The sequence below is a fragment of the Phascolarctos cinereus genome, unplaced genomic scaffold (genome assembly GCF_003287225.1).
Source record: "Phascolarctos cinereus isolate Bilbo 61053 unplaced genomic scaffold, phaCin_HiC Scaffold_1;HRSCAF=81, whole genome shotgun sequence".
NCBI lineage: Eukaryota > Metazoa > Chordata > Mammalia > Diprotodontia > Phascolarctidae > Phascolarctos > Phascolarctos cinereus.
The window spans coordinates 294401508-294517153 of record NW_027555514.1 but is presented as its reverse complement, the minus strand read 5'-3'; the positions used below and the strand labels follow the sequence as shown (position 1 = coordinate 294517153).

The window sequence follows — 115646 nt, the reverse complement described above, 5'->3', positions numbered from 1 at the left end:
CTGGGAATGGAATGGCCTCCCCATTACTGGATGCCTTCAAGCAGAAGGCTGGGCCATCTCTTGTTATGATGGACTTTGCAAAGGGGACTTTGGGTCATGGAAAGACATGTCTCAGAGCCCATTCTCAGAGCCTGGCATCCTAAAGGAGCTTTGAGTGGCCTTCAGACTTAGGCCTGGCAGGAGCACAGTAGAGTGTGTGTGTGTGTGGGGGGCTTTGGAGAAACTCCAGCTGAGGGCCCCCTCCGCTCTCCACTTTTGGAAAAAAGGGAGAGAAGAGGAACAAGAGAGGAGAGAAAAGTCGGTTAGGAGGGAAAAGGAGAGACAGAGAGACTGAGACACCCAGAAAAAAGACAAGACAGAGACAGAACCAGAGAGCCGGAGAGAGACAGAAAGAGCAGAAGGAGAGATTAAAAAGTAGAGTTTTTTTTTTTTTAAAGAACGCCGAAACGGAGAGGCAGAAAGAAACAGAGACAGCCAGAAATCCAGCCCGGAGCGGCCTGCTGCAATTACTCCAATATTCGGCCCGCCCCCGCCCCGCCCCCCGCCTGCCCTGCCCTCCCCCTCCCCAACTCCGGCTCCCCCCAGCCCAGGCTGGGCTCTGGCCAGAGTGCTTCCAGGCGGGATAATTAAAAGGAGCGGGGCAAGTCGCTCTTCAGGACTGAGGCAGGCGGGCGGCCTGGGGACCGCTGGGCACCCCCACGTCCTCACACTCCCACACACAAGTGACCCACTCACGCACACACACGAGTGACCCGCACACTCCCACTCGGTCCCTCTCGCTGGCCCTCCGCTGCCCCCCACGTCCAGAAGGAAGGAGCGGGAGCCGGGCCGCCGGCCGTAGGAGGAGGAGAAGCCGCTGTCCCCGGGCAGCCAGCCCTTTGTGCGCGCAGGGGGCTCATCCCCTTCCCAGTGTCCCGGGCCCCATGGAGCCGGCCTGGATGCCGCGGCTGCCGGCGCTGCTGGCCCTCGTCACGCTGCTGGCCGCCAGAGGTAAGGAGCGGGTGCCGGCTGGGGGCTGGGGGCCAGATTGGGGGTGCGCAGTCGGGCGGAGGGGGACCCGGGCAGGAGGCGGTGTCGGGGAGCTCAGCCTCTTAGTCTCCCCCTCCTTCCACTCAGGGCCCCTCTGCGGGCTTCCATCGCTCCCCTTCTTTCTGCCACTCTGAAGTTCGGGAGCTTCTGATCGCTCTTCTCCAAGCTCCGATCCCTGGCTCCTACCAGTGTCCGTCCTGCTGTGTTCTGGCTTCCTGCTTTTCCCCTTAGGAATCCCGGGCCATTGGCACAAGCCACCGCCACCGCCACCCCCTGCACCCCAGGTGCTCAAGGGCTTCCGGCCTCCGCTGCCCCTCCCGGCTCCCACATTGCCCGCCATCCCCTCTCACCCCTCACTGGCTCACTTTCTCCACTTTTCTCAAAGCTTTCTTTGAGAGAGGCATGTTCTTCTCACCTGTATGACCTCGGGCATATTGCTTCCCTGCTCCCTCCTCTGTCAAAAAGGGAGTTGAACCAGGTGACTTCAGCCCCCACCCCCACCCCCACCCCATCTTCCAAATTTTCTTCCTTCACCTCCTTGCCAGCCTATCCGAATGTCCAGGCTACTGGGGAAGAGTGACAGAAGACTTGGGAGTTGAGTTGGGGGGGTTCCTTTCGCTGAAGGTGACTGTACCTTGGCCAGCAGAGACATCGTTGGGGCCCCTTCTCCCCTCCCTTTTCTCTGCTGTAAAACCGTATTAGGGAGGGAGCAGTCCCTCTCCAGGGGTCCTGCCTGCAGCGTCCCCAATTCTAATCTACAATCTAGCATTGTTTTTCAAACAATTAAAGCCAGAGACCAGAACCATTCCTGGAGAAGGGCTCAAGAGCCTGGGGCACAGAGCATGTTTTCTTTCCCTTCCCCATGGGCATCCTGGCAGAATCTCCTTCCTTATTGGAGGAGTCCAGGTCTCAGAGAGCAGGAAGGGGGCTACTCTGGACTCAGTCTGAGGCTCTGGCTTCCTCCCCTGATTCTGTGGCCATTGGGTATGGGTGAGATTTCATTGTCCAGACTCTCATGTTCCTTATCTGTAAAATGGGGCAGCAGTGCCTCCGGCACCTGGGGTTGGGAGAAGGCTTGTGAAAAAAGGGAGGATTTGGGAGAGATTCTGTCTGTCCAAGAGACACCCCCAGCCTAGTTTGAAGCCCAGGCAGTGCCCAGACTCTGGTACTCCTTGAGATGATTTGGCCATCTCCAGAGCCAGGACTGGGCACAGCCTCCATTCTTTGCCTCCCTAGAGGTATTTAGGCAGAGATGTATGGTCAGCCATCCATTAGAAGGTTATTGTTCAGATAGGGGTGAGATTAGATGATCATTAAAACACTTCCTATTTCAGAAATGCTGTGGTTCTCTTTGTACAGCCTTGTGCCTTCCCCTTTCTGGCCTCGGTTTCCTCATCTGTAAAACGAGGGGGTGGACTCCTTGGTCTCTAAGGTCCCTTTCAGCTCTATCACCTATTTTTAAAAACTGAGCTGTGTAGACTGGGCAGCTGAGGTGGCCTTGCTAGGTTCCTGGCAGTAGGCAGTGGCTTCCACCCTCTGGCATGGGCTGCTGGGCCTGGCCACTGGAGAAATGGGTCATGGGGAAGGTTCTGTACCCTTCCCCCAGCCCCAGCTTTCTTCTCACCAATCAGAAGCCTGCCCTCCAAGCTGACTAGTGGCTTACCCCAAGGACAGGTCTCTCCCCCCAGTCTCTTCCATTTATGGCCTTGGGGGGTGTTTCTCTTGGTGGGGCCCCCAAACTACCAGGAAAGCTATTAGGCAAGCCTGGAAGAGTGGGCAGCAGGGATCCCAAAGAGTCCCAAAGGCTTGAACTGTTAGGGATTGATTTTTGTCAGGTGTTTACATAACCCTGACAGGGACAGTCAAAGTCTCCCCCTCCCCCAGCCCCAGAGCCTCATGGTGGAGCTGAGGTGCTTCCAAGGTCTGGCAGGTCTAGCCAGGATAGGATGGCTTCAGGCCTGGCGGGAAGGGCAAAGAGCTGGGCACCAGGGGATGGGTACCTTTGGCCCTAATGCCTCATGGAGACCAAGAGAATCCCAGTCTCAGTGGAGGGAGGAATGATGGAGGACAGCATCCCAGAGCCTGAGAGCGCTGGGCCAGACACTGAGTCAGGATGACCAGGGTCCTCCACTGTTCTGCTCAGAGCACCAAGTGACCTGGTATTAACAGCCTCATTCAGAAGAGTTCAATAAGTCTCTGAGTGAGGAATCCTTTCCTGGAGGTATCTGGACCCACTGAGTCCACTGGCATCCTGAAGAGAGCCCATGGCTGGCAGGGATGAGGCAGGGGCAGGAGCCCCAATTCCCATGACAGTGGGATTCTGGGAAAGAGGCATAACACCAGCCTCCATACCATGTGCTGCCTCCCTGGTGGAGTCCCAGACCTGGGTTCAAAATCTGTCTCTCATGCTCACCACTGCCTGTGTGGCCTTGGGCAGGTCACTGCCCTCCCCTGGTCTCAGCACCAGTCCTTGGTAAATGAGTAGACAATATGTTCTCATTAAGTGCCTACTTTGGGCACTTTGTACTGTGGATACAAAGGGGAATCAACCCTTACCCTCTGAGTCTGAGGTCCAAGGACTGAATCCTGGCTCTGCCACTTACTTGTGTGGACTTGGCCAAGTCATTTCCTCACCCTGGGCCTCAGTTTTCTCCTCTGTAGCCTAAGGGGAGGTGGTCCAGGCATATCCTCAGCTTCTTTCTGGTTCTAGATCTTGGACTCTGGCTCCCGATTCCCAGGGTCACTCACATGAGGGCTGCCAAACCTGGGTGCAGTTGGCTGTGTTAGGCAGCATGGGGGAAGTGAAAGGTACCGCACAGCTCCTGCCCTCATGGAGCTTAGAATCTCCTGTGAGTCCCAGCAGTGAGTTACGATGCCTCAGAGGTGTGCCACAAGCAGCTTCTGAGGCAGAGGTGCGGCCTGGAGGGCAGAGTCAGAGGTCAAGATGGGGAGGGAGGCATTCCCATTCCGGGTGTCCAGGGAGCAGCTTGAGCTGAGGGTGGTGCGCTTCTCAAGAGCTGAGGGCTGTACACCAGCCTTTACCTGAACAAGGCTCCCCAAGTGGTGGTTAGCCAGCCTTCACCCAAAGACCCCTGGGAGGGGCCCACCATCTAGGGAGCAGCCCATTATGCCACACGAGAAGCCCTTCTTGGAAGGCAACCTGGCCCTGTGGGAAGAGCAGGGGTCACAAGCCCTGGGTTCGAATCATGTCTCTTCTGCGCCGTGACCTTGGCCATCACTTCATCTCCCTAGACCTTAGTCCCCTTACATCTAAAATGAAGGGCTTGGCCTAGACAGCTGCTGAGTTGTGCTCAGACCTTGCTCCATCCTTTCCTGGGCTGTGTTCAATGCAGAGAATCCTGAGTTCTCAGGTCTCAAGGGTCTTAAAACCATAAGGACCTCCTGACTGCTAAAGTCATGCGGGGGCCAAACAGTTTGCAGCAAGGTAACAGCACAGCACCCCACATTCTACCTTAGCACCCCATTCCTGTGAGTCAGGGGCCTGCTGAAATCACAGCATGCAGAATTCTAACAAAACAAATCTTTTAGTAAGACCATCCCCTGTTGGTACGGTTCTTAGTTCTCTCAGGAATGGAATCGTTTGAAACCCGTAGATGAGAGAATAGCTTGGCCCAATGCAGGCTTGGGGTGTTTGGAAAGTGGGTGGTCAAGGGCCGCCTGGGTCTCTGGGCTGCCACATTCCTTTTGGCTTTGGTGGAAGAATTTATGGCTCAGAAAAAGCTTCGTAACATGATCTGGGCAAGGCAGAGCGCATCACGGCTGAAAGAAAGCAGCTGGTGACTGAGCGATGGCATCACAGGCTGGGTGGAGGACTGGCTGAGACCTTGGAGGTCCAGTCTGAGCTCTCTGCTCCCCATTTTATGGGGGTGGAAACTGAGGCCCCCCAAACTGGAGTGACTTGCCCCACTTCACTTAGCTCTTAAGGGTCAGGCTGGGGGTGGAAGCTGATTCTTGCACCAATACCCCATTTGTTTGCAGAATCATGGGGGGTGAGTGGGAGTGGACTCAGATGCCCATTGGGCAGCCAGCCCGGCCTGGGAGGGGCCCCCCAGACATGCCCCAGGTGAGCACCAGCTCCCTGAGGCTCTGTGAAGGTCCCCAGGAGGCAGCATGGAGAAGTCAAGGGGTGCAGGGGGGTTGGGGGAGAGGATCTCCAGGTTTAGGGGCTTCCTGCTTCTGACATCCTCTCAGCTCAGTGATGTGAGTAGAGAGAGCAGGAAAGGGAAGTGGGAGAGAGAACAAAGGCTGAGGACTTTACTGGGAAACATGTGGCGGCTTTCAGCCCCCAAGGCAACAAGCCGGAGTGCTCCCCCCACCCCCATCAGTGCTTATGGAGCGCAGGCGGTCTGTTGGCTTGGGTCTGTGCGGTCTGAGTTGGGGCCAGCACCAGCTCGGGGACCTTGGGCATGTGACTTTGCCCCTGGAGCAGAAGGGGGTCTCCAAGTCTGATGATCCCTGCATGGGACACCCATCTGCTTCTCGAAAGCACCTTCAGGTTGGCAGAAAGGCCCTTTGCTCTGCAATGATCATCCAGGGTCACCAGTGAGGCACACGGATGGTCCTCAGGCAGGCAGAGCTTCCCATGCCCGGAATCCATTTGCCAATTCATTTGATCCAGTGACTGACGTCCTTCCACACAAGCCTACTTATCAAGCACCACTTATTAGCACTGGCTGTGAGCAGGACAGTGGAGGGGCTGGTCGGTGTGTGGTGCTCACTGCCCACCCTTCCCTCTAGGGTGAGTACTCGGTGCCCCCCCCCACACCTGGGGGCTGTGGCTGAGAAAAGACCTTTGGTGCTCACACAGCCCAAAGCACAGTAAGAGTTGTTGGGTTAAAGAAGATGCCAGGCCCTCTGTCCTGGAGTTTTTAAGGGACTGACAGATAAAAATGTGTGAGAAATCCCTAAGAAAGGGGCCCGCCAGTTTGGTTTATCCTTTTCAAAAAACATTGTGGAGCAGTGGGTCGAGTCTGCCTCAGAGCTTAATTCTTGTGTAGTGTTGGGGCCATGGTGCAGTGTGGTGGGCACAGTGTCAAATCTGAAGGCAGAAATGGTGTCAAATCCCAGCTCTCTTCCTTAGCACTGAGATTTCTCTCACTTTTCACCTTGGTTTCTCCATCTGTCCAAAGTGCGAGTTGGACTAGATAAACTCAGGCTCTTTCTGTGAATGCCAGTCAGCTGGTTATGTGGTGAAGGCAGGGAAACCTAGAGACTGGCTAAATAACCCAGAGACTCCCCTAGGATCCTTCCAGCTTTGAAAACCTGTTAACCAGGCCCAGACTCCAAAGAGCCTGGGGCTCCAGATGCCTAGCCATTGCAATCCTCATTGTCAGGCTGGCCTGGGCTATCAGGGCAGATTGGACACAAGGATGATGGTGGTTTAAGACTGATTAATTCACCAGCCAGTCATTGGTCACCTCCTATGTGCCAGACATGGCCACGACTTCCAAGCTTGCCATGAGGTATAGATGGGGCCAAAGTATTATCCATTAATCTTCACGCCACACCTCTGCTCCTGAAACTTCCTTGGGATGGCATTCAAGGCTTTCCACAAGCTGGCCTCGCCCTACCTTTCAGACTTATTTTTGTATTACTCCCCTCCACTACCTCTGTGTTCTGGCTAAACTAGATGACTGCCCCTCTGACCAAGATTTGTGCTTTTCCACCTGCAATCCTAGTGTCTGACAGGATGAAGGGACCCACAAAGTCCTCCAGCTCACCCAGTCCCCAAGAACAGGACAAGATTTGTTTTTTAATAAGGGCTTCCCAAGAAGAAAGGCAGCAGGGGGGAGTGGAAGGTCATTCATTCATTCATTCAACAAACCATCAAGCGTGACTGTGGCCGACCCTGCTGGGCTCTGGAACACAGACCAAAGTGAGTGAAGCCTTCCTTCCCTCCGGGAGTGTTCATTCTTTACTCTGTAGCTCCTCAGCACCAGGGGCATCATCGGTACTTCAGACTGATTCCATTCTGGGATTCAGTTGGCTCTAGCTTTCAGAGGTGATCTCATCTAGCAAAGAGCTTCAGAGAACATTTGAACCTGTGGGGTAGAGGCTCTCATTACCCCCATTTTAAAGAGGAAGTATCCCCAGAGTCACCCAGCCAGGCAGGCTTTGGGGCCATGTTCACACTCAGGTCTTCCAGACCCTGAGTCCAGTGCTCTCTTTGCTGTAGCCCTGTGTCTCCTGAGAGGCAGGACGACATAGCAGCTAGAGAGCCAGCCTCAGAGCTTGGAAGACCCTACTTGGCCTCCCTGCATCCAACAGCCGGGTGACATCCGCTCACCAAACATCATGGAAATAATGAATAGTGCTGAATGGGGTCTGCCTGCATACATCAGCCCTGATTTATAGGACCTCAGGCACTTGGCTCTGCTCCTGACACCAGATGCATCCCTGCCCCTCTTGGGGCCTCAGCTTTCTGCATCTAGGGTTGGACTGGAGTACCACAGATCAAGGGCTGAGGCCAGGGAAACTGAGGCCCAGAGGAGGGAAGGAGTTTGGCCAAGGTCATGGGGGGGAAGGGGTTGCAGAAACGAGCTTTGAACGCAGCTGCTCTGGTTCCAGAGCCCACACTCATCCCACTGAGCTGAAAGGAAGAGGTTGGTCCTGGGGGCCCCTTGGAGGAGTCGCTGCTGTCACTGGCTAGAACTGACTTGGGGCCCAGTCCAAGTGCTAGAGGTGGTCTCCTCCTTCTTGGCCACTCTAGAAAGGGGTGGGTTTTTGGTCCAGCTCCAGGGCCTGGGGCACTGCAGGGGGAGTGGAGAGGGCTTGGATCTCCCTCCAAGTGGTTTTGTTTGGAGCAGACCAAGCATGAATCCAGCAGAGGGTCTGCTGAGAAGGGCCAAAAGGGAAGGGCGTCTGGCTGTGCTTGTGTTCAGGGGGCTCTGGCCAGGTGTTTTTCTGAACTTTCAGGCTCAACTGCTCCTCCTTCCCCAGGCTGAGCTGAGGCAGCTGCTCCCAGTGCCGAGGGATGTGCAGTTCTGAGCTTTGACGCTCAAGGCCTGGAGGTCTGAAGCCTGAGGTCTGAGAGCCCTGGACAGTCTGGGGGTGAGGGCAGTCTGGCTTTCATTAGCCACCTGCTGAGACTGATGATTTCACCCAAAGCCTTCTTGAACTAACGTCCTAGCATGGTGGGTTTGGAGCTGGAAGGGATCTTCCAGGTCATTTTCTCCTTCCTCTCCTCCCGGCCATGTCGGCAGGCCCAGAGCCAGTGAGTGACCCTGTGCCCCCAAGATGGTGACAACAGGGGAAGGGGGGGGTGACAAGACCCATCTGCCAGTGCAAGCTAGAGGGCCATTCCCCCCTTTCTGTTTATTTGGGTCTAAAGTCGAGCCTTTCAGGTTTTCAGGGGCACCCCTCAGTCCAGCAAGTGGGGCTGAATGAGCAAGTCCAAATCTCCCAGGCTTGCCTCCTTTGTGAGTGCAGACAGCTTGGTGGTTTGCTGGTAGGGTGCTGGGCTTGGCTCAGGGAGGCCTGGGTTCAAAACCTGCCTCAGATTCTCCCTAGCTGCATGACCCCCGGCAAGCCTCAGTTTCCTTACCTGTAAATTAGAGACAATAATTGTCCCTGCCTCCCAGGGCTGTTGTGGGGTTCAGATGAGAGGATGTGTGTATATGCACACATATGTACATGTGTGTCTGCATGTGTATCCATTCCCATCTGTAAGGCACTCTGCAGAGGTGAGCTCCTGTCCGTGAGGAGTCAGCAGGCCTGGGCACCCTCAGTGGCAGCTGAAGCCAGGTGGCTGTGACTCAGCCTCTCTCTCCTGGCTTCCTTTCCTCCCTTGCTGCCTAGGACAGTAGGGCCAGACAATCTCTCAGGCCTCTTTTGCCTTCTAAGAACTGAGCTTATGGATAGGAGTTAGTTTTCTCCTGCTCCAGCCAAGCCCCTTTTGCTAATCTGCCACCAACAGCTGTCTGCCATCCGTGCGTGCTCTTTCGCGGCCCTTCGCTGGCTGTCACCAGCCATCACCGGCCGTCACCAACCACCTGGTTCTGGGGGAGAAAGGCCAGCTTCCTTCTCCTTGCTTGCTTCCTTCTCCTCAGATGTTGAGTGCCCCTTCTTGCTATGCCTGAAGCCACAGATGGTCAAAGAGCCTGAATCCTTTATGAAGGAGCCAGGAAGGAGCCGCTCACCTCTGCCACTGGGGTGGAGCCTCCTCCCTTCAGCTGAGCTGCAGGCCCTGTGACCCTGACCCACCCTGCAGCCAGAGCCCCCAGCTGTCCCCCCTCCCTTCCAGCTATGTCCTGAGCTGCGCTGGAGTCTGGGTCTCTGAAGAGTTCCGGGAATCAGCCTGGGAGCGGGGGAGGCGCCTCCCCTGCTCCTAATCTCCAACAGCTCCTCCTTGTCCAAGCTCCTAAGTCTGGCACTCAAGGCCCTGCTAGAGATTTCCCAGCTGCCTCTCCAGCCGCTTCTCTCTCTGACTACACATTGCCCCTTGAACACGTCCTGTACTTCTCTATCTCTAGACTTTCCTTCCTTCCTCCCTCCCTTCCTTCCTCCCTTCCTTTTCTCCCTCCTTCTCTCCTTCCTTCCTCCCTCCCTCCCTTCCTTCCTTCCTCCCTTCCTTCTCTCCCTCCTTCTCTCCTTCCTTCCTCCCTCCCTCCCTTCCTTCCTCCCTCCCTTCCTTCCTTTCCTCCTCTCTCTGTCCCTTCCTACCTCCCTCCCTTCTTCCCTCTGTTCCTCCTTCCCTCCCTCCCTCCCTCCCTCCCTTCCTTCCTCTCCCTACCTTTCTTTCTCCCTCTCTCCCTCCCTCCCTCCTTCCTTCCATTTCTTCCTCTCTCCCTTTCTTCCTCTCCCTCCCTCCTTCCTTCCTACCTTCCTTCCTTCCTTCCATCCTTCCTTCCTCCCTTCCTTCTCTCCCTCCTTCTCTCCCTCCTTCCTCCCTCCCTCCCTTCCTTCCTCTCTCCCTTTCTTCCTCTCCCTAACTTTCTTTCTCCCTCCCTCCCTCCTCCCTTCCATTCCTTCCTCTCTTCCTTTCTTCCTCTCCCTCCCTCCCTCCTTCCTTCCTTCCTTCCTTCCTTCCTTCCTTCCTCCTTCCTTCCCTCCTTCCTTCCCTCCTTCCTTCCTTCCTTCCTTCCTTCCTTCCTTCCTTCCTTCCTTCCTTCCTTCCTTCCTTCCTCCCTTCCTTCTCTCCCTCCTTCTCTCCCTCTCTCCCTTCCTTCCTCTCTCCCTACCTTTCTTTCTCCTCCCTCCCTCCCTCCTCCCTCCTTCCTTCCTTCCTTCCTTCCTTCCTTCCTTCCTTCCTTCCTTCCTTCCTTCCTTCCTTCCTTCCTTCTTCCCCCTCCCTTACTCCTTCCTTCCCTATTTCCCTCCCTCCCTTCCTCCTTCCCTTCCTTTCTTCCTTCTACCTCCCTCCCTTTCTTCCTTCCTTCCTTTCTTCCTCCCTTCCTCCTGGGATGCCTGGCTCCCTCTCCACCTGCTGACATTTTACCCAGCCCTTGGCCCAGATGTCTCAGGAAGGCAAGCCTTTCTCCATCTTTATCGCTCCCAATTATTTGAAATGATCCTCAGAGAGAAGGACCTTCAGCTTCCTCCAGGAGACCTCACATGAGAACTGAGTTCCTTTCCAGTAGGGCTGGTGTAATTCTTTGTTCTTGTGTTCCCAGCACCTGGCTAGTGCCTGGAGCTAGTAGGTGCTTCAGCAGTGCTTGGTGATTGATTATATTTTGCCATCCTTTCCAGCTCTCAGGCCGGTGGCATTTTGTTTGCATCTCTTGTGGGATTTATCATATGCAATCACATGATCATAGGCTCATGGGTTTAAAGTGGAAAGAGTCCTCAGAGGCCATCTGGTTGGATCCCCTCCTTTTACAAACGACGCCAGTGAGGCCCAGAAAGAAGTGACTTGCCCAAACCTGACAAGAACGTGCATTTATAGAACCCTTTGCAGAGTGTTTTGTAAATCTGATGAAACAAATACAAGCCATTTTTCTTCTAAGCTCAGTCAATGAACCACCAAGTGTTCACCAAGTGCCTACTGTGTGCAGGCACCTGGCTCCTAAGGAAAAGAACAAGTTTATGCTCTCATGGAGCTTCCATTCTAAGGAGGGAGGAACCCAGCTGTATATAAATAATCACCAAGGCAGCTAGGGGGCACCAAAACGCGCAGAGCATTGGGCCCCCAGGCAGGAAGACCCAAGTTCAAATCCTCCCTCAGGCACTTCCTAGCTGGGTGACTCCTAAAGAGTCATTTACCCCCTGCCTCAGTTTCCTCAAGTGTAAAATAGGGATAATGCCAACACCTGCCTCCTGGGGTTGTTGTGAGGATTCAATGAGATAAGATCTGTAAGGTGCTTCACACACAGTAGGCTTCTATGAATGCTTATTCACTTCCCCTTTCCCCAGTAGAATAGGGAGGAGGCAGATCTTTTCTCTGCCTCAGCTCTCCTCCTTCCCAGATGTTGTCAATATTATAATTTCTACCTGGAATTTTTAGAGCTTTGCAGTTCGAATTGCGTAAGATGGAGAAAATGGGACTTTTCACATTTCCTATTCATAAGACCATTTGGGGAGGTGTAAGGGGAGCAGAGCTATGCTGTCATGGGTGCAGGTCAAGCCCAGCGAGGCACAGCCCCTGAGCTGCTGGGGTGGGGTCCCCCAGCCAGGATATTTCATTGTCAGGGCTTGAGCCCTGGGCTTCTTGACCCAGCTTTCTTGGGCTGCCCTGCCATGCCCCCTCTCGTTGACATTGCTGGGCGCCTCTCTCCTGTGTTTGTCCCACTTTCTGTGCTGCTCTTTTGATGTCTGTCAGGTCACTCTCATTCAACTTCAAGCTTCAGGAGGGCAGGGACAGCCCTTTGGATGGGCTCAGTGAGCCCTGGGAGGCTGGTGGGAGGTGCAAGCATTCTCAGTCCCTTTCCCTAAAGCTCCAAGCAGTGATGTTGTTTGGCCTTCGGGGTCCAGAGCCAGCACCTTCAGGCCCCAGGGCCCAGCTCTTTCCTTGGCCCCACACTGGGGCCAGGGCCGGCTTTGTGCAAGCTTAATCACTTCTTCCTAAGCCCTTCCTAGATGCTGGCTGAGTGGAATCGTGGGCCTGCCCTGGTCTGGAAGCTGGGGAAGGCCCAGCCTCAGGCAGCTTTGGGATCTCTCCTAACAAGTCCATCAAAGTTGGCAGGAGACATTTTTCCTTTTCAGAACCTCTGCATTCGCTGCTCAGGATGGAGAGAGGGAGGGCTCTATTTCCAGATGTTTACCCTTTGACTAAGCTGTCTTTGTGTGGAACAGAGACAGGCCAAATCACCGACAAACAGATGGGCCACTCCGCGTCTGTCCTGACCAGGGACACCGCCCGGCCATTCATCATCATAGACAGAAGCGTCAAGCTTAGGCCTTTTGGACTGCATGATCTCAGCGCTCCTGTGGACGGCTGGACTTGGGCTCAGGGAGGCCCGGGTTCAAATCCCTCTCAGCGATTTCCTTTCTGGCTGGCTGAATACTGCCAATTTACTGCTTCTCAGTTTCTTCATCTGTAAAATTGTGGCATCAGGTCACAAGCAGCATCAAGGGCCCCTCCTGCTCTAAAAATCTCATGGTCCTTATAAAATATCCAGGGATGGCTTCATGTCTGCCTAAGATGGCTCAGCAAAGCATTTATTAAGTGCTTACTGGTTACCAGGCACCATGCTAAGCACTGGGGATAAACAGACAGAAAGACAGTCTCCACCCTCAGGGACCTTACACTGTAATGGGGGAAGACAGCATACGACAGGGAGCTGGAAAGAGTGTGTGTGTGTGTGTGTGTGTGTGTGTGTGTGTGTGGGTGGGTGCCTTGTATGGCACAGAACATGTGTGTGTGTGTGCATGCGTGTGAGATTGTGGTATGTGCATGTGCATGTGTGTGGTGTGTACGGATAGCATGTGTATGGCATGCAATGCATATGTGGTTGTGATGTGGGTATAGTGTGTGCATATGTGGCATGATGTGTGTGATGTGTGCCTTGCATGGTGTGGGACATGTGTGTAGTGTGTGCACATACATGTATGTGAGACATGTACACACATATGTATGTGGTGTGTATGTGTGGTGTGTGTGTGGCACGTGATGTACTGTGATGTGATGTAGGTATAGTGTGTACATGTGGTACAAATGTATGTGAAGTATGCATTGTATGGTGTGTGTGATAGGCGTGTGGTATGTGAGGTATTGTGGGATGTGAGTGTCATGTGTGCATGTGTGATGTGTGTGGTGTGTGTGACATGTATGTGTGAAGAGTGCCCACACAGGGGCCAGGCTGCTGGCAAGGCTACAGAGAAGTCAGGAGAGGAGGCCTTGGAGGCCAGAGTGCAGTGAGACTGGCTGGGTTGGGGTCTCACCAGGCCCAACAGAGGGGGAAGGGAGAGGGGGGAGACGTCTCCAGGATGGGAAGATGAGAGTGGGAGTCTAGCAGACGGCATGGGTCCCTGGCACAGAGTAGACACTAAATTTATCAGTTCTTTCTTCCACATCCCCAACAGTGTGGTGAGGAATGGAACTGGAATTCACACCCAGGGCCTGGGACTCAAACCAGCCTGCTCTTCGGATCCTCTGCCAAAGCTCTCCTTGGCTACAGTGCAAAGAGTGATGGATTGTGTTCAGAGGTCCGGGGTTCAAATCCCACCTTTTCCACCCACTCTGTATGTGACCCTAGGCAAGTCACTTTGCTGCGCCTTGGTTTCCTCATCTGTAAAATGAGAGGGTTGGGCTCGAGGGTCTTTGAAGCCCCTTCTGGCTCTGGGCTCATTGCCCTTCATGTACAACCTCTCCCTGGACTCTGCTGACAGCCCTGCGAGGTGAGTGCACTTCACAGATGAGGCAGCAGGCTCAGAGAGCTGCATTTTGTTTTCAGTGAAGGTGTTCCTTCTCTGCCTCCTCCTCCACATGACCCCCACTGAGAAGGCCAGAGAAACAAATGCCCTGTGGGAACATGTCTTCTCGTTGGTGCTCAGGCTTTCACTTGTGTCTGAGTCATTGAGGGTTTTCTTGGCAGAGATACTGGGGGGGTTGGCCATTTCCTCCTCCAGCTCATTTTGCAGATGAAGAAACCAAGACAAACAGAGGTTAAGTGACTTGCCCAGGGTCACACAGCTAGTGAGTATCTGAGGCTGGATTTGAACTCAGGTCTTCCGGGCCCAGCACTCTATCCACAGTGCCACCTAGCTGCCTAGTCAAGCGAAGGAAATTCCCTGATAGGCCATGTCCCCTCAATGTCTCAGACAGCACTGAGCTGTTCATCACTTCTCTATCAGGATGGTTGGCCTGTTTCATCATGGACCCTCCGGAGTCACACCAGTCCTCATGTTGATTAGAGCGCCTAAGACTTCCAAGTTTGGCATCTCTTAAGCGACTTTTCCAAGGTCCCGCATCGAGTCATCTTGTGGGTGAGGGGCACCACCCATCGTTGCTCTCCAGGGGGCTGAGGCTCAGGAGCTCTGATTAGGTACCCATCCCAAGTCCAGTACCAGCATGGCAACCTCCTGGAGCAGTGGGGGCAGAAGCAGAGCCTGTCAGAACTCCCCTGTCAATCAGCAGTGGAGTGGGAGCTGTGAGCAGCCCTGTAATGAAGTCTGAAAAGAAAAGGCTGAGATGTGAACCCAGGTCTCCTGACTGCAGGCCCAAGCCTTTATCTGGGCCATCCCAGTCCCAAGTGGTCTGAGAGTTCATGTGAATCAGTTACCTAGATAGAGCAGGGTGGGGGCTAGGGGGTAGGGCAGAGCAGTCAGGATGACCTTTCTTTCCCTTCTGCCTCAGACACTTTGCCCTAGCTTTGTTACCCTGGGTAACTCACTTACCTGTGCCATGCCTCAGTTTCGCCGTCTATAAAATAGGGATAACAGCATCTACTTCACGCAGCTGTTGTAAGGATCCAGTGAGATCACATACATGGACAATGCTTTGCAAAACTTAAAATGCTTGAGAAATGTCAGCTCTTATCATGATCACACCAGTCTTTAGATCTGTGCCAATGGTCTCTGTCCTTGGTCCTGCCCCAGTACACGTACACATACACATGTACATATACACATATGTGCCTCTGTGTATATGGATACGCATGCATAAATATACATGTGTGTATATTTTACAATGGAGGGTATACAGGGCTTACTTATGGAACTTGAGAATGACCTAGATTGGGGAGGGGGTGCAGAGGGTCAATAGTGGCCCTGTGGTATATGGTGGAGTGTGGGCCACCAGCCCCGAGGACATAGCTCTGGCTTTTGGGTGGTATTGTGACTGCACCTTCTATGTCCCCTGACTCCCAGCTTGATCCCGGGCCCTCTGCTGCTTCTCAGGATAGTCTCCTGATAGCACTGGCCCCCAGCCTTCCCCTCATCATCATCTGCAGCAGGAGGGCCAAGTAATGGGCTGTGTGATGGAGGCAAGATTCAGAGAGGTCTTGACAGGCCAACATTAACAAGCTGGAATTTAGGAGGGATTATTAGATTATTACAAAGTCCTCTGCTTGGGTTATACAAGTCAATCCACAGGAAAGCCCTTCAGGGGAGGAGAGAGGGTCCTGGGAGAGGTGAGACGAGGCCATGGGATTGGCTGTCAGAAGGGACCTTTAGAAAGTCCAGAGCACCCATACCATTGTACAGATGAGTACAGTGGGAGACTTCTGTGACTGAGGAAGAGCAGGATGGGGGCAGGGTGGGACATGTGGCCAGATATGGCTCATGGGAAACAGACCTGGGGGGAGGGGACGTGGTAGCTCCAGCCACCGAGTGAGCCAACACTGAGGTATGGCTGCCAATATACTAATGAAATGTTTGGCCACATGAACAGAAGCCTAGCACTCTGCAAAGGAGGCACAAGTCCCATCCTGCTTTGCCCTGGTCAGACGTCTGCGGTATTGGGTTCCATTCTGGGGGCCACATTTTAGTAAAGATGCCAACAAGCTGAACACATCTGGAAGAAAGAGACCAGGATTGGGGTGGGGGGGGATTGGAACCAGGTTCCTCAAGATAATGCCAACAAGAAAAGACTTGGGGCAAGGGCAGGCTGGGGAGAGGGAATCGCTATTCCTCGCTGTTATCTGAAAGAGGGTGTAGACACATCCTGGGGTGTCTGCAGAAGGAAGAAGTGGGCCAACATCCAAAGGACACCCTTTTCTTCTCCTCCGCCTCCTCCTTCTTCTGCTTCTTTTTAAAAAGTATATTTTTTTGCTATTTTAAATTCAACAAATACTAACAAATATGGACTTTCCATATACAAAGAACAGCAAAGAAGATTGCGTATGAAACTTCAAATTGCATCATTTATACTAAAATGAGTGTATGTGTACACACACAAACACGTATATACATGAATGTATGTATATATACACATATATAGATTCCACTTGGCATGTGATTTCCTAAACGGTCTAAACTGTTTGTGTTGGCCTCCAAACTCCCAATCTCTTCTGTGTTTTCCTTAAATGTTTCCCTGACATGTTCTTCCCTTTTTTTGGCATTGCTATAACCACCCCCCACCCCCTCTCCTACCAATTACCAATTCTTCCTGCCTTCCTAATACTCCTTTCCAGCAAGTTATCAAATGAAGTAAATTCTCCCCATTGGCCGTGTCTAAAAGTGCGTGGCTCTGAGTCAGTTTATACAACTAGCTGATTGTGTAACCATTCTCTCAATGCTGCCCACTTCAGTCTCCCTTCCATTTTATCATTTCTTACAGCGTGGTAGTGTATTACATTACATTACATTCCATAATTGGCTTAACCATTCCCCAGATGATTCTCCCCCACTACAAAAAAGAGCTTCGATAGAGATGTTGTCTGGACGGCTCCTTTCCCTCTTCCTGTTTCTTCTTTGGGCTCTTCTGTGACCTTCCGTGTGGCCATCTCTTCCCTGCCCTGCCCTCTTTTGGCTCCTTTCTCTAAATCTATGTTCTTCTGTGAAGGCCTCCTTTCACTGGCACAGAACTGCCACTCTGCGATGGCCCTCCTGTAGTCCTTTGTTCTGGAGTTTTTGACCCCCTATCATGAAACTGTGTGTTGGGGCCATCCAAATTGGGGTCTTTTAATAATATTCACAAATATAACAATAGCATGCGTCTATATCATGCTGTAAGCCTTAGAAGGCATAATAACCCAAGGAGGTAGGTTGGTGACTTGGCCAAAGTCACTTGGCCAGGAACTATCTGAGGATGGATTTGAACTCGAGTCTTCTTGACTCTGGGTCCAATACTCACTGATTCGGTCCCTTGGTTTTCATTTCCAAATGACTTCGTGTCCTGTACTGAAGTTTGAGTAGCAAAGAGGGCGGCAGCGAAGGAGTCGTGGGCTTTGGTCACTTTCTAGTTGACGTTAGATGAGGCAGAGAAATGGGATCCGTCCCATTGAGAGTCCGGCATTTGGGGTCCAAGGAGCATCTGCTAAAAGGTTAGTTGCTGTATTGACTTTGGCCTCAGAACTGGTAAACAGAGCTCAGGGCTGGAGCAACATCTGTTCTTAATCAGTGACTGGGATGGAATCAACCTGTCCCCCCCCCCCCCCCCCCGCCCCCACACACAGCATTTGTTGATATTTGGAAAAATGAAACCTTTTCTCTTCTCAGGACAACCCGTCCCCTCCCTGTTGGAATCAGGGTGACTAATTGGCCTCTTATGTGCCAGGCCCTGGGCTGGAAATGATGAAAAAAGGGAAGCAGGCAGTACATGCTGACTGATGGCACAAAGTCATTTTGTCAAGGGTGGTGTTGGGGGCCCACTGACCTAGGGCCGGCCCTCAAGCAGCCTCAAGGAGGGAAGGAGGGAGGGCTTCCAAAAGATGGCGGTGAAGGGTTGTAGAAGCCAAACAGAGGCACTGATGTCAGAATCCTGCAGCAATAGGGAGCCGCACAAGGTTGTTGAGTGGGGAGTGACCTGCATCAGGTCACTGGAAAGGAGCTGATCTTTGGACCGGCGATCTTACTGGCATGGGTCCTGCCTTCACTGGACCTGATAGTGGCCCTTCCAAGTCATTTGGCCATATGGGGATTTTCATTCATGTTTTCCTACAATCCCTCCCCACCCTGAGAATCCACCCCACATGGGCTCATAGGAGCCTAGGTCTGGTGCTGCAAGTGACCTTTGAGGTCTCATCTGACCACCCCCCATTTTGCAGATGAAGAACTGAGGCCCAGATGGGTGAGTTGAATGACTTGCCCAAGGTCACACAATGAAGTAGGAAGGTCTTCCTCTGGCTCTCTTGGTAGTTGGTGGATTGTCTACCGGGGTCTTTCATTCATGTTACGTGACCTGCTCACCTCTTCTTCAGTCTGACGTTGGCTTTCCTCCCGCGTCTGGCCTGCCAGTCATCACCATGGTAGGTGACCCAAGACAGCTGGTTTAAACTCTGCATGGGCGCCTCACTCATTCTCTGGGTAATTCTATTCTTTTGGCATTATGGAATTCCCTGACTCACAGCCATGTGGCACTGGAGAGTGCTGCAGTTAAGTATTGGACCTGTGTGGTCATGAGCAGCTTGGGCTCACTCCAAATGCTATGTTTCCACAGACATCATGCAGTCCAGTTTCTTCTCCCCCTCTTCAGTCCCAGGCCCGTTGTATTCATCATCTGCAGCCCTTGTTCCATAGAGATGTCCTTATGGACATGTAACGGCCTCCCTGTCCAGCTGCTACCATAGTCTGGGTACTGTAGGGTGTTTTTTATCCACTTTCTTTTTCCGATGTGGATGGTTAGATCGATGTGTTGGCATTACTTTGGTCTTCTAAATCCACCTGTAGGGCCTGATGAAATTAGCCTGAAACAATCCTCAACTAGGAGCATTTGGAAAGTTTTGCCACTTAATATCCTTTATGCTAAATGGACAGTATTCTAACATCAATCGATAAACATTTACTTAGTGCCTACTGTGTGCCAGGCAAAGAGCAAAAGATAGTCATGCCCTCAAGAAGCTCACAATTTAATGGTGTGGACAACATACAAACAAATATATACATAGTAAGCTACATAGAAGATAAATAGGAAATAATGAACAGAGGAAAAGCAGAGTTGTGGCAGGCTCCTGAAGAAGGGGGGACTTAAATGGTGCTGGAAGGATAGAGTGGAGGAGGGAGAGAATTCCAGGCATGGGGCAGAGCCAGGGAAATGTCTGGAGCTGAGAGATGGAGGCTCTCGCTCATGGAGGATTCCTGGAGGCCAGAGTTGCTGGATCGAAGAGAATGTGTTGAGGGAGTGAGGGATGAGAAGACTGGAAAGGGAGGAAGGGGCAGGTTACACAGGGCTTTGAATGCCAAGCAGAGAATCATGTATTGGATCCTGGAGGTGACAGAGAGCTGCTGGAGTTTATTGAGTATGGGATGACGTGGTTGGACCTGTGTTTTAGGGAAGTTGCTGTGGTAGGTGAATGGAGGATGCACTGGAAGGGAGAGGGATTTGAGGCAGCCTGAAGGGGCAGTGTCAAAAGACCTATATTCACATTCCAGTTCTCTTGTTGCCTACCTGTGTGCCTTTGAAGGAATCCCTCCATTTCTATCTGCCTCAGTTTCACTACTTGCGAAATGGGGGGCATTTGGAGGGGCTCTCTTGTGAAGGAGGGATTCACTTGGCCCTGGTGAGCAGAACCAGGCTTTGAGGGGCTGATTTGGGCTCAAGGTCAAGAGAGCCCAGCACAGAGGGAGGGCGTGCCTCAGGGGATCTCCCTGCAGACAGAGACTGGTCGCTCTCTTGCTGGGATGTGGCAGAAGGCAGGCCACTTCCCACCTGATGACTCCCATGATCCTGGAGATAGCTTAGGAGATCCCTTGACCTGGGGTCTGCTTTAGATTCTGTGACTATCTGAAGATGGCAGGGGGGTGAGCAGAACTCCCAGAGATGTGACTGTGCCCCATCCAGCCCCCAGCAAGTAGAAGAGCCTAACCCGGCCCCTCCCACTTCATAAAAGATGGCTTTTGTCTCCCTCCTTTTCTTTTTCCTCGGCTTTGAACATTTCTGCTGCCCCAGAGGATGGACCCCGCACAGAGTGGGAAGGAGATGTGCAGGCCAGGCCCAGCTCTGCCCCTAGCTTGCTCTGTGGCCCTGGGTAAATTCCTTCCCCTCCCTAGGCCATGGTTTCTTCCTCTGTAAGAGTCTGGACCCTAGATCATGGAAGTTAGAGTCACAAGGGGTATGGAGGTCAACAAGCCCTGACCTTTTTCTTTACAAAGAAGGAAGCTGAGGCCTGAGCAGGGAAGTGAGTCACCTCAGAGAGAGGAGGTAGCAGAGATGGGATTGGAGACCGGGTGCCACAGCCCCAAGATGGGGGCCAGATGGTACAGCACCAGCTTCTGTGCCTCACCTTTCCAGCCCCAACATCCCGTGGGCGTTGAAAAGTGGATGTAGCTGAGGCGGGGTCTTTGCTGGGTTGATGGGAGTGTGGAGCTGGGAGGCAGCCACCTGACTGCACCCTGCTCCCTGGGGAGCTGTCCTCTGTCCTAAGATGCTCGCCACAGGTACTGCCCAAGACCTGCCCTCCCCCCCAGGAAGGCTGCCAACCACGAACATGCAGGGATTGTCCCAACTTGGTCCTGAAGAGTAATTCATTAGTCAGAAAATGTCACACTATTCTTGTTCCAAGCTGGGGAATGCCCGCTGAGAGTGGAATGGTCGGTTCCCAGAAATCCCCAGCAGGCGGGTAACTTGTGGGAGCCCTCTCCAGGTTCCTCTATCAGCTGTCTGGAGAAGCTGTGCCAAAAGAGTAAATAAGTCAGATTGGCATGTGGGGGCTGGCAGCTGAGGACAGCTGGGAGCAGCAGGCTTGCAGATGGGCACCTGGGCTGGCCTGGGCCATCTTGGCACGTGCCCAAGCAGGACGAGAGGAGAACTAGTTTGAAAAGGACTCGGGCACCTGCCTGCAGAATGAGGGCAGGGATTCATCTGTCTCTATGGGCCTTGCCTGTCCAGGGAACTCTCTGGGACCCTCCTTTGTGCTTGTTCCCCCCAGCATGTCCAGGGGGGTCAGCAGAGGGAGTGGGGTATGTTTAGCCCAAAGAAGAGGTTCCTCAGGGGAAGCTGAGAGCTCTCTTGGCATATTAGAAGGACTGTAGAGTAGAGGAGAGATTAGCCTGGCTCCTTCTGGCCGCAGGAGGCAGAAGTGGGCAGAAGCCATGGGGAGGAGGGGGGATGGGCCTGAGATGCCTGAGACACTGAGGCTCCACATTAGGGAGGACATTCCTCACAATTAGAGTAATCGCAAAGGAGGATGGGCTTCTGCAGGAGATCTTGGAGGGGACTTTCATAACAACAAAAATAGCTAGCATTTCTATAGCACTTTGAGGTTTGTAAAACACTTCATAAATAGGATCTCATTAATCCTCACAACTATCCTGGGAAATAGGTGCTCTTATTATCTCCATTTCATAGATGAGGAAACTGATTAGGCAGCCAGATTAAATGAATTGCCCAGCATCACGCAGCTAGTAATTGTCTGAGGCAGGATTAGAACTCAGGTCTTCTCACTCTCAGGCCCAGAGCTCTGGAGGTCTGGCCACTTCACTTTACTGGAGGTCAAGTGCAAAGTGTGTCATAAAACCCCACCCTCTGAATGACCAGCAGTTTGACCTCAGCTTCTTCATTTGTCAAATGGGGCAGCTGGACGAGATCCTTCCTAATCAGCTCTATAGTTTTTCAGTCACTCAGTTAGTCAACAAGCATTTAGGTAGCATTTACTAAGTAGGAGGCACTGTGCTAAGCCCTGGGGACACAAAAAGAGGCACAAGACAGGCCCTGCCCTCAGGGAGCTCCCAGTCTAATGGGGGAGACAACCTGGAGTGGCTGTATGTAAATGGGATCTGGGCAGGAAGAATTGGAGTGAAGACAGGCAGGACTCCCCATCTTTGGCCCCTAGAAAAGGGGCTCTGACAACATTGAGGCTTCCTCTGCTTGCCCCTGTCCCTCCTTTTTTTTTTATTAATTAATTTAGTTTTAGTTTTCAACAATCACTTCCACATGCTTTTGAGTTTTAAATTTTCTCCCCCTCCCTCCCCACCTCTCTCCCCAAAATGGCATGCAATCTGATATAGGCTCTACATATACATTCCTATTAAACATATTTTCACATTAGTCATGTTGTAAAGAATTAGGACCGGGAGGAGGAACAACAAGAAAGAAGAAACAAAACAGAAGAAAAAAAAAAGAGCAAACAGTCTGCTTCGATCTGCATTCAGACTCCATAGTTCTTTCTCTGGATGTGGATAACATTTTCCATCATGAGACTTTTGGAGATGTCTTAGATCCTTGCATTGCTGAGAAGGGCTAAGTCTATCAAAGTTAGTCATTGCACAGCGTGGTTGTTACTGTGTACAACATTCTCCTGATTCTATTCACTTCACTCAGCATCAGACCATACGTGTGTTTCCACATTTTTCTAAAGTCTGCCTGCTCATCATTTCTTATAGCACAGTAGTATTCCATTACATTCATATACCACAACTTGTTCAGCATTCCCCAATGGATGAGCATCCCTCAATTTCCTATTCTTTGCTACCACAGAAAGAGCTGCTATAAATATTTTTGTACATGTGGGTCCTTTTCCCATTTGTATGATCTCTCTGGGATACAGGCCAGAAGTGCTATTGCTGGGTCAAAGGGTATGCACATTTTTATAGCCCTTTGGGCATAGTTCCAAATTGCTCTCCAGAATGGTTGGATCATTTCACAACTCCACCAACAATGCATTAGTGTTCCAATTTTTCCACATGTTCTTCAGCATTTATCATTTTCCTGTTTTGTCATGTTGGCCAATCTGATAGATGTGATGTGGTGCCTCAGAGTCATTTTGATTTGCATTTCTCTAATCAATAGTGATTTAGAGCATTTTTTTCATATGACTGTAGATAGCTTTAATTTCTTCTTCTGAAAACTGCCTGTTCATATCCTTTGACTGTTTATCAATTGGGGAATGACTTGTATTCTTATAAATTTGCCCAGTCCTTCCTTCTGAAAGAAGCCTTTCCCCATCTCCTCATGTTGGTGCTTCCCCGTTTATCTTGTCTATTGCTTGTTTGTATAAAGTTGTCTGCACGCTGTCTCCCCCATTAGATGGTAAGTTCCTGGAGGGCAGGGACTGTCTAATGCCTCCCTCTACATCCCCAGATCCTGGCACATAGTAGGTGCTCAGTGGTTGCTTGCCACCAAGAGGAGTGACTGGTGCAGGTGACCTTGAGCCTGACTAGCCCTGTGAGTGCTGAGGAAGAAGGGGGAACATAGTAAGACACAGAGGGGGACCCCTTGCTTGTTTGATCTGGCCTGGGGGGTCTAAGAGTCAAGGCAGTTGCTATGCTCATGATGGGCATGGGAGCCCATCCTTACTCACTCTTGTGGGGGTGTCATTGGAATTCTCAGGATGCACTTTCTGTAAATCTCTGAGCTCCGAGGATTGGCTTCACGTATTTGCCTGGCAGGAAATGGGGGTCCTGGGGTGGCCAGGAGCTCTAGTGTATGATCTCTTTGTTGGTGGGAGCAAGTGCACATCAGGATCCAGTCCTGGACTCAGGCCGCAGAGGGAACCAGCGTGTGATGAGAGCAGCTCCAGTCCCTAGCGTGGTTCCCAGGGGCAGTAGCGCAGGCATTCCCCTTGTTCCCCACCCTGGTCTGTGGAGGCCTCTCTGTTTCCAGGCAGAACACATATCTGACCTCACTCAAACGTCCATAGTGGCTCCCTAGAGCCCCTAGGATAAAATACAGAATCCAGCCAGGGGCTGGCTTTCAACGCCACCCCCTTCCCCAACCTTCCCATTTTATTTCCTCACTAACCCTCCATGTGTGCCCCATTCCAGGCTAACATGCCTCCTCACTGTCCCTCAGTATGGCATGGGGGCTCCTGCCCCCCATACCTTGTAGAATGTGCTTCCAAAAAGACTTGGCCTCTTCAGCTCTTTTGCTGTGACCTTCATAGACCTTTCCTGACCTGTCTCCATCACCCTCTGAGAACGTAAGCTCCTTGAAAGCAAGGACCTTTTAAAAATATTTTTAAACATTTGTATTTAAAGTTTTGAGTTCCAAAATGTATCCCTCCTTCCCTCCCTCCCCTGCCCTCCCCCCTCCTTGAGATGGTAAGTAATCAGATACAGGTTATACATGTGTGATCATGTGAAACATTTCCAAGTTAGTCATTTTGTACAAGAAGACTCAAATGAAAGGAAAAAAAAGAAAGAAAGGAAGGAAGTGAAAACAGCCTGCCTCAGTCTGTATTCAGTCAATATCAGTTCTTTCTCTGGAGGCAGGTAATCAGCCTTATCATGAGTCCTTTCGGATTGTCTTGGATTGTTATATTGTTGCAAAAAGCTAAGTCATTCACAGTTCTTCATTGCTACAGTGTTGCTGTTACTGTGTACAACATTCTCCTGGTTCTCTTCACTTCTCTATGCATTAGTTCATATAAATCTTTCAAGTTTTTCTGAAACCATCGTGCTTGTCATTTCTCATAGCACAATAATATTCCATCACAATCATAGACCACCACTTGTTCAGCCATTCCCCAATTGACGGGCACCCCTTTGATGTCCAATTTTTTGCCACCACAAAAAGAGCCGCTATAAATATTTTTGTACAAATAGGTCCTTTTTCCTTTTCTTGGATGTCTTTGGGGTATAGACCTAGCAATAATATTGCTAGATCAAAGGGTATGCACAGTTTTACAGCCCTTTGGGCATCATTGCAGGGACCTTTTAAAGTAACTCTAGAAAACAGTCTAAGTTGTAAAGGGAAAGCAGCCTGCAACAGTGGAGGGACTCCCAGAATTGAGGACATCATCTGTCCTCCAAAGGTCTATTCCCCCATTCCTGTACTTGTCCCCGTGGACATTCACAGGTACAAAATGCTACAAAACTCACCTGCTTCCCCCTTCCCTGCAGCGACTGCAGATGTTCTGATGGAAGATTGCTGTGCAGACGGGCATAGGCTGGCTGCCCAGAAACGAGACTGTTCGGTACCCTATGCTTCAGAATCCAAGGAATGCAGGTACACTGTCTCCCGCCCCGCCAGGTGTGATGGTCACTGCCCTGTGACTCTCTCTTCTCTCCTGTGACTCCCCAGGCCAAAGCTCCCCTCCCGGGCCACTGGTGCCCTAGATAGGTGTGTCCCTCTGGGACAGCGTAAGCTCCTGGAGGGCAGGGAATATCCCTCTTTGGCTGTGCATTGTCAGCACCTAGGACAGTGCTCAGCACACACACACAGGTGCTTCATAAAAGCTTCCTGACTGACCAAGGGACATAAGGCGACATAGTAATAGTTGTGCTCAATGATTATCTAATGTAATTACAGGTTTATGGGGGTAAAAAAACTTGGGGAAGGAGAGGGATTCCTTGTGTGGCCTTCTTTCTCCCCTGCTCACCTGCTCCAAAAAAGGTGGGACAAGCCCCAGATTCCCTGGTGGGCTGGAGAGGATTCCTGCTCAGGTCCCCTTGGCTGCCATGTATCAGCACTGAGGACTGTCTTCTGAGGCCCAGCCCTGACCAAGGGGACTGAAATTCCAAGTGAGCAAATTCTTGAAGAGTCAGAGGAGGGGCAGGTCAAACAAAGGAGAAACAGGAAAACTCGGATGATTGGGATTTTGGAAGATCAAATGTTTATGATTCAAAGACCAGCAGATAAGGAGGGCCAGCTGGGCCTGAAGGGCGGCCATTGTGCTTCAAGTGAGGAATCTGAGAGAGGCCCCTGGTAATTCTGGAGTCTGGTTAAGCAGCCGTGTTTGTGTGTATGTGTGTGTGTGACAGAGAGAGAGAGAGAGACAGACAGACAGAGACAGACAGACAGAGAAACAGACTAAGAGAGGATGAAAGAGATGACAGAGACAGAAATTAAGAGAGACAGAGAGAGAGAGAAACAGAGACAGAGACAGGAGACATGGACTGAGAGAGGATGAGAGAAACAGAGAGACAGAGAAAGTGACAGAGAGACAGAGACAGAGAGAGAAAAGAGAGAGAGAGAGAGAGAGAGAGAGAGAGAGAGAGAGAGAGAGAGACAGAGAGAGAGAGACAGAGACATGGGCTAAGAAAGGATGAGAGACAGAGACAGAGGGAGACAGAGAGAGACAGAGACAGACAGGGACAGAGAGAGGAGAGACAGAGACAGAGAGAGACAGGGAGTGACAGAGAGACAGAGAGAGACAAAGAGACACAGAGAGACAAAGAGAGAGAGACAGAGAGAGAAGGGAGTGACAGAGATAGAGAAAGAAGCAGAGAGAGACAGAGAGACAGACAGAGAGTGCATTGTGAGAGTGTATGTGCATGTGTGTAAGTGTGAGTGTGCACATGTGTTTAATCTCTAACAGATGATAAGAAGACAAACAGGCAAGACTAGAACCTTAACTCCATTTACTGGTCCTTTGCTGTTACTGGTGCCTGGCACATAGTAGGTCCTTAATGAATGATTGTTAATTGATGATAGATTTTAGAAGTGAGAAAATTAAGGTTTAGGGAGGGTGACCCCTCCAAGAGCTCATGGCGGGCTAGTGGACAAGCTGAGACTCAGACCTCAGTGTCACCATCCTGCTTTTCCAAATCATAGGGCAATAGAATGTTCAGATGGGAAGGGAGGTGAGAGGTCATTTGGTCCCACAGCCTCAGCCTGGGGAGGCTCATGGGTGGGGGAGAAGGGGGAAGCAGGGAAATGGGGTGAGCCTGGTCCTGGCTCTGATTTCCCCTGTTATAAGGCCTCTCCCAACTCTGACATTCCCTGTTCTAAGGCCCCTCCCAGCCCTGACATCCCCTGTTCTACTATACCTGGGGCTATAGTAGCTGTGCTCACATAACCAGTGCCCTCCTCCTTTTATCTCCTATCAAAGGAGATTCCTAAATCACTTAGCACTGTGCCTGGTACATAGTGGGTACTTAATAAATGCTTGCACCCTCCTTCCCTCCCCTCATTTCCCTTGGCAGGATGGTGCAGGAGCAGTGCTGCCAGAATCAGCTGGAGGAGCTCCACTGTGCCACAGGCATCAACGTGGCCCACGAGGGGGACAGTTGTGACACACACCATGACAATTCCAGCTTTGAAGCCAAGTTTATCAAGGTGAGCGGCCTTTATGCCTCTCTGCCATTCTCCATCTGCCCTGCTCCTGAGCCAGCCCGCAAGGCCTCCTCTCTACCTACCTACCTTCCTTCCTTCCTTCCCTCCTTCCCTCCCTCCCTCCTTCCTTCCTTCCTTCCTTCCTTCCTTCCTTCCTTCCTTCCTTCCTTCCTTCCTTCTTTCCTGAGCCCCTTTCTCTCTCCCCCTCTCTGCCCTGTCCTGGGGCAGTCTCAGGGACCATGGTCCTTGATCTGCCCTATGTCCAGTACTTGAGCTGACTGAGAGCAGGATGCCTGAGCTGCATTCCTGGGAGGAATTGGCTCAGACCCAAGGTCTTCTCAAACCCGCAGAAGTAGGAATGGTTGAGGCCAGACCACCGTGTCACCTCTTGTCCTGTTCTCTGTCCTGCCATTGCCGGACACATGCAGGGTCAGGAAAAGGAGGAGACACTAGCCGGCTGGGTCTGTGGTCATGAGGGTCAGAGGTTGTTTGGGGGGAGAGGGTCTGAGCCCCCTGTGCTTCCCCATGGGGACTCCGGCATCAGAAGAACTGGATTCAAATTGCGCCTCTGCTGCACACCCCTTGTGTGACTTCAGTGAAATCCCTTCCCCTCCCTGGGCCTGGGTTTCCTCCTCTGGAAGATGAGAAGGGAGGACCACATGCCCTGCAGGGATGCTGCCAGCTCTAGGGTGCCAACATCCCTTTTCTCATTTCTCCCAATATGGAACAGAAAGGAACCAAGGGTCTCCTCTGGGCTGTGCTGAGTGAGAAGAAACACAGGGGCATTTGTCTCATGGTCCAGAAGAGCATTGTTGGTGATCCCTGCCCACAGGGGGCCAGTGGTCACAGGGCTGTGCTTCCAAGGGCCCTCAAAGAGAGGCTGGATGGTCATGAATGGGGCTCTTGGCAGGGGACACCAGCTGACATCCAGGCTAGATGCCTTGGTTTCAAAGCTCCTTTCTCAGCTCCAGGATTCCCAGTTCTCCAGCATCCCCAGCCACATGCTGCACGCCCCCACACTCATCCAGCTCAGGGGCTGTCTTTCCCTTTGGGGTTGTGCCAATAGACTAGACTCTAGATCCTGCTGAGGGCATCTTAATGCCTGAGCCTTGACTTTGGAAAGAGCCACATCTTCTCCAGAAAAAGTCAGTGAGAAAGGACCTAGAGAGAAATGTGCCACCTTGAGGATAACTGATCAAATGCAGAGGTGGTGATTCTGTATTATAGAATGTCAGAGCTTGGAGGGGCCTTAGAACAAGGGATGTCAGAGGTGGGAGGGGCCCACCAGATCATCCAGCTCCTTCCCCTCATTTTGCAGGTTATGAAAGTGAGTGATGCCCAGAGAGAAAAGGGATTTGCTTCTTGGGTAGTGAGGGGCACAGGAACCTGAATGACACTGGGAATTGGACAAGTGGTTCTATATCTGCCCTATCCCTTCCCCTAATCTCTGGGGGCCCCCCTTTGCATTTGTCATTCCAACAAAGTCTTCCTGAATTTGTTCTGAAGGTTCCTCATTCGCTGTCTCTGCTGCCCATCGCCTGGGGGTGGGATTCCATGCTCTCTCTCAGGCTCCCTCTGGCTAGGATGGCTATAACTTTCACTTCCAACCCAGGACTGAGAATTCCTAGGGTCAGCAAGGCGGAAGTCAAGCCTGAGATCAAGGTCACTTTAAACCTGCTGCCTTGGAAGGGCTCGCTCAGCTCCGCTGCCACTGCCACTGCCCTAATTGAAGCCAACCTGCCCCTTTCCCAGAAGTTTAACATTTATTTGTCTTGGGAGGTAGTGAGTTCCTCATCATGCAGGTGATGAGGGTGAGGCTGGCTGGCCATCTGTGAAGAAGTCCGTAGCAGAGACTCCTTCAGGGGATGGGATGTTAGACAAGTCTGCGCTTGCAGGTCTCAGGGAGGTCAGCTAAGGTGTCTTGGGAGCTGTGTCCTCAGCCATGGGACCAGGCCTCACCCTGTTTTTGAGAACCAACATTTGAACGTTTCCAGCTACTCCTTACCTCCCGCTGTGGGTCAAGATGAATTGGGACCAAGAGGAAATAAGTTTTGGAAAATTAGATTGAGTCCAGTTGGCTGAGTCCCGGGAACGTTGGATGGAGAAATCAATTTCTCCTGAAGTCAGTTTTCCCATGTGAAGCGATTATGGTTTGAGTAAATGCTTTTCACCACGCAAACATCTCAGCCAGTGCAGCCCCGACTCCAGGGGCGGAGGCTTTGGGCAGATTCTGTGGCTCCTTTCTGGCCATGATTGCCCTCAGCAGCTAAAGAGGCTGGAGCCCACAGTGAAGAGAAGTCCAAGGAGATGTCTGTGGACGGGACATGGGGAGGAATCCTTCATGATTGCAGAGCACCCTCGACCCAAGCCCACCTGCTCTCTGCCCCCAACTCTTTCCCCCAAACCCCTCTTCTCTCCTCCATCTTCTGGTCATTTTATTGGGAGAGAAAGTTCTTAGGTCATAGGGTTCGAGCTGGAAGGCCCCTCGTGGCCATCCAGTCCAGTGGTCTTGTTCTATAGATAAGCAAACTGAGAGTCAACAGGAGTGACCTGCCCACAGTAGCACACCTGCAAACGGAAGGGCCAGGATTTGAACCCAGGCCCTCCTCGCAGTGCTACAACCTCTGAGGTAGCCTAGGCTGGTGGCCAGAGCCCTGGACTCAGACTCAAGTCCTAGATCTGGCCCAGGACCCTGCCGAGAAGCCTGGGAGCCTCCTTGCTCCAAGGCTGTGCTGCTGGGCGCCTCACTCAATTTTCTGGAGGCCACTGCTGACTCTTTCCCTTGTTTTCACCAGAAATGCTGTCACTGCTGCCTGCTGGGGAAGGCTGCCCAGGCCCAAGGCCAGAGCTGCGAGTACAACCTCATGATCGGCTACCAGTGCGGCCTGGTGTACCGGGCATGCTGTGTCAAGAGCCAGGAGACTGCGGAGCTCACGCCTGGAGACGTTGCCGTGCCCTTGGACACCAGTAATGCTGTCTCCTGTCCCCTGGCCACCTTTGGCCCTCACAATGGCTGACTTTGCTCCAGGGTTCCCTGCAGTGTCCTGAGCTCGGGGGGGGGCGGGCTCATTTGGTCCTTCAGACTCACTGTGTGACACACCTCACCTCTGCATGATGCCTAGTGAATCTGCTAGTTGTTTGTCCATCTGTTTGTCTATCTGTCTATCTGTTTGTCTGCCTGTCTATTTGTCTGTCTATCCATCTCTTTCTATCTGTCTATCTATCTTTCTGTCTGTCCATCTATCTGTCTGTCTGTTTATCTGTCTATCTGTCTATCTATCTATCTGTCTGTCTGTCTATCTGTCTGTCTATCTGTCCAACTGCCTGCCTGCCTGTCTGTCTGTCTATCTGTCTATCTATCTATCTGTCTGTCTATCTATCTGTCTGTCTGTCTGTCTGTCTGTCTATCTCTCTAACTGCCTGCCTGCCTGTCTGTCTGTCTGTCTGTCTATCTATCTATCTATCTATCTATCTATCTATCTATCTATCTATCTATCTATCTATCTACCTATCTATCTGTCTGTCCTTCCATCCGTCTGTCTTTTGGTCTGTCTGTCTGCCTGCCTAACTGTCTGTCTATCTGTTCATTCATTCATTAGTTTGTTCATTCATTTATTTAATTATATATTGGGGGTAGGGTGGGTGGAGGAGGTACCCTTGCCCCCATGAGTCCATTGGCGTGGAAGCCTCTGGTGTCTGGACTGATGGCCATTCCTTACCTTGGCATCTGAGAAAGTGGCCTGGGGGAACCGAATTCAGTGACTTGCCCAGGGTCACACAGCTGGTCTGTGGCAGAGGCAAGGTTTCCTGACCCTCCATGCCACGTTCCCTCCCCATGACCAGTAGCGGGTAATGTGCATAGGATGGGCCTCAACTGACATTTACCTTATGATCTGGAATCAGCACAACTATAAAGAGCGCCTTTCCAATGTTTGTGCCTCATAATCATCCTTTAAGGCGAGGGCTAGCAGCCTTTTCATCCAGTTTGGGAGGCCAAGGTCGCTTTCATTTGGAGATGGTGGAGAAGAGATCTTGGCATCTAAGGAAGGGCTTGAGGCATGGGGCGGGGGGCTGGCAAGTTTGAAAATGAGCCCATCAGTGATCCCTGCCCTCCCTATCTTTGAAGAGAAGCTCCTTCTCCATGCCATGGGAGGAGCCCAGAGTCAGAGGTCCTGGGTTCCAATGCTGGTGACCTGGGAAAAGTCATTTAAATGCTACCATACTTCAGCTGTCCGGCACATAGTAGGTGCTTCAAAATGTTTATGGAATTGTCTTGAATTAAAATGATGGGATTGGACCAGGTAAGATCAGATCCTAGGATCTTTAAAATCCAACCCTTTTTTTCTTTTTTAGAAAGAGGGGATTCTTGGGCTCTTCTTGGAAGATGAGGGTCTAGTCAGGGAGAGCTTTAACTTCTGGGGTTCTTTTTCCTTTTCTCCCTCTATAGCTAAAATTCCTGAGGAGGATATTGTGGACCAAGAAGACCCCTATCTGCATGACCGATGCCGAGGTGAGAGAAGGTGGCAGATTCCTGCTAGCTCTTCATTCAGCAAGCACTTATTTGGCGCCTACTATATGTGTGTGAGAAGGGCTGGTTCTCTGATTGCTTCTAGGGTGAGAGTGTAGGAGCCACAGGGAACACCCATAAACTCTAACTGACTCCTCATGGCTAGCTAGGAAAAGCCCAAACCCCCAGGCCATTCCTGGCACAGAGGAGGCACTTAATGAATACTGACAGATTTGTGGCACAGCCGCATCACTGGTCCTGCCCAGCTGCCATGGCTAGCTCAGGTCCTCTTCCTCCAGGCAGGCTTCCCTCACCTCCCTCTCTCTGGGAGCTCTCTTTTTAGGTATGGGGGCCATCCTTCCAGGTCCAGTGGGGGCAGGGACCCTATTTTAGGCCGCTTAGAATCTCAGCCCCCAGAAGAAGTTTCCAATATTTCCAGCACTCGGCACATGTCTGTTGACTAGGGATTTATCCTTTCATTCACTCATTCCCTCATTTACTCATTCAATCAACTGCTGTTATATTAACTGTCCTATGTTCCAAGCCCTGTGCTAGGGAGCTGGGGAGAGGTAAAGATGAATAAAGACAATGCCTTCCCCTGAGGAGCTTCCCATGGTGGTGGTGGGCATGTGACCTGGACCTCGTAGGAGACGGGCTCTTTGGTGCTCCCCAGAGGCGCTGATCCACCCTTTTCATCTTACAGATCTGCCTCAAGACCAGAGATCACACTTAGTCCTCTGACTTCCAAGAGGCTTTTCCCAGGAGTCTGGAAAGGGTTTTAGGGAAAAATATTTATTTCTTAATATTTTAAATATGTAAGGATGCTTCTATAAAAGACAAGATAAGAGGAGTGGTTTTCCAGTAAAAAGACCCAAATCTGAGCCCAAGGCATGACATGTACTAGCTGTGTGATTGCGGGAAGTCACTCAGCTTCTTTCTGCCTCAGTTTCCTCACCTGTAAAATAAGGATGATAATACTTGACCTCACAAGGCTGTTGGGTTGTCATGATTGTTATGAATAAAGAAAATTGAGATGGCAAAAGGTGTGATCTAGGGAAATGGGTTTGTTTGCCAACTCCTCTGTCTGGTTTCAGGAGGGGGTCCTTGCACTCAGCAGTGCAGAGACACGGGAAGCACGGTCGTTTGCTCCTGCTTTGTGGGCTATCAGCTCTTGCCTGATGGAGTCTCCTGTGAAGGTAATCCACCCTGGGGCTCAGAGTCCCCAGGATTTGGGGTTGTCGGTGCTGTCTTGCCCAGGACTGTCTGTTTTCCTTTGCCCCACGGAGCAGGCAGGGCTTCCTTCCTACTTAGGGGTCCCTGGTGTCATGGACGAGGTGCTTTCTCCAGCTGCACCAATCAGCATCTTCACAGGGCATTAGACCATCTTCTTGAGTTGATGAAGCCAAAGAAATCCATGATCTGGTGGCCCATTATGGCCACTGTGCCTGAAACCTGGTCACAGTTCATCCTCCACTTCTTACACTGTGGCCCCAGGCTCATGTCCATGGCCCATGGAGGTCCTTCAAGAAGACTTCCACTGAAGTCACATGATCAGCAATAGACAATTGAAATCTAGGAGAGCAAAACATGGACTTTGTGGCCACAATGTCACTTGTCCTGACTATTCTCTTGGAGGGCACCAGAAGCAGGTCCACTCTGACCTGCTGCCTTTTCTCCCAGTATCTCCCAAAGTTCTATTGGTTTTTGTAAGTTATCCTCCTACAGTCTTGTCACTTGTACGTCACTCTCCTCGGCCCTTCCCAGATACCAACGAGTGTGTTACTGGTACACACAACTGCCGAATTGGGGAAATATGCATCAACACAGTGGGAGCATTTCGTTGTCAAAGAGAGAGCAGCTGTGGAACAGGCTACGAGCTCATGGAAGACAACACTTGCAAAGGTATGTGCTGTCCCTGGGGCGACTGTAGTGGTGGGGTCACCACCAGCTGGGGAGAAGACCTGAGCGCTCTGCCAGTGAAGCCGCTCTGCCGTGTGACCATGGGCCAGCTCCTGGCCCATGCAGAAGCACACCCCTACCCTGTGCACCTGATAATGACAGCACGAGGTGACAGATGGGGGATGCCTGGGGCATTTAGTCCAATAGTCCGTGGACCACCTTTAAAAGGTGCTTGTTCTAGACTTAGCCCTCTCACCAATGACAGGACGGTCCTACAGTGGCAGTGACTGCTGACTCCTAGAAAGCAGAACTGGCTCCATCGGCATTTCTGGGTCTGTTGAAGAGGCCGCCATCTTGGAGACCCCATCTCAAAGTTTCAGGGTCATCTCAGGGCTGGGTCCCACTGACCCTCCACCACCAGGTCCCCTTGGCCCCCTTCTTTCCATTCCCACTCTGTCTGTCCAGGCCTTGTCTCCCCCTCGGACAGTGGTTAGAGCCACCTAGGTCCCCAGTCTGTCCCCTTCCAATCCTTTCTTCAGACGCTGTCAGAATGGCCACCCTCCTCCGGCGCAGATGTGATCAAAGCCTCCGATGGTGCCCGCTGTCTCCCCAGTAAATGCTCCGTAGTCCTTGAGCTCACCGTTCGATGCTCTCTGCAGCTTGGTGCTTCCCTCACCCTCTGGCCTGCACACCCTCTTTATTCCAGCCAGACTTGGCCTTCCCCGTGTTGCCCTGCCTTCTCGGGACCCTGTGCCTGTGTGGGCATCATGCCTGGAGGGGATGCCCCCAGAGCCTCCTCTTCTTCGCAGTCCTCTCCCACCATCATTCTTTCATCCTGTGTCTTTGCGGCCGGGAGGCTGCCAGGTCTAACATCTGGCACATTCAGTAGGAGGTGCATAATTAATGATTGTTGACGGACTGATTGATCTTTGTGAATGAGGGGGAGGGGTGGGGACTAGGGGAGGCTGAGTGGCCAGCCCTTCAGTGTCAAGCTCTTCCACATTCACAGCCAAGACCAGGCTCACATGGCAGGCTTCAGTCCTGCAGATGACTCCGGACCGGTAGGGACGGTGTGGCTAACACACGGAGGGGAGAGCTGAGAAATGGGCTGATCCCGGGAGGCAGGAGCAGGGAATCAGGGTGGACAGCGGCCCTCCCCTGGGGGAGGTGCGGCTCCAACAAGGTTTCTGTGAAAGAGCCGGGGCTTTCAGGGTCTGCAAGCTCAGTGAGAGTCCAGAGAGGTGGCCCTGGGCTCTGAGAGCGCCTTAGGAGAGTCACGGGCCAGAGCAGCACATCAGGGATGCTGAGTTCGGCTCTGCTTGGCCCGTTTTGGGCGGCACACGGCACCCAGAGGAGAGCCCACAGACTGGTCAGAGGCGGGCATGCCATGAGAAGCCTACTGAGTGGAACTGGGGCCGTTTAGACTCAAGGGAGGCTCGAGAAGGTGATGCTGGGAAGAGGGTCCTGTCTGACCCCACACAGCAAAGTCAGGGCCACTGGTGGGGAGTTGGAGAGGAATTGGAGGCTGGCTCGGGGTCTGTTTAAGGAAGACGAAAGGTTCCACAGGGGCTTGGACCAGGCAAATCTGCGGGGCGAGAGCTCCCTCTCCCTGGAGATCCCCTGTTGGGGAGGTCGGAGGGGGAGCCTTAACCCTTCCTTTTCTTTAGGGCCCCGCTCAGCCCTTCTTCTTGGCAGCCTCCTCCCCCTCCTAGGCCTCAGAGTGTCTTGTGACTCAGCAGAGTCGAAGGCAGCATCCCAGGGGTTCGGGGGCGTGGCTTACCTCCCCCGCCCCCCAGGCACACACTGAACAATTCACTTCTGCAGTTCTCCCCAACGCTCCTCTCAGGACCAAGCACGCCACTTGGCGTTCATAGCTGCATCATGGACGCCGCTCCCATGGTGCCTGGTCATCTCCAATGGTCCAGGGTCGATTTCAGGCACTGAACGTGCCAACCACGTAACTAAAGTACTGTTTGAGCGTAATCCCCTCTTGGCGGCTTCCAGAAAGGACAAAAGTGAGCTTCCTGGGGCAAGACAGACACTGGGTGGATATCTGGAGGGGGCGCTAGAAGCCATGGCGGGGGGACCCTCTCACTTTCCAGGTGAGGAAGCTGAGGTTGATGAGCTGGTCCATGGTCCCTCAGAAAGCGAGGGAGGCAGGATCTGAACTCGGATCTGCAGGCTTCCTCCAAGGTCCTCCAAGGCATTTGTTTTAGCTGTATGGAAATCCAGCCGTGCCTGGCTAGGGAGCCTTCTCCGGCCAGATGGTAGGATTCCGATGAGGGTCTGACCTTCTTTTGCTCTGTATGGTCTTCTGCAAACACTTTCCAAAGGGGTTTTCTTCTTGGCAAAAAGTATTGCCTGAAAAAAAAGAAGAAAATCTATGGTCCTTTCAAAGTGGGTAGATGAGCAGCTCAGCCTGTTTCTGTTCATGCTGCCCTCCCCCACCCCACCACCTGAAAGTTTCTTGCCTTATTTAGGGGCATCTGGGGCCATGGAGGTGGGGCTCAGTTTCCAATGAGGCTCCAAATTAGCCTCAGGGGGCACGGGTTCCCAGCCAGCTCTTCGACTGTGTGCAAATCTGGCCGCCTCTTAGGCCTTAGTTTCCTCATTGGTCAATTGACAAACAAGACCCTTTGAGACCTAAGATGCTGTGATTTTGGACATGGTGGGCTTGGTCTTTGGGTCTGCCCACACAGACGCCTTGCATGCTTGGTGACTGCTCGTGAATGAATAAGCAGAGACGGCCAGGTTGAGGCGTCTCAGGAAGAGTTAAAAGGAGGCAGCAGCTTTTTGCCAACCCTTGATTTGCTGTTTTTTTCTGCCATCCCAGACATTGATGAGTGTGAGACTGGGATTCACAACTGCCTCCCCACCTTCATCTGTCAGAACACTCCAGGATCTTTTCGCTGCAGACCCAAGCTCCAGTGCAGAAGTGGATTCATTCAGGATGCCCTGGGCAACTGTATTGGTAAGACATGCCATGCCCCAGCTTGTGCAAGCCTGTCCTTAGCTCAAATGGGCTCAAGGAGCTTAGGGGCCACCATGCCTCATGGCCTGGCTGATGAGAAGGATGGCCAGGGGAGCCAAGATGGTGAAAATGGAGGGTATAGACATTTCTAAGGAAGAGCCCTGGGGGGAGGGGGATTGGGGGGAGATCAGAGAGACTAAAGACCCTGGATGGTGCTGTCACAGCTCTGTTCTGAGGCCCTCCCAGCTCTGACATTCCCTGTTCTAAGGGCCCTCCCAGCCCTGACATCTCCTGTGCTGAGGCTCCTCCCAACTCTGACATGCCCTGTTCTGAGGCCCCTCCCAGCTCTTTCATCCCCTGTTCTAAGCTCCCTCCCAGCTCTGACATTCCCTGCTCTGAGGCCCTCTCAGCTCTGACATTCCCTGTTCTAAGCTTCCTCCTAGCTGGAGACCTTTTCTCATCAAGTCCTACATTGGAAATGCCCATTGCCAAACCCCTTCCTCACCCAGAGCTTTTCCCTCTGGGGTCACTGAAGGTGACAGGGATCACTTGAACAGAGGTGGGGATGGCTCCTTGCTGCCCTGGGCTGGATCCCTTTGCAAAGTTTCTTGCAGCATCAGAAAATCTTGGGCCTTAAAGCTGGCAGGTGCCTTAGCCACCATCAAGTCCAGTACCCACATTTCAGAGGAGGAAACAGGTCCACAAATGGCAGCCAGGTGTTCCCCAAGGCAAGGTGGGCCAGGGCTCTCCTCTGCCCCAGCCACCTCCTAGTTATTCAGCTCTCTATGGCCTGTGGCTTCTCTCTGCTTGATTCAGATTCTGATCTTTCTAGGGACAACAGTCCCTGCTTCGAGAATCTTTGATGCCTTGGAGTCAAAGACCTGGCTTCCAATCCAGGCTCTGCCATTGACTACTCGTGTAACTTAGGGTGTTCTTCACCCACTTGGGTGTCCTCTGAGGCTACTGAGGCTGAAATTTCTGAGGGATTTGGGATCTGGCTTGGGAGATTGTAGCATCTAGAGCCAGAAGGGACTTCATTTTTTTTCTTTTGGTGAGGCAATCAGGGTTAAGTGACTTGCCCAGGGTCACACAGCTAGTGAGTATCATGTGTCTGAGGCTGGATTTGAACTCAGGTCCTCCTGACTCCAGGGCCAGTACTCTATCCACTGTGCCATCTAGCTGCACCCCAGAAGAGACTTCAGAAGCCATCCAGCCCAGCCCTCTTGTTTTATAGAGGGGAAACTGAGGCCCGGGGAGGTAAAGTGACCTGCCTGAGGACACAGAGCAGTAATTAGCACAGGAGGGATTGGAACGTGGGCTTCTGCCCAGCGCGCTTCCCCCTGCACTGCTGGGCCTCCTCGGCTTGGGGCTGGGAAAGAAGGGCAGAGATGGGCCCTTCCCTGAGAGGTTCACTTCGTACCCCACTCAAGCTGCCCTTGCTTCTTCCCCACCTAGACATCAATGAATGTTTAAGTATCAATGCTCCGTGTCCGATTGGGCAGACATGCATCAACACCGAGGGCTCCTACACCTGCCAGAAAAACGTGCCCAACTGTGGTCGAGGCTACCACCTCAATGAGGAAGGGACGAGATGTGTAGGTGGGTAGAGGAGGGCCGCCATGAGTGGCCTGGTGTCCCTGGGTCTAACCTTCGCTTGGGAGGGGAGGGATTCCCACCAGGAGCGCAGCCTCGAGTGAAGCCGCCTGCACTTATGCCTTCCTTCCAGCCCTTTCCCTCTTCTCTTTTCCCTTTCCCCCTCCTGCTTCTTTCCCACCTTCTTGTCCTCTCCTCCCTTCTCTTTAGTCTTCCCTTCCCTAACCCTTCCCCCTCCTCTTCCCCTGCCTTATCCCCTCCCCTTTCCCTCTCCCCTTCCCCACACCCTCCTCTTGCCTTCCTCCTTCCTCTCTTTAAGAGCCCAACTGCCCAGCCAGGCTTTCCACTCCCCCTTCTTGTCTTGCCAGATGTGGACGAGTGCTCCCCGCCCTCGGAGCCCTGTGGAGCCGGGCATCTCTGCATAAACACTCCTGGCAGTTTCCGCTGTGACTGCAAGGCGGGTTACTATTTTGATGGAATCAGCAGAACATGTGCAGGTATGTGCTCAGCTGGCCGCTGGCTGGCCTTGGCCGTGTCCACACTGCCTTGGGTCCGGCAGTGAAGGACTCTGGTGTTTGTGACTGGCCTGGGGAAAGACTGAAGGCAGAGGACCCCAGCAACCTTGGCCGGGGCAGAGAAAGACAACTTAGTCTTGAAATGGGAAGGCCTTTGTCCATATTTTGAACTGAGCTGCGTGACCTTGTGCAAGTCCCCTGATTTCTCTGAGACTCAGTTTACCATCTATGCGATGGGGATAACAAACATTGCCCCATTGCCATTCTCACAGCGCTGCAAAGGAGTCAGTGAAGGGATGGATGTCAGGCACTTTGGGACCAGAGGATGCTGAAGAAATGATGGTGGTTGATTTCAGAGGCCGTACTCAGCTGCCCCTCCTTCCTGGGCTCCCTGTATTCGTTCTGGATGCATTCTGTGTTGACCCACAACTGCCACGGTACACGTTGTCTTGCTGATAGAAGGGGAAGCTCCCTGAGGTGCTGGTTTTGCCTACTCAGTTTACCCAGCGCTTAGCTTAGCATAGGGCAGGCACCCATCAGCTGATCCATTAACAAGTCTTTGTGAACACCTGCTATGTGCCAGCCACATTCTGTGTTCTAAGGCTCTCCCAGCTCTGACATGCTCTGGGAGAGAATTTCCACTGCGTCATTTACCTGGGTCTCAGTCTCCTTGCATGTAAAATGGAAGAATGCGTGCTGACAGGTGTACAAACACCGTTGCAGAGCACCCTTCACACAGATAAAGACAGATCTGAATCACTGGGAAAATGTGAGCCGCTCATGGCTGAGCCAATAGAAGGGCAATAGTACCTAAACTAATTTACTTATTCAGTGCCACAACCTATTGAGCTACTAAATTATCACTTTCTAGAACTAGAAGAGGATAGCAAACCAAATTCTGGAGAAACAGGAGGTCAAGGATATCGAGGGAATTCATTTTAAGAGTGGGCGGGAAGGGGACCTGGCAGTACCAGACCTCAGGCTCAAATATGAAGCCACAACCATCAGAACAGCTCGGCACTGGGGAAGACAAAGGGGGAACAGTACAGCAGATGCAACATACAGAAGCAAACAGGCACAGGAGCCTGATGTCGGGCAAACGCCAAGACCCAGCTCTGTGGGCACGAACTCACCATCTGGCAAAAACTGTCAGGAAAGCTGGGAAGCAGTTTGGCTGAAACTAGGTCTAGACGAGCATCTCCCACCACGTACCAGGACAGGCTCCAAAGGGGGTGTGACCTCGACGTCAACCATCAGAAACATACTAGAGGAACAAGGAAGAGACGGGGCAGCTTGGCGGCACAGCAGATAGAGCTCCGGCCTTGGAGTCAGGAGGACCTGAGTTCAAATGTGGCCTCAGACACTTGACACTTACCAGCTGTGTGACCCTGGGCAAGTCACTTAACCCTAATTGCCTCACCAAAAAAATAAAAAGTCTCTGGGTAGGGGAAGAGTTCATGGTCACAGAAGGTAAAATGAGTGATTGTGATTCCATAACATTGAAAAGTTTTTATACAAACGAAACCAAAGCAGCTAAAATGAGAAGAGAAGCAGGTAAAAGGAGGAAAAATCTTTGCAACAAGTTTCTCTGATAAAGGTCTAATTTCTAAGATATACAGGAAATGGATTCAAGTTTATAAGAATAAGAACCATTTACATCCCTGATAAATGGTCAAAGGATATGAACAGGCAGTTTTCAGTGGATGAAATCAAAGTTATCAACAGGCATATTTTTAAAAATGCTCTAAATCACTAGCAATTAGAAAAGTGCAAATTAAAACGACTGTGAGGTGCCACCTCACATCCATCAGACTGACTAGGGTAACAAAAAAGAAAATAATAAATGTTGGAGGGGATGTGGGAAAATTGAAGCACTAAACACTGTTGGTGGAGTTGTGAACTGATCCAACCATTCTGGAGAACAATTTGGAACTATGCCTAAAGGCCTATAAAACTACAAAACTGACCCTGCAGTACCACTACTAAGTCTGTACCCCAAAGAGATCCAAGCAAAAGGAAAAGAATGTATAAAAAATATTTTATAGATGCATACAAAATGTATGTATACAAAAATATTTCTATGTATACAAAAATATTTCTAGCTCTTTCTGTGGCGGCAAAAATTGAACATTGAGGGGATGCCCATCCATTGGAGAATGGCTGGACAAGCTGTGGTATATGATTGTGGTGGAATACTACTGGGCTATAAGAAATGGCAAGTAGGCAGACTTCGGAAAAACCTGGGAAGACTCATGTGAACTGATGCAGAGTGAAGTGAGCAGAACCAGGAGGACAATTTCTGCTGCAACACAGCATTGTAAAGACAAACGGCTTTGAAAGACTTGGTAACTCTGCTCGACACGATGGCCCACCACAATTCCAGAGGACTCGTGATGACGCATGAGGATTGCAGATTGAGGCAGATTTTTTTTTGTTCTTTGTTGGTTGTGGCCAATGTGGAAATTTGGCTTGCTTGACTCAACATATTTGTAGGTTTTGTTCTTGCTTTCTCAATGTTGGGGAGAGGAAAGACGAAGAGGACAAAGAAAGTGGATCTTCATTTGAAAATTTGATTTAATTTAAAAAAGAAAGATCACTGACACCCAAAGCAATTGGGTTTGAATTTGGAGTTAAAGACTTGAATCTGGCCCTTGCACTTTGTGACTCGGGCAGGTTTGTGTTTTCCTCATCTGTAACATGGCACGAGACTATATGATGGTATGTGTAGACCTGGAAGGGATGTCAGAGGTCCCCAGATGTCACTTACCTTACACAGACAGGGAAATGAAGCACAAGAAGGCTGGCTGACTTACTTGAGGACACAAAGGGACTAAAATGACCTCTAAGGGGCCTTCTGGCTCAGACATCTATGACCTCTGACCTTGACCAAGGGGGTGTGGCTACTTAGGATATAAGTGATTCATGGACGGAGCAGAAGGCAACCACTGGCCTTTGAGATCTGTCTCCACTGGACAATGACCCGCAGCACAGACTGCTTATGAATTTCATCTCAACTCACATTTGTAGCACTTCTTACCCATAAACGTTTTCCTCCCAACACCCTTGCTAGGCTGGCAGAGGCAGGATGCATCTGCCAGATGAGGTGCCCGAGGTCCGGAGCTCTGGCATCCCCACTCTGGAAGCTTCAAGAGGGTCCCAATGGCCCTTCCTTGTTGTGGAAGGGGTCGATGCTCAGATAGGGGGTGGACTGGATAGCTGTGGGAGGACCCAGGTGGTGCTGAGAGCCTGTGATTCACGGACTCCCAGCTGGAACGGGGTCTCCCAATTCCTAACCCAGGGTACCAGGCAGTGAGCGAGGGCAGGGAGGCATTCCACATTGCCTGGGATGGTGGCAGGGGCTGTCAGCCCCACTTCCTGTCCCTCCTTTCAGATATCAATGAGTGCCGACGCTATCCCGGGCGTCTCTGTGGCCACAAGTGCGAAAACACCCCTGGCTCCTACCACTGCAGCTGCACCATAGGCTTTAGGCTTTCTTCTGACGGGAGATCGTGTGAAGGTAAGAAGGCAAGGACTGGGCCACAGCCAATGGGGCCAGTTCCACCCACTGCCCCAACAGGCTCATAGCACCAACTACAAAACCAGAGCCCGGTGCTGGGAGGCCACAGAGAAAAGCCATGTTTGGGAGGCAGGAGGCGGGTTTGCTGATCTCGGCAAGACCCTCAGCTTCCCTCTGACGGCGCAAATGGCTTCTCTGTCCGGGCCTCGGTTTCCACCTCTGAAAACTGAGGAGGTTGGGCCAGATAATCTCTGAGGCACCTGCCCTGTTCTAAGCTCCCTAGCTCTGGATGTTTCATGTGCTAAGCTCCCTTCCATTTCTTGATATTTTGTATTCTAAGCTCTTGACATTCCATGTTCTAGGATCCTTCTCTGTTCTGACACTTTCATTCCGTGTTCTCAGGCTCTTCCAGCTCTGCCATCCCAGTGTTCTAAGCTCCTTCCCATCCCTTGACGTTCTGTCCTCTGGGCTCCCCCAGCTCTGACCCTCCATGTTCTAAGCCCTGTCCCGGGTCTCACTGTCTAGGATGCGGATACAGCTGTTAGTTCATATTTTGCCTTTTTAAGGGAAGAGCAAACATCTGTCTAGGTGCTTGGGCTCTCCCCTTGTTCCCTGCACCCTGAAGGGCTGCTTTCTCTTCCAGACCTGAATGAGTGCAGCAGCAGCCCCTGTAGCCAAGAGTGCGCCAACGTGTATGGCTCCTACCAGTGTTACTGCCGCCGGGGCTACCAGCTCAGTGATGTGGACGGGATCACATGTGAAGGTAGAAGCTGCCTGGGCCATGGGAGACCCCGGCCCTAGGGCCCCGGCTGCTGCTTCTCCCAAGGACAATGAGGAAGGGCCTGCTGGATGTCCACTGGGGAAGTTTCTCATTCCTTTATATCCTCATCCATTCCACCGACCCACGGATTAGCCAGGACGTGATGGGTCCATGCTGGCTTGAGGGAGCAGACCAGGGCCCACCCTCCCAGAGGCTTCGGGTGTGGGAGTGGGCTGGCCTGGACCCAGACCATGGGATACACAGCAGGCGTGGGACATGGGTCTGAGGGAGGGTCTAGGGTGGAGCTGGGATGGCATTTGGTGATTTAGGGAAGTGGCATCTTCCTAGCCTTCTTTTAAGCTAACAGACCCCAGAGAACCGATCCCCTAATCCCTGCCCTGAACATAGATCCTTCCTCCCTCAGAGCTCTGGACCCGGCCCCCACCCTCTGCTAGGAGACTAGGGGGGCAGGAGAGCACGGCAAAGGAGCTCCCCCATTTTTTTACTTTTAACAAATCTGGATTGATCGCCTTTCATTCTTCTGTCACTTGTGTTCCACTGTTCCCCTCCCTTCTTCCATCCTTTATAATGGAATAAAAAGGGCTTTTGGCAAGGTCCAGAGAGATTGGCATCACCTGCAGTGATGGCCGCTGGGAAGTTTTTGTTTATGTTGAAATGAAATCTACATCCCTGTAACCTTTATGGCAAAGCAGGGTAGGCTAGGGAAGCATCACTGGAACTGGAGTCGAAAACTCAGGTTCAAATCCTGCCCCTGGTACTTAGTAACTACACCATTCTAGCAAGCCTCAGTCTTCTCCTCTATAAAATGGGAATGATAATAACAATGATGACGGTGGTGGTAGCCTCTGCTTCTAACAAATGAGATAATCCAGGGCTTCTCCTTGGCAGATATTGACGAGTGTGCTCTGCCCACGGGAGGACACATATGCTCGTACCGCTGCCTCAACGTGCCCGGGAGCTTCCAATGCCACTGCCCAGCAACAGGCTACCGGCTGGCCGCCAATGGGCGGAGCTGTCAAGGTATGTCTGGGAGGCTGGGCAAGGGGGCTGGGAGAACAACCAAGGAACATGGACTCGCTGTTTCAAGTAGCTACTGACCCTCTAAGGCTGGCTCTCCTGCCTGTCCTTTGGCCCCTCATGCCCCTCCTTTCTCCCTTCTTCCTGCTCCTCTTCCTTCTCCTCTTTCTCCTCCTCCTCTTCCTCTTCCTCCTCTTCCTCTTTTTCCTCCTCTTCTTCCTCCTCCTTCTCCTCTTCCTTCTTCTCTTTCCCTCTCCCTCTTCCTCCCCCCTCCTTCTCCCCTTCACATTCAAACTTATTTAATTAAGGGTCTAGAGACTGGCAGATGAGTCCTGGCATTGCTACCTACTATCTACTACCTGTGTAAACTGGGGCAGGTCACTATATCTCTGGGCCTCAGTTTCCTCATTGACAAAACATGAGCTGAGGAGGGTTGTGGGGCTCCATGATCTCTAGTGACCCTCTGAGTTCAAATGTTCCATGACTCTGGCATGGTTCCTGTGCCTCTAGGGTTGGATTTGGAGTGAGGGGGTGTGGGTTCAAATCCTACCTCGCTTCGTGATGTTAGGCAGAGACCTTCCCTCTGGAACTCAGGCCCCTTATCTGTAAAACAAAGGGATTGGCTCAGAGGGTTTCCTAGACCCGCTCCAATTCCCAGTCCTGTAATGGTAGAAAGGCAGAGGAGGTGTGTCACGGGGAAGGGGCAGGAAAGACTGACATTCCCTAAGAGCTCCAAGACAGGGCTGAAGTCCTTCCTAAGGGGGAGGAGATGGAGCCTCTGAGGAAGAAGCAGCTGTGGTCACCATGGTCGTCAGTGACAAAAGCATGCCTCAGACACGGGCCATAGAAATGAACCAGACAGGGAAAGTGAGGCCCAGAGAGGGCTTACCATTTCAAAGGGGAGCCAGTAAGGGGCTCGGTTTCTATTTCTTCCTCAGTCGGGCTCAGTGGCCTAACGGGGCACACACCCCATTCTGTGACAGTGACATTTGGAGTAGAGACCTGGTTGTCTTGGAGCAGACGTTCTCCCTGCTGCATCTGCTTCAGGGCTGACTCAGATCTTTATTCCAGGTTTCACATTCTCTTCCTCTTCATTCACCATCTCAAACAGATCCAGCATAATCCAGAAGCAGACAGTCCCCATTAAAGTCGAGAAAATAATCCTTCAGAGCAGTCCCACTTATTAAGCATCCGCTCTGTGTCCTCGCTGTGCTAAGCCAGTGTCCTTGAGAATAGGCATCAAATGGGTGTTTTTATTAACCAACGTTATTCTAAGTAATTTTTTCTGCTTAGAGGGAAAAATATCCAAACTGACAGAGTCTGCTTATGCCCTTGAACATCTCTCTGGCACAGCGGGTCCTGTTTAGCGTGAACCCCTTAAGGGTTCTTGACGAAGCTCTAAGAGGTTTGAGCTAAAAATTCCTTAATGGCATCTTAAGTGGGTGTATGAAGGTACCCGGGGGTGCATGCTACATTTGTTTTTGCTGCCGGAGATCCGAGGAACAGAAGGGAGCAGTGCCCTAGCCCACCTACTTGGAAGTCACAGTCTGTAGAATTCTCGAGTGCCGAATATTTCAGAGTCAAGACTGAGTGAGGTTGCAGAGGTTAGATAACAGTACAGTTGAGTTTGCCTCACCAAAGAGAGAATGACAGTCACTTAGGTTTGTGTGGCACTGTGGGGTGCTTGCTTGGAGAACCATTTTCCTAAAGCCATCCGGCTGCCTTTGACCATGCCCTTCAAAGGTTCTCTCCCAGCTGGTCAAGGAACTTCAGTTACCCCAAGGAATCAGACTTCTTCCTTCAGCCCCCCTTAGGGCCTGAAGAAAGAGGAGACTGCTCTGAGGTAGATCCATCTGGGGGTTCCAGGCCCTGGCACCAGCACCAGCCTTTGGGCTGGGCTGGGGGGAGGGTGGCGGGCCAGGATTAAAGGAAGATTTCTTCAGCAGGCTTCAGAATAGGCTCGCTTGAAAGTGAAGGAGGGGCTGTGGGAGTCCGTCTGTTTCCACACCGGGGTCACCCTGTAGACAGAAGGTGTCAGAGGCTTTACTTGGACCCAGCTCTTCCCTTCTGCCAGTGACGGAGGCAGGCCTGGCTCATCTGATTCCCAGCCTGCTTCACTCTGTGCCAGGCTGGGTCCCAGCTCTAGGCCAGGGCACTGCAGCGGGTACCGCTGTGCAGGGATTTGGGCTTTGGGCATTGAGTACTTTAGTGTCCCCAGTGGCGGGATATTAGGGGAAGGCATCCTGAGCTCACCATCTTGTGTCCCCGACAGACATCGATGAGTGTGCCGCAGGCACCCACAATTGCTCCATCAACGCCACCTGCTTCAACATCCAGGGCAGCTTCCGATGTCTCTCCTTCGACTGCCCCGAAAACTATCGCAGATCTGGTGACACGTGAGTAGTGGGTGCTCCTGGGGAGCTGGGGGGGGGTCAGCTCTGGTCTGGGGTCACTCCCCGGAGATGGGCCACTATAAAAAAGCCCATGTGATCCCTTCCCGAGCTGCCTGAGCTTATTCTCCTCCCAGCGTCAAAGTCTGCTCAGATATTCAGTCTGGGGCTGTGGTGAATACATGGAGAAAGCAGCGTGATGTAACCGGAAGAAGGTTTAAATTCTGCTTCCTCTCTGTCAAGTCAGCCAGTCAGTCAACAAACATGTAGGAATCACCTACTGTGTGCTAAAGCACTTGAGACTATGAAGAAAGGCAATGACACGTCCCTTCCTTCAAGGAGGTCACAGTCTAATAGAGAAACAATTTAGGGCATCCAAGACATAAATGGGAGTGTCTGTGGATGGGTTAGAGCAGGAAAGGCCCCCTGCAGAAGGCGGAGTGCAGACTGGAGGGATTCCAGAAGGCCTTCGAGGACTGACAGGAACATACCTAGAAGGCCTGGAGTCGGGAGATGGGGTGTCCTTCGGGAGCAACAGCCAGGAGGCCAGTTGAGACAGCCCAGGGAGGGCAGCGGAGTATAAGAACTCAGGCTGTGAAGGGCTTTAAAAGCCGTTTGAACCTGGAGGTGATAGGGAGTCATTGATGCTTGTAGAGCAGGAGGATAGGAAAACCACTTTAGTGGCCGAATGGAGGATGGGCCAGAGTGGGGACAGACTGAGACAGCCAAAGACCCAGGCCCAGCAGCTGTTGCAGTGATCCAGGTGGGAGGGAAGGGGGCCTACTCCTGGCTGTCTGCCGTGAGCATGGAGAGAAGGGAACTGACAGGAGAGAGGATGGGAAGGTGGAAGAAGACATGCCGACAGGGGCGGAGGGAGACACCAAGGATTCGAGCTTGGCTGTCTGGAAGGGCAAGGCTGCCTACGACAGAAGTGGGGAAGTTCCCAAGAGGGGAAGGTCTGGGGGAAGGATGCTGAGTTCTGACTGCACGTGAGCAGGTTGGCTCCCATGGACCTAGAGGGGCCCTTGCCCCAGTCTTGATCTGTGAATCCTGAGCAAGGCCAGCAGTCCTTCCCAAGCTGGCGGAGGGGCTCTGGGGCTGGCCTGGGCCTCGTCTCCCCCAGGCCTTGCACACATTATCCACAGTGCTCCTGAGTTCCCCTTACCTCCACAGTAGCCCACAGCTCTATCCCCTGAGGGCGTCCAGAGTCCCTGGCACGTGGGAGGTACTTACCTAGTGTCTTCTGGTTGGCTGATGCCCAAAGAGCCCAGATTTCTTCAGGAAGAGACTCTCATCATGGTCCCAATGCTTCTTTTAAGCACCAGTTAGTGACTGGGTGGTATCCAGAGAAGGAAGGGGGTAGGGGAGCTTCCCAGCTCTGGGAGCCTTGGATAGCGCACACCCAGAAAGGAAGGTCTGATTATCTGGTCACGCATGACAGACTCCTCAAAGTCTCCCTGTTGTCTGCTGGGTCCAATTCAAGCCCCTCAGCCTTGTATTCAAAGTCCCTCACAAACTGGCACCTTTCAGCCTTGTCTCAGAATATTCACTCCGTGTATGTTCTTAAGTGGGGATCCCTGACACCCCTGCCCTTGCAGGGGTCTGTGAATAGATTTCAGGGGACTCCTTAACTTGGACGAATTAAAAACCAACATCTTTAAAGAACAGAATTGGTTTGCTTTGTAATCTGGTACAGTTTATGTATTTAGAAACATTCTTCCAAGAACGGGGCTGCAGGTTTCCCTGGGCTGCCAAAGGGGTTCTGTAGTAGAAGACGGTTGAAATCTGGGCTGTGCTAATCGGTTCCTTCATGCCCCACCCCCCGCCTCAGTTTCCTCCCCTGTAGAATGAGCGGTCTCTAAGGTCCTTTAAGGCTCCAGATGGGATGCCTCTCCCCTGTTCACTGCAGTAGCCGTTGAAGCTTCTGTTCTCTGGGCCTGAGAAGGAGTCGGGGTGACTGCTCAAGGCTGCTGTCCCCGGCTCCTGGGCTCCCACAGTGCTCTGGTCAGCCCCAGGCCTGGGCTCCTGGTCCCGGCACTCACCAGGCTGGCCCGGTGATGGCTGAAAGGCAGCCAGAGCCTCCATCAGGTGTCCCATTTTCTTCAGTGTCCGATCCCTCTTACCGCCACTGCCTTCCAGCCCAGACTGTGTCTTTCTGCCTCAGTCTTGTTCCCTCTCTGCCTTGTGGGCGCTCCCTCTAGGAAGCCTGTCAGGGCTGGCCAGACCCTGGGAGCAGAGGCCCTCGGACCCCTCGGTGGGTGGGGAAGCTTTCTCCCAAAGCAGTCAGGTGTCTGGGACTATTCTCCCCCTTCCTCAGGCCTGCAGCTGCTCCCTCCCTGGGAGTCTGATCTTGGACCGTCTCTTGGGGGTCTAGGGGTTTGAATCAGGCTTCATTCCCAGGGCATCTGCTTCTGACTTGTTTACTACCACAAAGCCTAGAAGCAATCTAGTTGTGGCTGCAGCCCTGCAGGCCGCATGTGGCCAGGTTCCCAGAGCCCAGGCCTCTGCCTAAGGCTGACTTTCTGGCATTGCCAGTCACAGGCTCAAACATTTAGAGATGGGACATTGGTGACCATCTAGTCCAAGCCCTTCACTTTACAGAGAGGAAAACTGAGGGAGGACCTAAGGCTGTCCAGGGCACCACCATCCTTCCAGGGACCCAACTTCCCAATCTTAGGGCCACCATCTGGTAGTCCATTCTCTTGTTCAGTCCACGTGTATGATCTGTAGCTAAACCACGTCACTTCTTTCATTACAAGAAGTTTCATCACCCTTGTTCAATAATCTAATGGGTTTCTCTGTCTCAGGGCTCCATCCTCTCCAATTCCTCTTACACATAGGTGTAAACATTATTTTCCTGAAGTCTGGGTCTGACCGTGTGACTTCCTGGCTTCTTACGGGGATGGGGGATGGCTAATGCAAAGGGAAGGAGTGGGAAACGTAGAATGCCAAGAAGGCTAGCTCTCCTCAGGAACTCCAGGATCCAAATTCCCTGGCCTCCTTCCTCCTCCTCCTCTTCTTCCTCTTCCTCTACAATTTTAACCCCAGCATATCTCAGATAAAGCTACTGATTAACTAACTCCGTAAAAAAGTACATCAACAGTCCTCATCCACTTTGCTTGTCCTGTATGGATTGTTAAGCTGGTCTGTAGAAGAGCTGTGACTCTCATGGAGGCTCTAGTATTCTGGGGCATAATAACAGTAATACTACCTCTGGCTGTTAGTACTTGGTACCCTCCAGAAGCTGGAGGAGGGTTCAGCTAGCCTCCATGCAGAGAAGCTAGCCTGATGCAGCTTCTCCTAGCTATCAGCTAAGCTACCTGGTGGGAAGATGGAGGATGGATGAGATGGAGGCCGTGGGCAGAGCATCCCTCCTCAGTACCCCTATGAGGCCAATGCAGGGGGAGAGCCATGGGCTCCCCAGGGCTCTCACACTCCTTTCCTTTACCCATGGTGACTTTCATCATCCAGGATCCCTGTGGTCGGACTCTATCCACGCGATAATCGAGATCTCTCATGTGGGTGGTAGTTGGCCCCAAATACTGGTGGCCTTGTATCTGCCAGTGCAGGAACATGGCCACGTGGCAGGCAAGTAGCCACAGAAGGGGTATGGGGTCCTCTGCCTTCACCTCTGGCCTCTGGGAAGACAAGGTAGCTCACCAAAACCAGCCCCAGGGTTTCTTTTATTCTGGTGGTCATACTGGTGGTCTCGTAGCCCTGAATGAGTTGGGGTTTGCTCCTTGTCAGTGGGGGAGAGGAGGAATTGCATGGAAGACATATTAGGACAATGCTGGGAATGCATGCCAAAGAAAAGATGAGGAAAAACAAATTTGGGTAGATTTAATGGTATAGGATTTCCAAGAATTTTCTTCCTACCACCCCTGGGAGGGAGGGAAGGTCCTCTGTAAGAAGAGGGCATTGCCAGGTCTAATGCCTCCTTGGTTTGCTCGGGTGCTTCCCAGGACACAAGAAATTCTCAACACCTCCCCTGCCTCTCCACACCCCCAACCAATTCTGTCTTTGTACCTGGCCCTAGGGAATAGTTAAAACCAATGGAATCCCCAAGAGCCCAAAGAATCCTGAGACCCTCCCAGAAGCTGATGGTGGACGTAGTCAGCAGCAGCAGCATTTACAAAACTCCTGAAGATTTGCAAAGTATTGCACAAATATCTCATTTTATCCTCACAACAACCTTACAGATGAGGAAACTGAAGCACAGTGACCTTGGCCAGGGTCACAGTTAGTAATGTCTGAGCCTGGGGTGGAATTTGGGTCTATGCAGAGCACTAACCACCGGGGTGCCGCCTAGGGGAGGACACAAAGAGATGGGGATTTAGAAGGATGGCCGAGAACTCTAAGAGGGTCACTGAAGTCCTGGTGCCGCGGGAATGGGGCTGGACCAGGTGTCAACGTCAGCCGGAAGACGGCCGGGTCTGCTCTGCTTGAATGCCTTGGGGGAGGTCACTCCTCAAGTGGACTGAGGTGATGCCCAAGGTCCTTTCAGCTCTAGGTTCCATTGGGGTGTGAGCTGCTGTTTTTGCTGCTGCTGCTGAGGCTGCTGGGCGATGTAATAGGGGAGGGGGGTTGCACTCATCTCAGTCACTTACTCACTGGGTGACCTGGGGCAAGCCTTTGAGCCTCAGTTTCCTCACCTGTCCAATGAGGATGAGGCTCTCTGTAGCACTTAGCTCACAAGAGGCTTACATGTGATAGTCTGTGAAGCACTTTTGCAAGCCTAAAGGTGCTGTAGGAATGTGAGCTGACCTCAGACTTCAGACCTCTGGCTCTCCCGACCCCTCCCCTTGCCATGCGGCTTCTGCCTGAGGGCCTACCAGAAGGGTGCCCAGGCTGGGGTGGGATAGCCTCTGTATTACCTCAAAGAGAAGTCTAAGAGGAGATCCCCACACCCATGGCCCCTCCAGGGTTACTGAGCACTGGAGGGAGAGCCATGGAGGGAAAAGATGAGGACCTCACATTAGTGGGTATCCAAGAATGCTTCTGCCCCCATTTCTCTTTCTCCTTTTCTTTCCTATTTTCTCCCTTTTCTCTCTTCTCTTTCCCTTCCTTCCTTCCTTCCTTCCTTCCTTCCTTCCTTCCTTCCTTCCTTCCTTCCTCCCTTCCTCCCTCCCTCCCTCCCTCCCTCCCTCCCTCCCTCCCTTCCTTCCTTCCTTCCTTCCTTCCTTCCTTCCTTCCTTCCTTCCTTCCTTCCTTCCTTCCTGGCTATTCCAATTGTGTTCTATTCTTCTTAGACCTTATAGAGTCCGACCCTTACATGGCTGTCAGAGTCTTTTTTGGCTAGAACTTCTACGGTTACACTTTCCCAAACCCCCCTTTCCCTGCTCCCTCAGTCCTTGGGCTTTCTTGCCAACAGTGCCGCTTACTGACCAGATGAGGAAATAATGCACCAGAGAACTAGTGAGGCTGGCTGGCCTGAGAGCTTGAACCCTTCACGTAGGATCGATCCTTTCCCTGCCCACAGGGAGGCAGCCCCTGGCAGTCTCCATCGATGACCTGAGGCTGTGCTCCCAGAGCCTGAAGTATACCCAAAGTATTCACGCATAAATTAAGGGCTGGAAGGAATCGTGCAGGGTCCAAACCCCATTCCCCTACCCCGTTCTGTAGGGCAAGAAAATGGGTCCCAGAGATATTAAATAGCCTGCCCACAGTCCAGCAGGTGAGCAGAGGGAGAGTCAGGATTCAAACCCAAGGCTCTGGATTTCCTCAGTTCTGGAGTTCGAGAATGTAGCTCAAATCTCTTCTCTGACAATTACCACCTATGAGACTTTCATCAAGTCTCCTCATTGTACCTGGCCTTGGTTTCCCCATCTGTTAAATAAGAAGGTTGAAAAAAGTGCCCTCTGACAGCACTTCTGCTTTAGAGCCAGGATCCTCTGACCCAAAAGAATGGCTTTGCATAAAGTCTGTCACACTGCTTCCCAAGAGAAACCCAGGGCCTCCCCACCCCGACCCAACTGGCCTTCCCTGTTCTAAGGCCCCTCCCAGACCTGACATTCTTTGTTCTGAGACCCCTCCCAGCTCTGCCATCCCCTGTTCTAAGACCCCTCCCAGCCCTGCCATCCCCTGTTCTAAGGCCCCTCCCAGACCTGACATCCTTTGTTCTGGGTCCCCTCCCAGCTCTGACATTCCCTGTTCTAGTCACCCTCCCCTCTCTTCCCCTCCCCCAGACCTGCTATTCTGAGACCCTAATTAGTGAATTTCTTGATAAATGCTCCTGGATAATTGTACCAAGGGGCACCTCCAAACTGCTTCTACACTGCCATGAAGATGGTTCTTCCTTTCCATCTATGGTCCCCTCTAATCACTAGCAGAACAATGAAATTCTAGCACTAAGGAGGACTGAAGAGGCCATCCGGCCAGCCTGTCCAGGCCTCTCCAGCCTCACTGGAAGACAAGCATTCTGCTGGGCCTGATCACCTCCAGGGATGAGTAATCTCACTACCTGTCAGCTCAGCCCACACAGTGCTCTAACGGCCAGTCCAGAAGTTTTTCTTATTTTGAATTAAGCTTGGACTCTCCGTCATCACCCCTCCCTGTTCCTGGATCTCCCTCTTAATGACAACTTTAAATAGCTTTTTTTTTTTAGAAACAGAATTACAGAGGAAAGCCTGGGGGGGCCTCACACCTGGATTTCAAGGACTTTCGGCTCACACCCTTACTTGCTCCCCTACTCCTGGCCTGCCTCCCCTACCAGTGAGCTTCTCCCCGCATGGCTCTCCTGCCAGCCCCTTGAATTCAGTACATCCAAGGCCAAAGGCACTTCTTCCTTTCCCTCCAGCTATTTCTGGGGTCTGGCAAGGCCTCTTTCCCCTCCCCCTTCTTCTTTTTTTTTTTGCTAGACAATGGGGTTAAGTGACTGGCCCAGGGTCACACAGCTAGTAAGTGTTATGTGTCTGAGGCTGGATTTGAACTCAGGTCCTCCTGAATCCAGGGTCTGTGCTCTATCCACTGCACCACCTAGCTGCCCCTCCCCCTCCCCCTTCCCATGGCCAGTGCTCCCCACATTCCATCCATCACCAAGTCCTGTCAATTCTTCCTTCATGGGGGTCTCTCACGCCTACTGCATCCTCTCCCTTCCAGCGTGCTCCTGGGTCTTCTCAGCTCCTGCACTTGGAGTACCAGGGATGCCCAGAGAGGGCTCCTGGGGTCCCTGATTCCTGATGTGAAGTGTTCTGCCACCCTCAGTGCTTCTGGGTGTCATCTACTGGGAGTGTCAGCTCCTTGAGGGCAGGCACTACCTTGCCATTGCCCAGCATAGTGTCTGGCAAAGTCTCGGGAAAGCTTTCTTACTGACAGGTCATGTGGGGTGGATGGAAAAGTCCTGGCCTTGGAGTCGTAAGACCTGGATTTGAATCTCACTTTCCTTCTTGTTTCCTCCCTTTCCCTCTTGGACAAGTCCCTTCCCTCTGAGAACCTCAGCTTCCTTATCTGTAAAAAGGCTACAGTACTCCCTGGCCTCCTCACCTCACAGGATTATTGTGGGGAATGGCTTGCAAACTTTCAGTTGTAGTGATGTATGAGGTGTCTTGGGCCTGATTACAATTCTTGTTTGCGTCTTCCCTGCTGGATTGTAAGCATCTCAAAGGCAGGAGGGGTCAATGGCTTCTCATTCTGTGGCCTCTACAGAGTCCTGTCTACAGTAGGTGCTTAATAAATGCTCAGTGAATGAATGGTCAATGTTGAAGGTGCAGGTGAGCAGGTCTGGGGACCCCACAATAGCTACTGAGTGGGGGCTCTAGTCCCTCTCCTTCCCCTTTTTCTTTTTTCTTTCCATTTTACCTCATCCCTTTCTCTAACTAGGGTTTGCTCCCAGACCCAGAGGATGTGGCCCGAAGCAGACCCTGGTTATTAAGTGAGGCCTACAGTGGGGGGCAGGTGCTCCCCAGGGTCCTCCAGGATCCCATGTTCTACGACAGTGTGGGACCTGTCGCCTTCCTGCTCTCTTCCTCTGCGCCCTGGTGTACACTACTGCTCGGGGAACTGGAACCTTTTAAAAGAACTCTTCTGTAAAGTAGGCCAGACTCTAAGGGCTGCCTACCCTCCCCTGCCCTGTGGGGCTCTCTGGACTTCCTGGATCCTCCTCAGATGCAGCATGGGCCCCGTGGGAGGGGGGAGGGGGAGGCCCAATCAGGACAGCTGGGGTCTCATCCTGACTCTGCTATTTGTTGTGTCACTTTTCCTCTCTTACTGATCTGTAAACCAAGGGAGAAGTCACAATAGGTGACCTTTTGAGTCCTTCCCATTACAGCAATGAATACTTTTTTTATTCATTTATTTTTAGTTTTCAACAATCACTTCCATAAGCTCTTGAGTTTTAAATTTACATACATATATATATATATGTATGTATTCCTCTTAAGCCTATTTTCACATTAGTGATGTTGTAAGGAAGAATTAGAACCAATAGGAGGACCACCAGAAAGAAGAAACAAACACAACAGAAGAAAAAAGTAGCAAATAGTCTGCTTCAATCTGCATTCAAAGTCCATAGTTCTTTCTTTGGATGTGGAGAGCATTTTCCATCATGAGGCCTTTGGAGATGTCTTAGATCCTTGTATTGCTGTGAAGAGCCAAGTCTATCAAAGTCAGCCATCCCATAATGTGGCTGTTACTATGTACAATGCTCTCCTGGTTCTGCTCACTTCACTCAGCATCAGTCCATACAAGTCTTTCCAGGTTTTTCTGAAGTCTGCCTGTTCATCATTTCTTATAGCACAATAGTATTCCATTACATTCATATTCCACAGCTTGTTCAGCCATTCCCCAACTGATGCGCATCCCCTCAATTTCTAATTCTTGGCCACCAAAAAAAGAGCTGCTATAAATATTTTTGTACAAGTGAGTCCTTTTCCCATTTGTATGATCTCTCTGGGATGGTATTACTGGGTTAAAGGGTATGCACGTTTTTATAGGCCTTTGGGCATAGTTCCAAATTGTTCTCCAAAATGGTTGGATCAGTTTACAACTCCACCCACAATGTATTAGTGTTCCAATTTTCCCACATCTTCTCCAACATTTATTATTTTCCTGTTTTGTCATGTTGGCCAATCTGATAGGTGTGATGTGGTTACAGCCATGAATTCTAAGACTCCTCCCAGCTCTGCCATTCCCCATTCTAAGGCCCTTTTCAGATCTGACCTTCCCTGTTCTCAGGCCCCTTCCATGTCTGACATTCCCTGTTTTAAGGCCCCTCCCAGATCTGACATTCCTTGTTCTAAGGCCCTTCCCAGCTCTGACATTCTCTGTTCTAAGGCCCCTCCCAGCTCTGACATTCTCTGTTCTAAGGCCCCTCCTAGCTCTGACATTCTCTATTCTAAGGCCCCTCCCAGCTCTGACATAATCTGTTCTAAGGCCCCTCCCAGATCTGACATTCCTTGTTCTACGTTTCTGAAACAGCGGCCACTTGGTGTTTTGATGGTTAAAGGGCCATCCCTCTCTCATAAGAGCCCTCAGCAGGCGGTGAGAGTGTTGGAGGTCCTATATCTGGAAGGGACCTCAGATGGCATCTAGCCCAGCCCTCAGGTATTATTCAGGAAGCTTGGCCTGACCCAGGCTGGGTTAGGCAGCCCGAGGCCTGGCCCCAAGGCCTGCTCTCGGCCTCTGCCTTTGCCAGGGGCCTCTTCGGGATGCTGCCCTGAGCCGCGTCCCCCTAACCTGCGCACCCTCCCCCCAGCACCCCCTCCTGCCCCGCCTGCCTCGCTTGCTCCTCCAGAGCTAACCCTCCTATTTCTTTGTCTTCTTCCTTTTCTTGCAGTCGCTGCGAGCGCTTGCCTTGTAATGAGAATCAGGAATGCCCGAGGCTGCCCTTGAGAATAACGCACTATCATCTCTCTTTCCCCACCACCATCCAAGTGCCGGCTGTGATTTTCCGCATGGGCCCCTCCAGCGCCGTCCCTGGGGACCGCGTCTTCTTCACCATCACCAGTGGGAACGAGGAGGGCTTTTTCACCACCCACAAAGTGGCCGCACACAGTGGCGTGGTGGCCGTGCAAAGGCCGATCCCCGAGCCGCGGGACCTGCTCCTTACGGTGCAGATGGAGCTGTTGCGTCACGGCGCCGTGAACACTTTCGTGGCCAAGCTCCACATCTTCGTGACTGCTGAGCGCTGAGCTGGCAGGCACAGGCGCCTCCCCCTTCCCCTCCCCCTCCCGCCCCCCGGATAATAAAGTGCCCATCCTCCCCCAAGCCCCGTCCCCCGTGTGGCCCCATCCTGCCCCTTGGGATGCGAATCGCCAATAGGAATTAGGGTCCAGGTTTGCAGAACCCTCTTAACACCTGCCCTGGGAGGTGGCAGGCCAAGTATTATTGCTATTTTACAAATGAGGAAACTGAAGCTCAGAGTCTCAATGGCATCTTGCCCCAAAGGCCATCTAGCGGTTAGCAGAGTTGGGCCTGGAGTCGCGGCCTTAGCCTGTCTCCGCGCTATTTTCTGTCCTTGCCTCCTTGGATGGGATGGCACTTCAGTGGTGCGGGCCTGAGGGGCGGCCTTGGGGACATGACCTGGCCGCCCGCAGGCGCCGGCGAAGCCAGGCGAGGGCCGAGAGCTTCGCGATCCAGCCGGGTCGGACCCGTGATCAGGCCGAGCCTTTCTAGCTGCCTATGGTAGCCCAGAGCATGCGCCCACCAGCAGAGCCCTCATCTCAGTGCTGGGGGGGAGCCCTGGAAAGCGAGGTCAAATCCTGCCTCTGGTGCTTCGTTGCTTCGTGATCCTGAACGAGTCCTTTCCCCAACCTTTTGAGCCTTTCCTCATCTGTAAAATGGGCATCATTCCAGCAGCCCTCCCAGGCTTGTTTGAGGGGCCGAGGGGATACCGCGTGTAAACCTTAGGAAGCTACATTACGTTACATTGTAATTATGTCACACAGGGTGATTGAAGTGGGTGCAGGGCCCAGGCCCCCACAGGGCTTAGAGATCAATTGAACAGCAGAGGCAGAGGGCAGAGAGGCGTCGGAAGGAGGGGCTTACTAACAGAATGATTAGAAGTGCTTCTTGGTGAATTCTTTCTGAGCTCAGAATCTTTCTTTCTAATAAAAATCACAGCATTTTAACCCTGGGCATAGCTCCAGAGACCATGGCCTCATTTCACTCTCATGTTCCATGTGAGGAAACAGGTCTAGAGAGATAATGGGAGACTCACTCTGGAGTTGGAAGGGACTCATCTGGGCCAACCCCTCATTTTACAAATAAGGAAACTGAGGCACACAGAACCGAAGTGACTTGCTCAGGGTCACACAGGCAGGACTTGAACTCAGGTCATGTTGACTCCAAGTCTTGTCACTGCTGCCTGGCTGCCTCTGACTCATGGAGGGCAGGCACTGATTATTAGCCTCCTTTTCCTTAGCTGTTAGGAATCGATCTGCTGCTTGTGTGATGGATCATTCATTTAAGAGAAAAGGTAAAGGTGGGTGCTTTGGACAGTTTGGGGTTTTGTGCTTATTCTCTGTGCCGACTTCTGTGCTCCTGCCAATGAACCTCCTGCTCCTCCCAAAGATCAGATCAGGCTGGGCTCTCATTTCTTCACTTTCCCATTTAGAAAGATAGTTTGAATTGGAGACCCCCTTTTACCCTCAGCATGAAAGGTGCTTTGCCCACTAGCTGACTTCTCCTGTTTCCCCAAGTGAATCAAGGGCAGCACAAACGTTGCTAATCCCACCTCCCCCTAGGCTGGGCACTTGGCCCACTCAGATGTTCTCCTCAGTAGAAGGAGTTGTTTCATACAGATTGTTTCACACATTTCTCTGCGTCCTCACCGCCTTGTATGGGGCCTGGCACTCAGTAAGTGCTTAAGAAAAGATTGGCTTGACTTGCTCGTCAGAGTAGCTGAGGCTCTGCTGGAGAGAACACAGAGGTACAGGGCCAGTGGTTACTCCACAGACATCATCTCTGGGAATAAACCTCTCCAACATCCTACATTCCCACACTAGGGCTGCTCTTGGCAGGAGATAATGGGGATAGTTCACTTGACTTCATCCCACATTTGTGGCTGTGTGTAAAGCATCCTGCTTGGGGAATGCTAATAATGACATTGATGATGACAGCTGCCATTAATAGGGGCCTTGAAGCACTCTGCATACACTGTAGTGTAGCTAAGACTTAAATCCCTGCTGTTAAGAAATTCTCATCTTCTTGATGTGCATCTCTGCCTACTGAGAGAATCTAGCGAGATTCATGTCTCCTGTTTCTAGAACCAGGAAATGGGTTGGGGGAGGAAAATCCAGAAGCCACAGTGGGACATATGCTACAAGTGAGTCTGATGTGTAATCCTGCCATTTTGCTAAAAATGATTTTTATTGCCAGCTTTTGCATTACATTACCTACATTTCCCAGTGTATCTGTCCCCCCACCAATCTCCTCTCCCTCCCAGAGAGTCATCCTTTATAACAAAAAATTAAAAAGAGAAAGGGAAAGTTTTGCAAAATTGGCCAACATATAATGGAAGTCTGATGTTATCCATAGTGGTTCAGACTCCACCCCTACCACCTCCCCAGTTCTTCTCATTACTCTTTTTTGGGGCCAAGTGGAATGGACAAGTGAAAAAACCAATTATGAATCCAAAATTGTGCTCGGCAATGGAGATAGAAATACAAATACAATGCCTGCTTGCCCTCAAGGAGCATATAAGCTATCTTTCATGTGTGTGCTTGCGTGCGTGCGTTGTCTAACAATACAGAAAGTTTCGTTTATTTCTTATAAGGAATGTATGTATTTCTTCAATCACTGATATCAAAGGATACTTAAAGTCAGAATTATCAAAGGAGTATTTTAGGTCATTTTTCACACAATGACTTTCGCTTCTTCTGTTTTGCTCTCAAGACTCATTGTCCAAAGCATCTTGCACCCTACCTCTACCTTCAAGTCAAGTGTCTTCAGTGAGAAAAGGAAAATAGGCTTAGGTGAAGAGAGATTTTTTCTAAGTGATTTCTCTAAGTGATGCACAATTACAGCTCTTCAGACTTATCAGCCGCAGCACTTTTTTTCTCTTGGGGTGAAGGAGGCTGGCAGACTCTGGATTAAGGATTGGTTGATTAAAGGGAAAGAGCCTAGAAGAACAATTACAAAATGAGACCCAATTAACCCAGGAGAGGGATGGGGGTTTCACTTTCACTTCTCTTTGGCTTGGTTGGAAAGGGGAGGAATGAAGTGAGAAGGAGAAAGCGGAGCAGGTATAGAACAGCCCCTCCCCATCTTCCCACAACAAAGACATTAATGAAGGAGCTTACATTCTAGTTTGGAGGGAGGTAGGGGTGGGGAGCAACCACACATGGGGAATGGTGACCAAAGAGAGGCACTTTAGTCTGGAAAATGACTGAAATGATGAGGGGACCAAAGGGTAACGGATGAATACTTCCTGTCCAGGAACAATGGCAGAGTTAATTTCCTAGTTCTTGGTTCCAGAACCGTAGTGGGAAGGGGAAGAAAGGGTAAGGACAGCATTGGCAGAGAGGTGATTGGCAAGGAGGCTTTGGAGGAGGCCATTGGAGCAGAGGAGCCAGGGGTGGTCGGTGCTTTCTAGAAACAGTGTTTGGGAGGGGCAGTCACCAACCAGGCGCGCATGTGGTGCCCGGGGTGAGAGTTCCTTATCTCTCATTATAACTCCACCACCTTCAGCTCTGGCTGTTTTGTGGTGGTAGTTCTTTAGTTTCCTTGGTTCTGCTGGCTTCCCTCTGCATCAGTTCATGTCGATTTTCCTAGGCTTCTCTGTATTCATCACACACATCACTTCTTACGGCGCAGTCGTATTCTGTTCCATCCCTAAACCACGATTTGTTTAGCCATTTCCCAAATGATGCACGTTTACTTTGTTTCCAGTAAGCCCTGTCATTAAAAAAGCAATCATAGTGGGTTGGTCACATAGGCAAGATGAGGGCTAGAGGGAACTGTAGAATGACCCCCTGCTCTGGGAGTGCTCACAGTGTGGCGCAATAGCCAGCTAATGGTAGTCTGGGAGGTCCTTACAGGAGCGGAGTTTGTAAAAGGACATACATGAGTGGAGAAACTGATCCCCCCAGGGTCCCCTCACTGACATCATCCAGGCCAGGCCAACCTCCCCAGTCCCTGAATGAGATGGCTCTTGCTGTCCTGGGCGGCAGCAGTGATGAAGAAGGGGCAGACATCAATCCCCTCTGCCCTGCTGTGGTTTTTATGCGGGATTCGGTTTAGTCTCGGCCTCAAGTTCTGGGCTTCAATGCAGAGAGACAGGCTGAACTTAGAGAAATGCGTCCTCAGTAGAGTTTGAAGAAATTGGGCATTTTAAAATCAGGAACTGAGAGGGGCCCAAGAACAGAGACCATCCGCGTGAGAGCCACGGTTTGCTTTTTCCTCATCGGTGATTGGCCCAATGGAATCTGCTTTTCTCTACTTGTTTCAGTTAATGGTGAGGTGGGAGAGATGGGGCTGTTGGTGACTGTCCCTGCTGCTTTCCTCCATCCATACAGAGAGAGGTGACTCCTGAAGGTGGGAGAGTGGCCATGTAGGCCATTAGGAATGCTCCCGGGTCCAGGCTGAGGGGTACAGGTGTTTGCACCAGGACTGGACCATGTCTGGGAGCCAGCCTCCATCACTGTACGCGGTTCTCCTTATTGGCGTGGGTCTGGCCCAGTTCATTTTCTGGCACTTCATGTCCTGACACTTACTTTACAAAAGTATAGATTGGTGATAGGAGACGACCCGCTTCTAGCTACTAGGATCCTTTCTATTGGTCACGTCCATACCTGCGATTTCATGGGTAAGTAGAACTCCCAGGAGGGGGACCTCTGTCTACCAATGCCTGTCAACACCCACTTTGGCAAACAGAGAGCTACCTCCGGCACTGGAACAGCTTGCTCAGAGGGGCACTGCCAGGACATGGAGAGGCTTGAAGCTAGTTTCACTATTATACATGACAAATGGCAGTGCAATTCCTCTGGCGATGCTATGGACAGTCAGAATTCTGGAGACAGGACCAGCAGTAGGGGAGGGGGGATAGATCTTGTGTCCCCTGGGCCGAACACTCATGACTGTGTGTGCCCTGTGCCCAGCACGTGGGTGCTGAGGATGCAAACATAAAAGTGAGACAGCCTCTGCCCTCAGGGACCTTCCATTCTGTTAACGACTCTCGGTTATACCGAAGACTCAAGAAATGACATCCCTGGTGTTCTGTAGGGCACACATGGACAAGATGGCATGGTTTCATGCCGCAAGTGGGAAGGACACCAGAGGGAGAGTGTCACCCGTGGAGTAACAAAAGAATCAAAAGAGCCCCTGTCACTCCCTCCAGCCCCCTAACCCAACCCCCTGCACCCAGTAGATACTCTATATGGAAGAGCTGACAGGTTATCAACCAAGCAATTGACGACTTGATTAAGTACCAACTGTTTGCCAGGTACTAGGCAGTAATCACACATTCTGATATGGACCATCTGGTCTGGCCACATACAGTTCTGTGATCTGAGAAATAACAATAATGTTCCCTGGCTCCCATTGAGATATACAGACACAAGCGTGTCTATGGGGTTGGCTTCGTGCAGGAAACCGAGCTTCTCTTGGGAGTCCCCTGGTCGACAGAGATTCCACTGGAGTACCCGATAGAAAAGGCACCCTGCTTGCCAAGCTTCTGCCGACCAGCAGAATCAGCCTGACAGACTCTGGGGGTAGTCTCCCAAGGATGGTCATGTTCTGTATGATGATGGTAAGCTTTGTAGGGAAAACCAGAATCATGCACCTGGAGTCCACAGAGTGGCCAAAACCGGGCAGATCAGGCAGAAATAATTTTAAACAACTCAGGATTATGTCGCAGGACAAGCTTGATGTAGCTTAGAGACATTATGGTGTTAGAGTTCTCCAAACAGGGAGGGAGCTACAGTTCCTGACAAGCACATAGTGTTCAAGAAGGGAGGTGGCAATGCCACCATCTGGCTCAGTCAATGGCTGAGGACTGTGGTTGGTTCTGGGTGTTGCACTTTAACAGGGTCAGTGAAAATGGAACTGTATCCAGAGGAGGTGCACCTGGAAGGGGAGGCTGGACCAGGACTGCTTGAGGGAATTGGGGATGTATGGCTGATATATACCATGTTCAAGTATTTGAAGGGACATCTAATGATGCAGAACGTGGAGCAGGGATAGAAATTCTGAGGGCACAGATTTGGGCTCAAGGAAAAATTTCCTAACAGCAAGAATTAGGCTAAACTGCCATTGGCTGTTTCAAGTGGTAATGAGCTCCCCACCACAGGAGATCTTTTAGTGAAATCTCGATGAACACTCAACAGGGATGGTGTGGAGGACATGTTGTCTCAGAAACTGTCCTCAAGACAGATCCTAGAGATCCTGGGATGGACAACAGCAAATCAAAACTCCAGCAGACTGATTGATTTCCTGCTTAGCCTTGCTGGTCGCTCGTCGCTCATGTTGGTATCTTGGAATTTCATCCTGGGGACCTTTCCACCCCCTTGGATCAACGTTCTCAATCGTTTTAATGTTTGAGATTGTGCCTTTCTCTAGAACCTCAGCTGGATCCCTGGTACCCCTGTTGTGGATGTACCCTCTGAGGATGCAGTTTCCACTCCATCCACAAGGGCCGGTTCCAACCTATACCCTTCAGTGAGGTTGTCTTGGGGGCTCTTTCTCACTGTCTCCTGGTATGAGGACAAGAGCGGAACACAGGGGATTTCCACCAGTAACCCTGCTATTGACATGGGACACAGGATCCTCTCTTCATTGTATGCTTTTTGGGTGGCATCCTTCACTTCATAGATACCCATTTGCTTCATGTCGCAGCCTGCTCATGTCCACCATGCCCCTCTCTGATGCCCTCTGAGTGGCCACTGGGGTGTTTCACGATTTGCAGACACACCACAATGCTGGTATGACTCTGGTATTAAAGAGATGGGCTAAGTTTGATTCTGGGAGAATTTTGGAGTCATTAATGTCTTGAAGTACATCCAGCTGCCCCATTTTTCCTGTTCAGTTGTCAGCCCATTTGTCAGAATCAGAATTTGAACTCAGGTCTGCTGACTCCAGGCTCAGTCCTAGACTTCAATGACCCTTTCCCCAAGAGCCATCACTCTCCTGTCCCTCCCCTGGCTGGTCCTCCCAACCTGACACGTTCTCTGCTATTATCTCTCCCAGGATAAGACATGAGAAGACAGACACTGTCCGTTGCATCAAGTCTTGTCGACCCAATGATGTCACCTGTGTGCTGGACCCTGTCCACACTATCTCCCACACAGTGATCTCCCTGCCCACATTCCGAGAGTTTACTCGGCCTGAAGGTAAATCATGGGATTGGGCCCTTGGGGGCCGTGGACCACTAGGACCATTCAGCGTTGCTCCTGGGCAGAGTACACTCTGATGGAGGTGGCAGGGGTGGGGAGTGTGAAGGCTGGGGCGCTGGGGTCAGATCTCCTAATTCCTCCTCCCAGGTTCTTCCTGCTGTACCAAAGAGCATGGAAAGGAATGTCAGGAGACCTGGGTGCCTTGGCACTCAGTTCAAGGGCTTCCTTCCCTGGCTTACTATCTTCTTCCCCACAACTCCCACTCTTATACCAGAGCATCCATGTGGATATTCCCTCCCACTCCTGGACCTCCCCTGAGTCCAAGGATGTCCCCCACTCCACCTCAGCCACCCTCAGGGATGGTCACACCCTGGATCTCAACATCCATTACCCACAAGTTTTCATTCCATGGTCAATCTTTTAGGGCTGGATCTCTCTCCTGACCCCAGCCCAACCCAGCCCAGCCCCTCCATTCCTCCGCCTGCCCTTATCAGGGAGTGAGTGCTTCCCACGGCTACCTCTATTACACCAGCCACATCCATATTCATTTGACTCTTTGGCCACCCTGGTCAGCTGCCTCACCTGGGAAGTGTATGTGCCAGCCTTCTCCAACCCCCACACTCTCTTTCCCTTGCTGGCATCATAATCAGAGTCCTGGAAGGGGTGTGTCCCCATGTGTTTCCCTATGGTTTACTTGCCATCTCTGCTACTTTCTAGACCCTAAAGCCCCTCTATGGCCACCGTTCCCTTTTGGGGCTGTCTCCCCTTTCAGAATGCATGCTGCTGGAGGGCAGGGACTGCCTTTGCTTTTGCATTTGTAGCCCAATGCTGAGCACACTGTTCAGCATGTTCTAAGTGCTGCATAAATGTTCATGAATGAAGGAAAGGTGGTCCCTCCCTCCGACTGTAGCTTCCCATCCCTCGTTCTCTGCCTCAGTGCTCTCTCAGGCTTCCTCCCTGCTTGGACTTCATCTCCATTCCTTCCCAATCTTGACCCTGTACTGGTCACTTCACTCCACAATGTCCTATGCCCTCAACTTCCTCACCCATCCCTCACTCAGCCTCAGCCCCCACCTGCCTCTTCTGCTTCTTCTCATGAGCTGCTGAACGTGGCTGAGGAAGTCCTACCACCACGGGCTGCCCAGCTTTTCTGCAGAGGTGTGATATCTAATCTCACCTGGGTCATCACTGCAGCAAGGAAGTGCTTATAGTCCTCCCTAATTGGTTCCTTATCTCACTTCCCCAAGAAGCCATTTCAAACTTTCTTCTCTGCCCTGAAACCCCAACAGCCCCCTGAGCCCTCTCTCTCTCATGAGGACCTTGCCTCTTATTTTACTGAGGAAATCAGGGCCATCCACTGTGAGTTCTCCCCAAAGTACTTGCCATCAGCTTCTGCTCTTGCCTCCTTTCTCCTCTTCTTAAAGTCCCCGCCTCCCCTTGACATGTGTCCTCACCCACAGAAATCATCTTCCTTCGGGCTGTCACACCCGCATACCCAGCCAACCATGCTGACATCATATTTGACATCACAGAAGGGAACCTCAGGGACTCCTTTGACATTATTAAGCGGTATCTGGATGGCATGACTGTGGGTGAGTACGTTTTCTAGGTCCCCAAGATCTGTCCGGCTCTGTCAACTCCTGACCATGCCAAGCTGCCAGGCAGGTTGGGCAGGCTCCTCCAGGAGCCTGGTCACAGCAACCTGCCCTTCAAGGTCTGATTCAAGTCTCAACAGCTTCGACCTCTTACTGAAATGGCTTCTTGTTATACAAGTTGGTGCTTCTGCCCTGATATTTCTACTGGACTCTCAGCTCTGTGGGTGCAGGAACCCCATCTCCTTCCATCCCCTAGTTCCAAGGAGGTTGCATTAAAAGGAGTAGAAATGTTTGGGAAACACTTGTAGAATTGATAGAAAGTCTGTCCTCACAAGAGAAGAAACTGTCCTGATGATTTCCTAGTGCAGAGCTCGAAGCAGGGAGGGTTCTGAACATAAACTGTTAAAACCTAAAGGGACTTTAGAACATAGAACACGGAAGGACAGAACAGGGGATGCCAGAGCTAGGAGGGGCCTGAGAACAGGGAAGGTCAGAGCTAGAGGGGTCTTAGAGCAGAGAGTATCAGGGTTCCCCACCGCGAGACATTGCAGAATTCTGTCATCAGCCCTCTGGTGGAGTTTTGTAACATGGCCACGAGGGGACAGTGTTGGACCGCTAAATCTCAACCTTCCTGTCCACACGGTGGCATTGGGGCCATTGGCCCTTCACTGGAAAAGGCTTCAATCCCCTGTCTGTAAAACCGGCTGTTGCCAACTTGGCTTTGGGGATGGAAGGAAATGAGTCTCCAGCCTTGGCCAAAGGTTCATTTGCAGCAACTTGACAAGTTTGCAAGTGGGTCCCCTTGTTACAGGCACAACACCAAGGTTCGACTGATGTATGCCTCTCCCCATGCCAATATTAGGTCATGGAAAAAGAATTAAGAATGGTTAATTAACATTAGGAATGAATTTCCAGCGCAGAGTTCTCTGTGATGATACTCATTAAAAAAAAATCTTGGAGACATTCAGAGCTGGGAGGGAGCTTAGAATAGAGAATGTCAAAGGTGGGAGGGAGCTCAGAGCAGTGGATGTCAGAGCTGGGAGGGGCCTGAGAACAGGGGATGTCAGAGCTGGAAGGGACCTCAGAACAGTGGATGTCAGGGCTGGGAGGGGCCTGAGAACAGGGGATGTCAGGGCTGGGAGGGGCCTTAGAACAGGACTGAGCTGCCTCCCAGCTCTGAATGTCTCCAAGATTTTTTTTTAAATGAGTATCGTTGCAGAGGAAGCTCAGAACAGTGGATGTCAGAGCTGGGAGGGGCCTGAGAACAGGGGATGTCAGAGCATAGTCTTGGATTCAGAGGAGCTTGGTCTGGACCGTGGGTCTCCATTGACTACCTCTGTCTCCTTGGCCTAGACATCCCCCATCAGACTTCAGACTTTCTGCAAAAGGCTTGGTGTGGAGTAATGACCTTTAACTTCCCTGCAAGCTGCACATGCATGATCCTTTTCTCTTGTGACCTTAGAACACAGACCATGGAACAGCAGATCCAGAAGGGACCTTAGAAGTAATTTACTCCCAAACCCCCATTTTTCAGCTGAGGAAAGTGAGACCCACAGAGCCAGCAGGGAATGAGTTAGTTACAGGACGGGGTCTAACCCCCAGGTCTGATCCTTCCAAGTTCTGAGCCTTCTGTGGCAGCTGGATGCTCTGCTGGCCGCCATCTTGGCCCCAGCCTGGGCACAGCGTCAAGCCTGTGGCCCTAATGTTATCAGGCTATCATTCTCACTCTTGGGCAGAATTTCTCAATGGCTCAGGTTCTAGGGGGAGAGAGGGAATGTCAGAGAAAGGGGGCCGTTATAACGTGGAGGCCACAGTGACCAGCAGCACCCTCCTTCAGACCCATTTGTCGGAGGGGCACAGAGCCAAGGCTGGACTGGCCTTTACAGGGTCAGCAGCTCCCTCCAGCACCCCCCCCAAATTGGGACCACACTGGCGACAGTCATCATGGTCATAAGATCTAGAGCTGGGGGGCACCCTGGAAGTCCCCTGGTCCAAACCCCTCATTATCCATGAGGCCTGGCTAAGGCCAAGGTCACACAGGTCTTGAGTGACAGGGCCATGATGTAAATCCAAGCCAACGTGCCCTAGAACCCCAGAGCTGGAAGGAACCCCACAGGCCCGCTGGTCCACAGCAGACCCGGTTAATTCCGCATCTCCACTGGAACTGAGCAGCAGCCCTGGGCAGAGGGAGCTAGCCACTTCTGAGTCACCCTTCCACCTGGGGACACAGCCTAAAGTTTGGGCTGGCTTTTTCTGGCGGGCCTCCAGCGGCCTCCCCTTGGCAATCTTGGTCATGATCCAGCTCCCATGTTTGCCACTCTGGCTGCTCCTCCTGGGCTAGGGGCTCTCCCCCAGGCTGGTCACTACACTCCTTGGGACCCTCAGCCCTTCTACAGCCCTGAAGTGCTCAGGCGTGAGCTGACCAGCATGGATGGCTGCTTCGGTCACCCTCGTGGCCCCATCCCTTCACATGGTGCTACCTCGTGAGAATGCCTCTCCCATGGGGGGCACCCAGAACTGCCTTGAAGTGACCTCCTTTCCTTGACATGACTCCCACGAGGAGCTTACCAAGGATCGCTGAGCTGGCCGGGATAAGTCTGGTGTCTGCCTGGAGCGGGAATCCTTTCTCACCATCATGCGGTGAGTCCCTGCTCACCAGCCCCGGGAGCCAAAGACTGCTGGGTGATTGGCGCCCAGGAGCTCTCTGTGGAAGGCAGCTAGGGATTCCTACAAGAGGAGGTGAGGAGGCCCGGTGTTGGAGGCCCGGAAAAAGCTTGACCAAAGGCACGGAAGTGAGAGATTTGTGTACAGAGGCAAGCTCCCCAAACACAATCCTGAGGCTGCCCTGCTCCTCCCTCCCTCAGAAAGTACCACATTCCAAAGAAGTAAGAACACGTCACATGCATGTGTGTGCATGCATGTGTGTGTGTGTGTGTGTGTGTGTGCACATGTGCGCATGCGCACCTCACTCTCAGACCCCAGGCTCATCCTAAGGTGATAAAGAGTGCAGAGTGGGACCCACGTTTCTTTTCATTTCTGAAAGTTCTAGTTACAGCACTTTCCCAGCACCAATGACTTCCCTGCCCCCAGCCTTCAAACAATTTGGCTAAATTGCAGCCATTAGTGCTGTCTGTTTGCCAGCAGCTGGGCCGCTCTCCCTGCTCTGTCCTCGGGAGGGCAGGTGCCCCTCCCTGTACGGCCCCTCAGCCCTCAGCAATGGCCACTAAGCCCGAGATCTGACCATTTCCTCAGGAGCAGCTCTGGGGAGGCCCACCCACAGAGGGCCTCACCTCTGGCAGGTAAACACCACCTGACACAGAGGAGTCAAACCCCAGGAACTTCCCTAGGCACAAGTCGCCATCTCCGGCCTCAGGACCTTTGCCTAGGCTGTTCCCTACACCTAGAAGACTCTGTCCTCTGGGAATCCTGGTTGCCTTGTGTTTGGACTGGCCTCGAGGGCAGAACTCCATGGGGACTTCAAAGGAGGAGCCCTTATAAGAAGGCAGATTGGGGGACCTTATCACAAATTGGATCTCGAGATTTGCAGCTTAAATCACCCTCCAAGAGCTAGTTTTACCAGCCAAGGGAGAAGTCAGGCCCAGAGAGAGGCAGCAGGGCCAGGATTCAGGCCAGCTCCTTGGACTCCCTGCTTCTCACCCTCAGCATCCAGACTTTGGGGATGTCTTCCTAGGCAGGGGAGCTTTCCATTCCCAGAGGCCAGCCAGCACAGATCATGGGACCAGACTTAGAGCTGGAGAGGCCTCTGAGGCCACCAGCCAGGGGCCCTTCCTGCTCTGGTACCCTGCGGCTCTGGGGCTGGAACAAGTCCCCCCAGTTTTGCAGAGGAGATAGCTAAAGCCCTTGAGCCCAAGCAGAGGCCCCTCACCACCAGCCAGGCTGTCCAGATAATTCCTCTTTGGGGCCAGAGTTGGGCCAGAGGACCTGGACGGTTCCTTCCAACCAGCATTTTGCAGGAGGGAGGATCCTGGTTTGGGAGTCTAAGGGTACAGGTTCAAATCCAAATTCTGCTGTTTCGTGCTGATGGGGCCTCGGCCCAGCCCCTTCATGAGCTAGATCCTCTTGGGTCACACGATCCTGAGAATCCCTGGGAGGATGAGACACTGAGTGATGTGCAAAAGGGGGAATTTGTTCCCCTGGGGGTACAGCCCACAGCTGCTGTGGAAGTTAAGGAGGCAGCAATGGGGCTCCATCTGGAGAGAGAGAGAATGGAGGGAAATCGGGGATTTAGGGCCAGCCCCCAGCCCTAGGCCATAAAACCTCCCTGTGTACTGGGGACACTGAGGAGGGCTCCCCATTGCAAGGTGGGCAGGGCCACGCTCCTGGAGCCTGGACCTGGAGCCCCAAGGCTTCTGTGGTTAGGGCCCCTCCAGAGGACATGAAGGAAGCGTGGGCCTCCTGAGAGGTCCACGGAAGCTGGTGGTCCAGGCTTACAGGGGAAGAAGGGCCGTGGGGCTCCGCTAGGACTCCCCTTACAGCAGGCTGCGGGCACAATCCATCTGCCCTGCGCCCAATCTCACGACAAGCCCAGCTTTGGAAAATCAGGACCCTGGAAGGGGTCAAAGAGGCTGTCCTGGCCCTTTCCCCTGGGCTTACTCCGAAGGCTTGGCCTAGGATTAGGCTCCGTTAAGTGGGTGCTCACTTCCTGATTCAGAAATTCCCCCTGCAAACAGCTGCCAAGCCGTCCTCCCGGTGGTGATGGATCAGCTTGGGGAGGCTTTCACGCCAAATCCTCTAGATTAGGCAAGAGCTTTGTCCGACCAGTCACCGGGGGAGCGAGCTCTCCATGGCCCGCTGCCAAGTCGGCTCCTGGGAGGGTCAATGTCACAGAGGGAGAGGAGCTGAGCTGAGCTGAAGGGGTGCTGGACCCGCAGTGGGAGATGGGCTCCCCCCAGCCTGCGCCCCTTCTGTATTCTCCTGGGTCAGGTGAGGGGGTCTCCTAGGAGCAGGCAGGCCCTGCAGTTCTGGGCAGCCTGCATCTGGTGGGCTGTTTAAGGGAGAACTTGGGCAGCCTGGAGCCCTGCCAGAGAAGAGGACAAGCCAGGCAAGAGAGGCCATGCCCTGGGAAAGGAGCGGTCTCCCTGGAGAAGAGGTCAGGGCTGGTGTGGTCACTGCCCGCCCCCCTCCCCAGGTGGCCACGTGGATGAGGGGTCAGCCTCCTTCTGCTTGCGGTCAGAGGCAGAAGAAGTGACATTGGGGGGAGGTTCTAGGAAGGCAGATGGCCCCCCATGGAAGCAGCTTTCTCGGAAGGTAATGAGCTCCCTGTCATGGAAGCAGAGTCTGAATAATTGACATCCTCTCAGGTCTGGTGTTGAGGGAGGGACTTCCATGCCTCAGGAAGGCTGGGACCAGCTACCCTTGAGGGTCTGTCCTTCCTGCTCTGAGAATCCAGGGTTCTGGGACTAGAAGGAGGCTGCTCCTGACCCGCAGCCAGGCCAGGGAATGCATCTCTTCTTCCCTTAAGATGGAGCTGGCAGACTGTGGAGGTGTGCACATCTGACCCCAGAGGGGGCTTTGGGCCAGTCCCTCAGCTTCTGGGGGCTTCAGTGGCCTCCCTCGTAAAAATGGAGACATTTATTGGGAAACAGCTTTGGAGATCATGAACTGTGGGTTCAGACAACCACAGGGTCCCAGACTGAATGCTGGAACGGACCTCAGAGCCATGCCCTTCACTGGACAGAACCCGAGGCCCAGAGAGGGCTAGGGAGAGCCCAAGGTCACACAGGTGACCACAGGCAGAGCCAGGATTTGAAGCCGGGCCCTCTGACTCCATACCCATAATTCTTCCCACTTCTCATGAAGCCAGCCCCCCAGAAGCTCCACCTGCCCAGACCCACAGCCCGATCACCAGAAGAAGCCAGTTTGCTGATGGCCCGGAGGAGGCACCCCCAGCTTTCTAGACCAAAGGTCCTTCCCAGGGGAAGGGCTCTGGGCCCCCCAGCCCAGGCAGGCCTCCACTCCACCATTACCTGGTTCGGTGGCCTTTGATAGTGTCTTGGGGACTATGTGGACCCACCTGAGGGGCTGAGGACACTCGGGGAAAGGCCATCGATCTCGGGGCTGACTTACCCAGCAGGCCCACTCGAGGGCCAGGGCAGCGAGCTCCCAGCATGGAACGCTCCCCCAGTGAGCACTTTCAGCAGATGCTTTGGAAGGCCCGGGCTGGGGCGCCCATCACAGTGTGGGATGGGGTAGACCCTAGAGCCCAAGTCCAGGAGGATACTTTCAACAGAATCCTCCCAGCCCCCTTCATGGCCCCCATGGTCCCAATGTCCTGAATGAATTAATCCAACCTCCAAACCCAGGGCAAGACATAACCTGGGATCGATTTCTTCAGCAAAGGCAACTTCCAGAGGAAGGAAGTCCCTTCAACGCAGCAGGGGGGTCAGTGCCCTCTGCAGTGTACATCCCCTTGGCTGGGAGGCATCAGGGGCAGGATTTGAATACAGTTCCTTCTGGCTTTGAGGCCTGCTGCCTCTGGAATCCTCTGGTCAATTAGGATAGTAAAAGAACACTCCTGCCCCGTGGAGGCAGCAAAGCCGGAAGGACAGGAATGACTTTCTGCTCTGTCCTTTCATGCTCAGCATCCTGCCCAGTGCTTGGGCATTGGGGCATGGGGGTGGGGGAAGGGCAGGTGTCCTTGTGTGGCCTCCACTGACCCAGCTGTCCTTCTCTCATGGCAGGCGTGGTGCGCCAGGTCCGTCCCATCGTAGGCCCCTTCTACGTCACACTCAAGCTGGAGATGAACTACGTGGTGGGTGGGGTGGTCTCCCATCGCAACGTGGTCAACGTCCACATCTTTGTCTCTGAATACTGGTTCTGAGAGTCGGCTCCTCAGCCAGCTTTGCTGCCAGGGATCAGGCCCTGCCTCTGTGTATAAGGCCCAACACTTTCTTCCTTTTGCTCATTTCTGTCCTAAGCATGATCAGCCCAGAGCTGTGCTGAATGGGGGTAGGATGGGGCAAGAAAAGCCCACCTGGTGCAAAGCGGGCTCTTGCCCTCCCCGGCCCCAAGCCCAACAGTGGCCTCTCCTGCATCACGTCTTCGGAAGGGATGGCCCCATGTCGGCCTTGGCCACTGCTGGTCTAGGCCAAGGTGGGGAGAAGGGGAGCTTGGCATAGATGAAGAGGACCTTTCCATTCTTTCTAGCCACATGCACGCGCACATCCCAACCCAAAAAACACAGCCAGTGCCTGCATGTGCTGGTCAGCTAGAGCCGAGCCCCGCCATGCCAACCCCAGGCCTAGAACCCAGCCAGCTGGATCCATGGAACCCTGGGGTGATTAGAAGGGACAGTTGAGCACTGTAAAGAAATCCTGGGTTGAGACACAATCCTTACTCTGTAGGGTCCCTGGGTATGTAACCATGTTCCTACAATAATGCAGTGAACGTATTTTCTGCCTCCCCCCATTGTCATTTTTGGTAGAAATGTGAAATAAAGAGCCCCACAATTGTCTTGTATATTCAGCAGCATCCTACAAGTCCTTATGAGGCTCTGACTGGGCCACAGCTCCCACTGTGTCATGGCAGCGTGAGGGTACTCTGGGAAGCTGGACTCAGGTGGAGCAACTCATTACAGGGCACTCTAGGATGGAGGGTGGGTTTAGCCAAGGATGGGGTGACTGGGACTTACGGCCAGGGAGAAGGGGCCCACACAGAGGAATCTGAGGAGCCTGGAAGGGCCGTGAGTATTAGCCCACAGCCACGCAGGCCATGGCCAGAAATCTCTACAATATAAGGGAAAGTGCAGAGCAGAAAGGAGAGGTCCAGGCAGGTCCCTGGGACAGTCCTGGGAGGCTTCATGGAGGAAGCAGCCCTCAGCTAGGTCTTGAGGGTCAGAGTTCATAGAGAGGGGGAAGGCAGAGATCCTGGATGTGGGAGATGGCACGGGATGAGATACGGGTGGGCGACGGGCCGGGATGTGCAGGGTCTGAAGGGCAGGAGGTGGGAGCCAGGGGGGACCTGGGGGATACCCCACTGGTGTCAGGAAGAAGTGAGCTTCTGGTTGACCACGCGCCTCATCTCCGTTGTCTCATTTGAACTGTGACAGAGGAGGCCATTGAAGGTTATGAGCAGAGAGGTTCCCGGATCTAAGCTCAGCAGATAGAAGACATTTGGAGCCTTTCCATACTGGAAAGGGCTGGAGGAGGAGGTCACGAGCATGGGCCCCAGGAGGTCTGAGAACAGAACGTGGAAGACCTCCTGTTAGAGGCAGAGGGATTGTGAAGAGGGTTCTTCAGGCCCCCCGAGGACGCACACAGCTCAGAGATTGTAGGAGTTCTGGGTCAGGTTTAGAAGGGAGCTGGCCCCTGGAAGTGCAAAGGTGTGAAGGCTGGTTTTTCTAAAATTAATTTATCTTGATTTATCAACAATCACTTCCATAAGCTTTTGAGTTATAAATTTTTCTCCCTCTCCCTCCCCACTTCCCTCCCCAAGACGGTGCACAATCTGAGATAGGCTATACACATGCATTCCTATTAGGAGGCTGGATTTTTTAAGGAGGAATGGACATCACGTTGCGTGGCTTGGAGAGGGGTCTGATATAGCCCAGGCTTTGAGTGGGAAGTACAATTGTTATGGGCACTCACAACTGCACACATTTCTGTAGCACTTTGCTTAAAAGCTCAATCTTCACAATAGCCCTGTGAGGTAACTAGGGCAGGTACTATTCTCCCCATTTTAGAGATGAAGCAACTGAGGCCCAGAGAGGCTGAGCAACTTCCAGGTCACAGAGCTAGTGGGTAGCAGACTTTGAACACAGGGCTTCTGACTTCAAATTCAGAACCCTTTCTGCTGGACTATTCCTGCAAGCACCGGGGTGAAGTGGGAAAGAAGCCATCTCTGGTCCACGTAGCCATACCTAGGGCCAAGCCTCCCGGGCTTTGGCCCAGGACGTGGAAATTTAGGGGGCACCAGATGCTAGACCCAGGTGGGGGCTGCCCAGTGAGGCTGAATAGAAGCTTTCTGACTGTGGCTGACTGCAGCAGCTAGAAGTCACCCTGTAAGGAATTCTCCCACCCACTCAACTGACTTTGTCTTAATTACTGTATCATTTTCACACCTTGAATTACAAAGTTGACTCGAGCCCCTGAGGGCTGCAAAGGCTCAAGACGGCCCTGCTCTCCCTGAGGGGATGGGAGCTCTCCCAAGCTCATTAAGGGGAGGGGAGACCCAGCTGCTCCTGGATGAGGCATAGCCCTGGCCTTTGAGGGCTGGCCCAAGCAGCCCCATTTCACCAGAGCCCCGAAGTCTGTTCAGCTAGAGCCGAACAGGGGCAGTTGTGGGTCCATGGGTCAGGTGAAGGTGGGGCCTGGGTGGTCACTGAAGACGGAACCAAACCAGCGATAATTAATACCGGCTGAGTATGAAGTCGGGGATAAGGACAATGCCCGCTTCAAGTATACCCTGTTCCTCTCGCAGGCCAAGGAGGGAGAGAATATTGTGCAAATGAGGAAACTGGGACTGCGTGAGGTTCAAGAGCTTGCCCCCCCTTTCCCCTCCCTTCCCCCCTGTGCCATAACTGTCCAGTGTCTGAAGGGCTAGGTCGAGCTCCCCTTGCTGTCCACACTTCCTCAGGAAGCCTCATGCGCCAGGGTGTGCCCAAGGTTTGCCTTTCCTTAAATCTTGCCTCCCAGAGCCTCTCATTCCTTTCTTCAAAAATCACTTACCAAGAGCCTACTGTGTGCAGAACCCTGTGACCAATGGGAGGGGAGGTGTGAGGCTTAAATCAATGGTCCAGACCTTGTGGGGTAGGTAGACAACACAGCGGACAGAGCATCGGACTAGGCTTCGGGAAATCTGCGTTGGCAGCCTGACTCCGACACGTGGGAGCCATGCGCCTCTGGGTGAGTCACTCACCCTCTCCCAGCCTGTTTCACCAGGCTACCTCCCCAGGCGGTTGTGAGGAACAAATCAATTAATACAGGTAAGTGTTTTGCAAACCTTAAAGTGCCGTGTGGCTACTCCCCTGAGTATAAGGATACCTCCAAAGCGCTGCCTAAGGTCTGAGGCCGAGGGCCGTTCTGGAGGCCAGGATAACGGCTCTGTCTTGTGAGCCTTCCCCTGGCCCAGCTCGCAGCGAGGGCTGACCCCTCCACAGGAAAGAAATGGGCGCAAGCCTAGTGGCACCTCAGCTTCCTTCAGCAGAAAGCCCAAGGCCAGTCAGTCCCAGCCAGTCAGTCCCAGCCACTCCTCCCCGCCTCAGTCTCCTCATCTATATAATGGGAATCAGAGTCCTTGCCCTACTCCTCTTGAAGGTTTTTATAAGAACACCACACAGACCACAAGCTGCTCTCTGTGCCTTAGCCACTGGCCCAGGTACCCACCTGGTGACTGCTCCTCAAGTGTGGACACTGGGTCCAAAGGCCTGCTGGTCCAGGCAGACCTGTCACACCCTCAGGGAAAGGAGGCTGCACACTAAAGGCCTCTGACTTCCTTCTGTTACCAACCATAGAGACCCCTTTGTGATTTCCGGCCCTCAGAGAAATAGAGCTGTTTATCGGCGTCTCTCAGCCAGTATGTGTCTGAGGAAAGATTAGAACCCAGCTCCTCCTGACTTGGGAGGCTAAGTGGAGGAGGTCCATCCATCACAAAGCGCATCTCTCTGATTCACTGCAGGGTCAAGGGGGCCACATTTTAATTATATTAATTTAAATAAATTAATAGCGATATTAAATAATGTTCTATATATACATGATATTAAATTAATTTTAAAATGAATTTAATTAATTATTAATGAAGCCTCACAAAGGTTTGTACCTGCTAATGTGCCATTCATCCCCCAGCTCTGCTGGTTCATTACAGTCCTGACAACTCTAGCAAGAATCAGTATCACTAACTCACCTATTGCTGTTGAAATGACCTCATTAATTCATGTCTGAGAAGACAGCCTGCTGCAGTGAAAGCACCCTGGGTGGAAAGGGCTGGGTTCAAATCTGGCCTTACTGATGTCTATCTGTGTGACCTTGGACAAGTCCCTTCCCCATCCAGGCCTCAGTTTCCTTTGCCATAAAAGGAGAGGGTGGGCCTAGGTAGCCCATGGACTATGACCTTGGAGTATCTCCATCTCCACATCTCGGTCTCCGGGTAGCTGCTTCTGTCTTGGTCCATCCAGGACGCTTTTGTGCAGTTACTGTATCTCAGGGCATCACTGCTGGATGAGACCCCGGGGTGACTTAGTGCAGCCCTTCTCCTCACCTCCCACCATACACCCAGAGGAGTAGATCCCCTTTATGGCATCTTTGACGACACCTCTGTCTAATCTCCACTGGCATACCTCCAGCGACCAGAGAACTCACTACCTCCTAGAATTCTTAAAGCCCGCTTCTAACATAGCTTGCCTGTTGTCCCATTTGCAGAGGAGGAAGAGTCTGCACTTAGACCTGCACCTTCAGAACAGTATTGGGCAGTGAGAGCCTAGACAAGGAGACCAAGCCACAGGCTCTTGCCTGTTCTGGGTGAGAGGTGCCGAGGATCTGTGTGAGCAGAGAGGAAGGGGAGAAGGAGGACCGGAGAGATGCTGTGTCCAGGCTTGTACCTGTAGAATGCTCTCTCCCTTCTCCGCAGCCCCCTGAGGCCCATGGATCTAAACCCTGGCTAGCCTGGAGGGCCGGCCTCAGAGGCCACTCCACAGGATCTCTGTCCACCCCGCTCCCCCAAAGGCTCTTTTATCAACCAGCAAGCATTTCTTCTTCATCCCATTCACGATTCTGAGAGCCCATACTCCGCCAGGCCCAGAGCTTGGTCTCACCCTTCATTGGGTTCTGTTTTTTTGGGTCCCTTCTCTGGTTAGCCTGTGCACTTCCCAAGGGCAAGGCCAATCTTATTCCTTTGGGATCCCTTTGTCTAGACCAGTGTGGATCCTGCCGCCTCATTGAGGCCTTTTGACTGAGTTAAGAGGATTTGTTCTGGGAAGCTTGGATTCAGTCAAAGGGCCACACTTGAGGGCCTACAGGGCCACCTGTGGTCTCCAGATTAGAGGGTCCCCACTGCTGGTCTAGAACATGCTGTGGAGCACGGTGCCTTGTACGTGACAGATGCTTGCTTCTCAGTCCTTAGAAAGTGAAGCAGCCACCACACCAGGGGCCAGTGATCAGTCACACTGTGAGCCAGCAAGTCAATGAAGGCAGCCCCATCTCCGCTTTCACCGGGCGAAACAGACAGACTGGGAGGAAACCACACTGACGCGGTGTTTCTCCGGCCTTGGACACAGTCTGCCATGACATCCGGGGTGGGTAACTGTTGTTAGGTGCAGCTGAATGCTGCCTGGCTAAATCTGAGCTTAGGAAAGTGAACAGAGCCAGAGCAGTGATTGGTGGGCAGTGAGCCCCTGGAGGAAGGGCCTCACTGGTCTTTCCCAGACCCCAGTCACTGGCTCAGATTAAATCATGGATAATACATTTATCAGATTTGCAGATTCCACAAAGCTACAAGGGATGGCTAACACATTCACTTTAGGGTCCCAAAAGATGGCTTTTGGCTAGAATGACTGGCTGATCTGCATATCTCTATGCTCTCTTCCCCCCCCCCCCCCCCCCCCCCGCCCCCAGTGCCTTGCACAGGGCCAGACACACATTAGATGCTTAATCAATACCGATTCAAAGAAGTAGAGAAGCTGGTTTTTGAGGCAGAGCTGTGGGCTCAGGAAGGAAGCACCTGCTGCCGCTGGCCCTGGTCAGGTACCAGCATCTCCCCCACTCTCAGGCAGCCTACAAGACACAGATAAAAGCAAGAAAAGCCTGGCCTTGGGGCAATGCCCCTAATGGCCCTTGCACCCTGGCTGCAGACCCTCCTGGGGTATCAGGAGGAAGAACGAGAAAGCCAGGTAGCCTTGTGGCTGAATGGTGGGATTCCTCCGTGGTGATGCTTTCCTAGTGCTCTCCTGTGTGTCCCGACTCTCTGTCCTTCTGTTGTGTATATTTCCGGGCAAGCAGATGCTTTGGGCTGGGCTGGGAGGGCCGCATGGTAATGACCCTGTGTCAGTCACAAGGGGTGATGAACATGTCATTAATACGCCTCTTAGCCTGCCTTCCACTTTTGAGAAAGCCGGGGTCTGGGGGGCTCAGAGGGCCTTGCCAGGCATAACTATGAGAGTAGAGGTTCCCACCGGCCTTCCTGTGACGTCCCTCTTAAAATCTTCCCTTGGTCAGTATAATTCAAAGGAGGGAGCTATTTAACTGAGGTGGGGTAGAGATCATTACCGTGTCCTTGAGGGCAGGCCAGAGCTTCATTCTCCCCTCCCATGTGGTCATTTGTCTTCTCCCAGGGCACTCCTTGGCACTCCAGAAAGGCACCACGGTGGTCCGCCTGCCCACCTGCGGCCGGCATCTCCACGCTCTGAGAAGATGGTAAGGAGGGCAATGGGTGCTGAATAACGGGCTGGCCTTTGAGTGGGCTAGAGGGACATTGGCAGGCTCTCTAGTTCATTCGTCGGACCTCAGCCAGGAAGGGCCTGAAATCATCCCCCTTCCCCGACTATCCACCTCACCCCCTTCACCCTGGGTCAAAGAGGGCAAAGCTGGGTTCAGACTGAAGGAGTGAGATGCCTGCTGTCCTTTGGTGCACCCATCTCGGCACCGAGTGCTGAGAGGGCCCATGGCGGCATGGACACAGGTCCTGTGGCCATGGCACAGCCAGACGAGCACATGGGAAGCCACTACATGTGCTCTGGCAGGTGGCTTAGACAATGAAACCAGCGGGCAGCCAGAAAGGGGAGAGGTCAGTGACAACAGCCGCCCTCGAGGAAGGTCGGGCAGAGAGACAGGAGCCCTGGGCTTGAGTCCCAGATCTCTCCCAACTCCCAGTGTGATCCTGGGCAAGTCGCTGCTGCTCAGGGAACCTCAGTTTCCCCCTTGGTACAACAGTGAAAGGTTGCAGCTGGTCTGTGGGTTAGACCAGCCCAGCCCAGAGCTCCCTTCCCTTGTGGCTGTTCTCAGCTCTGGAGTTTTAAACACCCTCCAACTCTGGACTCCTTTGTATCGACATGCTCGGGGCTCCCACTCCTTTAGCCAGGAGCCCTTTCCTAATGTCAGATCTATGTCTACCTCCCGCACCCAGGAAGGAGCCAGACCAGATGTCACTGGATAGAATCCTTGATGAGGCTCCCCAGGATGAACCTGCTACTCCATCTCCGAGGCCCTGACCTCATCTCCCCGTGGTCCTTGACTTGTGCAGCCCTTCCTGGGAGGGAAGGAAGTAGGGAGGTTCCTGGTGAGATTCAGAAATCCTAGCAGCTCCTGCCAACCTGCGCCCCCCCCCCTCCCATGACCTCAGCCCAGCCTGAAGGCTGGACCACCCGGGGCTCCGTTCTGGGGGACAGGGGAGCAGCCTGAAATGGATACCTACCCCTGGCACTCCAGCTGAGGTTTCTGGAAGGCTAGTTGCTGCACAAGCCGGCTAAGCCTGAGGAGCAAGGGGGAACTTTGCCTGAGGCCTGCCTTGTGGGATTGGGAAATTAGAAACGAATGTTCTCCACTTTGGAGCAGGAAAAGTTTCCGCCTCCCGGCCACCCCGCCAGTCCTCTCTGGCCAGGGGGTCACCTCTCTGGTCAGCTCTGCCAGGCACACCTTGCAGGAGGTCCCTTATCAGCGGCTCCCAGATGCCACCTCCTACCCGAAGTGCATGTCCCAACTCGGCCTTGATCAGAAGCCCGGCCGGGTGAGGGCGAGCCTCGTGCTCGGCGGGCAGTTTGGAGGGCTGCCACAATCAGGCCTAATTAAAAGAAGAGGTGGGGTGGAGCCTCGCCTGATGACTGTTCTCTATGCCAGGCATCAGATGTGTGGGCAGGCCTCCAGGAGCATCTGCGGGAAGCAAAGGCAGGAGCTGGGTGGGGCTCAGAGAGGGCTGGCTTGGAGTCAACAGACCTTGGCTTGAACCCTGGCTCTGCCACTGCCTCACCGTCCTCATTTGTAAGAGTCCCTGTCTGGCTCCCAGCTGGGGTGCGGGCATTTCAGAAAGGGCCGAAAGAACCTGCCTGGGAATCCAGCTGGATGGTGGCTATGGACAAGTCATGCTATCTCTGGAGCCTCAGTTTCCTCATCTACAGAATAGGAACAATGAAACATGCTCTGCTCTGACCCTCCCTAGTTGCCAGATCTCGGGCAAACTACTTACCTGGCATCCTTGTCTAGAAAATGGGGAGAAGAATGCTCACCTGCCTCTACCACTGGGAACTGTCTGACCTTCTGCAAGATGTCTTCACTCTTGGGTCCTCAGTTTGTGCATCTGTGGCTTGGGTGTAAGAGTCCTCTTATGAAATAGCCCTCAGGCTTGTTGTGGGGAGGGCACATTGGAAACTCCTAAGTATGAGTGGCGGCTCGGCCACTCACTGGCCGCCTGGCACTGCCCACCCAGTCCCTCTGTGGGCTTTCACAGCAGCAGTGACCCACCAATCTTGCCAGGTCAGGAGGGTGAAGATGATGTGGAAATTGGGGCTGGGAGAGGTGCTGCCTCCCAGCCAAGGTCACCGTGGCCACAAGGTCAGGGTCCGAATGCAAGTGTCTGGTGCTTTCCCCTCTGGACCTTGGCTTGCTCTGTCTCTTCCCTTGCATAATTGAAGTAGCCCACCACCATTGAGACCCTGTTGTCTGCCCCTTCAGCATTTACTTCACTGCTGCTCACTAGCGCCATTCCTCCAGGGAGGTGGAAAGCTGAAGGGGTGCCTGCCCTCCAGGAGCCCATATAAGACAAGCCCAAATGGCTCCCCAGGGTTTGGGGGGGCATGAGCCCCCTCCTCTCCTCTGACATTAGCATCCCCCAGGCCAGGCCCTCATGGACTCTGCCTCAGCCCCTCCCCCTGCCAGTCCAACCTCGGCTCTCCTCTGCCCAGGAACCCTGCTGGCTTCCTACTGCCCCCTTGACCTCATGCAAAACCCCTAGTCAGCCTTCAAGGCTTTGCAAACTTGCGCAGCCTAGCTGTGCAGCCTCCTTCAGACACACCATGGCCCAGCCAAACCAGGCCTCTGCGCTCCTCCCACACAAATCTCCTGCCTCCGTGACTTTGCACTAGCTGGTCCTCTTGGCTGCTGCCTATTTTGTGAAGCTGTTCCTGATCCCCTCCCCTTCCTTCCCCCAAATCACCTAGTATTTTAAAAAGACCCTTATAGGTGTACGTGTCGTGTCCTCTGACAGAACGGAAGCTTTTTGGGAGCAGGGATGCCTTCATTCTCTGCCTCTGTAGCCCCCAAGCCGCCTTAGCATAGTGCCTAGGCACCCAGAGATGCGAAAGAGGTGCCTGTTGGTGGAAGATGATAGAGGGGGTCCCAACCAATTGCCTAAAGAACCCTGAGGAAAGACACTCATTTCTAGGACCCAAAGAAACTACGTGTCTGTATTGAACCCTCTGCCCAGACTTCTGGGGAGCTTGCTCGAACCCTGCCCTCTCCTGTTTCCAAGGAAGTGGAGTCTCTGGACTGTTGCCAAAGCCCCAGGCCCCTAGCCTTCGGTCCCCTCCCTTCCACCCTTCTGCCGGCCAGATGCTTAGCTCGCTTACTCCCTTCCTCGCTTGGGGACCCTGCTCTCTCCAAGGGGAGATGCCTGCTTTCCCCAGAGCTAATGTCAACCTCATGCCCTGAGGTTTCTGCAGTTAGATCTGTGGTTGCCAGGGAAATCACTCTTCCGAGGAGACTGATGAGGTCTGTCGAGGGGGCTCTGCTGGAAGCCTGGGCGGGGTTTGTTTACAGGGATGGTGGGCTGCTGTCATGGTACCCAAAGCCTCAGATCTGGGCGTCTCTGTGGTCGGGCCATGGGGGCCAACTCCAGTCTTTGAGCCTTTATTAAGTACCTACTGTGTGCAGACAAGCCTGTGCTCAGGAATAGAGGGGAGTCAGAGTTTAGGTGTCTACTGCGGGCTGACAGGCATGTGCTCAGGGATGGAGGGGTATCAAGGTTTAGGTGCAAAGACCCAGAGGCTGGAGGTGAGAACAGGGAGAAGCCCCGTATGGCACATCTGTGTGTCCAGATATACATGGGTATACAAACAGCACATGTGTGTATTTTACATGTTCTCACACACATGCAAATGAGAGTGTAAAGGATCCTTGACCTCATTTTACACATTTGGAAAGTGAAGCCAAGAGAGGGAGAGTGGCCGAGCTGGGACTGGTCCAGTTGTCTCCCCCGCCCCAGCCTTGGGCTTCGGGCCACGCGGTTTCTAACGCCTCAGGGAGGGAACGGGATCGACATTTAGCAGTCCATAGAAAAACAGAATTGAGAGCTAGCCCTTGTCTGGCCCAATCCTGCCATGCCTGCAGGGGAGCAGGCAGCCGGGCCACCCAGGAAGCTAGGAACAGGCCCCGGCCCAGGTCCAGGGCTGTCCGGCGCGGCAGGTGCTGTTCCGCTGTCTCCAAAGGCCGAACACTGCCTCTCCGCACCAGCCACGTGAGAACGGCGGGACTCAGAGGCAGGAAAACCTGCCCCACAGACGGAGGGACTGAGGCCGCTGGATTCCCCTCGGAGCCCCACAAGCCCCAGCCAAGCCCACACAAGACTCCCGCGCCTAAGGAGCTGCGTGTTTGTTCTTGCCTGGCCCGCTCTGCTCACCTGCATCTGCATGGAAAACATGAGATAATGGGGGTGTGACGCTGAGGGCCAGTGCAGCCCAAAGCGGGGGCTCCCCAGGAGCGCATGGCGCCCTCGCCCTCGCCGTGGTCATCGTGGCCCTGGCTGGGAGATGCCCCGTTCCTGCAGAAACCTCGCCTGGCGGGTCAGCTTTGTCCAGCGCCCCAAGCTTGGCGGAGGACTTCTTGCCCCCACGATGACCTTTTAAGGCAGGCCCCGTTCTATGGATGAAGAATCCGGGGCACAGGGAGAGACAGCGAGACCCAGGGCTACACGGTGGCAAAGCCGCGACTCAGACATTGTAATAATAACAACAGTAATAATAACATTGAGGTTGTGTGTTAGGGTTTGCAGATGTGATCTCATTTAATCCTTACCACAGCCCTAGGAAGGAGGGCCTGGTGTAAGGCCCATTTCACAGTTGAGGAAGTTGAGGCAGACATGGGTTAAGGGGACTTGCCCAGGCCCCACAGCTAGGAAGTGTCTGAGGACACATTTGAACTTGGATCTGCTTTGATGTCAAGCCCACCCTGAATCTAGGTTTCCTGGTCCAAAATCCAGCATACTTTCCCCTATAGAAAAACCAGCAGCCTGGCAGTGAAGGGTCCTGCCTTAGAATTCAACTCAATTCAACAAACATTGATTTCTTTCCTTTTTCTTCAACATCACTTCCATTTTTAATATAATCTTCTCTATTTCCCAATGTGGTCATCCACTGAAATGGGACAGAAGGAAGGAGGCAAAGAAAAAGAGATGGAGACAGACAGATGGAGAAAGAGGAGAGGAGAGAAGAGTTGGAGAAGGGAGGAGACAGACTGAGACAGGAGCAGCTTGGCTCCATCAGCACCATAGCTGTTCCTGACAGGAGGCACATCCCCATGGCCCCCCACTTAGGCAAAGAAGAGAGACAGGGGCATTTTCTGGCCAAGCTTGGTCAGTGTAGGGTCTCTTAGGCCCTGTTTTCGTCCCACAAACAATGATCGAAGGCTGTGCACAGAGCAAACCTGGACTGCAGTGTCTGGCAAGGGTCATTGGGCTGGAGGTACTGGGCCCCAGAAACATCACTGATGGCGGATGGGGATTCGTCCTGTTTTTAGCCACCTCTGTTTACCTAGATGCTAGAGGAGACTTCCGGTTGGGGGGAGCAGGCTATGGGGTCAGGAAACCGTGGGTTCCAGCACTGCCTCCCACACAGACTTTGCTGTGGGATCCTGGGTAGCGATCTGCATTGGGAGAAGGAGTGTCCTCACCTGGGAGCTCCCCAGATCAAGGAAGTCCCAGGTCTGGGCCCTCCCTCCCCCCAAATCACCTGACAACTTCATGTTGTGCTTTGAGTAGAGTAGAGAGAGAGCAGACTCTCAAGTCAGAGGGCCTGGGTTCTGTGTTACCTTGGGCAACTCATCTATCCTTTTTGGGCCTCAGTTTCCCCCTCTGTCAAAAGAGAGAGCTGGACCACCCTGAAAGCTCAAGATGGATGATCCTTTCTATGGTCCCTTTCTTCTTTCCCACCTCCAACCTCAGGGGAGAGGGAAGAGCTGTGGTGTCGGGAACCGGGTGTGAATCCAGACTGTGGCGATATCCGAGGCCCCTCGAGCCTCGCTTTGTCCCTCTGTCATGTCCACCTGGCAGCACCTGCCTCCCAAGGTGGGAGGGAGGGAGACTGTTTGGGAGCTGGCAGGTGCTCCAGAAGGGCACTGCATGACCTGGGATGGCATGCTCCACCCCCGCCCCGCCCTGCCCTTTTCTCGGACCACGGCACAGTTGAGCTGCAGCATCGTTATTGAAGCTGCCATTGTTCTGCGTGGGTCCTGGAGATGTCTTTAGGAGCTCCATTTCCTCGACCGGTCCAGAGCTCAGCAGCCCCCTTCTATCTTGGGAGACCATCCTTGGGAGAGGCCGTGGCCGAAAGCATCCCGGACTGGGGGTCCTGCCCATGGGACTGGCTCATTCTGGGCAGCAGACCTGTCCTCGGTTGGCCCATGTGTGCTCAGGCATCCCGGAGAAGCAGGATGCTGGTGCTCCATGAAAACTTTGGCCTCGTCAGAAAAGGAAGGTGACGGCAGATGTTGACTCAGTGGATGGTAAACAGGGGCTTTCAATAGCCCAGGATGGAGAGGCAGGAGGGACAGGAGCCCATTCAGGACGGGCTGATTCATCCCTTTTGCTTGGGCAAACACTGAGGAGAGGCCGGTGCCCTCCAAGGGCCTGGGGGCACTTCCTTAAGAGGGTGCCCCAGGTTCAAGGAGAGCCGGAGGCTGGAGAGGGCCGAGTTGCTAAGGGAGCCCCTCGGTGTGAAGAGCAAAGCAAACAGCCGAATGGGCCGGGAGTAAATCATTAATTCCAGGGGTGATTATTGATGGACTTGGGAGAGACTGGCACAGTCTGACTTTGAGTTCCTGTTTTTTCAGAAGTTTTCTTTCATCAAAAAACAAACACTTGGGCCACCACTTTGGGGCTGGCTCTGAAGGCTCTTGCCTCCCACCCTGGATGTGGGGGAACGCTGGCTCTTGGCTTTGCGTGGATCAAAGAAAGAGGAAGGATGGGCCAGAAGAATGAACCCTTTTTTCGTTGGAGGGGCCTGGGCCCAATGGGAAGTGACCCAGTGATGTGGTTTCCAGCTCCCTGAGAGACGGGGGCAGGGAGACCCAGAGTCCAGCCCGTCTGCTTGGCCAGACTCTTCTGGGAGATTGGGGTCATGGAGGCATATGTTTGGAAGGACAGGGATGAGCTACCTGGAGCAGAATGGCCAGGAGGAAGGAGGACTTGGGAGCAGGCCCCACGAACAGCTGTGCTAGAGGGGCAGGGGCAAGGGCAGGGCAGGGCAGGGTAGGCAGAGCCAGCCCCGAATGCCAGGGCCAGGCAGGGCAGAGCTGGAAGCCTGGGCTCAGACAAAGCCCAGAGCGGGCGGCCTCCTCATTGCAACACCCCCAGTGAGTGCCATGCTGTGGAGCTGGGTCAGGATGAGTCAGCACTGCCTCCTACGACCGGCCACTGAGCCCTTGGGTTATGGAGAGGTAAAAGCTCCCCTCTGTGCCCCTGCCCTGAGCTGGCATCGGCCCCATTCTGGGGTCCAGAGGAGAGGGCTCGGGAGCTCTGCAAGGCCGGGGCAGCGTGATGTAGGACAGAGGCTGTCAGGGCTTGGGTTCAAGGTTCTTTCTCGTCCTGGACTGATGATCCCAGCATCCCCTATGTGTCTCTGGGCTTTTCTGTAAGGTGAAAACTGGGTCTGGTGAGATGAACCTCTTGATCTGATGAGCAAGCCACCTGGCAGGAGAGTTCTTCAATGTACTCCCCCTGCACCCCACACCCCAGATGCCCCCATGGTCAGTCCCTTGGAGAGGGTCAGCGATGGAGGCATCGATGGAGCATGGGGAATGGAGTTACATGAACCCAGGCTGGGAAGGCTGATGAGGCTGGACCTGGGTTCTCCTGGCCCACCCCCAGCTCTCTCTACTTCCCCATCTTCCTTGCCCCTGCCCTTCCCAGGCCCCATCACTGAGATACACCTCTCTTTCCCCTTTCCCTAAAACTGTGCCCCTGTTCTTATACCTTGGAGGTGGGGGGGTCCCCAGGTCTGCAGCCACTAGAGTATTCAGAGGGAGCCTCATTAGCCTCCTGTTTGATGCCATTCTGTCCTCTCCTGGAGGACAGGAAGGACTGGTCTGGCTGGGCGTGAGCCCCTTCCTCTGCTCTAGAGCCTGGCCTGGAGGAGAGGGAGCCTGGTCTTGGGGTTCCAAGAAGAAGGAACCTTATTGGTCAGTCAGCCCTGCTCTCTCCCCCTCCAGAAGGAGACTGAAGCCCTAAGGAAGGAAGATGATCTTGCCCAAAGTCACAGCAGGATCCTCAGGCCAGCACTGAAAGGACCTCAGAAGCCATCTTGGCCACTCCCTTCATTTTATGAGGCACAGAACTCAGTGTGGGAGAGGCAGCAGGTCAGCTCAGAGCACCTCCCTTTACACCCAACTGTGTGGTTTTCTTCAGAGGGGGACAATGGTGAGGGCTCCAGGCTGCCTAGGGCTGCTTGTGAGAGTCTTGGGGCACTTTGAGGTTGGCAAAGTGCCTTACAAATATCACCCATTGGATCTTCACAAAAGATGGGCACTATGGGCATTCCCATTTTATAGAGGAGAAAACTGAGGCACAGAGGAGGGAGGGTCTTGGGCTAGGGCCCTGGGCTCCCCTCAAGGCATGGATGGAGGGGCAGGTCTTCCCTACCAGGAAAAGGATCCCAAGCCTAGAGCCTGCCTCATCATGAGGGGCCCCTCACTGGGGAGGAAACCCATGTTGTCATCCTCCTCTTTGAAATCTCTTTAGCGGTTTTTTTTCCTTTCTTTTATGGAAAAGAAAAGTGCTTCTATGTAAATTTGAGGTCTGATGGGGAGATACACTACTCTCCTGCCCTCAGGGAGGCCCAGAGTCAACAGAGTTGGGGCTTAGACTGTTGGAGTTGGGAGAGGGCCTTAGAACATAGAATGTCAGAGCTGTGGGGGGTGTGCTTAGAACAGGGGATGTCAGGGCTGAGAGGGTCTGACAATAGGGAATGTCAGAGATAAAAGGCAACCTAGAACAGATGATATGAATGTCAGAGCCAGGGTGCTCTTAGATTCTGTGTTCCACCCTCCTCCTTTTACAAAAGAAGAAACTGAGGCACCAGTCGGGGAGCTGACTTGTCCAAGGTCACACTGATAAGATGTAGCAGGATGAGGACTCTGATGGCAATCTTTGGACTTCCGGGTCTGTGGTCTCTAACCTTGACGGTGAAATCTGCTTCTCTTCTTTCAATCTGGAGCTCAATCATCCCACAGAGTTTGGGGCTTCTCCCAGGCCTGGTCCATGCATATATGTGTGAGGTGTTGGAGTCGGGAGGGGAGATGTCCTTCTTTTGAGCATCTCAGGAGGACCTCAGGCTACCATCTCTCCCTTAGGTCTGTAGATGGAGAGTCTGACACCATAGATAGGTTCTAATAGATGAGCTTTTGGCTCAATAGAAGCAGTGAGTGAATGAATGAATGAGCGAGTGAATGAATGCATGAATGTATGAATGAATGAGTTAATGAGGAAACAAATGAGTGAATGAGTCAGTGAATGAATGAGTGAACAAATGAGTGAGTGAACAAATGAGTGAGTGAATGAATGAATGAGTGAGTAGTGAATGCGTGAATGGATGGATGAAGGAATTCTCCCCAGGGCCTCATGGGCACCATTTCTTCTGCCTGAAAGGAAGCAGTCCTGGGGCTGTTCTCCAACGCCCGTATGGCACGCCTCCTTTTGCCTTGGCTGAGGCTGGTTCGGGGTCCAGCACTGGGGGCAGATGTGGAGGGCTGAGTCCCCAGCCCCTTCCCCCAGCTCCCGCCTCCCGCCTTACCCTCCCAGGCCACTGTGCAGGAGTGGTTTCTTTCCAGGGGTAATCAGTGAGCACCCAACATGCAGGGGCTCGTTCCCCAGTGGGAGCCCATCATTGGAGCTGACAAATTGGACAGGTTCCCTCAGGCGAGAGTTTGCCTTGTCATCTGCAGCACATGAGATAGGATTGATAATAAATTCCTATTTGCCCAGGAATGAAGGAAGGCAGCCCCTGAACCAAGAGGTCCCTGCAGTGTCCAAGGGTTTGAGTTCCCTGTGGGACAAAGCCAGAGGCTAGAGGCTGGGAGGGCCCTGTCTGGGCATCTGGCCCACCTCCTTTGCTTTACTGATGAGGAAAGAGATTTGATAGCTGGCCCTAGGTCACATAGGAAGGGGCAGAGCTGAAATTCGAACCCAGGTCCCGTGAGTACAAAGATCTAGCCATCTCTCCAGGGAAACATATTTCCAGGAGCCTAATGTCATGAATGCATCCAAATCAGGACAGGGGTTGAGATCATTTCCATATTGTTTCTAGTGGCGACCCTGCAGGGCAGCAGGGGAGCTGGGGACTGCCCTCAAATGGATCCCCTTGGGCATGGTCCTAGCTTGGGTTGTTCCAACAGGCTATTCCTGAGTGTATGTCCCCTGCTACTGAGCCTTCCCTTCTAGGAGCCTAAGGACCACCCTGACTGCTCAGCCCAACCCTCTCATTTTACAGCAGAGGAAAGTGAGGCCCGTGGAGGGGAAGAGAAGACCTCATCTACACATGCACAAGTAGTAAGTGTCAAAGGCAGGATTTGAATACAGGTCCTCTAACTCCAGAGGGTTAGGGTCCATACCATGATGTCTTTAGCAGCGAACAGCGACAGCATCGAACTGTAGATCAATCCATTAAGGGGGAAGCAAATTAAATACCTCCCACGGTCCAGGCACTGGCAGGGGTTGGGCTGGCCAACTTTCTCCCAGCTTCGAGGAGGATGTGGAGCATTCTCTACCCCAGTCTCTCCCTCTCCCAGCAAAGGATTTAGCGCATTTTCTTGTCTCTCCCGGGCATCCCTGGTCACTCCTTCTGTCTCTGAGAAGAGGAAGTGCTCTCTACTTCTTCTGAATAATCACCCTCACAGTGAGGACCATGAGAAAAGGAAGAAGAGTCCCTGACATGTTTTTCCACTGGGAAAAAAGAAACCTCTCTAAAAACCATGATTTTCTTTCCTTTTTAAAAAGCCTTTTCTCTGGAGGGTTTAAAGGGTGAGTTTCAGTTACTAGGTCATCTGTGGTGAGGGAGAGTGGGGGAGTCGGGAGTTGGGGCAACCTTGGGGAGGCATGGGCCTGCGCTAATCTCTGAATCTGCACAGAAAGCCCAAGTCAAGGAGCTGCTGGTAGAGAAACAATGTCCCTGTATCAGGAAGCTTCCTTCCTAAAAAATCTTCCTGGGGTAACCCGAGCTCCTGAAAAATGATCCCAATGGCCGCTAGGACAAAGCGCCCCTTCAGAGAGAGCGAGCTTTGGGCCGAGCTTTTGTTCCAGCTCTCTGGGGAGGGGAGGGGGCAGTGCCGGCTTGGGCCCTCAAGGAAGGGGAGACCCGGGTGGGTGGGGTGCAGCGCCTGCCATCTGCTCCCGAGCTTCCTGGGAAGTCGGGCGTCCACCCAGAGTGGCTGGAGAAGAATCATTTTAAATCCTCACCTAATACAAGGAAGGCCATGAGAAGGCAAGGATTTGGAGACAGAACACTAGCTACCTGTGCCATGCTGAGCAGGGCACAGCCTCTCTGGGTCTCAGTTTCCTCATCTGTAAAATGAAGCATCTGAGGTCCTTATGAAACTGTGGACATGTGTATCTTCCTTCTTCCAGGAACTTGTGGTAACCTGTTTTCAGACTCTTCTCTGTAAGGCTAGGTCACCAGGGGCCCTTTTAGCTTTCGGAGTCCACGTTGTCTCATCTAAGCTCCCTCTCAGCTCTGACATCCCTTGTTCTAGATTCCCTTCCAGCCCTACTATTTAGTGTTCTAGGTCCCTCCTCAGCTCTGACAGTCTCTGTCCTCAGCTCTGACGTACAGTGGCCAGTTCTATGGTAGTTTCAATGGGTATAGACAGAATATACTTGTATATTAAGAATATCACTTGACAAGCTCTGGCCATGGAAGATGGAAGCCATGAAGCTTCAGTGGCTTGCCCAATCTCCCACAGGTAGACAGTGAACCCCAGATGTGGGATTCGAACCCAGGTCCCTTCAGACTCTTCTCTCTCTGCCTCCCAGTTTTTCCTTTGCCCTTATTCCATCTTTGCACTCACCTTCATCTCCTCCTAATTGGTCTGTCTTCCCTGGGGGACAGCCAACTTTTTCAGTGCTGGATCCCTGGGAGGCTGGGCAGAAAACCTGGCTGGGAGAGGGGGGAACCCTGTAGCCTCGAGGCCACATGTGGTCCTCTAGGTCCTCAAGTGCAGCCCTCTGGCTGAATCCAAACTTCACGGAACAAATAGTAAGTACTGAGTGGTTATTCATGGGGTTAGAACACCCATAGGATTCATTTAATGATTCGATGTGGATTTGTCACTTGTTCTGCATGTGAGGCATTGTCTGAGGTACTGAGGCCACAAAGATACAAATGAAAGTGTCCCAGGCCTCAGGGAGCTTCCATTCTAGGAATGGAGAACCACATAAAGAGTAGCATATTCAATACAAAATTGGTGCAGAGTGATTTTGGTGGGAGGGCACCAGGCGATGCGGGGCTTCGCGCGGGTGGGCTTCCTCTTGCGGCAGGGTGCCAGACACGCCCTGGGTCTTGGCGGGGCCAACGGTGAGCCTGCCTGCTGCCCCTGGGACGAAAGGTCCAGCAGCCCCTTGGAAAACGCCCTCGAACTTGGCCCTGAAGAAAAGCGGTTTTGTGCTGCCTTCCACTAGGTGTCACTCTGTGGCTACGAGTGAGGACCGGCTGGTCTGGTCTGAGCCAACGCTTTCCTGCTGGGTATCCTCAGAGCGTACCTCCGAATGACCCGACCTTTGTTGATTGGAGAGCAGCCCACTGACTGGTCAGTAGTGACCCTTCATGGCCCAGAGGGCAGTCAGGACAAGAACCCAGGTCCCGTGACTCCAAAGACAGCTTGTGGCAATGGGGTGCCATCCCCTGCCCCCAGTTCTCCTAGAGTTGGGGTTCTCTGGAGAGCCTGATTGCTCTGCCAAGTCCCAGCCACACAGCATCTCTGGGGCATGCTGGGAGAGGGGACAGAAACCAGACCTGGGGTTTCATGGGTTTATGGAGTGCATAGAAACTCCACCTACACTTTCTCTACAATGTATGGAGCAGTTGTCCTGGGTGCCAGCAATGGGATTTGACCCCAGATCTTCTTGGCTCCCAGGCCAGCTCCCTAGCCCCTCAGTCCAGTGTCGATGTATTTCCCAGGGTTTGTGTCAGCTTCCATGACCAATTTCTGCTCTAGGTTCCCTGACATTCTTGAGGGCTCTCCATGGCACTGCTGATAGAACACAGGCTCTGACAAGATCCCACTGAGTTGGAAAGGCTTTGAGGATGCTGTGCAGTGAATAGAGCTGGAGGACCAGGGCTCTCCAGCCAGCCCTGCCACCCATTAGCTGGCATTCTTAGACCAATCCTCTCCTTTCTCTGTGCCTCAGTTTCTCCCTTTGTAAGATGCTGTCCAGGAATTGTGTTTAGATTGTGCCCTGAGGGGTCATCTGTAAGACTTCATCATAAGTGACGTTATTCCAAAGGAGGAGGGGTTGGGGGGAGGAGAGGCCTTAGATCTGCTCTCAGCCCAGGTCTCCCTCCCTTCCTGTCAGCTGGAGGACCTGGTGAGCTTTTAAGGGTCCAGAGGATTTGGGGTTTCCCACCAGCAGCCACTGGCTGTGATTTGGAAGGCAGATTCATACCTCAGCAAAGAGCCCAGCAAAGAAGCCCCTTCTGCCTAAGGGGGGCCTTGTGAGCACTGCACAAAGGGGAGAAAAGCCCCAATGCCACAGGTGCCCTCTACTCTTTCCCTTGGACTCTGTGTGTGCTGCCGGGAAAGTGTGTCACAGACTTTGGTGGCTTATCCCCACCTTTCTTACTGTACCAACTTAGTAAATGCCCCTTTCTGAAAACAAATAGAGTCTAGGGGACCTATAATCAGGACAGGAAGCACACTAGTTGGGGCTTGAGCCATAGCATTAGAAAACCTGCTCCCCTCCACCTCTCAGAGCTACCCCTAGAACCCTGAGGGGACTTGGCTGCCATGCTCTGGGGCCCTTGACTTGTCAGAGAGACTGGAGGTTGGGGAGTAGCTCCCAAATACGAGCTCCACATCACTACCACTTTTAAACCAGGGAGCCCTCACCTCCAGCCCCAGCCCAAAGGAGAGGCTGCCAGCAGTCCCCCACGGGAGCAGTTTTCTCAGGGGTAATGAGTCAAGGTGCGTGGGGGGGGGGTAGGCTGAAGGAAAACCTAGCGAGTTGATGGAGAAAGCAGCGAGTTGATGGAGTGCCCCATTGGCTTGGGAGACTCCCTCCTCGGAGGAGGGGAGAGCCCAACGCAGTTTGCAAGGAGGGTTTGGCAGACAGGAGGGTGGAGATAGGAAGCATTCCAGGTGTCAGGAACGGTATGTGGGCTCTAGCTCCCAGGCAGTCAAGGGAGAAGCCAGCCTGCATGGGAGCAAGGCTTGTCTGGCTGCAGAACCCGGACCAGGAATGTCTCGGCCGAGCTGCTCCAGCCTTTTCCCCGCCTCTGGCACTCTCTCCTCCCTCCTCTTCCCAGCCAGGCCACGCTCCCGGGGCTCTGGGTTCTCTGGAAGTAGAGGGAGGGAGAAGTAGCCTCTGTTTTGGTCATGTCCGTGCTGATTCCACCATCCCCAAGAGCTCCAAGGTTCTGGCAGGTCATTGCGTCCCGCCTCCTAGCTTTCAATAGGAAACGGAGGCCCAGAGACGGGAGGGAAGTGGCCCAAGGTCTCACAGCTAGCGAGCAGCAGAGCTGGGTGGAGATCCGGCTCTCCACAGTCTCATTGCCTCTCGTTACAAATCCCAAACATCATACAGCTGCAAAGTGCGAGGTCTCGCCCTCGGGGAGTCTGGCTGAGCCCCAAGCCCCTGCCCTCAGGGAGCTCCCCTCCAGCAGGGACACCAGACACAAACGCAGCACGTTGCACTTGAAGGTTGTTGCTTTTTCTCAATTACATGTAAAAAACAATTTTTTACTTTTTCTTTTTTTAGTTACAAATTCCCTTCTTCCCCCCTTAAGAAGGCAATCAATTAGCTATAGATTCTACTTTGGGGTACACAATGCGGGAGATCAAAGAAAGGCGAGGCAGAAGAGTACTTTTTTCCATTTCCTGTCTACAACTCCTTTCCTCCAGGCTTCGAGGGAGGGCTGGCTCTTTTAGCCAAGACCACACCTCCATCCTACCTCCTCTCACCTTCCTTGGGTGCTGGGGGTTGGGGGGGGGCACTGATCGCTCTCTCTTCTTCAGTCTGTCCTCGTCTTCTCACTCTTTCTTTGCTGCCTAAAAAATCCGCCCCCGACCCCCACCCCTTCTTTTTTTCACCGTCAGGGAGTACCTAATGTGCCCATCTACCCGACCCTTCTCAGGGATGGCAGCCCAGATAAGGCAATGCTGAGCTCCTCCTGGGCTGGGTGCTTCCCCCATCCGCGGGCTGCTCAGGAAGAATGCTGCTTTCTCTGCTTCTCCGAGAGCCGTAACACCTCGAGTTCCCAGCTCTGTCCTTTCGCGGGAGGCAACTACTTCCTCGTTAGAAGGCAGTGTGGCCAGTGTGGATTTATCCAATTAGAACCCCCTTTCTTCCCTTCCTGTTGTTTTCAGTCAATGGACCCCTAACAGGTGAACGTATCAAAAATGCATTTCTCAGGTGATCTTTATTCATGATGCACAAAAAATAACAAAAAGAAATGAAATATATTAAATATTATTTATTAATTATTAATATTAAATTAAATATTAAATACATTAAAAAGAACTTTTCAGTGATGGATTCGGCAGGCTGAGGACCCAGGTTGAAATCCCACTTCTGTTATTCCTTAGTCACCGCCTCTTAACGAGAGAGAGAGAGAGAGAGAGAGAGAGAGAGAGAGAGAGAGAGAGAGAGAGAGAGAGAGAGAGAGAGAGAGAGAGAGAGGGCGTTCGATCCGGCGCCTTTGAGATCCTTTCTGCCCCCGAAGCGACGCCAGTAGGACGCGCCCCGGACCTCAGGCTCTGCATGTGCAGGTGCCCTCAAGGCTGGACTTCGCACCCATCACCTTGTGCTCGGGAGAGGCTCCTGGGGATCATTCACAGCGACGGAATCCCCGGAACCTCCAGCCCCGCTCTCAGCGTCCTGCGGCTGGTCCACTGGACCAGCGTCGGTGGAGTCCGGGGCAGGGCACATAAGGCAGACCTCGCCCCCTCCCAGGAGGCTTCCACGCTCCCGGGGAGGGGGCCCAGGCACCTGGGGAGGGGGCGGGGCTGGGGACCGACTGCGGCCTCGGAGGAGGGACTCGATGAACCCAACGCGCTGGGGATTCGACTCTCAGGCCGTTGGGGCGGAGCCCGAGCTCAGGGGCGTGCAGGGGGCGGGGACAAGGGAGCAGATTGGCTGGGGCTCGCGAGGCTGAAGAGGCGGGACGGGAACAGGAGGCCGCCGAGGATTGGCGGGGGAGATGTTGAGGGAGGGATTCGAGCCTGGAAGGAGGCGGGGCGGGAAGAGGAACCAGACACCCGATTGTGGGAAAAGCCGTTGGGGGCGGGGCTCAAGCCGCCGAGGGGCGGGCTCTGAGGCGACCACGCGCAGCGGATGGGAGATAAGGCCGTTGTTGGGCGGTTCCCTGAGCGCGGGGCCTGCCCTTTCGCGGAAGATGGCGGCGCCCAGTGAGGAGTCCTACCGTGCGGACTTCAGCTCCAGGCCTGTGGAGGAGGCGCTGGCGGCGCTGGAAGCTGACGACGAGCCGGGCAGGCGGCTGGAGCGGCTGCGGGAGATCATGTTGCTGCTCCGCGAACAGCAGCACCGGTAACCGAGGGGCCGAAAGCAGGGGAAACTGAATCACGAACCCACGGGGAGGGGGAGGGGGCCCGCTGGGCTGGTGCCAGAAACGGGAGAGGCAGAGGCCCAGCCCCGGGGATGACGTACTGCCTCAGGCCCCCCCCCCGCCCCGCCGTCCCCTGTTCTCAGGCCCCTCCCAACTCTGACATTTCTTGGGCTGACTGGAATGAGATTGAGATAATTGGAACCTGCTGGCATTTGTTATTTCATTAACTGTCCCTCTAGCATTCTGGCTCTGGATACTGGTTCCCGCTCTTCCTAGGCATGGGCTTGTTGAATTGCTTCCCTTGCTCTGTGACCCTATTTTCCCCCTTGCCCTCCCAGCCCTCTGGATAGTGTGGGGAAGGGGCCCAGGCTCCATCTCTCCCTGAGCCCAGTGGGAGTCGTTTGGGCACCTCCTGTTTCTGCCTTGGAGCATGGATATGACCACAGGGGCTCACTAGCAGGTGGGGGCTGGACCTTAGCCTTCATTGGTCAGGAGGACTCCCAGGAGAGGGATGACAGGCTCGGCAGGTGCCTGGCACACAGTAGGCCTGTAGGAATGCTCTTTTCCTCCTCAGCACCTTGTCTCCAACTCTCTGCCCTGACCCCTGAAATGTCAGGTGGCATGCCTTTTTTGGGAATGGAAGCTTGCTATGGAACCACTGTAGCACACAGCTTCTGTTGGCCTGTAATTTCCCAGTTAATTGATCAGCTTTATTTTGATGGGAATGGTCTATTCTGTTGTTGTCTCCATTGTTTCATCAATTATTTTGTTAGCTTGCTCAGATTTTAAAAAAAGTTTTCATTCAGATTCTTAATGTCCAAACCCAGAGTCCTCTCCATGGTAGCTGAATACAGAATCCTGGCATGAGAGGCTTGGAACTGAATTAAACACAGCCAGGTTTCTCTGGCCACTGTAGATGCATCCCCAGCCTGTGGGCTTGGTGCTGGATGTGCAGATGTGAACAGGGCTGTCCATTCAGGGAAACAACAACCACACACACCTATATAAAGTGATTTCAAGATGATTTGGAGAGGTGGAGGTGTTTTCTGGGAATGGGAGATGGACCGTGCAAAGGCACAAAGATGGCGAATGGGAATTGTGTGTGAGCCAGTAGGCCATTGAATAAGCAAATGGTTGTGATGTGTAATAAGGTGGAAAAACCAGCCTGCTGCCTTCCAAGGCAGCCCCTTCTACTGTGACCGTAATTTTTCCTCAAGTGGATGGATGGGTGGATGGATAGATGGATAGATGATGTATGGCTGGAAGGATGGATGGATGGAAGGATAGATAGATGACAAATAGACATGGATAGAAAGACAGATGATGGATGGATGGAAGGATAGATAGATGACAAATAGACATGGATAGAAAGATAGATGATGGATAGATGGTGGATGGATGGATGGATGGCTAGACAGATGGATGAATGGATAGATGATGGATAGAATGATAGATATATGGATGATGGATAGACGTGGATAGAAGGACAGATGATGGATGGATGGAAGGATAGATAGATGGCGGATTGATGAATAGAAGGACAGATGATGGATAGATAGAAGGATGGATGGATGGATGGATAGACAGATGAATGAATGGATAGATGATGGATAGATAGATAGAAAACTAGATGATAGATGGATGGAAGGATAGATAGATGAATGATGGGTGGATAGATAGATGATACATGGAAGGATGGGTGGATAGAACATTTATTCAGTGCTTTCGGTAGGCTGGGCACTGCTCCACCAGCCAACAAACTTGCTTCTGTATTTCCAACCTGGGCTCTGAGTTCTGCCCTCTGGGCTCAGGCGGAACCATTGCTGTTTCTTTTTAGTTACTTGATGACAGCTGTTGTGACCCCTTGGCCTTCCCTTGTCTAGGCTGCACATCCCTGTCCTGGTGCTGCTCTCAGGACCTGCCCCAGCAAGTTTGATGTGGGAGAGTCCTGGGAGGGGAGGTTTCCTAGGCTGGGAGGATAGAGAGAGCTTGGGGGTGGGATGGCAGCTTGGCCTGGGGCAGCCTGTTATGGGGGAGACCAGGGGAGGTGCCTTCTGTTGCCTGATGGGGGACCTGGGGGATGAAGGGACAAGGATATATACCTGTGTCCCCTGGGAGCCCTGAGTCACTGTCACTTCCCAGGGGGCTGTGGTCCTGCGTAGACACCCACAGACACATTCACACACATACTCCACACACACACACACATTCCCACTCACATGAACACACAGCTGCACATACACATACACACTCAGGAGCTGCCTCTCTCCTTCCCCTGCTTCTGTGTCCTTGGTGAAGGGTGGCTTCACTCCCTCACTTTCTGTCAGCCTCTTCCTCTGCTTGCTTTCCATCTTTCGCTGGGTATGTCCCCTCCTGCTGCCATGAGCCCACTTCTTCTCAAGGCTCAGGGGCAGCTTTCCACTTGTCTTTGAGTTTTGGGGACCCCAGGAAACCCAAGGCGTGCACTCCCCTGGGCTCCTCCTTCCGTCATAGGGAGCATCTTGGCTTTTCCATCCTGTGGAGGTGCTTCCTTTCACTAATTCTCCTGTAGTCCCGGGGCCCTGGAGCTGGTGTTTTCTTCCTGGTGAAAGTCTTCCACATCTGCACAATCGGCCGTAAGAAGAGGTGAGGGAGAGTTCAGTGCATTGTCTCTGGCAGTCAGCATTCCAAGGGCACAAGCCCTGCCCCTCATTTTCACCTCACCCAGACAGGGCTCTTCTCTGTTTCTCAGGGCCCAGCTGAGTCAGGTGTGTGAAGGAGGGGTCACTGGCTGAGATGGAGCCAGAAAAAAATGGAAATGAGGTCGGGGAAGGCCAGCTAGTCTGCGACACAGGAAATTTCAGCTCCTCTGAGTTGATCTCCCTGCCCTTTTCCATTGAGGCTTGCCAGGTCAAGGCGCCTCAGGTTCCCTGAGGGCTGAGATGGCCTCCTTATTTTTTTTCACCAGCCTCTGGCGCTGAATCTGAGACCTCCTGATTCCCAGGTCCCCCTTGGTGACCTGCGCGGGCTCTCAGCAATCCCTTTTTTGGAACGTGGCAGCGGTTCAGGCTCTTGAGTCCAGGTATACATCAGGACCCAGACCCTGTTCCGAGGAGGATGTGGAGAGCACCGTGATCAGATCGGATCAGATCGGACCCGAAGAACGGACGAGGGGAGGTGGGAAGCAGCCCACTGTGGGTTCTGGACGCAGCAGACTCATCATTTCAGTGCTGCCTCAGGGAGAGCTCATGGGCACTTCATTTGGTCAGAAATCGGGACCTCTCTGGATGAAGGGCACCTTTCCCTGTCTGACTGACATTTGAGAGCCTCGGAGAAGTGGCAGTGATGTACTCTGAGGGGAAGGCCGAAAGAATCATGATAAAAAGTTGGTGCTCTTAGTACCTGTGCGATTGGACCTCAGTGATGGTTCCCGCCAGGTCCCTGTCTCTTAAAAGAAGAAACTGGGTGCTTGGCATTGAAAACCAGCAGAGCTTTATGGATCTGCCTTCTTTCCCTGACCTTTGAGGTCTTATAGAACCACGGGATTTAGAAATCAGCCCTCTGGCCTGCCCCTTCTTTGACAGGTCAGGAAACCGAGGCCTGAGGAGGGGCAACTTGCTTAAGGCCATAGAGGGGGACCAGAGCAGAGCTGGGATTCAGACCTAGGCTTCTGACACCAAATGTGCTGGGCTTTGTTTTTTCCTTTTACTAAATTGAGAAATTTGTACCTTGAAAAAATCTGTGGTTTGTTTAGTCATTGTGCCTGCTTCCGCTGCTCACAGCCCCTCCATGGCCTTGTGGAGTCTCTGGAGCCAAAAATCACTCTTCCCCTTGTACTGGCCCCTGGACAGTGCATCTCTCGCAGGAGGCTGAGGCTGCCCTTTCAATGGCAGACTCCCAAAGCTTTTCTGCCGTGGACCGTGATCCCACAGTGGGCCTGGGGGGAGTGGGGTGGGATTCAACAGCTCTTCCCACATGGCGCAGACTTAGCTCAGAGACGGGGCCAGGACTCAGTCCTGAAGGCGAGGAGGCCCTTTGGCCTGTGCTCTGTGGGGAGGCCGGCAGGTACCTTGTGTGTTAGGCCGGCCTGGTGGAGCCAGACAGATTAGAGAGCCACAGTGGGCTTCATAACACACGTCTTCACTTTGGTCGTTCCCGTAGAGTTTTCTTAAAAACCAGAACATTCTCTGTTTTTTCCCCCAATCTGGGCCCACGGCTCTGTGGGCTGGAGGGAATTCCAAGAGCGGCTTTTTCTGTTATCACCTCAAAGAGCAACCCAGAGCCCCGAGAAGAGATGTGACCTGTCCAAGCCCAAGGCCAGTGCTCCATCTGCTAGGCAGCCGTGTCTGTCTGAATGCCCCACTAGTGTATTTCGGACATAACAAATTGAGATGTGTGCTATGTTCCTAGGAGTAGGTGCATGAGGTTAAATTTGGTCTCTTTCTGCACCATCATGATCACTGTGAGAGCGTCAGTCAATAAACATTTATTAAATGTGCTGCCAGGTACTAACAAATGCAAAAACATTGTCCCTGCCTTCAAGGAAGAGATGACAGACTATGTTATATCAGAAATGTGAACAAAGATGCCAACAACCGTAGCTTCGGCAAGTTGTGAGTATTGGGCCAGGGTCCAGCAAATATGGCCTTGAATCCCAGTGCAGCCCTTCCCGCTTTCCTCCTGTGTAGCCTCCAGGAGATTATTTGGGCTGTCTGGGCCCCAGCTTTGTCTTCATTAGAAGGCAAGGCCTTTCTTCCGAGGCAGGGCCCGTCCCCTCTGAGTTTCCTCAGACCTAACCCTGGATCTCTCTGGATGGTGAACGCTAGGGAGCAGGCTTCATGCTCGCTCAGTGAAAAGACCCAGTGAGACTATAAATGAAGAGTCCTGTTAAGCCCCTATCAGGTGGGGGCCTTTGGGGACTGGCTTTGCAGTCCCAGGACTGTGTGCCTTGCCATGACTCCCATCCGCTGGGACTGCTCCAGCTCTCTGCCAACCCTTGCCAGGATGCTCTGCTGCTGAATGATAGGCCAGGCCCCTGGAGGGTAGGGAGGAGGCACGAAACCACTGTTGAAGGGAACCGGGCTGAGAGCTGCACTCCCCATCTCCTAGAACCTGTTTGTTTTGAGATCATGGCTTGAGCCGTTTCCTGTCTGTTTTATTCATCCAACATAATTAAGTGTGGTGGGCTAGTAAGGGGTGGCTCCCACTGACCACTGTTTTCTATATTTCGAAGTTGACTCAGAATCCCTTAGCAAATGGTTCCATGTGCTCCTCCAAACTGTGGCCTTGGGAAAAATAAAGGCAATTGCCCTGAGGCTATGAAAGTGCCTTCTTTTTATAGCGTGGCTTAATTGGTCTACTGGCAGCTGAGTCACAGTGCTGCCCAGGGCCACTCATATGGCTCCCAGAAAATGCTTTATGCTGTGCCCCCAGATGGGCCGGCTTCTTTGTGTGGTTCTGTGGACCATGGAGCCCCTGGTTCCCCCAACTCCTTTCCTACCTTGGGAATTTGAGACAGAATATTTATGCAAGGAATTAGGAGCCTGGAGTCTTCCTTTTTGTACTTGGAAACCTTAGTTGCATGTAACCTGTCTTGTGGCCTTGCTGCCACCTCGCTTGGCCTTGTTTTCCTTCTCTCTTTTCTTCATTTTCAAGGTCTTGGTAGAAGCTGATTGCTGAGAGGGATGATTACCAATGGTTCCAGGCTACTTCTGCGTCTGATGGCTAGGTCAGGCATTACAAGAAAGATAGTGAGTCCTCTGCTTCAAGGGAGCTTAGTGAACTTTCTCTTTTTCTAAAAATAAGATTTTTTGTATCAGCAGAAATCTGACTTTGCTTTTTCCCACCCACACCAGTTGAGAAGGAAAGAAAACAAGATCCTTGTTACAAACACGTGTGGTCAAGCAAAATAAATTTATTCATTGGCCATGTCCAAAAGAAAATATATCCTATTCTCTTCTCTGAGCCCTTTCCCTCTCTATTAGGAGGTAGGCAGCATGATTCATCACGGGTCTTCTGGGATCCTGGTTGGTCATTGAATTCATCAGAGTTCCCAGGTTTTAAAAAGTTACTTGTTTTTACAATTTTGTTGTCATTGTATAAATTATTCTACTTCTGATCGTTTCACCATGCATCAGTTAATACAAATCTTCCCAGGTTTCTCTGAAACCACCCCTGTCCTCATTTCAGTGTAATACTATTCCATCACATTTATATAACAAAATTTACTTATTTTCTTATGTTAGACTATAAGCAATTTGTCCTTGTTTATTCCTTATGATTGTTTGTTCATGTTTGGCATTTTATGTTTCTCTTTACTCCTCTGTTAGCATTTCAGAGTTTCTCTGCAGCTCTGGTCTTTTCTTCAGGATTGCTTGGAAGAGCTCTGTTTCATTAAAAGGCCCACTTTTTTTCCCCCTGAGGAATTATCCTTAGTTTTGCTGCTAAGTCATTCTTGTGTGTAAGCCCATATCCTGTGATTCTGGAATACCACATTCCAAGCTCTCTGTTCCTTCGTAGTTGTGGTTTCTAAATCTGTGGCCTCAGGACTAGAATTCTTTCTTTCTGGCTCCTTGAGTATTTGTTCTCTGCTCCAGCTGCTGCTTGCCTTCGAGCCTGATCCTTGCTCAGTGGCCTGTGGCCGCTCCTCTTCCTGGCACACTGCCTCGAGCTGAAGATCCCCTCCTCAAGCTTCCGGAGATCTGTGATCCAGGACTGAGGAGGGAGCCACAGAGTTGCCAGTTGGCACCTGGCCCCTCTGAGCTAAGCTGGCCTTGTCTCCTTTTGAATATGATGTTAGGGCGATAGGTGACCTGGCTATGGTCGATCAGGACCATTCCGTGGAGTTCTCTCAGTGATGGGCCCATGGGCTTGGGGTGGTCCTGGAATGTCTGTGTCGACCATGATTTAATTGACTAAGCTTTCACCTAAGTCATCTGCCAGGGAGCTTTCTGTGTAGCTGAGGTGACATGGTATAGACTCCTGTCACTTGTGATGACAGTCTCTGCCCAGCTAGTGAGTTTTACTATGAGAGGCTGCATTCAGCTACAGTGGTCAGACACAGAGGGACAGTTGGAACATGGATGAGGCCTTGAGACACACAGAAAAGAGGAGGAGGGGTACCCTGGGATAGGGAGTGGGCCCGGCAAAGTCGCTTAACCTGTGGGCTTCAGTTTCCTCCTCTGTAGAATGGAGATAATCATCTCTCTGCTTCCTATCCACAGGTGTGTGTGGGGTGAGGTTCAAAGAAGCTCTGAGTTGTAAAGTCTTTTGTGAGTCTTACAAAGCTCAATATCAGTGGAGTTGCTGCACTTTGTGGTGGGGAAGGTCAGGGCAATGAGCCTCGGGGCCAGATTGTGTGAGTCTCTGAATGCCTATAGCTCAAGGTTGGGATTTTGCCCTATAGGCACTAGGGAATCATGGGTGGTTTCTGAGCAGGATCCTGCCAGTCAGTCTAAGGTCAGAGCAAGGGAGAGATTGGAAGGGAAGAGGCAAGAGAAGGGAGAAGCAACCAGGTGTCCAGGGAAGGAGCTAATGAGGCCTGAAGCAGGGTTGGCAGCATTGGGAATGGGAAGGACTGGAAGGGAGAGAAATTATCCAGAAAGAATCGATAAAACTCAGTGGCTTCTCCTCCTGGGGGCCTATGGGTAGATTATGAGGGATGTGTGAATGTGGGTAGAGAAATGACTCAGGCCTTTATCTTCCCTGACTGTGGCTTCCTTGGTGACCCTGCGTGCTTTCTTGCACCTATTGGAGACATTTCAGGGGCGGGTCAGCGGGCTTCACCAGGCAGCTGCCAAAGGGCTGCAGGGCCCAGACTAGGGGAAGGCCCCTGCACTGGGCACCTTTTCCTTCTTCTTTCCCAGAAGTCGGCGCTCTGAGTTTTGCTTGTGTCTCTGTAGTTTGTCCTGGAGTGTTAAATGGGAAAGGTGAGTTTTTCACGAGCGTTCGGGTGTTTGCCTTTCTTTCTTGGTTGCCCTCCCGCCTGCCTGTTTGTCAGTCCGCAAGCATGTATTACGCCTTTCTCTGGTCCAGGCACACAGGGGAATGCCAGGTGCTGGAGATGATACCACGGCGAGGGTGAAGCGGGCCCTGCCCACAAGGAGCTTCCATTCTCCTACTGCTAGTGGAGGGAGACAGTGTGTCTATGGGAGTATACAGGGTAATCACACAGTCAGCGCAGTGCCCACCTGATGCGGGCAGCTTGGGCAGATCAGGAAATGCTTCCTGTAGAAGGTGGGGCCTGAGCTCCACCTCTGCAGGGGGCACACATTCCAGGAATGGGGGAGGCGGGGTGGCTGGTGCGGAGGCCTGCCGGGCTCTGCGAGAGGGACCTGAGAAGGCTGGGAGCTGGCTCGGGGCCACAGCAGTTGACATCCATTCGAGCCCAGTGGCAATGGGAAGCCACTGGAGGAAAATCACTGGGGTCCAAGTGTGGACATTGGACTGGATTAAGAAGAGAATTAAGGCTGGGCGATCAATTAGGAGGCTAAGGGTCTCCCCCTGCCTGAGTGTGAGTGGGACAGCTGGCTGGGGATGGTGCTGGTGGGGTGAGATCGGGCAGCACCTTAGAAGAGTCTGGACAGGACACGGTGCCTCAGACGGAAGTCGGGGAGCCTGGGGGACAGGAAGGCTCGGGAAGAGAGAATGAGTTCTTCCTGGCGGTCGGCGATTCAGGATTGGTGTTGAGGAGAGAGGCTGTGAACGGGGAGTGCGATCTGGGTGTCCTCAGCTGCTGAGCCTCTGTGGTCTGGCTGCTGCCCGCTCCACATCCGCTGGCCTTTTCTCAGTCCTCATTCCCCTGGACCTTGGCCTCCTCCCTGGCTGATGGCCCCTTCTCGGGCTCTTGGCTGGATCTTCAGCTGGGCCCCACCAGCTAACTCCACACTGGGCCTCCTTCTCTTGTAGGGCCTGGATCATCTAGCTTGGTGATATCCTCACCTTTCATGGATTCAGCTCTCCTCTCTGGGCACGTGCTTCCCACATTCATTGGTTGAGCCACAGTCTCTCTCCTTGGCAGTGACGCGCAGTGGATAGAGTGCTGGGTCTGGAGTCAAGAAAACCCGAGTTCAAATCCAGCCTCGACATTCACTAGCTGTATGACCCTGGGCAAGTCGCTTCACCCTGTTTGTCTGAGTTCCTCATCTGTAAAATGAGCTGGAGAAGGCAGTGACAAACAGCTCCAGTATCTGTGCCAAGAAAACCACAAATGGGGTTGCGGGGAGTCAGACACGCTTGAAAAATGACTGAACAATGGCAGCAGCTGCCATTCTCCTGAGCTCTGGTGTCGTGTCGCCGACGGTCTCTGGTGCATCTCCGCTCGGATTTCTCACGGGCGCCTCACACTTAACCGTCCCCTCTTCCTGACTTGTCTGTTGCCATCGAGGGCACCACCACCTTTCTCTCACCCAGGCTTGCCACTCCCTGCCTCCCATAGCCAAGCTGGAACATTTCTCCTCACCCTCCTCCTCCTGTGACACTGCCCCCACCTTGCTGCAGGCCCTTAGCAGGTTGAGCCACTGAATGGCCAACATGAGAGTGGGTCCCGGGTGGGCGCTCTTTGATGTGCCCGGGCAAGGAGGTCTGGAGGAGCTGGCTGGAGCAGAGGGAGGTTGATACGGGCCCAGAGATGTTAAGCACCGCTGACCCTTTGGGAGGGTGAGCAGAAGAAGGCCGAGGGTCAGTCTGGCACGGATCTGGAGAGGGGGGCCCATGGCCCCTGAGGTTCCCAAGAAGACTCCGAGTAGGCCCCTGTGCTGGCAGGCCAGGAAGGGAGGGGTGGGGGCTTAGGGTGCCTCCAGGCGGCAAGCTGCCGGCAGGCCATGTTCTTAGTCATTCTTTTCTTGAGCCCCTCCAAGCCATGTCTACCCCTGGGAAGCAGAGCTAAGGCACTGGGATTCATCTCTGAGTGCCTTTGAAGGTCCTGCCTTGGTGGCACAGTGACGGACTGGCCTTTAGTTCCTTTAGCAGGAGCCCCCAAATGAATTCTCCACGAGTGGGTCTTCTGGTAGCCTTAGACCCTCTTAGCTGTTCTTCTCTTCCATTTTAGCCCACCTGGGCTTGCCTAGATTAAACCTCCAGATCTGTTCAAACTTGACAGAAAGGAAATTCTACCTTTTGTCTGATTCAAAGGATTTTTTGTTCTGCAGCGGTGTCTCCCTTGTGCCTTGTCTTGAGGGGATACATTCCTTCCCTATCTGATAGGAGCTTCTGCAGGCTGTTCCCTAGTGTCTTTGTGCGCTCCCCCAGCCCCCATGATCCTGGGAGCTCAGTGTCTCCATGTCGGGGGTGGGGGGCGGCTCCTTTTCCAAAGGGCCAATCACCTGCGTCCTCATTGGGGAAGTGAGGTTTGCCCAACAGAGACCTGGCGAGCCTGGTCATGGCCTCTGGCCCAGATTTCTTCCTCATCAGCTGATTTCACCATCTGTGATTGGTCCAGACGTAAGAATGTTGGGGAATTCTGGGGCCCTTCTTGCCAGATTGCATCTTTTCAGATCTGAAAAATTGGGAAAGAATGGGAAGTGTGGGGGGTATTTGTGGTGACCACTCTTACTGTTAGTGCTGGAGCAGCTAGGTGGTATTAATGGTCAGAGCTGCGGACTCAGGTGAGGAAGGCTGGCTGGTTCAGCGCTTCCTAGCTGTCAGACTCTAGGCAAGTCATTTAGGCATTCTCAGCCTCAATGTCCTCATCTGTAAAATGGGTGGTTGTGAAGACTAACATAAGATAATATGATATAATACACCACAATAGACTATATAAGGTATAATATGACAAAATATAACAATATAGTATAATACAATACAACATGATACTGTAGTATGATATAGTATCCTTTAGTATAATATAATATGTAATATAGCAGATGGCATAATAGAACGTAGTACAACACAATATAATGTAGCATAGTGTAGCATGAGAACATGTAGTATAATATAATGGTAGACTATAGGATAGTATCATATAATATAGTAGGATGTAACATAGTATACAACATATCCTATATAACACAATATAATAGTATAGTATAGTGTAGTATGATATATAGTGTTAGTGCACAATAGAGTACAGTATAATATAATACAATACAATATAGTCTAAGACAGGCCCATATGACCTGTGGCCCGCAGAAGTATTTTCGGCAGCTCAGGAAACATGTAGAAGATGTAAAGACAGATTGGCCCCACATGCTGCCTGTGGGCTGCGTTGGCGAGCCGCGAGAGGCCAGTGGCTTTGTGTTGTGCAGGCCTGGTCTAGTGTAATATATGGCATAACATAACACAATACAATATGCTAATAATATTGTTTGTAGTATATAACATATATAGAATGTGATACAGTACAGTGCCCTCTCATATAGCACAGTCTGGGTCTGTACACGCACAAATATATACGTTGGTGTCTTTCATTGTTTGTTGTCCTAGACTTCTGGTTTTTTCTTTCCCTTCTCCCATCCCCACCTTGCGCCCCCTGGCCCTGGAGAACAAGAACTAAAAAGAAAATGCTTGTAACCGCCGGCCGAGGCACAGCCAGGCCTGACAGATTGCTGTGCTGGCCACATGCTCTCATCCACCCCCGAGCCCCCCACCTCTCGGTCACATGAAGGCCGAGAAGCCCATGATCCTATGAGGACTGAGGCTGTTGGGGTTCTAGGGAAACACCGCCCAGAGCAAGTAGCCTGCAGGAGCTAGAGCCTGCAGGGACCGGCAGATGAAGAAACTGAGGCCCAGCGTGGGTCTGATCCCTGAGCAATGGTGGCCTGGGACCGACAACTCTAACCCTAAATGCACGCTCCAGGGTGCTCCCAGGGAGGACGCGCTCTCTGCTTGTGCAAGGTCACATACTCAGGAGTTGGCCCCCCCTCCATGCTGCCTCCCTCACATGTTGGAGACAAGGTTCTTGCGTGTTTAACCACACGATTGCACTGGTTTTCAAGCTGTTTTCACCCCCTCTGAGCTGCCTTTTGCCTCTTGCTCTGTGGAGTCACTGAAAGTTGAGATAGCTGCTCCTGGTCTGGGAACTCAGCCTTTGGTTGCCCCACATCCCCATTAAGGCTTCCTAGTGCAGATTCAGCGGGGCTAACTTGGCAGGCATCCGCCATGGCATTCTCCCACATGCCTTCTCAGCTCCCATTTATCACCCGTCCTCTTCTTGTTTCAGAGAAACCACGTCCGAGCGCATCTTCCAGGGCATCCAGCAGATCCTGATGGAGTCCTCCCGCGAGGTGGAGCTGGCCTGCCAGGATGCCAGCCACCGGGGGCACCTGGAGCCCCAGCTGCAGCTCATCGCTGAGTGCTTCCGCTGCCTGAGGAATGCCTGCGTGCAGTGCCCCAGGAACCAGGGCATGATCAAGTAGGGTGCCTCCTCCGACATGGGCATGGGCCAAGGCTGTGACCTGCACTGAGGCAGGGCCTGTGGTGCCCAGAGCACAGGGGTCGGCTCTGCCAGGGTCGGGGTGCAGAGCCTTCAGGAGATGTGGCACTGACCCTCTCCTCGGGGGGAGGGGGGCGTGGTACTGACTCTCAGGGGAGGGGGGGGTATGGTTCCAACCCTCTCTTTGGGGGATGTGGCCCCATCTCTCATCCCCAGAGGTGTGGCACTGACCCTCTTCCCAGGGGGCACAGTGCCCTCTCCTCAGGGCCAGCCATCAACTGGGTTCCACGCTGACTTCTTCAGTGTGTATGTGCCTTGAGCAGGGGCCCCAGATCCCCAGAGTCACAGGGGCCCCACTGACTGCGCACATAAAGTAGGTGCTTGTTCATTGAGTTTGAAAGCAATCCCAATCAGTAAGTGGCAGGCCTATGTCTCAAAGCCCAGGGAGGCCCCAGGCTGGCTCGGGATGCTCGTGTCATCAAGGTGGGGAGAGGAGAAAGGTGAAGCAGAGAGGGGGCCGCAGTGAGGAGTCCTGAGTGCTAATCCTGCCTTAGCGCTATCCTGGGACCCTTGCACCTGCCTGGGCTCAGGGCGGGGGGGGGGGATGTAGCTCAGTAATACAAGGCTCCCTGGGCTGGGCTCCCTCGAGGTCCTCTGTGGGAGGTGGCTCCAGGAGGGGCCGGAGGCCACTGAGGGTTACCTCCCCTCCTCCCCGATCCCCGGGGTTGGGTTCTTTCTGCCAGATCTCTTTTTGTCTGCGAGGCGGTGATCAACACCGTTCTTACACTTTTGGGCACACAGGTGCATCCTCTGACCAGGGAGGAGGTCCTGGACTGTTAATTGGCTGAGGCCTGCAGGCTATTTGGAGGTCTGCATCGATGAGAGCCCTGGCTTCCTGCCCCCATGGCTTGTCCCGCAGGGCTTTGGAAGGCGCCGTCCGTCGCCTGTCTGTCTCGATCCCTCCGTCCAGGCGCTGAGGGGATGCGCCTTCTGTGGTTTCTGCGGGTCTTGGTCCTGGAGCCCCCTTGCAAGCTCTGTGCTGGTACAGGCGATGCCGTGCAGCTCAGACCCTTGTCGGAGGTGTCTTAGAGGACGTTGAGTCAGCCGCCCTGTCGCACTGGCTCGGTATGCTTGGAATCCCAATGAGCAGTGCCTATTCGCAGGCTGATGGAAGGTTCCCAGTGCCCGACTGATTACTAGTGACCACAGAGGGGGGCTGCCTGGCAAACCGGGGAGTCAGTGCTCTCTCCGAAAGCTCCCTCTCCCCCATCGTGGGCTCCTCGGCCGGCAGGGTTGTCTGTCCACGATAGACACTGCCTGTCCTTGGCTCTCGGCCTGCGATGCATCTGGAAGTCAGCCCTGGGCCGATGGCGCCCTCCTCTTGGGGAGGAAGCTCCCCCAGGGTGAGGCGGCTGCTGCCTGAGGAGGCCTCTTGGGGCTTCCAGCCGTGGCAGGGCTTAGTGAAGGACGAATGGAGGATTTGGGAGGCTTTGGGGAGGATTGGATTCTGAGAAGCATGGCTGTGTTTGGGGGTGGCCAGGTGGAATCTGGGGAGATTAGGCTCCTGGCTGATTTATGTGCCCCTTCCGTTGTCCATCCTTCGTGGTGAGATCACTCATCCCAGAGCCAAGAATGCCTGGAATCTCATTCCCCGGAGCTGGGGTGTGCATCCCTCCTGCAGAGCTATTTCCACTCTTGTCCTGATTGTCCGTTTCAGATCGTCTTCATCCAGGGACCTGTTGGGGATCCCCCTCAGTCCCTGCCCTGATGTTCTCTCAGCCAGAGAATGGTGGGCAGTGGCCGACGTTGGGTGCCCGCTGGCTTGGAGTCGCAACGATTAGCTGACACAGCTGATTGGCATTGAGGGCTTTGAGTAGCACTGGTGGCTTAATTGTGCTGCTTCCTCGCTACATGTTGCTAGGTCAGCTCTGTTCATTGGCTATGACGGGTTCAGCAGTGAATCGTTTCACTCTGTGGTGTTAAGAACGAGAGAGCTGGGGCCTTGGATGCAGCCTCTTCTGGGGGGCAGAGGCACAGTTGTCTTCTTGACATCTGATGCAAAGACACGGGCCAGTCTTGAGCCTGCCCGTGTCCTGGGCTTGTCCCGTGTGGGCCTGGATCTTCTCCCAGAGCGCCTGGCCCAGCCTCCCAACTTGAGCACCAGGCTAACCTCTGGGCTGTGGTGAGAAAGCCCCCTGAGCTGGGTGTCCAGCGGCCAGGCCTGCATGGCATCACTGGGGAAGAAGGGAAGAAGTCAGGTGAGAGGGAGGGGTCTGAGACCCTGGGACCATCAGATTTTGAGGACAGTGGGGGGCAGGTATGCTGGGAGCCCCAGCTAGTGGAGAGCAGCTGTGATGCCCGGGCCCAGGGGTCTCCTCCTGCTAGTCTGTGATGATTCCAAGAGCCCTTTCTCCTGTCCAGCTCTGAAGCCAGGATAGAAGTCTGTCTCTGTTCATCCTGGTGGGGTGGTGGGTGATGCCTGCCTCTGTGATCATTGAGAGTCGCTAAGGCTGGCTCTCAGGGGGTCCTTGGATGGTCCCCCCGGCCCAGGCCTGTGACCAGTCCAGCCCCCAGGGCCTGTGAGAGCTGAGGCTCGCCCTCATGGAGTCCTCGCATGGTCCTCCCTGGCCCAGACCTGCGACCAGTCCAGCCTGCCAGGGCCTGTGAGAGCTGAGGCTCTCTTGATAGAGCTTTAGGGAATGCAGGGACACTCTGGGCCACAAGGAGGTGAGAGTTCTTAGCCTGGGGTCCAAGAATTTTGTTTTATTTTACTTTGATACTGATAACTGTTTTAGTAGAATTGGTTTTCTTGGTGTTTCTATGCGTTTTATTTGACATGTCTAAAGCCTCTCTTCTGAGAGGGGGCCCTCCATAGGCTTCACCAGCCTGGGTGCCCAGCAAACTGGAGCCAGACCCTAAGGTTAGACTTTAGTGGTGATGATGTGCGTTTCAGGGGTGTGCAGCGAGGATCCCCACTGAACAGATGGGGAAACTGAGGCACTGCCAGGCTGACCGATTTGTCCAGGGTTCCCTACTGAGTCAGTGTCTGAGGCTGGTCCCCAGGAGCAGGAGGAGCGCCCCCCTCTCTCCCCAGTCACTGGAAGAGCAGCCGTAAAGGGGGCTGTGGAGGGCGGCGACATCTGAATTAGGCAAGTCCTGAACTTGGCCTTTTTCTTTGAACACTTTTGACAGGCACTTGAATTTAATCGGTACCACGGTGGAGCTGATTGATTTGTTGCAGAAGCTGGATGCGAAGCAGGACTCCCACTTGACAGGTAAGGTGCAGTGCTCGCCCTGTAGTGCTTCGTCACTCCTTGCCGCTCCGGCCCCTCTCTCCTTTATGAGGAGGGGAAGCTTTATGGCTGCTGTCAGCCACTCTCTGAGTGTGAGCGCCATGTACTGAGTTCAGATGGCGCCGTTGGGTCGGCAGGATGGTGCCCTTATGGTGTGGGGTGGGGTGGGGGGTTCTGTGGCCTCCGTACCTCCTATGGTGGAAACGAGGGGTTCCCCTCTGGGGGGCCCCCTGGTGACACTCCTCTGCCCCTGGTGCTGTGCTGGCAGGGGCACCTGGGCTCCCTGAGGCATGCACCAGAGTGGTTGTGGGAGCACTCCTCTGTGTTGTGTGCTGTCGTATTGGTCTTTCTGTGTTTAAAAATTCTGTCCCTTCCCCCTCTCCCCAACCTGGAATCACACTCTCCCACATAGCCGCTCTGCAGGAGAGCCAAGATGACGTGCTGAGCCAGCCCGAGCAGCTGAGGGCGCCAGGCTGGCCTTGAGAGGGGCGCGGAGGCCCATCTTCCTTGCTCTGGGCGCTGTCCCTGCCTGTCTTCTGGCAGCGCCCATGCCCTGGCACTGGGGGCGTCTGGGCGCTTCTGTGGTCTGACATCCAGAGCTGTGGTTGTATGTCACTGTTCCCCTGCTTTGTGGACGTGAAACCTGAACAGGGGCTTTGGGGGGATTTCTCTGTTCATCTGCATGTGTTTCCTTTGGAGACGTCTCCCGGACGTCAGGGGTCTCAGGGTTGTCTCCCTCACCTGACTCTTGGCTGTTTCTCAGGGCTGTGGATGCAGAGGTTTTCCTGCCCCACGAGCTTCTCTCTTGCTTTCATCAGCATCGATGTTGTTTGTGTGCCCAAAGCCTTTTCACCTTGGACGTGACCCAGAGTGGTCCTTGTCCCTGCCTCCATGCTTATGGGGAGAGGGGATCTCACCTCTGTCAGCGGTTCGGGCTCTGGGGAACTCCCTCAGCTTTGCTGCGCCCTAGGCCCTGCTTCTCACCCCTGTTCATGGATCTTTTTGGGCTGGCCCTGGCCATCCTTGGGGATGCCACAGCAGTGGACATAGGGGCTAGTCCTGCTCCTTTTTGAGAAGACAGGCATCCATGCTTAAGCACGTCTGGGCAGTGACTTAAGCCCATCTGTTTTAGGCCAGTCTGGAGCCACAGGGGGCTCAGCAAGGGGTACCGAGAGGGCCGTTTCTGCCTGATGTCCCGGAGCCAGGGGAGGGGTGTGGGGTCATCTCCCCTGGCGTCCCTGGCAGGAGCCCGAGAGCTGTGGTCGGGAGCAGCAATTTTTTCGTTTAATGATGGATTACTAAATAAAGCGTCCCCAAAGGAAATGCTGTACAAAATGCCGTGATTAAATAACGATTATGGTAGTGAGGGGGCAGCAAATGAAACCCAGACGCCTGGGCTGCTGGGCCCCATCTCCACTCATGACCCGAGGGCTCTGAGAAGACTTACTGCCACCTGCTCAGTGAGCTGTGGGGGGGTGGGGTGGGGGTCACCGGGGTCATCCAGCCTAGGGCAGGCAGGGAGTGAGTGGCACAGTAGAGCCTGGGACCCGGGCCTACGGCATTCCCTGAACTTGCTTTAAAAAATGTAGATGGGGAAGTGACTTTGGTGCAGTCCTGTGCATTGAATGGTGTTTCTGAGAAGGGCCCAGGCCACAGATGAGGTGAAGGGCCCTTGAGGTCTCAGGGCTGCTCGGGAGTGTGAGTGATGGAGCGGCCCAGGGCCTGCATTCTGAGGCCTTGGCCTTTGCCACCCGAATCTGTCGCAGAGGTTTGGCTGAGTCGTTAGAGATGTGCAGTCCAGTTCCATGTGATATGGCATTTATCAAGCACCAGCTTCATGCCGCGTCCTGGGGTCTGTGCTGAGAGAGAGAAGTGTTGAGATTCTGCCCTCACGGAGGTTCCAGTCTCTTAGGGCCCAGAAGATAGAGCTCAAAGGATGAGGATTTGGGATACACTGGGCTAAGTGTGTCATGAGCAGAGGCTAGGTTTGGGACCAGAAAACTCCCTCTGAACCTTGGCCCTGCCATCTGTGACCCTGGACAAGCCTCCTCCCCCTCAGGGGTCGTGGGGGATCAGAGGGGGCTCCGTCCCTCTCCTCAGGGGCTGCCTTTAGCACCAATCCCCTGACCTAGAGTGTACCGGACCCTGCCCAGCTGGGTGATTGCGGGCAAGTCCCCATGCCTCTGAATGTTTCCCTCCTCTGAAGATGTGTCGGGACTCTTGTGGGAGGGAAGGAATGAGCTATCCGAGAGGCCTGGTGTGCTGAGGGAAGGAGCCTTTCCAGCTGGGGCCGGGGCTGGGCCTCGAAGGATGAGCACCGCTGCCAGCATCTCTCTGGGATCAGAGACACGCAGTAACCAGCTGTGTCGGGGCAGGGGTGAGCATGAGGCACGGGTGTCATCCCCACCTGTGTCTTCCAAAATAGAATTCTGTTTGGCTCCCGCTGGCTCTAGGAGGACGGAGGCAAAAATGAAATGGCTGTTCCTTCAGGATCTTAAGCCCTGGAGCCCTCAGGCCCTGCTAGCCAAACCAGGCACACTGGGAAGCGAACTCAGAAGCCATGCAGAGTGACCTAGCGAGTTCCACATTGCTTTCCATGTTGGCTGCACCATGTCACAGCTCCACCAACCATGCACTGGTGTGCCTGTTTTCCCACAGACCCTCCAGCATTGGCCATTTCCCCTTTTTGTCAGTTGGCTCGTCTGTTGGATGTGGGCATCAGGGTTGTTTTAATGCGCAGTGAATAGAGCACCGGCCCTGAAGTCAGGAGGACCTGAGTTCAAATGTGGCCTCAGACCAAACACTTGACATTTACTAGCTGTGTGACCCTGGGCAAGTCACTTAACCCCAATTGCCTAAAAAAAAGAAAGAAAGAAATGAGATCTTTATTGAGAAATTTGCTACAAATAATTTTTTCCCAGTTACTTCCATGCAGGTTTTAGCTGCATTGGTTCTATTTATGCAAAACCTTTTTCAATTTTATATAACCAAAACTGTTCATTTTATCATCTGTGATCCTCCCTGTCTTTAGGTCATGAACTCTTCCTCCATTGATAGATTAGAGAGAGAATTTCTTTCTTTTTTTTTTTTTAGGATAGTCAATGGGGTTAAGTGATTTGCCCAGGGTCACACAGCTAGTAAGTGTTGTGTGTCTTGTGTCTGAGGCTGGGTTTGAACTCAGGTCCTCCTGAATCCAAGGCCAGTGCTCTGTCCACTGCACCACCTGGCTGCCCCGAGAGATAATTTCTTCCCAGCTTCTCTGATTTGTTTGTGATGCTATCTTTTATGTCTAAGTCATGCACCCATTTGGAGCTCGTCTTAGTAGATGGTAGGAGTTGCTAGTTTAAACTTAGTTTCTGGCAGATCATTTTCCAGTTTTCCCAGCAATTTTTTTTTTAATAATGAGTCCTTACCCCAGTAGTTGGGGTCTTTGGGTTTGCCAAAAACTAGACTAGTGGCCTCATTTTCTTCTATATATTGTTGCCTAATCTGTTCCTTTCTGTTTCTTAGCTTTTAAGATCTCACCCTGCTAGGTGCCCTTCCGTCCCCTGCCTTTTTTCTCCCATTAATCCCCTTGATATTCTTGACCATTTGTTCCTTTAGTTGAATTTTGTTAATTATTTTTTTCTTATGCTATAAAGGAATGTTATGATATTTTTATTGGTGTGGCACTCAATAAGCAAGTTAATTTAGATAATACTGTCATTATTACATTGGCTCAGCCTACACTTTTCTGATTATTTAGGTCTTTATTTATGTCAAGTATTTTTGTAGTTGCATCCATATAGTTCTTGTGTGTGTCTTGGCAGGTAAACTCCCGTGTATTTTATGCATTCTGTGGTTATTTGAAGTGAAGTGTCGCTTTTGATGTCTTCCTAGTGGGTTTTGTTTGTGATATGCAGAAATTCTGATGATTTATGGGGGTTTGTTTAATGTCCTGCCACTTTGCTGAAGCTATTGTTTCATTTGAACTTTTAGCAGACTCTTTGGGTTCTCTAAGCAAACCGTTATATTATCTGCAAAAAGTGATGGTTCTATTTCCTCTTTACTTATGCTCATTCTCTCAGTTTCTTTTTCTTGTTTTCTTGTTAGCATTCCTAGCACCACATCATATGGTGATGGTGAATAGAGTAGAGATGCAATACACAGTAGTAAATGATTTTGGTAACCTCGTGTTTGATAAATGTGAAGATTTAAGCTTTTAGGATAAGAATTTACTGTTTGACAAAAATTGTTGGGAAAACTGGAAAGCAGTCTTGCAGACATTGGGTATAGACCAATATCTTACACCATTTGCCAAGATAAGGTCAAAATGGATTCATGACTGAATCCTGGACATGAAGGGAGATATCATAAGTAAATTAGAACAACATGGTACACATTACCTGTCAGATTTGTGGATAGGAGAAGAATTTATAAATATGCAAGAGACAGAGAGCATTGTGAGATGTAAAATGGATAATTTTGATTATATTAAATTAAAAAGGTTTTGTACAAATAAAACCAATGTAGCCCAGATTAGAAGGAAAGCAGAAAAATATGAGATTTATAAACAGTTTCCTAGATCAAGACCTCATATCTGAATTATATAGAGAATTATATCAGATTTATAAGAATGTGAGTCATTTCACAATTGATAAATGGTCAAAGGATAGGAAGGGGCAGTTTTTGGAGGAAGAAATCAAAGCTATGTATAGACACATGAAAAAATACTCTCAATCATTATTGATTAGAGAAATGCAAATGAAAACAACTTTGAGGAACCGACTTACACCTATCAGATTGGCTAAAATGATAGAAGGGGAAAATAACAAATGTTGGAGGGGATGTGGAAAAATTGGGACACTGATACACAGTTGGTGGAGCTGTGAACTGACCCAACCATTTTGTAGAGAAATTTGGAATGATGTCCGAAGAGGTATAAAACTGTGTACACCCTTTGACCTAGCAATACCACTGTTAGGTTTGTTTCCTAGGTGATCTAGGAAACAGGAAAAGAACTTATATGTTCTA

At 52.6% G+C, this 115646-nt stretch overlaps 2 protein-coding genes and 1 long non-coding RNA gene across 5 annotated transcripts in view; 2 read left to right on the top strand and 1 right to left on the bottom strand.

The window, feature by feature from the left end:
- The first annotated feature begins 586 nt into the window (after positions 1–586).
- On the top strand, positions 587–72550 carry FBLN1 (fibulin 1). Of its 2 annotated transcripts, XM_020977412.2 has the most exons (17): positions 592–990; positions 24865–24970; positions 26890–27022; positions 29815–29986; positions 31467–31529; positions 32621–32722; positions 33291–33428; positions 36259–36396; positions 37852–37995; positions 38358–38486; positions 41896–42021; positions 42665–42784; positions 43691–43822; positions 46092–46215; positions 63331–63473; positions 64937–65068; positions 71773–72550. In XM_020977412.2, exons 1-17 carry the CDS (start codon positions 924–926, stop codon positions 71910–71912), a joined length of 2109 nt encoding a protein of 702 aa, XP_020833071.1. In that variant the 5' UTR covers positions 592–923; the 3' UTR covers positions 71913–72550. The 2 variants fall into 2 exon arrangements, with proteins under 2 accessions (XP_020833072.1, XP_020833071.1); XM_020977413.2 differs by lacking the exons at positions 63331–63473; positions 64937–65068; positions 71773–72550 and adding an exon at positions 55982–57281 and having other exon boundaries at positions 587–990.
- Positions 72551–77646: 5096 nt separating this feature from the next.
- Positions 77647–79717, bottom strand: LOC110201620 (uncharacterized). The gene is made up of 3 exons (XR_002322541.2): positions 79433–79717; positions 78289–78424; positions 77647–78061 (listed from the first exon to the last, which is right to left on the bottom strand). It is a non-coding gene; the product is annotated as an uncharacterized LOC110201620 (long non-coding RNA).
- Positions 79718–94783: 15066 nt separating this feature from the next.
- The window catches only part of ATXN10 (ataxin 10), a 100999-nt gene continuing 80136 nt past the window's right edge, over positions 94784–115646 (top strand). For both annotated transcript variants that reach the window (XM_020977422.2, XM_020977420.2), the window contains exons 1-3: positions 94784–94972; positions 107128–107319; positions 110533–110615. In XM_020977422.2, the coding sequence (XP_020833081.1) occupies positions 94821–94972; positions 107128–107319; positions 110533–110615 (427 nt within the window). In that variant the 5' untranslated portion in view covers positions 94784–94820. The remainder of the gene's footprint in view (positions 94973–107127; positions 107320–110532; positions 110616–115646) is intronic.

What these genes read in the sequence shown, in the direction of transcription:
- FBLN1 (XM_020977412.2), top strand. Translation starts at nt 924, where the DNA reads ATGGAGCCGGCCTGGATGCCGCGGCTGCCGGCGCTGCTGGCCCTCGTC. An exon ending in GGAAGACAACACTTGCAAAG is followed by an intron (nt 33,429 to 36,258) that starts GTATGTGCTGTC and finishes CTGCCATCCCAG; the next exon opens with ACATTGATGAGTGTGAGACT. An exon ending in AGAGTTTACTCGGCCTGAAG is followed by an intron (nt 63,474 to 64,936) that starts GTAAATCATGGG and finishes CCTCACCCACAG; the next exon opens with AAATCATCTTCCTTCGGGCT.